This window comes from Enoplosus armatus, chromosome 24 (genome assembly GCF_043641665.1).
Source record: "Enoplosus armatus isolate fEnoArm2 chromosome 24, fEnoArm2.hap1, whole genome shotgun sequence".
Classification (NCBI taxonomy): domain Eukaryota; kingdom Metazoa; phylum Chordata; class Actinopteri; order Centrarchiformes; family Enoplosidae; genus Enoplosus; species Enoplosus armatus.
Window position 1 is genome coordinate 7,429,641 of NC_092203.1, and position 144,179 is coordinate 7,573,819.

General features: G+C 42.1%; 1 protein-coding gene across 1 annotated transcript; it reads right to left on the minus strand.

Annotated features, from left to right (window-relative positions):
- Window positions 1–39,295: 39,295 nt before the first annotated feature.
- LOC139307005 (neural cell adhesion molecule 2-like) lies at window positions 39,296–116,384 on the minus strand. Its single transcript, XM_070930962.1, has 17 exons — window positions 116,375–116,384; window positions 113,661–113,735; window positions 107,522–107,728; window positions 102,856–102,999; window positions 100,660–100,797; window positions 90,610–90,727; window positions 85,358–85,527; window positions 78,033–78,178; window positions 72,201–72,351; window positions 69,865–70,052; window positions 69,578–69,674; window positions 68,236–68,409; window positions 65,820–65,939; window positions 64,755–64,876; window positions 62,137–62,311; window positions 49,245–49,452; window positions 39,296–39,410 (listed from the first exon to the last, which is right to left on the minus strand). The coding sequence occupies exons 1-17, from the start codon at window positions 116,382–116,384 to the stop codon at window positions 39,296–39,298; spliced, it is 2,358 nt and encodes a 785-aa protein (XP_070787063.1).
- Window positions 116,385–144,179: the final 27,795 nt, after the last annotated feature.

The window sequence follows — 144,179 nt, forward strand, 5'->3', positions numbered from 1 at the left end:
ACATTACGTCGACATCACCAACACCACATTCCTGCTGAGGAACAGCCGTTCAGACAGGTGTTTAGAGGCTGTTGGTATTTTACTTAACATACTTACTCCACATGTATGTATACAGGCACTCTTTATTACAAAAAATAAATCAAAGGAATGCCTCATTCTGGCTTGTTTTTCTTGGGATGAAAGGTTGCTTTAGGTATGTAATACCTCCAGGTCTGATGCTGTTTCAGCATGGATTTACGATATTTTGTTTTTACAAGACACTGACTGATTTCTCATGTACAAACAAATGTGTAATTTATAGTAATTGGACTATAAATTGTGGTTTTCTGTTATCAGCTCACAACATACAACAGGGGTCTCCGCAGAAAGACATTTACAATACTGCTCCAAGTCAACTGCAGTCTACCATAAAAGTTATGAGGATGACTTATGCTGTATCATTTTAATATTGCAATTGCAATTCATATCATTTTGTTGGCTTAAAGTAGGGTTGAGCAACGTCAACATGATAAATAATGAATTAAATGGCCACCTGATGAAAAATAAAAGTTTGGAGAATTACTTGCTTTTGATTTTAATTGATCTATTTCACTATATAATGTTATATATCTATGTATTTTTAACATTTGAGGATGTAATTCCTGCTACATGTCACATGTTAATGATTAAAAATTCAGTGAAAACATAGTTCAGCTCTGACTAAAGACTTTCTGAATGCCAGGACATCAGTGAACAAAGTGCAGCGCTGTACGTTTTTATTCTTAGCAACAAAATGAGCACAGGCTCTTAAATGACTGTGATCTTTGTTACGGGATCAATTATGTTTGTGACACGTTCATATCAAAATACGAGACTAAAAGCAAAAACCTGAGACAAGGCCGAGATCTCCCGAGTCGACCTTGTGAAGTGACTGCGTGTTCATCAAGAAGTGGCCGTGAGTTTTGAAGGTCTCTGTTGTTTTGTTGTTTAAAAGAGCGAAAGTGACAGCGGCACAACAGAGAGCCAGCGCTTTGGTTGTTGCTCTTTGATCGTCAGGCATGACGGGTGCCTTTTATGCCACTTTGAAGAGAAAGGTTGGGGAGAAAAATACAGAGGCAGTGTTAGGTAAAAAAAAATATATATACACAGACACATGAACAACATCAACACAAACGCAGACCTCATCCGCTGTGAAAATAAATGTCACTGTGCAGCCTTGAAATACATTTCCAGTCTTCACTATATATAGACCGTCGTTATATTGGCCCTTGATAAAAAGCAAACAGGTAGGGTTAGAAAGTATTTACAGCTACCTCTGACACAAACAGGTCCAAATGTATCCAAAGAATAAAAATAGATCTCTTGAATTAGCTTAAATACAAGATAAAGCTACGGAAAAGTCCTTGTACCAAACAGACATTGTGCAGACTCGCTTGCCGTACCTCTCCTTACCCTAACGTTCACCTCCTCTACCCCGTCTGATAAGAGCGACATTACAAATGCATGCCGCATGCCCAGGATTCTTTGATACTCGTGGAGATTTATTTTAAATTCAGGTCAAGATCGCAAAGTTTCCACAGATACCAAATATGTCTGGCTGAATTACAGGGCGACGTATTTGAAATGATGCACAAAACATCAAGAGTCTTAAAGTGATGTAATGGTGCAGCTATGAAAACATAATTAGTTGGATTTAAATATTACTTTCAGTCAAAGACATGACATAGTTTTGAGTAGATACAGAGTGTGTTGTATGGCCGCTGCATGTCATTTGAACCTTTCTTTAACCCACATGAGGAGTATGGATGTAAAATGAAGGTCCAATCAGCTACATCTGCCTTCCAAACATGCACGCACTTTTAAAGCAACTTAAAAAACAAACTTTGTTTGCCAGAGATGCCTCCTTTCTATATTACCACCTTGAGGAAAAAGTGACATTTAAATAGGTGAGAAGATGGGCCATTTCTATGCAATACTTCCAAATGTTTGCCACCAGGTCAGCAGCAAATGGGTTGGCACTCACAGGGGGAGTCTCTGAGGAGAATGGATGCAAAATTAAGATCCATCATTGACATCTGCCTTCCAAACATTCATGTACCTTTAAAGCAAGGACTACAAGGTGTTTGCCAGCAGGCAGAGCCTACTGTGTATGATTGATTACATCCTGTTGATGTGAACAGAGCAAGAATAGAGCTCAATAAAAACAAAGAATGTTTCCAAAAATAAATGAGACATGAATGACTATTTACTTGGGTTGAGATGGAGCTTTTCTTTCAAGGAAAACTCCTAAGTTAGACCAAATTACAAGAACTTTTCCACTAAAAGATTTGGAAATTGCAGCCACATCACAATACTGGACAGCATTTCAACAAATCAAAAAACATCCTGAACCGAGTAAATAACCAATCAAAAAAACTATGGACTGGAGAATGGAGAATGACTCAAGGGTAGATTTCTAAAAAGGGCTTGTTATCTAAATCCTAACGGAAACCATTGGGAGACATAGTTAGAACACAAGAAGGGAACATTGGTTAGAAAAACACTGCACTGACTGTTGTTGAACATGAACGTGTACCATTGCCTCTTGTGTTTTGTGAACTATAACAACAACAACGTCATGCTACTTCCACCTTTGCTACCAAAGTAGGACTCTCACAACTGCATGAGAAAGGTGTAAACACTTGTTGTTTTAAGTGTTTGAACAAACAATATTGTTGTCTTTGTGGTAAGGACATTTTTTTGGGACAGTTTTTCAGATCTGAACACGTGAGAGTGTTTTTGTTGCACATTATTCCTTTCCTTTCGTGTCAAAGGACCACAATCTCCACATTATTCATGTCCACAGTGCATAATCGGCATTCAAACTTTGACTTGATTTCATCAAATGCTGCGAGACTGTGTCGCTCTCCTTAGCCATCATTGCCATAACTATCCTTTTAGTTCCACTTCTATTTTTGCCAGCGTGGTCTCAAATACTTAATTACAGTGCTGCCTTTCACTCGCCGCCCACATCTCTTTGATCCATTTCCACGGTGGAGCCGTGACACTGACAGCCAGGCATGCTCAGTCCAGCCAAGCCCCTCAGCCATCTAGTCAAACCCCTCGCCATCTTTTTATGGACACGGCACTGGGAGGACTGGTGGGATAAGCCTATTGGAAATCAAGTCTCTTCCTGCAGTTGCCGGGACAATAGAGGGAGGCCTGCGGATCGGTCAGAGCAGCTTAAGAACCACTCAGAGCTCTGTGTGTGTTTACATCAATATCCTGCTCCTCCGGGAAGAAACAGAAAAGAAAGGACAGAGAAGGGAAAGGGGAAGAGATAGAGGGAGAAAGGGCAGGAGCAAGGTGGGGTGGACATAACAGGAAATAGGGGAAGAAAGGATGAAGGAGGAGAGGTAATAAACAGTGAGGGAGATGGGAGGATTGATCCGGAGAAATGGGAGTTCAATGTTAAAGACGAGGGAGGGAGGGGGGGAGATCGAGCGGCATTAGCAACAGAGAGACAGAGAGAGGAAGTGAATTTGGAGATGAAAGGGATTGAAAAGAAGAGGATGTGGGTGGTGGGTGGCACTGGGAAAGAAGAAAAAGGATAGAGAAAGAGGGAGAGAGAAAGAAAGAACTCCTCCGGGAAGCGAGCCAGTACAGTTGAACAATGGGAGTGCATAGCAATACTGATTAGGGTGGCGAGGTGGGAGATGACAATATGCTTACTGCTGTTCTTTATCCGGACTCGAGCTCTGCCAGTGCAGAAGGCACTCCACGCTCAGCAAGACGCTTTCTCTCCAACCAGCACAGTGGGCAATTAACCCAACCACCTGCTGCTCACCAACAAATTGCCTCTCCTCATTGCCAATCCGGCAGAAGAAAGGCAGCCGAGTCAAAACATCAAGACACTGCTCACAACACTCAAAACACTTTGCTTTTTTCCACCCAGAATGCACAAGACCTCAGTGGCTCATATAGATTCATTCTATGTGAGAAATAAAGTGCGTGAACCTGTGTGTGTGCAAGCCTCATCGACCGATTTATTACATGCGGTATGGAATATACCATATCTCAAAAGGGGAAAGTGAATTCATCCATCTTAAAGGCAGGATCTGGATCAAACCATCCACTGTGATCGATGAGGGCAAATAGGGTCTTGGGGGGGTTAGAAACAGTCAAGATCGCAGGACAACACTGAAATATTGGTCGCTATAGAATCAGACAGTGATGAATTTAAACCGTGTGCTCTCTTTGAGGCTTTAAATCAAATGTCCACAAAGAAAGACCACACAGCTGATAATGATAGCTGTATACAGTGTGCGGTTTAAATGTCCATGACTTATATTTGCAATTTTGTTGTCATATTATAAGATCTCAGTAGTGAGTTTTAGAGATCCAGAGTTTATGACGACAATATGGACAAAACATGGAACATGGAAGTTAATCCATAACATCCTTTATGGAGGTGATGGATTCTGGTTAATGTATACATGCATGAATAAAATACCCACTGCATTAACTATTTGCAGCCGTGTTAAGATTTATAGATCTGGTAGTCATCTGATCACAACATGGGAGCTACTTTCCAAAGCATTTCCACATTCATTAACTCCACTTCCCTTTTTATAATTAATCCCACATTGAGACTTGCATTGAGATTTCAAAGCAGTAAACAAATCTGACCTCGCATTCCTGCACATGCAGCTGTGAACATAACATAACGTGCATATAAACGCACATGTACACACACTTTTGTCTGAGGTTATCAGGGGATTCTCAACCGACTTTGGCATTACACACAGGTAGAAAATACAGAAAATGCATCCGTTTGTCCTTCCTCGTGTTGACAATCTCTTTTAAACATTGAAGTGGCCTTTCTGGTGGCCTTTCAACACCCCCCCACCCTCCACTGTCCATACAGTGATGAAATCTGACCTGAACTCTGGCTCTGCTGTACTCTTTGTCACACCTCTCACGCCTCACTGTCTCAAACTCTGCCACTCCATTTTCCTCTCAGTTTCTTGCCTCCGTATATTTTGGGACTTTTTCCCTCTTCCCATCGCACTTGTGTTGCCTCGGCCGCCCTGAAATCTCTTATTCAGCCCCAAACAAGGAAAGCCGCTCACCCTGAACAGAGACCTCTCAGCTCTCTGTACCTCTGCCATGTCAGAGGTTAAGCCTCTCAGTCTCTTCTTCTCTGAAATGCAATCTGTCTTTTTCTGTGTGGATATCTGAAAAGCAACTGATGCAGCACCACAATCCACAGTAGACCATCACAGCCACATGCTTGGCATCCAAAGCTGATACAGAGATTTGATCTTATTTCGCCAGATCACACAATATGTCAACATATAGCCTGAAAATATCTGCATCTTTGGTTAAACACTCAGTACATCTATATTGCTTTCTCCTGCTGGGTCTCCATCTGTTCACATGGCTGTGAAGCTAGATAGTGCCAGACACATGTAGATCTGTGATCACTTAGCGACCATGACATCTTACATATCTTCTTTTAAAAAGGTCTGATACCAAAATCTGATTTTGGCATCCGTACCTGTCACTTGTCCTGGGCATGAAAGGATGATAAAAGGCATATTTAAATGATGAGTGCAACCTCCACGAACGGTGCAAGTCTTTGAAGAAATGTGTAAGCAAATATGTTGACAGTGAGTAAGTGTTGAAAAACATTCAAAGGGAGATCACACGCAGGGGAAAGTGAAGGTAAAAGGAAATGTGTGTATTAAGTCATTTTAAAAATTCAGCATATAGTACAGTGTTGATGCACTTAAAAACAACAGCTTGTTCACACATGCTTCTGTATATACTGCATAACATCACACACATCAAACCGTTGATCTCTCGACAGCATGTAAATACTACATGTTCAAAAGTATGAAAAGCTAACTGGGGGTCTTTATATTTCTTTAAACCTGCAAGAGCTGAGTGATACTACAAGCAACACCTTTTATTCTACACATTTCATCCATTGTGAATATAAAAACATGTATGAGTGCAGCTTTAAGCTTTTGTCGAAGAGTACAAGGACGTTGCTCTCAAGCAACCTCCAACTTATTCTCCATTATCTTCACGGCTAGCAAAGAACCGCAAATCTGTGTCGTTTGTCTTTTGAAATTAGAACAAGACCAGTTTCGAGGTTGAGTAGTGCAGGAGACACTTCTGGTAATGAAACTGGTTATAACAATATGACCACTTGTTGAAAACCTATTACCGGATCCATCATCTGCTATTAGATGGCCCATCACCACGGCTGTTAATTTTTGGTAATGACTCATTATCTGAACTTCACACTGCTATGGCCCTCTGACTTCCCTGCTGTATAATTGACGCTGCTCTTTCACAGGAATCTGAGTGGCTGCGAATGAGCTCTCTGACCTCTGATTGCTCTGGAAAACCGCCGACACTGTCTTTTAGAAAACCAGCTCAGCATGCTTACGCCTGAGGCACATACACACACACACACAAATCCTTACATCTAGCTCGCCATTACGTTATTTACCCATAAACATGCCACTTGGCTTGGTGCATGTAAACAGGGAGCCTGAAAGAGGCGCCAACAGGTTGTGCATCAACAAACTGTGCCCCTCTGAATTCTTATACCTTCATGAAAACGTTGTTCCGCTGTGCTGAATTGCCTCACCGTGGCACTAAAGAAGATATGTTAAAATTGCTTGCCTCTTTTTCTCTTTCTCTCTCACTCTCTATCTCTATTGTGCAGAATGCCGAAGCATCCCTGGCAGACCTCATCCACACCTTAGGCCATACATGAGTGGACAGCGGAAGAAAAGAGGGAGTTTTTAATCCAATATTACCAGCACGGTGGCATTGCAGTGGAAAATTACTGGGTTTTTTTGCATGAGGGAGATCAAAGTCATTGGCCTTATTCCGCCTTTGGTGCTTGGGATTAAAGTTACCCTCTTTCCATGGACTCCTGATCGCCTGGCAACATCAAAGCAAATAGCGCAAGCATCTGATTCATCAGAGAAAACATTTGTCAACATACTCACTTAACCAGGCAAGTGTTAAAAAAAGGAAATAGGAAATGGTCAAATAACCGGTAAGATATAAATAAAAACTTTCAGCAAGTTGGCAAGCGCTGCCGTTCAGTCGGCTCCTCCAAAGGCTTAGCAAAGATCCTGTTGGCAGCATGACTGTCTCTGCAGAGCACAGATGGATTAGAAACCGACAGTCCAGACCATGCTAGCGGACGTCAGAATGACAGATGTGTCGCTAAGGCCCAACACATGCTTTATGAAGGTCTTGGATTAGCCAGAACTCTCCGGCATAGTGGGAGTTGTGTGTGTGTGCGCTTCAGAGGACGCCGTGTGAATCGTGGTGCCATCTCACAGTTTAGTTCAGTGTGGAAGTGGCTGGAATGCAGAAAAGTGTGCAAACATGGGCTTAACGGCTCGTTCTATGCTTCCCTAAAAACTGAATTCCTCATTCATCCACTTTAGTCTCGGCAGGGATCTCGGCTGCATGCATTCACGCGTATATTTACAGGCAATTTAATGTAATACTTCGTTTTCCATAAAAAAAGTAATACACAGTGGGAAGAAAAAGTGCTGTGCTGCGCTTTAAAAGGGAAAAGTCATTTAATTCAGATGTTGTGTGTGAGAGGTGGAATTAGTTTTTCTATCCTGTCAAATGAAGCTGCTCGACGGTGCTCGTGCAGGAGAGGAGTTTTGGTGAAAAAACGATGATTTTAAATGGTTTTAAACTCTGAAAATGGCAAATAGCTGTGATTTAAAGCCACAAACCGCCAGAAATGTGACTGAATCTGGGAAAAAAACAGCAGCCAGGGGAGGAAAATGAAACAAGACAAACAATGAATAAATAAATAATGAAGTAAATAGCCTGGGCTCGGTATAATTTCTGTATAATTCCAGTGGCAGAGAGACACTAGCCAGCATGATCAAAAGCAGCACATGTGGCACTGCCAACTGTGACCCATTGGATTTAGCATCACTCATTAGCGGCGTCCGCTCTCATTAACCGACATCTGTATCTTAATTAAGCAAAAGAAGACAGGAATAGATGCAGGTGGCTGTCCAGGCCGGCCACTTAAGCATCCAGGCAGCGTTTCCTCTCACTTTATTGGGATTTTAACAACTTTTATAAAAAGGTACACGGGGCAGTGAGCAGCAGTCTGTTTGGATTGCTAATAAGGCTCGGATGATACCGCTGCTCCGGTATGCCAGGGCTTTTACGGGAAGGTGACTTAAAAGCAAAACGGCGAGTCTTCACTTTTTGTCGGATGTTTTAACCCTTTAGCCCCCGCAGTCTTTTAAATCCTTGACCTACACCGCATGATCCTGACTCCAGTCCCCCAGTGAAATCTGCTTCCAACCTTGTAAACACAAAGATCTGACCCACCGCTAATGCACACTGCATGCACAAATCAGATTTAAACCTCTTTTTACGTGATTGATAGAATGGTTCATGCAGCAAATGCAAAACGCTGAGGGTTCATGTAGTTTTTATAAATGTTCAAGATATTGATTATCCTCTTTTGTCTTTGGAGAATGTTTAATAACCACCTTCCAGCAGATATCTGTACATAGACCTGAGCTTTTTAGATGCTATTGTTCTACATCATTCACATGAACTAAAGTTTAAATAAGTGATTGTTTGCACAGGTGAGAAGCTTCTTTGAAATGACATTTTTCCTTATTAAATGTGACGTGACAGGTGCTCTAAACAGTCTGTTAAATCCTTTTCACTGACAGTTGAATGGGAGAAACTGCTGAAGGCCGCCCTTTTGCTGATGATCATTTTACCATTATTATCCATTATGTATTAGCAATTACTATTATTAATCAATTATGCAGGCAGTTGGCGATATGGCGAGGGAGAGCAGGTTGTGGCCATGTCAGGGAGTGTAATTTGAATTTTAACATGCTCTCTCTGGGTGTTTCTTCAAATGGAAAAGCAAATTGGTTTTTATGACATTTACATTGAGCAGTTTGACCAGAGGAATTTACAGTACAAAGACAGAGACGTCAGATACACCACAGGTGTGTGGGTGTTAATAGGTGACTAATCTAAAAGCCTACAGCACAGTTTATATTAGAGCAGATGGGAGGACCATACCTCAGGTTTACAGGCTTTTACAGCACAGTGTGATTTATCATTGCAATGATTCTAATGGGCAGCCATTTGTTATTTGGTTTACTAGCTTATGCTTTTCATGCTTTCATATTAAATTAATATTGTAAAGTCATATTTTACTGAAATACATGGCAACTCATAAACTACTACACACACCAAAACCAATTAACTCTTGTCTCAAATGATACAGTGCTTTGTGAGGTGAGGCCATTTGTTTGTATCGTGTACATGCGTGCGTGCAGACATGTGGGTGACGCTACTCACATCCTGCCGTTGGTTTCACACTAGTCCATTGTTCTATAGTTCAACGAAAAAGCCACAGAAGAAGAAGATTACGTGCTTTCAAACATGGATGTAAACAATGCCGAATATATATTTAAAATCTGCTTTGAAAATGATTTATGAGAAAGGACATGCATGTTTGTTAGATACACACACACAATGTGTTTTGATGAGAAACACTGGATGTAAACATAATGTTTGTTTACAAGAAAACTCCTTGGTTACAGTCTCCCACATGAATGCTGAATGCTGAACACCTCCACCCACCACTGTGACCTCCACACACTTACTTCCTGCCTCACTATGTACCATAAAGGTCACCCAACTTCCTGCTTTCGTACTGGTATTGTGAGGCGTGGAATCATCCATTGTGAGTGTAATTCTGAGGGATGCTGGACAGGCCTATTGGAGATGTATCAGTAGTGTAAAGTAGCTCTTTAACATTAGACGTCAAGCCATGTAGCACAACATCGCTGCATTTTCCAAAGCAGACAGGAGGGCACCTGATGAACTTGAGAGCCAGAGAGCTGAAATCATACCCCAACAAACCAAAAATTAATTAGGTCGATACGTAATTACTAAGAAATGTGCTGTGGGACTGAACACAGGCTGTACTTGTTTAATTAGGCTTCATGAATATCTGATAACCTTGTCTGTTAAAGATGGAGAAAGGGAGACTTTCCTGAGCGTCTGTTGTACAGCTGCCCTCGAATGCACCATGGGGGGGCTATTGTCATGCGTTACACATCTTCCAGTAGACCATCTGTTGGTCCCATATACACCGTATACCATCAGTGGATAAAGTATGTCACTGTCTCTGCCAGGGTTGTTGGTGCCAGCTTAAGACACGCAGCCATGATATTGTTATGGATAAAAGCATAAATCAGAAGGAGAAATTAGCATCTCTTTATGTATTATGTAGAGTTTCTGTGTGTCCTATATCTTACACACACATAAGCTTTCTGTTGAGTGATACTCATCATATCGAGATGAGATTCTGGCTGTCTCACAGTCATCACTCCTGGCAGGATCTGCATCCCCTCCTCCTCGCCCTCCACTTCCTTTCTCCCTGCTGTACCGCTCTATTGACATTCAGTCATCCTGACTGATGTTTCAGTCACCTGGGATTAAAAATGAGGCAGAGGTGATAGATCATCTCCATTGTGAAGGATACAATTTTTAAAATGGCCCTACATATTGTAAATGGCAAGCAAACCACAATAAAACTTACTGTAAATTGAGAGCGGCTGAAGAGATTTAATGTTAAGTCAGCTTTTAGAAACAGTTGCACTGTTTAAGAAGTTATTAATTTGACTTATGGGATATTACATGAGGCTATTACACATTTCACAGAGACATATACATAGACAGAACATTTTCTCTAAAAGGGTAACTTGTGGACAGCCCAGTCATTCAGCTAGTGAATGCAACTACCATGTAAAGCAACTTTCTGACTTTAAAACCAGCCTGGACCTTTATTGCTTGTTACTTTCCCTCTTTTCGGCTTCTTTTTGCCGTGAACTGTCAAATAAAGCAAAAGTGCCATGAAAATAGTCTTTACAAAGACATTTACACTGAAATGCTCCAGGGCCCCAGGATACGATGTTCCCTCAGGGAGAAATTGTTGAAAATCGGCTTTTAAAAACGACTTTCTGGTGAGTTTTTGGCAGAGGAGGGTGTACATACCAATTCAGGGGAATGAATGTGAAATGTCTATCACGTCACAAAGTCACAGAATAGTCAAACTGTTTCCATCACATCAGATGAAACACTTCATACGTATGAAACAACCAGACAAGACTGCACTCGCACTGCACAGTGTCATCTTACTTTAGCGTGTTAGCATACTAACATTTGCCAATTAGCACTAAACACAAGGTTCAGCTGAGGCTCATGGGAATGTCATTAGTTTTGCAGGTATTGGAGTATATAAATTTGACTCAATGGTGGTGCGAGATGTAAAGTTTAATGGAAGTATTCTGACTGTACAGACCTGCTGTAAAGGAATACTGCATGTACATAAAAATGGATGTGCAAAAACATCTTTTCAAATGTTACTCAAGTTATAAATAGGTCTACAGATTGTGAGACACTTGCTGTGGCTTCATGAAGTGATTTGACATCGGCCTACGTGTTTTTGAAAAGATCTCTTGTATTTCTCTTTTATAGGTGGAAACAAGCTCGCAGCTCTTTAAGGAGACTCCTGTCATAAAGGCAAACTTGTGATGGGCAGATTTCTGGCACCAGCAACATGTGCCTCTGTTTACAGACATGAGTGTAATAGACCACTATGTCATTAACCAGTCCATTGAACTGGCTAATAATATGACTTACATGAGGGAGGCCAAAGCACTGGGTGCCAGTTAGGTTTTCCGTTGCTATCAATTTCACAGTGCGTGTTGTCAGCGGCTGTCATTTCTTCCCAATGCAGTATATAAGTAGTATTGGCAGCACAAATCAGTTGTTTTGTTCTCCCAAAAGAAAACTCATTGGACTTGATTCAAATACATGATAGCTTCCAGAAAGGCAACACGTCGGTTTAGATTGGCAGGCAGCTAGATGTAAATAGACAGAAATGAACATATACGACGTGAAACTCAATTTAAAGAATTATTCAAATTATACCTGTTTGCTTTGATCGGCTGATTAACATTTGCAAACTCCAACAATCCTTTGCCAAAAAAACAAGACAACAAACTTCTTTTCTGTGCTGCTCCTTCGACAGTTGGAGGAATTTGCAGGCTTATAGCTGCAGCTTTTGATTCTACATTAACACCGCCGAGCCTGAGCCAGGAAACACTCTCACATCCCTGAAAACGTCACCTTGCTTAGTATCAAAGACTTCTCTCACAGTTTTTCTAATTGATTCCCTGTGGAGTTGCGCTGCACACTGGCATGACATCAGAGATTATGAGGCGGGACGAGCTACGCCTTCTGCTCTGGCAGTTTGAACAATAAACATTCGCTCAACGGACAGAAAACCAAAAAGGTAATCATAGAAAGACAGTTTTCTCTTCTTTCTTCATGACGGCGCCACGGTTTATATTGTAAGATTCAAATCTACAATGACTCATTGACTTTGATATTGGGTCATTCAATATTGCCACCTAAGACACAAACGCACCAAAAATCACGGGGCGGGGGGGGGGGGGGGGGTCACTTATGAGGCTGACTGCTATCACAACAATCCTGTCCCCACATGCAACGCAGAGAGGTTGCTGGACGAGATGCGATAATAATTACAGAAGAAATCCAGCAGAATGAACAGAGCCTGCCAGCCTGATAGGGCGATAAGGAATCACTGAAGAACAAGTAATAAGAAACTGCGAGATGAAGAGCTCGCTGAAATAAACACCACCATCTATTTCTTGCAAGTTTGCTTAAGGATTATAGCACGTTAGCGTGATTATGAAAATACTAATAATTAAATCACGACGCTAAAGCACCTTCTATCTATAATTTATAGGTGCCTGAGGAGTTTGAAACTGAATAAACAAGGCTCAGCTCCCTCATGAGAAACATTCGGAGCTATTATCTTTGATTAAAGATTTTCTAAGCCTTTTCTTTCCAGCCTATGAGGATGGTTCCTCAAAATCCAAGCGCTCTCAAATTGGATCAAATCAAAGAGCAAAACACACTAGAGCGTCTGATTAGAAAATGTTATTTTTTTGTTTGTATTGGAGTGTAATCACAGTTGTTTTTAACCAATATATTAATTAGAACTCCAAGCAAAATTAATTCAACCCTTATCAAGTCTCATGGCCCGGCTCGTGTTCTGAAGCTGCCAAAAGAGATATCATTAACTTCACATTTCATTTTCCTGTTTCACATGTAATTTAACATGCCATCTGGTACCGCAAGGAGGGCGATCCAGGGAATCACTTGGCTCTCTGTCATATTTCAGATATACTATTTCTGGCTTTAAAGAGAATTAAGATGCATAACACTTAGGGCAGGCAATATTGATAACTATCACTCCCCAGAGTGCTACAATGTGCTCTGTTCAGTGCTGGGAGAAGTTCCCACATCCTTCACTTGAGTAAAAATGCCAGAACAAAAAAAGAAACAAACTCAATTACAAGTAAAAGTCCCGCATTCAAAATCCTACTTAATTAAAAGTACAGAAGCGTTACCAGCAAAATATGCTAAGTTTCAAAAGTAAAAGTACTGGTTCTACAGTCAACTAAAATTAGACAGTACGGTGAAAACCACTTTCATGGAGAAGGGAAGTTAACCGTCTCACGCCTGAAGCCAGCAAATATATTAAACTCTTCAAGCAATTAAGAGGTAAATTAAATGTCATGTTGTTTGTTCTTGAAAACATAAAATGTAAGCTAATTTTACTTTTAAACAGAACAAAAGAAATGCAAATCACCTTTTAGTGTATTTAATTTTCATTCATTGTTTAGGTTAACGTTTACTTGACTTCTGAAAAAGTTTGGGAACCACTGCTCTAATCTTTGCTTTTGTTTTTGTAAGGGCTCACGAGCCAGAAAGGTCGGGAACCACTGGTTTATTCTTTAACAATGAATTTAAAAGCTTATTGCAATGTAGTATTAAAGAAAAGTAGAAAGTGTCAAAATTGTATTTAAATTGTACGAGTGCAGCACATGAGGAACTGTACTTTCCACCACTGGTTCTGTCTACATGTCATATCATAGCAGATAACACGGTCTCCAATTTTTCATTCATAGCACATCACATGAACTCGTGAACTCCGAGTGTCCAACATTTCCCATCACATCAGCCGTGTGTTCTGCACAGAGCACCACGGAGGCTCAAAGAAATGATTATTGGAGTGGATCTGCTGTTGGGAAATGGACTCCAGAAGGTCAGTGGGCAATGCACGTGCCCCGGCCAGAGGAGAAGAAGGGGTGGATGGGATATCCCCCCGCGTCCTGTCTGGCCCCGGTGAGATTACGAGCGATGTAATAGGATCGTCCATTTTCTGTAATAGAACATAGAAAGGCTAAGCCCTGGCTTGGGTCTTACTCGTGCCCCAGATCACCACCGAGGCAACAAAAAAAAAAATATATATAACTCCGTCTCTCCTTGCTAGAGGAAAGGAAGCTTAGCTGCCTTTAGACGTGAGCAAAGATATACAGCGGCTGCTTTACGCCGCAAAATGGGGCACCGCTTCCAAGCCACAAAAATCCCCGCTGAGCCGTAATGAGAAGTGAATAGACTGCGATAGGGAAGGCTTTGGCTGGATTTGTTTTTACAACAGCATAGTGTATTTCCTGTTGTTTAATTGGCTCATTTGCAAACTGATGATACACATTCGGAGATAATGGAGTGTCTGTATTGAAATGCATGACACAACTGTGCTCAGTGAAAGGTTGGAACCGGTACAAATGTCTCCTTTTTATTGACAACTCAAACATTACACTCCCAACGCAGAAAACAATCAGCCTAGCGTGTCTGACATATTGAGGATAAATACTTTTTTTTTTCGAATTATTTCTCATGAAAAGATTAAAGGACAACACATTCATTATTTCGATAAAGCCATGTTTGTAAGTCTACAGCAATGTTGAGAGGCAAAATACTTTTTTAATTTGGTCTCTTGTGGTGTTCCACTTCCATCCTCAGCAAGTAATTTCTTTTCAGAGTTGTTCCCTTGAGTATATCTCAGAAAAGCCTTCAAAGGCTCTGAATTTGTATTGTCAATAGATGTTTTGTTTCAGCAGGGGAATGTTTTTCAGAGGCAATTCCATCTGAAAAGATTTATTGATTGAATCTTCCTGCTAAAGGGTGGCCCTCAGAAGCGAAAGGAATCCACTGTTCATGAGAGTCTGATAGTCCTGCTACTATCCCTCTCTTTTCAGTCTTCTTTGCTCTTAAGAGAGGCTACTCCAGGTTAAACCGACTTTGGCCAACTGTCACTCGTCTGCCGGGTTGCTATAGCAACTGCATTTCATTCTTCAAACAAGATGCAATGAAGTTAAGAGAGTCAAATTCTCAGAGCTTCCCGAGGCGCCACTAGAGGACAAAACATTCAAAATGAATGTGGCTGGAAAGTAAAAAAAATAAAACTAGGCTGCACATGCTTTCAATTCAGCAAGTCAGTTATCAAAACAGATAAACACTGTCGTCTGTTCCCTATCCCTCGGCCTGGAATAATAACCATCTGTTCTGACAATTTCCCAGAGAGCAACATTTGAATTTCTCCTTAATGAATGCTTAGACACTGCAAGTATAGCCTGCCACTGTGGTGCTGTGGTCTGGGGATGTTAATGAAACCTGAGGAGGGTGCAGGAAAAAAAATATATAAAGTTGACAGCTACATTAGCCACATCTAATCCATTCAATTCCCATTATTTTCAAACAATGGGAGGCATAAACGATGCATCCCCATCCTGCAAATGTTTCCGAAAGCTATTTGATGCCAAACTTCTGCAGGGGGAGACTGACCGCGGGGGACGCCCGAGGAAAGGCAATGAATACAGGCGGCATACTGGTCCGGACCAAAGAGAAGCTCTTTAAAATAGGAGGCAAAGTCTTTGAAAGCGAAGCCCTGATGTGTGTTTATCTGCGAGCAAGGCCAGGTCTTTGAAGAAGCCTTGATCAGGCACAGTCATCCGCTGTCACCTGGCAACCACATACATACAGGTTGTTTACATTTGCCCTCTGATTGATTAATTTAAGTGCTCCTCACAGCGATGTCTGCCTGTAGATACATGTAAAGCTAACGTGGTGCCTATAGCATCAAGGACCTGCAGTAGAGCAGCGTGAGAAAACCTTCTGGACACAGCAAAAACAGAATGGCATGCTTGAAAAATACAGAGTCTACAGTGGTTCATTATTCATCAGAAAATCGAATCTCCCACTCCGAGTCAGAGAGCAACTATTCAACGTCCGGCCGGTTGTTCCCCCTCGCCCACTCAGGCCAAACTCTCTCTGGCCTTTGCACCGAGACAATTGGCCTCTGTAATTAAAAAAGGAACCACTGTCGGTGATTGTCATACTGGATATACTGTGAGGGTTGCACAAGGCTGCTGCAAACATTCACATATGAGATGTTGAACTTTTAAACAAGGTAATTTCAGTCATTCATTTATTGTTTATTTATATTTCTTCCATTTGGACAGCAAATCATTGTTCCTGTGGTATGTGAAGCAAATGTAAATGTGGCCTTGGCTGCGTGACATCCAGTATGCAGAGGACAATTTATTGCATATCCACTATAAGCCTCATCTTACACATGCTGAGTTGATGTCATTAACAAAAACATTGCGTTCCCTCGGATGGTAGATAGTGTTTTTTTTTGGATTAAAGTTTTTCAGTCCTTGTTGAGAGACACCTGTGATTACTGGTGCTTTTTAGTAATACAGGGTCCCATAGTCCTGTTCGAAATGACACACTAGGGGCAGCAAACACGCCTCGAGCTGCTGCTCTGTCAGAAATGCAACAGACGAAGAGCAACTGGTGTATCTGATGATACACAAACAAACTGTGGGCTCAGAGGACTCAATGTGTAACACTGTCTCTAGAAAGAAGAAAGTCAACAATGATGTCTGACGCACTGAGCCCATGAACTGCATGCATGTACCAGCTTTGTTTGGTTGCCTGGAGAGAGACACAAAGTCAATACCCCTTTGTCTAAAGTCCGTTTCACTTTCTGACGCACTTAAGTGGTGATGCGCACAAGTGTTTCCGTGGTTACCTAATGAGCTCGCATTAATATATCTGCTGCTTATACAAATCGCCTATAAGACTTCTTCCTTGGCAGCTCACGATAAGCTGGTGGGATTTAACTGTATAATTTAAGAGTTTGGTGTTTGACTTCGTGCTGAAACCACACAGTCCTGTGGTTGCCACGTGTTGCTTTCACACCACCGAACCACAACAGAGTCCACTTGACCGCTTTCACACCAGCCTATTGTTACAGGAAATGAACCGAAGCGAAGTTATCTGGAACCATGTGTGAAAGCAGCCTTTGTTGTTTGCATCAGGTCCAGTCAGGGCGCGCATTGTTTCCTGTGAATCCCTTCTCTGAAAATTTGATTTATTTAATGCAACAACAACTTCGTTAATTACCCAAAAAAGAGCTGAGCGCTACCCTACAACAGGCAAACATCCCGTCTTAGATAAACTGCATACATGTCTTATTGCCTTGAAGAGAGAAAAAAAAGGGATCTCCCAGGGGTCGTTACTGACTCACAGAAAGTCTATTCCCTCATTTACATACAGGACTCAGTGTCTTAGGCTGCCTCAGCGCCACTATGATAAATGAATCAGATGGTGTGTCAGTTTTCTTCATTTAATTATGTGCTTTTTGGTTGAATCCTATGAATTAATCATCTAATTAAATGCAAATGAAGAAGCAAAGAGTTGACTGGTAACAGGGATCTGTTTTACCCAGAGAGGCTTTTTTTGTTTTGTTTGTTAGAACAGGCTGGTAAAGGAAGAGAGAGGAAATCATGTTAGGAGCTTTGGCAAAATGAGCTCGCCACAGGGTGCTTCATTCTCCAAAACTGGTTGTTGACCTCCATCTTAGAGGGTGCGAGTGAGTAACAAGCTCCCAGGAGAACAGCACCTGAAAATACATCTGTTCAATGTTAGTCTTTTATCTTCGGAGGTAGGGAGCGCGCTGCATTCTGCTCCTTTCGTTTTGGTTATTCATTAATTTGCAGCAGCGCTCACCTTAAAAGAGAAATCAGTTGCACTTTGACCGGTCTTGATTTTCCCAAAACACATTCATTATTGCAAATAAAACGGTGAGTCAATGACTCTTTAAAAAAAGCTAATTGTATAGATTTTCTGTGGTGTTGGACACTCCACAGCAGAGAAAAGTTAAATGAAAGGGGAGTAAACGGAGGTGATGCAGTATGCAACAACTGCTGCAGGCGTACACGTTCAAACATCCTGGGGGGGCAAGAATGCCTCGTTTCTACACGCAGAAGTATTTACTGTGACAATGTTGAGATCTGTTTCTGTAGTCAAAGTACTTAGTTACAAGGCTGTTTTTCTTGTTTTTCATCACTACATGACACAGTTGAGCAATTGCAACCCAAATGTCCTGCAACATTTGATGGTTTTTTGACAATAAGTGGTGCGAAGCAACAGGATACATTTAAATGGCCTTGACTCAGTGGTGATAGATCCAGAGGCGTTGTTAGTATTCTTGTCCATAAGATGCTGTTATGGTATCGTATTTAGTTTATGGTGGTGATAGCACCCCTATGGGAGTCCTTGTTTTATAATTCTACTATTTAGACTGCTATTTATTGTTTGACTGTGGCCATTATATGTTTTTACCTCTGTTTAATGTCTCAGTGTGGTTATGTGATGTCCTGAGGTTTCTGTTATGTTTTTGTTTTATAGGAGCTCACCAAGGCACATTCCAACCAATGATGTGGAAATGGCAATAAAGTATTAAATCTTCAAACCTTTAGTCACTTGTACAAAGTCTTGATATTACTGGGCAGGATTAAGGTATCTTTCAAAAACCATGACCATAATGTGCATGTTCCCAGTGTGTATGTTGATGTAGATCCAGCTGAGGTGGAGCTCCAGTAAATCAACGGCAGTCTATGTAGGCAGGTGTTCACCCTTTTGAAGTGCTATTTGGCCAAGGCACTGAATCTCTGACAGCTCCGGGAGCAGTGGTGTAGCCTTTATTCTGACGTCCCAAACATCCCGTCACATAATTAATACTGCAGGGATCAAAAGTGGTGCAGAAATATAAAATACTCACTTAATTTATGACACCACCAACATATCTATTTATTTCAGGACCCAATTAAATCATCACCCCAGTGTGATAATTGCAACAGTAATTAGAGTTTATTGTAATTACAAGGCACGATTCAGATGGATAACTCACCAAATGATTCAGGCTATCCGAGAGCAGCCTATACGGCTTCACAAGTCAAATCTATCTATAGGTTAATAATATATTTCAAAACCTCATACTGCGATTCAAATTGCTTTTAGCACAGTACACTGCCTCCAACATGGCGGGTGAATTAAGTGGGTTTTCTCTGACAGGACGGCTCAACAAAAAGGAAATCACTCTGAAGGGCAGTGACCTCCTGCAGCTGAGGGGAAAGTGTATGTTGGATTACTTTTACATATTGTAGAAACTTATAAAACCTCACTTTCTATATTCCTGTAAAGTCTAAGAGGATATACTGTATATGTAGCTGAAATCATGGGAAAAATAACCAGTTTGAACCGTATTTTTAAAGTGGAGCGAGTGAGATAAACCAAAGCAAGGGTAGATAGCACTGAAGGCTGGTCTGCTTATCGATGCATACGTACAGCCATGCTTGTTTATGTGTGGCAGCTCTGAGATAAGTTGCACTTCCTTATCTCCCGTTGCGCTATCAAAGAATTCAAGCACAATTCAACACAGATTTAAAGAAGCATCTGGCTCCCCGTTACACCCGGGCCCTCAGGAAAACCCTCCTTTTTTTAAAGAAGGAAAATAGCATAAAATAACAAGACATCTACTCTTTCATCCAAACTGCTGCTGTCCAAGGAGGAGAAAAACACAAGATGTCAGCTAGTGAATTAACATTAACTGGTTTATATCTCATTTGATTATGAGAGCTTTCAAATGTGACATGAATGAAACTCAAAGGATGTGAACTCTTTCATCTGAAGGTGATGAAGCTACCGCGTAATGTGTCTTGTGTGCACACGAGTTGTTTCATTCCTTCGAGATGCCATCATCATCATCATAGCTGACACTTTTTCTTAACTGACTCTAAATGCGCTTTTGTATTCAATTATTCCACAGTATTGAATGTCTGTGTTTGTAAAAGCTCATTAATGCAAAACTGCAATTTCCTGCTGCACACCATTAAGACAGAATATTGGTACAAGCAGATGATAAACACATATTATGCATATCATGGGCTTTTAAAACTTGCAAAAACCCCAGGTGGCTGATATCTAATACTGTCGCTAACTAACTAACCCCAACCTAATTTAAATCAACTACCTGTAGCACCATTTAATTTGATATAGCAAGTGCGAAGCTGCAGAATGACAGCATGCAGATGTCCACTCGAGACAACACGAGTTCACCGACTACACTGCAGTCGACATTTTCATCCCCACCATGAGCAAAGTCTCTGAGGCGCTCTGACATTTCCATATGAAATGCATCTGCCGAGGTTCCTGAGCCACTTCGAGCTCTGCATCCTCCTCCTCCTCCTCCTCCTCCTCAGGGCTGTTTGTTGCAAAAGCATTTGCAGGTTCAAACAGAAACGTTAGATTAGACCCGAGGGACACAAACACCATCGCAACAGGAGCAAATTGGGAACTGAATGAAAGAAAAATCAATTATGCCAAAACCCCTTATTAACAATTAGCGCTGTTGAGGGGGCTTTCTCCTGCTTTTGTTGTGCCTGATTGTTTTGAGAGTGGCATCCTAGCCAGCTGGGGTTGTTTGTCTGACTATTGTGTTCAATACTGATTGTCACAGCCCAAAGGGGAGTCTTGACAAACATAATTTCTAGGTCCGCAAGTTTTACAGGAGACAAACCATGGGGGTCACAAGTTTGAGACTTTACTTGCAATGGGTTCACTCACAAAACACTCAAACCAAGGACGTACTCCGTTTCTAAATATTGTTTTGTACATGTGACTCATCACTTAATTACAGTTTGGTGCTCTGCTCTGCTCGTCTGCTTATTACCTTTAAAAAATAAGTGTATATATGCTCAGTATAACAGTATTTAAACATGAAATCATAAGTATAACATTTCATTATTTTGGCATGTTAGGGCCTCAGAGAAAACAATGTATTTTATAGTCACTCACTGTGGACAACTCATTCAGAGGTTAACACACTTGTCTAGTTAAGAACGTATGAAAATCATCAGATGTAAATGCAAGATTGTATCATCTGAGTATTATTTTAGTCCAAAATCCAGTAGTTCAATTACATTTTCTGCAAGTAAAAATGACCAACTTGCACCGTGCGGGCACCCTACCCTACATTTAACTCTGAGCTGGTGTTTAATTGCACAAAATAATTGAGTTAATTTACCACATAAAGAAGGTAGCCTAATAGAGTTAAATTAGAGATTAAATAGGGTAATATATCAGGACTTTAAGTGGACCACAAACTCTTCAACATCAACATCTGTCAACTCAAATGTTAATTGTTATAACTGTCCCTGAAAAACACTTTCTTGTATGTTGTAAAATTGTTACTGATCAACTTGTATATTCTCATTTGCAACTCAAACACAAATCTTACCCCCAAACTTAAAACCTCTCACACTGACTATATGGTGTATCGTAAATGTATACACCAAATAAATGACAAAAAGATGAGACATCGTACGTCTGAGTGCATAATGCCATATAAAGGAGAACAGGCTTAAAGGGCAGAAACAATTGAAATAAAATATCTGAAATAATACAACGGTGATAGCAGAAACCTGCTTTGAAAGATCATTTGTTGCGATGTACATTTAAGATTTTATCCTTTCTCTTTCATGCTGTTTTTCTGCTGCTCGCAAAGAGCTGACCTTTCCTTTTAGTCTCCGCTCCTTATCATATCTTGTCTTCTCTGATCTGCTTTATGTGGCAAAGACAGATCACACGGATACACTTTTCTGTAGCCGGCTAATAAAATCAACTTCTGATGAGCCGTTTCAGCACGGGGCAGCTTCAAAGTTAGGAACACAGTTCAGCTCACTTATCTGTGTAGAGGACATGTCTGAGCTGGCTGATCCGCCCCGGGGCCCTGCGGGCCGAGCGGGGCGACCCCTTACATCCAATCACAGCTGGTGAGAGGCTGGTTGGGCAATGATGAGCAGCTGGCTTTGTCACATTAGCCGTGACCGTGTGTGACCCCAGGGTGGCTGGCAGGCTGCTGGTCTACCAAGAGGCCTGGGAGGGAGCTCGGCGTGGGGATCGGGGAGGGAAATGAGCCGGAGAGGGCGCCGTCTACGGAGGGACGCTGGTGGACAACAAGAAAAGGAGGGACACGCAAGCGTGCATTCGCCTCAGCTCAAACTGGCCGGCAGCCAACTGAAGCAGATGTTATATGCTGATTTGGTGACGTGGATGCTCCGGGGGGGGGGGGGGGGGGGGGGTTATTTATAAAAAGGTCTCATGGTCAAAAGTGATTTTAGCAATGTGGTAGGCAGGTAGAGGAAGTGTTTGTTTACAGAAGTTAAAAAGGTTGGCTTGAGAAGCATACCTTTGCCTTCCCTGCGGCGGTGTTGGGTGTTGATAGAGATTGTGTGGGGTGCAGCTTCCACACTGTGATGTTAAGTAAGTAGCAAAACCTAATCCAAAATGGACCCCTTTGGATCTGGAAGCGAGTGCTATGCTTTCTAAGGCTTAAATTACACCAGGAATCATTTTCCAAACGGAAGCAGAAAGCTAACAAGCTGGACATTAAAATTTATTTTAATGGGAGTCCTGCAAGGCCACCGTTTAGACAAAGCCATAATGTCAAGGTGGTAATGCCCAAATGTCAACTAAAGACATAACCTGCAGCCAGGCATGAAGAATCAGCTAGAAGGCAAAATAATTAAACTTTTATAAGCTATAAAAGCTGTTTCAGACCCTTTCGATCCAACAACTATATATCCAGTTTGGTTTAACGATTTATCCTTTCAGTCAGCCCAGAGACCACAAATAGAGGTTAATTACTCTAAAGGATACTAAAATCTAATAGTTTACTGACTTGGATTCATGTTACTGCTAAAAATCGAGTAGTACACACAATGAGCAGAGAACATGATTTAGCATATCAGCTAAACTGGGTTGGAATATTTATATGACGAGGAACTGAAGTATGGAAAATGCACTTGTGATGAAAGTGAAGATCAAATTGAAGGAAAAGCCCGAGGCGGGACTCCCTGCTGAGAGGAGAGAGGGAGCGGCAGAGGATGTGAAAGGACAGGAAGTGGACAGAGAGGAGCGTAGGCAGGAGCGTAGTCAGGAGAGATTGAGCCAGTAACAAAGTGAGTGAGTGTAATGTGAAAGAAACTGATAAATGACATAGTGGAGTTTCTCCAGCATGTCCTCGCCTCATATATACTTCTCACTCGGAGGACAATTTTGCCCAAAATGAAAAGAGGAAATTGTAAATAAACTATTTTTTACCCCAGAGTTAATGGAGCCACAGTTAAAAGTTTAAAGAGCATATAAGAATAAACTTCAGATTAAAATTGAAAATAGAAATCATGAACTAACACTAACCTTTAATTTAAAGTTAGTTTGACATCTTGGGAAATCGACTTTACTGCCGAGGATGAGATAAGAAGATCGATGCCACTCTAAAGTATGTAAGGTAAATATGTGTCTGTTTGTTCTGTCTGTTCTACCTCTTTTGTTTTATCTGCACAAAAAAATCCTTTAACCATCTCAGTCATGGAGGTATCTTGGACAGTTGAGTGTGTTTTCTGTGGAGCAGCACACAGTCTGTGTGGTCTTTTTAACTACACGAGGTCTTCGTGTAGTTAAAAAGCAAAGAAGGGCGCTTCAAGGCTTTAACTGTGAAGCAGCTGCAGGTGTTGGATTCACATTAACATTACTTTAACATTTCAAAGCAGGGATGGTCTTACATTCCAGCTCTGACAAAGCACAAGGATGGGGAACGAACCAGAAAACAGCGAGGATCTATCTGTTAGAAATAAAAAAGAACAGTAATGTAAAACAAAACTCCACATGACGGCGATATTATGCAGGAGCCAAGCGAAGCCCCGTGCTTCTTATTAGTCAGTCTCTCTTTTCTTTTTTCTGAAGGTACATCCACTCTCCAGTCCATTTTAAACCCACCCTGCTCACTTTGATGAGACCGTGTTACCATGGATGACACAAAGTTGACAAAAACAACACAACAGCCCTGTGGGAATGGCCTCATTTCAGCCAAGAAACAACTACAAAATACTTTGCCACTGGCTTTTTGACAATACTGGCAGTTCATAACGGATATCAGAAGTACAGTACATCGTCCAATAGGCATGAATATCCAAAGAAATGATATGAGGAATTTGGAGCTGAGCTCGTACACCTGCAGAGTGAATAAAGCCTCAGATTTGCACGCAGCACGACTTAAAGGATGACTTATATAGATTCAGGAAGGAGGATGAGGAGCCTAAACTGTAAAGTTAACAAGGTGGATTTAATCATCTACATTATAAAGGAGCTACCGCTGTCTCGAATATCCCTCCTTGGTTTTAAAGGATATTATCAGTGACTCATCATCATCAGCCATTATTTCTACTGAATTCTCTGTCATAGAGTGTGTGGTGTTCAAACCGTATTAGAAATACCATCAGCATAATAACCTCAAGAGTCTCTCTGAAATAAAGGTGCGACAGATGTTCCACACACATTACTGCTCACATGCAGCAGCTCTGGAAAGCACACTCAGCTCTAATGCTGTCATATTTCTCACCATATGTGAGTCAGATTGGTGCACACATTTGGGCTTTTATGGCGACATTGTGTTGTTGGAAACAATTCTAATAATTGACCTGATAGGAGAGCTATAATTAAAACGAACAAACAAAAAGCACATGAGAGGACAAATTCTTGATGATAACAGTGCCAACTTGCTGTTTTTTGTGACTGTAGTCTAATCACAAACATTAGATGATAGCCAAAAATTATTGCAATTATAGTATTTTTTCTGATTCCAAAGCAATTTGCAACCTTCGGATGTTATTTTGCAATTATTTTGCAAATTAAAACCCACTTGCAAATGAAAATAATACAGTATGTAATTATTGTTAGTAAAACTAAATGTTCCAGTGCAGAAACAATTTTCCTTTTTTTATCATTTGTATGTTGATTTGACAACATGTTTGTGGATGATATTCAAATGGTGAAGATAAATAAATGTAAAATCCTGTGAGCCATAAAGGAACACTGGCACCATCTCTAGAGTTAGCTGCACCTGGATGATTCATGTGCATTTAGAAACATACAGCCATTTCCATTTATGCAGTGCATCAGCGACCATTCTCAAACAGCATCTGTCACCTTCTCAGAGGGTGGACATCTCATTTTGAAGCAGGATCCATATAACATATTAAGGATGTGTGTGTGTGTCTTTCTGCCTTTGTGCGTTGCCTGGTCTCTAAAATTAAAGTAAGTTAATTTAGCGGTCTATTGAGTAGTCCATTCTATTTCCCATCACATCCCAAGGTGACAGCATGATACTCTATAATACACTTTCATGTTGTTTTGAAGAGAGAGGGCAAAGGGGGGAGAGACAAAGAGATGGCTGCTGTGTTTGCTCTGTCCTCTCCTCATACACTATAGTGCTTTCTCCCACACAACCTGCTATTACAGCCCCTCTAATCAGATTTGCCCAGCGAGGCCAAATGCAGGGCTCCTAGCTTGACTACTTTAACGCAGCAAAGGGGGGTGAGCCATCGGAACCCCTCTTTGGACAGGCAGCTGAAATAACAGTGATCATTCCTGACAGCAGCGCATGAGTGGAGACTGCACTCACATTTGGTACGGCGCTCAAATGTCATTTCACCTTCGGCTCACACTAAAAGGTGACAGGCTTCATCCCTCTTGCCAGGCGGACGGGTTGGCTCTAGGGGAGGACTCCGGGGATGAACGCCGAAACCAAATATGTATTGCAAAAATGAAATGACACGGTGCCCCTGACTGACAGACCCCGAAATGAACAGATATGTTAATGATACATAATAAATGTCACTTGGGCAAGCTTGATATTCAGATGTGCACTGTATAATTAGATAATATTTGAGGGCAAAATGTTGATGGGATAATGCGGCTGAATCAGTAGCAATAACACGTCCAATAACAGGTCAAGTACGATCTGCAAAAATTAGTTGGTTTCAAAAGGATCAAAGTAAAACATGTGTTTCAAAACGAGAAGGTGGACGCATGGAGAGTTCTTATTGCAGCTTGTAAAGTGCGGCGCCACATGAAAAAGGATTTCCAGTTTGAAGCAACCAAATAAGCAGTGTACTTCACTTAAGTATTTCCATTTTCTGCAACTTTTGACTTCTCCTCCACTCCATCTCAGAGGCAAATATTGTACATTTTACTCCACTGCATTTGTCTGACAGCTTTAGACACTTTCAGTGTCCAGTGAAAACCACAAATCTCCAAATTTGGTGCACATACTAAAATCTGTATAATAGTAATGTACTATGTGAAATATTAGATGCCATAATCTTTAAAAACCTTGCTGTCAAGCCTTGTGCATCTATGACCAACGTGTTAGGACACATAACCTGCTAGAGTCATTTCCCTTTATTTTATTTAGTTGTAGAAATAGAAGAGAAATTAGGTTTCATGAATGTCAGGATAAAGTGAACAGCCTCCCTGATCCTAACATCAAAACATCGCTGTACCGTCACAGGATGTTGTGGAGCACAGGCTGTAGAGCAGATTTGCAATTCCTTCATCTCTCAAAGAACTGGAAGCTTTTCCCTTTGAAGAAATGATCTCCCGCTACACACAGCTGAGGAGAACTGAAGCTGATCTGAAGCTGACTATTCTTTCACTCGCAGTATTCAGAGATAGTTAAGTATTATATTGTCTACTGCCCTGCACATTCTCAGCTAGTTTCCAGAAACTTTGACAACACGTTGGAAAGCCTTTCGGTTTACTTGTGAACCTACATATGATTAATTCCCGCACACAAAAAATGCAACCACTGTGACATTAAATCAGTTAAGTCCAATGTATATTACTTTTTTCTGCACTTGGCTCACAACTTATCTCATAAGCAGTAAGAAATGTGTTTTGGACAGTTTGATGCATATTCCTCTCTTTAACCTCTATTTGACTCAAAAGAACAAGGAACATCTTTTCATATGATTTCTTGTTAGTGATTGATACAGCGGAGGAAGGAGACAATGAGATAAGGGGAGCAGTATCAATCATCATTTGCAGAAGGTCATCGGTGTGGACACTGAAACCGTTCTGTCCCTTTGCTTCGGCTTTAAATTTAACGTCCAGTTGGCTTTAAAAGTCTGGACGACGACGAGGCAGGGACATTAATTAACTTGACCTTCAGAATGATGAGTATTCTTATACGGGGATCTTGTATGGATGCATGTTCTTTAACACAGTCATATTCTCTAATCCTATTGATTATGACTATTTAATTAGTTTGACCTACTGGGGCATCACATTAATGTTCAGCAGGGGAATTCAATTAAGACCAATGCTAGAAAAAGTGTCTTACAAGCCATGAACACAACAGTAGCCTCTTGCTCCTAACGAATATTTTCATGCTCTTATCTACCATCTGCTGCACTGACAAGGTGTTGCCTCTCTGTGATGGTTAATTATAGGTTGTACACTGGCAGAGATGCATTAGTGAAAGTGCTGTTCTCTAGTAATGGAGTCCACCTTTAATGTTGTCAAACTGCTTAAACCTTTCATGGAAAGTTAACAAAAGCAGAGCAAAACAATTGTGCTATTATGAACCTCTAACTTTATCCAACATTAGACATATTCAACCTATTGTTGCCTAGCAGCAGGCGGGGAGACTGATTACAGCAAACATCTCTAATCACCGTGTCTGACGACAGGGAAATGTCTTTGCAATTCCTGTAAAATGGCTCCTAAAAGACCCACAAAAACATTTTTTCCACGAAAATTGAGGGTTTCAAAAGTTCATGAAAGATTCATGTCATGTATTGAGTGTCTTACAGTCATGTGTTGAGTTTGTCACTTGCTTGAACATGCAAAAACAGATTTTTTTGGCCACTTAGGGGCAGTGGAAACAAGCTGTAAACACAACACTGACATATCGTCAACCTTTAAGTTGAAATGGCAACAATTGCTATTTACACATCTGCCCGACATGGAGCAACATTAACATTCCTTTGGATTTGTGCTTGTATCCACCTGATGAATGCAAGTTCAGTAATCACTCACTTTCCACCAACTCCTGAGGGAAATATCTGGCTCTTTAGCTGCTAAAAGCTCCACTATCTTTACCAGCCAGTTGCTAACTTTGCTTGGTGCTGAGCAGGGAGCGTAAAGTGGGGTTTAAGAGGCTGATTAAAAAACAGGTGTCTGCTGTGTCTGAAAACGTAGCAGATGAGAGCGGTGAGAGTGAATCAAAACAGTGAAGTTGCAGGCCGTAAAACCAGAGAGTTGATAGACACTATGAAGCTCCATAGAGCTGCATTCGTGAAGGTGTTGTAAAGTCGACGCATACAGTCTGCAGCTACGTGGATGTGGAAAGTATAATTTGAGGTTTATCCCCCCTCTGTTCTACCCAGGCTACCCCTGCTGCCCAAATTAGGGATTTCTGGCTCTATTAACTGTGAAAGAACCTAGAAATCACACAAACTATCAATCACTTTTTATTTACATTTCAGTCCTCAGACCTTAATTAGTTTTTGCTTGGATTTCTTGGTTCTTTCACAAAGTTTTTTTAAATTTTTTAGATCGGATGCAACTGTCAATAAGACTGTCTGGTGTGCAAGAGCTTTGTCGAATTAGTTGTTTGTTCTAGTAAGTGACAAAGACAGCAGCGAGAGGTAAAGCCAGGTGTAGGATTAGTGATAGCAAACAAGGCCGTTTTCAGAGATACAAAGTATTGACAGGAGTTACGCTATAGTAAAGATGAGTGATGTGAAAACTTCTATCACTATTATATGCAACTTTACATATCTCTGTATTGTAATACAGTACATTTTCTAAATTCAATTGAGATGCTATTTATAGATAAAACAACCAGCAGGAATGTCCGTTTTGAGTTAATTAAATATATGACACATCAAGGACACATCTTAATGCAAAAATCCTCTAAATCCCAATAAGCGCTCATTGATTGCCATGGATTTATACAACCACATATATTACAGAGATTGCTATCTTGGTTGATACAGTCCAGCATAATATCACCAAACCATATTACACACGTTTGTCAAGATCTCTGACAAGCTTTAGAGACAAGATAGAAAATAATTGTGTCACTGCACCTTGATCATCATTTCATGCACGATCCCAAAACTGCTCCACGACACACATAAACAACATGAACCTAAAACCCTGAACAACACATGCACACTGCTTCAGTTTACATTTGGTTTAGCAGCTATAACACCAGAATATTCACAACAAGCTATATTCTGTTAGCAAAGGCTCAACTCCTCCTCAAAGGCTGTTACGTTGCCTCATCACATGGCAAGTTGTGAAAAATCATTCAACACATCACGCGCTCTGAAATCATGACGCTGATTCACACGACGCGGCAGTAACCCTATCATGGATCTGAATATAGATATTTCATCTTGGCTGGATGCTTCCCCTCTGATAGTCTCATGCATATTCATTAGCCGTGATATCCAGCAGAAGGTTATTATCCATAAATGTCACTCTGTAATTAATTAATCCTGTCTGCTGGTTGCTCTCCCTGCCTCATTAATGAGCCAAGTCTAGCTGATTGTATTCATATTCATGTGTCCAAATATACAGCTCTATTTCGGATTCAGATGCCAGAATATTTCACTTCATTAGCAGCAGGAATCGCCGGAGGGCCATTTGACAGGCAGGATCTGTGTTCTGATTTCCCTGTCAGCGGCACGCACAGGATCCCGTTTGTCTGTTACAGTAATGAGGGAACACGCGGCTCTGGAGTCAAAAGTGAGGGAACGTCTTGGTCAATGAGGCAAAGTTTACTCACACTGGAATGAGAATCACCTTCGATGGGTAATGCGGTCCAAGGAGACAATTATGGGGGTAATTTTGAGCTGTTTAGCAAATTGATTTTTTAAGCTATCCCAGAGGCACATCTATTACTGTTGGTTTGAGTTTTAATAAAAATCCAATATGAATTTGCACAAAGCCGAGATGAGTAACTGTGGCACATTAGGCTAATAGAGAAGAATACCACAGCTCACGAATGGCTTGCAAATAGTTTGACATTTACCCCGCCATGCACTCAATTATTGGGTGAGAATTTTATCCTTAGGCTCTGCTCAGCTATGCATGGTGCTTTTTTTTTTTTGCAAATGGTAATAATCTATATAGGCTTTAAGGGACACTGTAACACATGCTCTGCTGATATGTGGCCAACAGTGTGTGCTTAGCAGGATGGCTTAGTGCTAAGGCAGATAGCATCATAATTGGAAGCTCACATGTCAAATCCCCCAACATCGTCCGGGTGTAAAGTGTTCTTGAGCAAAACACTAAACCCCTCCTCGCATGCTGTCCCTTCTGATAGGAACATCAGCGAAAATGTATAAAACATAAATGTAAATTGAACGACTTGAGCAGAGGGCTTCTTTTGTGTGCCCAAGGCTTCTGATTTCAATCACTCGCAGTTGGGTCTGTTACATTAAACTACGATCCCCCAGCGGTTTGAGAAAGCCATCGAGTTAACCGGTTTGCTAGCCGGGTAATGTTTGAATGTGATGGGAAAAGCTTGGCTCCCGATATGAGAAGACTGTGGAATATATTTTCATCAAAGATTACAATTTATCTCTGAATTGAAAGTTTATTTCACTTCATTTATTTATCACTGAATAAAAAGTATTATCATTATTAAAAACAGAAGCAAAGCCCTCAGGTAAGTGGTACTTCAGGTAAAAATTGAAGGATTTGCAAAGTGAATTAGAAAGTTACGACGGATGAACTCCATTTTTAACTTTTGTGCACTCAACTTTGTGGCAATACATAAGTAGAGGGCAAATGTTCGTTTTAGTAGCTTTGTATTTTACACAGATTAACAAGGTTGAAACTGACCAATTATCAGTGAACTATCTGGGGAAGAAAGTCATCAACACCTCTACCACTCCTACAAGTGATGCCAGTGTGGTGAGACGTACCTGGGGGTCCTCGGGTGCTCCATGTTGTGGTTAGCAGGGAGGAGGGAGTCTCAGCTCTGCTGTCAGGCGTGACTATTGTTTTCTTCTGGCTTTGGCAGGGCTTCTCCTGGAAGAAATCTTTAATATATTAATAATACCTTCCCTCTTGTCAAATCTGAGCACACAGGATTATCTCAAAAACACTGTCACTAATCTTAAATCAAGGCTGGTTTTTTTTTTAATTCCTTGAAAAAATGACATTTTACATCGACATGGTTTCCGCTGGAGAGCGACATGCACCAGCTCATTAATCCTAAAAGCAACGAATTAGCATGATCAGCTGACATTAGCTGTCTTTAATTAAAGCTTTGTGGTTAATTCACTTTCAAACAACTCTGAAAGGACTTTAGGAATTCGGAGTTGAGTAAACCTGTCTCACTTTCACTTAACTAAGTTTCTGTTTTAATGGACATTTGTGGTGAAGACAAAGTGAACTGACTGCAGTGATGCTATTAGCTAACCGCTGTTTTATCAACTGTTAGCTCTCTGTTAGCTAGCAGGCTACAAGGCCAGAAGCAAAACTAATATCCAGGTGTCACAAGATAAATTGAGCTGGTAAAACTTAGGACTGAATGAATCTATTTACCACATGAAGCTGGTTTTGAAGTCACGCTGGAACAGCATTTCAAAAGAAGTTTGCTTCCTTGAAGTTGTGGTACTTCCTGTTGTTAGCAGGATGTCAGGGTGGGGCCTCGTTAGCTGGGAACACATTTATACTGCACCCAGTTTTTTGCATTTTGAACTGAAATGGACAAAATATCTTCCACAGTGAAGTTAGATAATGCTCTCATACATAGTTTCCTGCTGTCATACAGTATGTCTAAAGATATAATTCACCCTGAAACAGTTCAAGCTTCGCATTTCTGGAGCAATTTAATTGCTTGGTTCTGTTATTATTTGAATGTCGATAAAAAGCCATATCACTATATTTCCAGCACAGCTGTTTCTGCAAAAGCAAAGTAATTACAACATTTGATTGTAAAATAATGCACTAAGCATCACTAATTGATGATGTCTAATTGTGTAAGATTATCCGAGGGAGAATTTTTACTTTAAACTCCAGCCAGCGGCAGGCTTTTCTCCACAATACACAGTTCATTTTAACTTTAGAGAAGAGAAGAATCCCATGGATTGGTAGTATTATTAAAATTGGTGGGAATATATTCTCTAATATTCTCTCTTACTCTGACGGGGAGGTCATCTCGATTTCTGACAAGTTTACCTGCAGCAGTCATCTGAAATATTGTATATTATTATTTAAAAAGTGCAATTTGGTTTGAACATACATCAAAGACTGTGTTCAAATGCAAAGGTAATTGTACAACATTTAATTATCTAGGTATTTAACTGCTTATCAGTGAATTTTATTCCATGCCAAGTGCTGCACTGAAGGTTCTCTGCTGCACAAGGAAGTGTCCTTTCATCCAGCACAAAAAGGTATTTCACAGCTCAGCTTTGTATGCACAGACTCAATTATGTCTCCTGTAGCTCTGAGCTTTATTATGAAAGAGCCCTGAACTCACAGAGAGATAAAGTGACCAGCATACGTGGCTTCTTTAAGACTTCCATCCTAATGTATTTATCTGTGTCTGCGTTGAATATCAAAAGGCCGTTTCTCACATGAGCTCAGCACACCTCATGTGTTTCTCTTTTAAGGCACTGCATCACTTTGAAAGAGTTACAACCTGTAAGTAATTTAGGCCTATTCCCTTGGAAAATCCTCCCGGCGTGTCCTTGAACACTGAGCCTGCGGTGCGAACAGCCATAAAGCTCTCATTTGTCATCTGGATTGTGTCTCGGTTTCCTCCAGAGCTCGCTTGTTGGGACCAAAAAAGAGACAGCGTGAGGACTGTTTTATCGCTGATGTTTAGTTGCTTTTAATAAAAAAAATAGAGGTGGTGTGGCTTTGTTTTATTCCTCTGCAATTTATGTTCCCACTTCCTTGTTGTTAGAGCGCAATGTTTCCTTCAACAGCTGCTCCGAAAGCCATTTTAAGAAACTTCAGCGCTGACATGACCTCGTCTTGAATTTATAAAACATAAGTCAGCAAGTTCTTGAAGATATTAAGAATTCTCTGCCCAGTAGCTCCTCGTTGAGGCAGTTAATAGGGTTATATTGAGTTTGACAGATGTGAATGCAGGAGAAGTCATGTTATGGCATATTCAGCTGTAGCTCCAAATGAATGAGGACGTGGGCATGTAATGGCTTTCATAGAAATGCTAAGTGATGCTTCTTTGCTGAACTTTCTGATGGAAATGCTTATGATGGAAGCACTGAGGGGAAATGTCCCTCAATCTCAGCTACAGGAATCTGCTGAAAAGTCAAACACGTCTTCTGTGCACCAAAAAAACCCCACAAAAAAACGAGGCACGCTTCCAAGTGTGCTCACCTTTTCAACTCTCCTAGCAAATCTTGTGTCTAAAATATTTGCATCCATCCTTCATCTTGCAGTGACCGAGCGGCCAGCCAGTGTTTTAATATATGACTTGTCAAAACAATATCCATCTTCAAGTAATAAGCTGCAATATTTATAACTAAAAGTCATTTTGCTGCTCCCTACCACCAGTTGGTATCATATAATAGTGATAAGAGCTTTTATACTTGCTCTTCTAAACACCTCCTCTGCTACTCAGAAGGTAAAGTGTCCTCTGTTTAAAGAAGCAAGTGGTTCCCTTGGAGGACATATAAAAGGTGGTGGAGGGAATGAAAGAGGAAAATACCAAAGCCAGGGCTGCGAATCATCATGGCTGCTGCAAAACTCAATTAAATCAAAAAATGTTGACCTTGGAAATAGAAGATTGGCAAAATAGAGTTTGTTCAGTCGTCAACTCCATGATCTGATTTTTATTTCCAGTCAGTTTCCAAGGAAATATGTTCCACTTTCTATTACTCGGGCGACATTGTTTTCCTTCTTTTCTGCAAACTGTTTCAGGGTCTCAATACAAGCACATCTGCACATATCAAGCAAATTATACTTCACTAAAACTCCCTTCAATTGCAAGTAGAATTATATAATTTCCTTGCTTTACTTTTTCTTCTTTCGAAAGAAAGAATATGGTTTTAGGAGTGTGTATAAGGTCGAGCTGACTCGATAAAGTGAATATTTATGCAGGGATTAAAGCAGAAAGGTGAATGAAATCTCATGATCATTCTTCTTAAAGGTACCCTGTGCAGTTTTGACGACGAGTACCGTCATGGACGAAGGCAGGGAAGAAGAAGAAGACTGCTAGCTAGCAAACATGGACGTAAACAGTGCAAGTTTCCATGTTACAAATAGACTTTGCAAATGGAAATGTATTGAATCACGTTTTTTTCTAGGCCTCAAATATACACACAGTGAAAAAATTCCCTTCACTGCTTGTGAGTGATGTCATATTACACTGTGGTGAATGATTACATCACTGGTGGGCGTGGCCAGAAGTGCAGCAGAGGTGAAATGTTCCAATAAGAGGAAACTGCAACAATACTTTCCTGCCATGACAGATTTATTGTACCATCATTCTCGAATGAGATTTCGGCACACACACCTGCCGCCTCCCATCTCCTCTCCTGTCAAATCAGAGGAGTGTCGGACCTCTGCTGGGAGAGTCTGAAATCAAGCAGATTAAGGAAGCGGAGGGTTGTATCTGCCAAAAAGCTCTCTGCCGGATTTGCCCATGAGGATGAAAGTTTGGGGAAGCTCCACTTCGTCGCATGTCGGCAAAGTTTTCGAGTCGGAGTTCATGTGTGCGTCTCACCGTGGAATTCTGTGTGTGAGCGTCTGAGAGGAGGCACTTAAGTGCAAACATGCTCGTGAGCGCATGAGAGAGAAAACTTCAACAATGGCGAGGGAGATTTCTTCCCAGACTTCCCAAACTTCTCTTATAGTTGGGATTAAGGCGCTGTCAGTGTGCAGTGTCATGGGAGTCTCTGCAAACGGAAAGATTAGGGGAGAAATATTACCTGAAGGCTTACTGCGCTATCTTTTCACGTGGTGTGTGACTTCCCGGTGGCGTTCGATGGTCTAAAACAGTGTTTGCTTATGTGTGGGTTTGTGTGCAGTCCAACACTTCTGTCTAACTTCCTATGTGGGAAAAAAAGTAATCACCTGTAGCAGACTGTCTACCACGTGACAAACTTCAGTGTCTTTTCTTTTCTTCCTCCGATTGTCACCCCGACTCCCATCCTCACCCAGCGCCACCACAACCCCCAGAGCGGCCAATAGAGCTCCTCTCTGCATCTCTTCATCCAAATGAGACTCTGTGTTTGATGTGCAGACTTCCTTTGAGCCCCTGTGGGAGACGAAGTTGAAGTTTGTTCCCCTTGTTAACAGAGGCCCTTGCAGCCAGGATCCAACAGGCAGCCCGCTGCTTCCCTCCCACCCTCACGGAGGAGGGAGACGTCTGAGAAACGTTATCTGCTGACTTCAAATGAGTCCTGAAGAGGGGGCAGCTTTGTTAAGGAACACTGTGGCTCCTCCACGCTATTCAGAATTGTTTTAATTCCTCCTTTGAGCAGAGCCTCTCAGTCTCTGTTTTTTATCATTAAAGCACTTCTACTGTTTCAAAGAAGGGAGGACAGATTTCGATGCAACACAGTTACCATTTAAAACGGGAGTAATGGAGGTTTAGGAATGACCTTGATAAAAACAGCACTTCGTCCTCTGGAAAAATGAGCTCTGCCGACTTCAACGGCGACAAAATTAAAAGCTATTAAAGTTGCGTCTTTGTGGAGAAGCCTGCTTTTATCTCACGACTGCACCAGACTACACCACAGCCCATTACAATGCAGGGGATTATAATGAAATGTTCACCCAGTGTCAGTATCTACGACAGTATCTTTTCCCCCCGTGGTGTCCAGTGTTACATTACCTAGTAGTGAAGCTCAGTTAAAAAACGAATTTCATTTCACTTTCTTTAATGCTCCTACAATTCATTTTATATTTATTTAATCTCTCACTGAGCATCATTTTGATTTAAAGGGCAATACCTACTTTGCTGATAAAGCATCCTCTTGAGAATGTAATGTACTTTTCCCAAATCATTAGTCATCATAGTAGCTACAGCTCAGCAACCTTTCACGACACCCACATATAAGCTGGAAACAACGAATGACAACGTCTCACTCTCTTCTACCAGGACATGTTTATTTACAGCGGCAAATGACAGGAGTCACAAGTGTTCCACAGGTACGTACAGAGAGACATCAATAGTTCCCACCTCCTGCACAAAGCACACTCAGCGGGGACAGTCCAAGGGACACAGGGAGCATGGGGACAAAGAGGACACATACTGTACACTGAGCTCAAACACACCTGTTTTACCCCCTACAGAAAAAGGACCGAGGCATGGTGGAGGAGACAGAGAGGAAGGGGGGACGAGAGGGGGAAAGGAGAGGGTAAGTAGGCGTGGGGGGGGGGGTTGGATATTTACTCATATTCAAATACAAAAGAACATGTACAAATCGTATAGCCTCCAGGCACTGTGCTCCCATATTTACAGTCATTGTAACAGGCAGCGGAACCACTCCATGGCAGGACCATCCATTTGAGATATGCAGGTACAAGGGCTCGCTGGGAGAAAACAAAGCCAGCTATGAGGTCTGAGATAAAAACCAATGGAGTCTGAGAGGCAGGGACTAGTGGCGAGGGGGCGGCGGTGGCGGCGTCGCAGACACATGCGTGGAGTGCTGCAGCCTGGGGAATTAATCACTGTCGAGAACTACATAATCAGGTTTTACCTATCAGAGCGCACTCTGAAACTCAGCTTGAGAGCTCTCCCCGACCCCCTCTACACATTCACAGCACTCGGACATTCATACTTGGCACGTGGTCATAACCTAGATGACTTGCAGAGCTGCACGATGCATCATGGAACTGGAAAATGTACTCAGTAACACACTTTAATCTAATATAAATAGTTAACAAATAAATTATAACAAAATAAATGCCAGAATAGCAAGATACTGACTTATTTAATTTAGGATAGTATTTGAAATTGGGAGACTCTTATTGTGAAAAATCATGAATGTGCACAAACACACACACACTTACAGTACGTGCAGATACATTCAACAGACATACATGCAACCTGATTCATGTAGACAAGTGTATTCACCCACACATGCATGTATGTATGCACACACACACACACACACACACACACACACTCATGTGATGATGCACTACATTGCATTAAACCCAGGTTTCTGCAGCCCATGACAGCATCAACCTGACATCAAATTGAACTAGGTAGTTATATACGTCTGTTTTCCGTCCAGTGTCGTCGACCACAACCCACAATCCTAAGACTACTTTTCCCAGAATTCACAGCATCACAATAAAATTCACTCGTCTGACACATTCTGTGGCAAAAAGCAGCGATCAAAAATTCATTTGATGGTCTGCACTGCTGCAGTGGCATTGGGCCATAAAGGGGGGGGGGGGGAGAAAAAAAAAAAGGCACACTAATGTCGTAATTACTGTCTCCACTGAAATGCCGTGAAATAGCCTTAGGGCATGGGTTTTCTTAAGGGAAAGCAAATGACTAGAAAAAGCAATATTACACCATCACTGAACTTTGGACCAAAACACAACAGAAGAAGGGAAAAAAAACAAACAGCTTTTTCATCTGAGGAGCGTTCACAAAAAAAGCCAAGCCTGTTGCATTTTGAAAAAAGACACATCCTTTAAGGTATATTTACATAAAAGCTCTGTAAAATATTCTTTTTTTTTTTCACCTATGTACAACACATGACAACATCAGAGAGAACAGCGATCAGGCCGAGAAAAAAGAAAAAAGAAAAATGCATCTGAGGCAGGTCTGAGACATTAACAAATAAAGAAATCGATGTTTATCGTTAAAAACACACATGTTGATTTAGCTCTCATCAGCACACCTACCACTCGCTGCTTTTCCTACAGATAGCTACAATTACATAACATCACTGAGGGCATCTGTGGAGCCTTTCAACACATACATTTTTCATCACTCAGGTTGTAAACCAAAGCGCACTTTGGCTTGCAGTGCAGTTAACCTCTGGCAGCAGTGCACTCTACTGTATATCGTATGCAGTTCGAACACAGATGAATAAAACATACTTATGCACACATTGTTAGAGAATGAGACAGTTGAAGAGTGTCAATGGTATTCAGTGTCAATATAAAAAGCTTTGCTAACAATGACATCAATGCACGTATTATACTGTATACATCATGGACTGCAACACATTCTTTCTTTTTTTGTCATTTTTTTTGTTCCAGTTTTTGAATATTTGACGTTTGTTTTCCTGCAACACAAACTATGATCCACAATAGCCCTTCAGAAAACATTACTCATCACATGTCCAGTCCAAATTCCTCTTAATAATTAGGTCCTGTTTGATATAATATTTCACTCTTGGAATCTTACCGTCACATTTTCCTGAAGCAATAAAACCTCAAAATCTCATGGAGAGGTTTACCTTTTGTTACTGAAGCAAGCTAGCCTGAAACACACTGCTTCAGCATGTGCCTCACATTAGTCAGACACCTAGCTCGGCTAATAAAGGCATAAAAAGGTTGCTGTAGTCTTACACTCAGGCATGGAAACAGGCGACTGGGTTTAAATCATTGTGATATCCCGCAGTGAGGGTCCTCAGCATTCACTCTGACAAAACAAGAGCAGGAGCATTAGCGGCGTGAGCTCAGGGGCACACTAGCATACTATTTGTGATTGTGTCTTTGAGTAAGGAGTCAGAGTGGGGCCTGGAGACGTGATTTATCACCGTTTGGAAGTCTTATGTGGGTTGTAAAACAAACAAACAAACAAAAAAGAACAGGAGAGCGTCGTCAGAAAAACAAGAGCTATGAACAGACACAACAAAAAGTGAGACAAATAAAATACAATCATTGATCAACAACAGCCTTCCACTGATGCCATGTTTTTGAGAACATGATACATTTATCACTCAGGGTGTCTAAAAGGTTGACCCTTTCTTCCTGTATATTTTCTCCCTATTATTTGTATTTACACATGCCTGTCACTGGGGCATTGTTATAAACAGATATGGTATTTTACTCCACTATTTTCCAGTGTTGTAGTTTCTCTGGGTTTTGGTCTCGTGATCCGAATGTTCTTTTGGTGGCGAGGGGCCCGACCCTTTTACGCTTTGCTGTCGTCGGGCTTTGTGTGGATGCTGTTGTCACTGTGCACTTTGATTTCAATCGTATCCGGCTTGAGAGACTCTTTCCCATTTTCTTCCTTCAGCGGTAGCTTCCTGCGGTAAAGGAAGAGGAAAAAGAAATGCATGTGAAATTTGCAGCATGTATGTTTCACAGCTGAGTAATGACAGGAACTAAAAGCACACATACAATTAATGTGAAGTGGTGTAAGTGCGTGAGTCGAGAGTGGCCACCTAGAGGATGGTTTTGTATGACGCAGGCACATACAGTAAATGCTTGCTAAATTAGGACTGAATTATTGCCATGAGAGAGCGTGGGCTTAATGGTTTTCTCCACAAAATGTGTGCTTTAGAGCCCACCAGTAATCACCTTTTAGACATTTCGGTGCGTGAATGAGTTGCCCCCATTGGGATTAATAAAGCTGAATTTAATTGAAGTGAAAAGGCAGCAGGGACATTAAATATAATAATATATAATATAATAATAAGGGCTGCACACAGGCCTAAAGGAAGGTATTCATATTCATGAGTAAGAGACTTTGGCCTGGATGTTTGGTGATCTGATGATCTACAATAGTGACCAGTTCGTCTGCTAGTGTTGAGATGAACTCAGGTCCACTTTTCTAGAGTAACGACTGCATCATATGTTTATATGAATGGAGTATTAAGAACTTAATTTAGATTTTTTATTTGCTCATATCAGAAGTGTCTCCGAGCAATTATGTTTATATATTACTGATTTGCAACAGCAAATACATTTAGAGTCAAAGATGATAACAAGGAAGTATTTTTTTACAGCCTAAACTTAACCACACGTGAGATGCAGACGGCCACAATAGACCACGTTGTCAGTAAAGGCTGGATTATTAACAGGCAACTGCCTCAGGACCCCAAACGTTTCAGGCTCACTGGATGTCTGAATCAGTAATATCAACTAAGGTAGGTCCTGCATGCATTATTTGCTTATGTTGTGGCCCTGCCTTATGGATCTTAATGTGCCAACATGCTGCAAATTCTAAACTACCACAAAGTAACTGACATGAAGATAAGCTGGAGCCGGGTGTTGTTATTCCAGCATGAGAGTATTGATCGGACGCTGAGTCTCCTGGCAGAATATAATCAAGCTGCTGTGTGAACTGTATTTAAAGTCTCCACTTATTTCACTTATAAAACGTCAGTTTACAAGTCATGGGGAGCACGACTCAGCCTTATATAAAGACTAATGTGCAGCTTTGTCACGTCTAAGAAAACAGCCCTGATGATCTCAAAGTGATGTCATCAGGGTTAGCTCAGCGTTAGCTCGGAGGCTACACATTCATAACACAGAGCCTTGGTTTTAAACCAGGGACGCTTGACAGACATGGGCATTTACCAGGCAGGCGGGGTCTAATGACAAGATGCTATCAAGGTGCATTATGGGAGATGTAGGATCCAGTGTTTCTGAAGCTTGAACAATACTCGGGACTTAAAGTCAGGCTACCTCGGCATCTGCTGCTTCCATTTTGACTCTTCTTATAACTATAACTGAACTTTATGGAAGTGCAATATTAAATCTCCAGAGTAACCCTTAATGGGAACTTGGAGGTGCACAGTGGTGGGAGGAGGGTTAATAGGGACCAATTGGGAAAGTTTTGCCCCCGGGCGCTCTAATAGGTTAAAATGGCCATGTTGCTAGGCAGCAGTTACACGTCTTTCAAGACATTTATTTGTATAGAAATGTCTAAGAGGGTTTATGAAAAGTGAACAGTAGTAGGATTGAACAGATCCTGTGTATGGATCTAAAACATCTATCAGTGTGGTTATTACCAGAGAAACGTTTGATCAAATCATTAGCGTGAAGGTCACATTCAAAACATCATCAGTGGATTTCCTTTGCTGGCTGTTCTCTGAGCTCGGCTGTTGCTTTGTCTGGTGCTGCGCTCTCATTTTTCTGCCTGTGTCGACCTGGATAACATCAGAGCTGGCACATCTCCCATTTGCTTTTGATTTGATTCATTTAGCGGGAGAGAGGGGGAAAAAAAAAGAACGGAAAAGAAATAAAATATACATGCATGTGTTATTAAGCATGAGCCATTTGATAGGCTGGCCTCTTATTCATCTCGTCCTCGAGTCGTGTTTCGAGGAATTCAGCAGAAAGACATTGCAGCTTTATATTTATGATAATGTGGTCACGAGATGAAAATCTAACCAGCCTGTGTTTCCACTGATATGATGTATGAGAGCTTTTATCTGCATGCGGCACAAAAAAATACTTTATCCTAATGCAGTTAATACAGTGACATAATATGACTTCAGTAGTGGTGATTTCTAATATATATTAGAGTCTGGAATGAGGCATGTGCTTTGTTTTAATGACCCACATTTATATTGTAATGTCACTTAGACTCATACTGTATTTGGACATTTTAAATGGCCCATAATTAGGCTGTAGCTCCTTTAAAAAAAGCGAAATAAATCCTCCTTCTATGTTATTACAGGTGGCTTTTCATCAGAGTTGTAACCTTTTGATGCATTTGTACGTCTGCAGGATTTAAAATTATTTATCAGCAGTGTCAATTTTATTTGCTGAAGCTACTAAAGTACTGAAGCCAAACCAAAAACCCCCTTACTGACAAACTAACAGGGACACACATGAACCCCGCAGGGACCCATGTGAAATGAACAGTTGTCTCTCTTCCGTCGTTTCATTTTGGAAAATAAATCCCTCTGCTGAAATTTTCAGCAAGGGATGTCTCAAGGCAATTTGTCCCTCAGTCAAAGCTTGCTCCTGTGCCTAAACAGCAAAAAACACAGACAACAATAAACACACAAAGTGCAAAATATGAGGAAAATATTGAGTTGCAGCCCTTTTTTTGCACATCAAAGCTTCAAAATCCTTTCTTCTACAATGCATCTTTTGGGATTGGTAGAGATTTAATAAGAGAAATCAATAAGCAACCCGGGCTTTTACCTGGATTCACCTCATCAGTGTACTCGTGTCCCTCATATTTTGTTCATCCAGTGTGTGTTTTTCTGATTCTATGAAGAGATTTGGAATAAGGGATTTGGCCACAAGCAGAGAAAGCAGATGTAGACCTGATCCAGCTAAGTGTGTTTTTAAGACGATCTGTATCAGGCGACCAGCAGGCCGGTAGACTTTAGCTGAGGGCTACTCATTTCACCAGTTCACAGCCTTGTGCTGCTGCTCATTTTGTTGCCTTTCCAAAGCCTGTTAATCATTCGAGACTCATTTGTCACCTTGCGTGAGAAACATAAACCATCCACCCATCAATGCTTTCTGACAAGAAAGCTCTGCTCTATGCCCTCTCTTTGCCATAAAACAGAAAATAATTAGCATTTTCAAGGTTTCATGTGCTCCGACTGAGAACACACTCCAAAAGTGGGTAACTTAATATATGAGATTAAACGACTTTGGATGACTCATATATATATTTTGGTGCCCATTAGCTTGACTCGAACAATGTGTTGGTTTGCTAAAGTGGCATTAAAATTAAATATTAGATATGAATCAGTCAGTAATGCACATAAGTGATGAATTATTTCTCTATTTTAAGGCCTAGTTTATGCCACAGTGGAAAGTTCTGGTCTCCAACGCTGGTGTAAATGCTGTTTCACATTATTGGATTTTTTATTACATAAACAGTGAATTGTCAACTTTAAAAGGCCCTCTACATCAGCACAAATTCGCCCCCAAATTGCCAAACTAGATGTTTGCCAACTCCAAGGGAGTTTTTCGATGAGTGAGATCATGAATGTAAAACAGTAGCCCTGCGTGGTACTGCACCTAATAAGCCCAAATATTGCAATTGGCCAGAGGGGGTTCCCCTTTGGTTGATTGGTGGATGTTAAAGTTCCTGCACAGTGGAGCCAATTTCATGTCCCATTAGCTTCATGCAAACCCAGATTGGACTTATGTTCAGATGGGGAGGTTTTCTCAACATATGGGAAGTTCTTCCCGCTTGCCGTTTCCTCTTTCGTGAGTGCCAAATCAAGGGAATCACAAATGCATTCACTGAACCAACATGTCAGAACAGTTAGTCATTAAAAAGTTGATACGCTGGGGGATTTGGCAGAGGCAAATAGGAGCTAGAAGAACCGCTGAAGCATCAGTAACCTGAATACAACACACTTTACTTTCCCGTCCACCTGTGTGATGTTTTACTCGTCTGTTCCACTGAACAGAAACGCGTCCTTTTAATCAAATGTGACAACCCGCACCGCCATGAAGAGACACTCATACATCACGTTTTTACACTCCGAGTCTTTTTTCCTCTGGTGTGTTAAGTGGAGTGTAATCTCCACAGGCAGCTGATCAAATCACACAAATCTCCCACTGTCTACAACTTATTAACTGTATCTATAATATCTAATCAAGGCTCCCAGTTTCACTTCGGGCATATAGAGCCATGGAGATTAAAGGGAGTAAAATAACTGAACCATGGGGGGCGCTAGAGATTTGTCTTGCTGGGGCTAGTTGGGGGCTAAATTATTTATTTGTACGTTTCTATTAATTTGTAGTAAATGCATGAATACATGTGACATTTGAAAGTGAATTTCAAGTACCATATGCCACATCGGGTGATGAACTAAAAACCAAGTTAAAAAGATTTAAAAAGCACTCTGATAAGATTCGTTGACAGGTGCCTGAAACCTTCAAGGCAGATTAACAGGAAAACTACAAAACTACAAAAAGTTGCATCTTTGGTGAAGGAAGTTTGGTTGGGACACTTTTGTCAAAGCTGTGCACCTCCTGGGCTCCTTCCTCTGTCTGCCGACCAGCTAACATCGCGAGCAGCACTGAAAAGAGTGAGGAGCACCAGAGGAGCTACTGGACCTCAATTTCACTAGTTTCTGGTTCCTCTTGACGAGGGCGTTTGATGGTTAAATAGTGCATTTTTATTTTATTTGAACCACATCACCTGGAGAAGTGAAGACAAGGTAAATCAGACAGAATTCTGTACGTCAAACACCTGGGAATTGATTTTCTTTGGCTGCTGTAAATCCTCACGTGCTAGTGTTGCCCCCCCCCCCTGTCTGCTTCTCATAAAGCCACCATGAAAGCTATTTTTATCCAGTAAATTTATGAGGTTCCTCACGCTATTTGTCACCCCTGCTGCACTACCAGCTCCTCCTCGTGGTGAGGACTTGGACGCCATGATGAAGGCTGCATCAGATGCTGATGTCTCACATCTGACGTGAATTGCCAGTTTCAACATAAAAAATAGCAGAGATAGCTGTTTTTACACACAGATCTTGCTTTGATTGTACAGTTTTAACAATGTCATAAACCTGTGATAACTATTTTGGGTCAAAGTCAAAGGTTATCAGGATGTGGATACTGGAAGGGACTTTAGTGCAGTGTCCTTGCTCTTGCTGTGTTTTCACCTCAACAGGACTTGTGTATATATGCTGCAGGCACACATTTAAAATTATGTTTGCAAACAGAAATGCTACTGTGTCTTGACAAGCCGCTTTGATAATGCTGCAAGAGCCAGCAGCTGTGCGCACCTCATGGTGGGCCGGGGAGATATCAGAGGGTGCATGCAGATGTGTGTTTGTAATCTGTAAGCTTCTAAGTGACACCAAAGCACAGCAGGGGGCGACTTGTTCTTTTCTCTGTTGACGTTAATTAAGCACAAGGCCATCTACGCCAGACCATAAAGGCTGATACAATCCCTGCTTTGCACAGAGAGAAATTAGGCGGCCTGGGATGTTTGTTTACACTCTTATCTAAATCTTTACATTTACATTTATATTTTCAGCCAGCATATTTTATCATAGCTGACACCCAGGACAGCGAGTGTAGCAGTGGAAGTCTTACTCAAGGACACTTTGACAGAGCTGCTGATGGACACACAGTTACCTGACCTGTTAGCTCGTCAACGTGTGGGAAGAATCCAGGGATCCAGATCCTCCTCTCAGAATCAGAATCAGAAATACTTTATTGATCCCCGGGGGGGAAATTACACTCTCAAAGGCCAAACAGATGGTATGATTTTCCCCCCCATTTACAAGGTGAGGTGCGCTCTCTCCAAAGCCTTTTAGCTTCTCCAGGGGACCAGTTTTTTGTTTGCTCTGGAGTCAAGATGGAGTACTGCAAAATCACACTTAATTAACTGTCAGGCGTCTGAGCCTGCCGCTCTCTACATGTCAATAACACAAACGCTCTTGCTTGCATCATGAAATGCAATGTAGCACAAAACGTTAAAGCAGTAATCACAGTAGGGCATCTAATCATGGATGACTGACCAAAATAGTTACAATCCATCAATTGTAATGAATCCATTGCGCCTTTAACTTCATTTTCTGCAACAGAACATCTCAAAAGAGAGCCAGCGTTGCTAGGAAACCGGTTGTCAACTTCTGTGGTGCACTATTCACTGAAGCACGTCACAAAGAGTGGAAGCTAGCCAGCTAGGCTAACTATTGACTGTTGTAAGGCTAGCTTGCTAACGTTAGCGCTGATTCCCACATTATATGAAGGAGGGGGCTAGCTAGCATTAGCTGATGTAACGTGATTTGAATCATGACGCGTAACATAGGGACTAGCATACGGAGTAACATATGGAGAAACGAAGGGAATGCTAAAATGACAGATGAAACTAAGCCATGGCTCACAGCTGCATGTTAACTTCCTGTGGGGCAGTTGGAATTGAAGAGATATAACAAACTATTTTTAGTGCCTGCCCATACAGACATGGCACCAATCAAATTACAGCACCAGCATTGTCAATCAGAAACAAATATTCACACCCAGTACCGGTGCTATCACTGCAGAAAAAGAACTAAAACTGGAAAATGAGTTCACAAGCCAAAACAAACACCATGGATAGAAATACTGATTTCTTAGGAAAAAGTTTTTATCAAAGTTCAAGACTCCAGATTGCAGATTCTGACACTAATGGGGGTGAAGTCTGTTCAGACGGTAAACAGATGAATCCTGGAGGCTGCAGCTTGTTTCATCTCTCAGACCTGAGGCAGCTGTGGTTGAGTAAACAGAGTTTTTCCTTTCTTTTACAGCATTTGTTCCACACCACACATTGTTAGTAGACAGAGAGCGATCCAGCAGTGATTACTGTATAAATTGACAATAGTCAAAATAAAAGTATCAAATTGCAACTCAAAGTATGGATTTTTGTTCGGTGTTTGACACTGTTGTAGAAATGTTTCTTTCCATCGCTGCAGGATACAGGAGCCTCAGCTATAATCTAGCATTCTCTTTCATACTTCCTGACACGAGTTGTCAGAGTATGAAGACACTCAAAAGTCTGGTCGACTCCGCATCACTGAGCCTCTCATCTCACTCCTGAAGTCTGAGTAAACAGCAGACTGTACACTGACGTCAGCAAAAGCCTCTCCTCTCTGTCACTGTGTCACAGCACAGTATTGTGATGAGGCCACTCTGCTAGAAACTGGATTGAAAAAATGCAATTTGCTGCAGAAAGACACTTTATTCAACATGAACTTCACTTGAATATCATCACAGAACTATTCTAATAATAGCAAACCTCGTTCTGTAAGACGCTGTCCCTCAGGTGCTTTTTTCAGGGCCACTTTTAAGCTCAGGCCTTAAAGGTTATCAAACAGCAGAGATGGAGTCAGATGTGGCTGCGTGCTGCACAGACCACAGCTCTGTTCAGGAATCAAGGTGTGCCAGTCTTTTTCCACTGACATCACAGTCCACAGTCAGGAACTTCCACTTAACACAAAAAAAAAGAGGAAATGAGGACTGACTCTTGAAGTCACTGCGAACACCACTCTTTCAACTTTTCCTGAGGCAACCACTAAACCCAGCGTGCCCTGACTGATCTCGGCACAACACCAAAGATTCATAATAGAAAGACACTCTCACATTTTCCATCATCTGCTGGTGCACTAGTCCAAGAGAAAGAATGTAGAGAGACTCCTCTTCCAAGGTCGGTTTTAACCTTTTGAGTTAAAACCGCACTGCTGAGAGGGGAACTCGGCCGCCGGCTGCTCTCCGCTGAGCTTCAGCGCCACAACGAGGGCAGTGAAGTCTGTCAATGACCCCGTCGACCTAGAAACACTCCCCCTAAACACACCAACACTCTCCGATCTGTGCCACTTATCACCTCAAGCTATTTATCACTGTGTACGCTCTTATCGATATCATTGATATTGCTGCTCTCTACAACTTATTATCCCTCTGCACCTTCAGATTCGCACTATTGACATCTTGCAAACTCAGTAGGAGCATCTGAGCTTTGTATCATCTCAAGCACATTCTCATTAGACTCACTGTGTAGATGACTACTGCATTACTTCTCTCCACACTATGAAGAAGTTTTTCATACAACCAGTGTCTTGTTTTTGCACTTACAGCCATCATTCCAGTCAGTTATGAAACCAATTCTCTGCAGAGATCCGGAGATGCAGAGTTCACACAACCAGATAGATCCTGTGCAATCTGCCAGCTGGTGGTTTATTGGTTCTTGTGACAATATATTTACTAAATATTAGCATTTAGCACTCAGGCAGGTTCTAACAAAAACTGTTGATGTAGGAAGCAGTGTTTTTGGACCTTGGTGGAGATAAAAGGTTTACACGAGCTACTCCATCTTTGCCTGTCACGACCATTTAGCACCGTTCTGCTGCCATTTATGTGAAATAGAGCGCTGTACTGTACGTGTGTGCCTCTGCTTTGTGTTTGTGATGTGACAGTACTAAATTATCAACTCTAATACAGCCATAAAGAAGTTGTAGTCGCAACATACAGCTTCACACAGCCTGTTATTGCCTGTGTGAGTTGCTGCTACAGTGCCTGCTCTAACATAAAGCTGAGGCACATTCTGCATGCTGTCGAGGCAGGCAGGCAGTCACTCAGCCCTCCAGCACTGTGAGCTTAGTGACTCAGCAAAAGTCCCCCCCCCCCCCCCCCCCCACACCTCCTCCTCTCTTCTCCGTGCCCTCTCTCTGCATCCCAGACACTGGGCTGGCACGCTGACAGTTTTAACACAAAAATGGCACTGCTAAGGCCGATGAATCACACTCTGCGGGTGCTATCCCACAAAGCCCAGGTTGGGCAAGCATCCGGCGTAAAATAGCACTGGGACTAAGTCTGAAAATCAATTGTATTATGATCTTCATGGGGGGAGGCTTTAAGATTGCACTGTTTCTGATGAGAGGAAAAAAGGTGAAGTGTGGACGTACATGCAGTGAGACTCACAGACTGTTCGCATGCATAAGGTGAGAACATGAAGCATGGTGGCACATAAAGTTGAGATTTTAAACATGCACATCATGACTGCACACATACACACAGGACATGCAAGAGATACTTCAAAGGTGGACTCACTGCACATTGTATGAGACGCACTGATGTTAGTGAGTAAGGCGTAATCAAAGACATACTGTGGCTGAAAGGGTGGTTGGGCGGCTGTTGTAGGTGTACCTACAGTAAATGGTAAAAATAAGTCTCCTTTTCTCATTTGTTTCTCATTCACAGTAAATATGTTTCAGAGGATTCTAGGCTCTACATGACATGAGGAGTGTCACTGTGAGGTGAGACTTGATCTTACAAAATTAGTGAGAGCACAAAGAAAGAAAAACTGACAATTTGTGACACTTTTTTAAAGAGAAGTAGATTCAAAATCCTTGACAAAATGACTAAATGGGAACTTTTTTGACTTAATTCTCAACTTTCTAAAGCTGGTTATATAACATTTTTCTTTGTATAGATTTGTATTAATCCAAAATTATATAGCAGAAACAGTAGTTGCCAGAGTGACGCAATGTAACACACAAGCATCAAGATACACCCACAGCAGATGCTCCCTCTGCAAGCATGAATGACCTGGTGACTGACAAACACTGATACATCCCAGCTGTTACCATCGAAATCAAACCCTTTGATTGAAGGAGTTAAAGTTCATGAAAAAAAACACAAAATAAAAAGACAAAGAAACTCACAGGTAGGCGGCCTTGCCCTCCTCTATTTCTTTGCCCTTGCCGCTGGTGGCCGTCTTCTTGCTGCACAACGTGCGCGTGATGCACATCAGCAGGCCGCAGTGACGCAGGAAGAAGCAGCTGACGTCCACCAGCACGAGGAGCAGCAGCAGCGCTCCCAGGCCGAGGCCCACCACCGCCCCCAGCCCCAGGCCGCTGAACAGGGATTCTGCTAAGGCAGTGAAACACACAGACAACACAACACGCAACAAGGGGAGAACACTGTTAGCAATTTTGGTTCACACACTTATTCTCTCAGATACAGACAGAGGTCAGGGTCAGGTACAGAGTGGCATCGCTGGAGCTGGCAGGTGTTCATCGGCTCGCTCGAGGACGTGTCCTCCGGTCGGGGGCCTGCTGAGGCGAGGGGTGAAGGTCAGTCTCCTCGCGACACCCCCTCCCTCCTAAATCCATTCACGGAGGGTGTAACAGTACTGTAAGTGTGAGACCAGGAGCTGTACCACACAAGAGCACACTCACCCCAGAAAACTTTTACTGTGGCTACTTTCAAAAGCACTCGAAGGTCAATGAATTGCTCCGGAGCCAGTTGGATAGTTTCCAACACGTAGATAAGTCCTAATCCACTGCGCCTCGACTCCACGCAATCCTCAGTGGAGAATCTCAATTATTAGTGTGATTCCACCAAATCTCCTCCAAAACAAATCAATTCCAGCATTACAAACTTTTTTTAAATACAGTAAATGGAATGAAACTTTCAAAGACTTAAAGAAATGAGAAAAAGGAGATCCACAGCACTCTGAAACAGGTGGAAAAAGGCTTAACTTGGTGATTTATTTGTAATATCAGAAGCTTTGCAGCGTCTTATCTGTTTAAGAACCTAAGAAATACAGTAATCTTTTGACAAAACTGATCCACGAGCATTTTCCAGGCTTGAAACTACAGAAAAAAAACCTTTGTTTTCTTCTGTATTTGCCCTCAGGCCCTGCATCTACCTACTCTCCCATGTGCCAAGTGTCTCTGGTTACACTTCTCAGCTATACTGAACCACAATGCAGCTCAAGGTAGCAAGCCTCAGCATTACCATAGTGATGCTTCAGCGCCTGAGTCCACTGGGCACCTCTTATTTCGTAGCTTGCAGCACTAAACAGATTCACGTGGGAAGCAAAGTAAGTATTTCCAGCTAAAAGTTGAAATACTTTCTCTCAGAGCGGTCAGCACTCGGCGCGCTAAAACACATCGAGCTCTCAGCTCTGTCGGGAACAAGCAGCAGGGCCCCTTTCAATTGAAGGTAATGAGAAAATGAAGGCAGTGCAGCAAAGGGAGGCTCCCAGCGGGCACAGCTGAATAGAGTTGTGCCCTTAAGTGATCCTGGGGTTGAGCAAACTGAGCATCCACTGTAGGATCAGTGTTGACAGCTGGAGGTCAGACCTTGCCAGGAGTAATCAGCGGTGGAAGAGCGAGAGTGAATGAACTTTCCTACTTAAGAATGCTGTCGTATGGGTGTTCAGTAGCCTGTGAGTTAAAAAAGTGGGATCAGATATTAATATGAAGGAGTAAGCACCCAGAGACAGCCAAGTGGTGAAGTCTGGCACCTCTGAGGAGTGAATGCTGCCAGAGCTTTCTCTCTACGGCCTCCTCCTTAAAACATAAAGTGTACGTGAGCTGAATGCTGTAGACGTAACCAGTCTGCAGTCAACTTCTCCACATTCACACCTACATGCCGGATATTTGAGGGAAAGGTGGATTTGCATGCATGAACAGGCTGGAAGAAATATCTCATTTTGGATGGTGTCCAATTGAATCCTCCCTAAACTTTGACAAACTATACAGTCTTTGAAAGCTCAAAGCTTCAGCATTCTGTCAGTGTAAAGCATTTTAAAGTACCAACATCACTTCTACAACAGTTTCATTTCGTAACAAGAGTGCATACAAAACAGAACATAAAATATTCGGGGCAGTCACCTTGAGACCCGTACACAAAGAGAGGTTGCTTCTTAAGGAGTTAAAGGGATACTCAAGTGATTTTACTAATCCACTTGTATAAAAATAGAAGAGTTAACAGAGTCAGCCATCCCCGCACTGTTTCCCGACTCTTTAACCTCACAGTCACTGTTTCATTTCAGATCCAGTGTGCTGGAGTTCTGAGCCAAAGCAACAAATATGAATGCGAATATCCAAATACTCGTGCCCCACATCGGAAGTTGTCACCGCGTGTCACAACGCAAATGACTCTCATGTCGGTGACTTTGTTCTTGACTTAGAGCTGAGACTGCAGACAACAGAGACTGGCAGCGAGTCAACGCACAGAAAGCCAGAAAGAGGGAGGGAGGGAGGGAGGGAGGGAAGCTTGTGGCAAAAGGAACTCTAATTAAAACACTTTGCGTTCTCGTGAATCTGGGGATGTGGGATTTGAAACTTGTAGACTGGATCAATATTTTCTCACAGCCACAGGCTACTGTTTTGTATCTCACCTTCTGAAAGTTTATCTGAGTTAATTTGGCTGCTGAAGCCACAGATTCAGGAGCAGTAAACAACACCTCTCCAGCTCCCCTGAAGCATTCACATATTCCAGAAGACAAAGAGAATACTAATCCATTCGTTAAACCACACTTCACTCTTTTTCATCACAAGACTGCGGCGCCCTTAAGCTTTCATATCGGTGTTTACATTTTTACATCACACAAAGCCCTGGTCTGTTTTATATATTTTTGACTCTGCAAATAACGGAGCACTTATTATAATTTAAGGCAAACATACAGTGAGTGATCCTCTGACACTGATGTTTTCAATATAAAAACACAAATTAAAAAGTTAAAGTGCAAGCTTCTAAATTGAAAACTGGTGGAAATCCTTTCTATTTGAAGGAATGTCCAAAGTATTAAGGAGCGCCCGGAAAAAGATTTTATTAAAGTGTCTTTTTTTTTGGGGATGCCAGCAAAAACTCTTCAGCCTGAAAGACTGAAATCCATAAACATCAGACTTTCATCCGATAAGGAGTATTACTCTAAAGTGCTTAGCAGCAGCTTGACAGTTTGGGGTTGGATTGATACATTACACGCTTGTTTACTTGCCAGCCATTTCATTACATTTATTCCCAAGTTTAGAAATTATTTCAAAAAGATCAGAGTTTCACTGAAACACATGGAAACACAAAGGGGGCATTACTGAAAGAAGGAGCACCTCAAAAGATTCTATCAATGTCAACATATCTACTATTATTGCATTGCAGACACGTCCAGAACGGAGGGCACATGGTACGGTGGCCCTGAGGTGCAAAACAACAAACACAATGTCATTTCAGCAGTTTCTAAAATTGAACGTCTTCTTTATTTAAAAAAATATTTTTTACATTTGCACCTCAGGACCAATGCTAAAATAATCTAGGATAAAAAAAGTCATAGTTTACTTCATGTTGTTTTAACTTATGAGAATACAATAAAGAGCTGATGTCAAGACCTCACGTCCAGGTTAGCCTGTGCGCCGCTAGCTTCTGTAACAGCATGTCTTTTAAAAATGATCTTTATCATTTCGACATGCAGCACAGAACTGTTGAGAGAGGCTCTGTTCCAGGGCTGGAGTTTTAGTTCCTACTGTTATAAGAAAATAAGAAATGTCAAGGTTTTTTTTTTACCTCTAGAACGAGTTACTGTCTTCCTTCGGCTCTCTTGAGTGTGCATCTAATTTGCCCCTCTTTCACTGTAATATTTGAAATATTCAGCAGCTGCTTTAGCAGGCACTAAGTACATTCCTGTACAGAAAAAGTCTTCTTGAGAAAGAATCAGGAGCCGCATTTCTTTAAATAAAAATGTGCTTCTGTTTTTAAAGTAGAAGAATCCAAAGTTGCCTGACTTTGTGGATGGAGAACGACACATGTAGAGGATGTAAAAGGAGATGCTCCAATAATGTCTTTCACTATTGCAGCCTGAGATTATTTTTTTTAGCGACATTATTCTGTGAGCCAGAAACAAGATGCCTTCCTTCATGAAACAGCTCAGATCTCTGCTTAAAGAATTAAGGCATGACAAGCGGCTTAACTTTAAATTTAATAAACAGACATGAAACACAGCCAAACAAGAGTGTGGCCACGAGTCAAACTGCTTTCAAGTTAGCAGCCAAGGTGCCTTCCAACAACTAACACTGTTAGGAAAAAACATTGTGACGAAAACAAGAGAAAATTATAAGAGAAGAAGTGTTTGTGCATTATATATATATATATATATATATATATATATATATATATATATATGTATATATATATATACAATAAGTATGTTTCATATGATGAACCGATGGTGACTGTTGCTACAGTTGATTCATAATGAGAGTAAAGAGAAGTAATGGGGTCATTTCTGTGGAGGGGTCTTTCAGAAAATAGAGGGCAAAGCTGCTCTCATCTCGTACTGAATGATCACCTGCAGTCAAACTGATGCAAGAGGTAAGAGTGGCTGTGAAAACCCTCCTCCTGCAATCACCCACAGGTCACAGTGATAAACGGCCTGCAGGGGTTTAAGGGCTAAAGCTGCACGTTGGATGTAAATACCATCGTCCTGGTCAGGAAAGGGACTTTTCTCCTTCTTTTGCAAGAGAAAAACGAAATTATTTATTTATAAAGCATGTTTCATTATTAAATCAAAACGGTAAAATCTATTCCAAGATATTAGGTATTAATTGTTGTGTTTTTTTAAGGCCCATCTGGGGACACGTATTGCAACGTAGCTTAGGCTAACTACAAATGCTGTGGTATGTGGCATTAAATAAAGGAATCATTAGTGACATCATGGTTTTATTTGTTCATTTATCAAGTTGTCAAGGTGAGGAAGTCGAAACACTGAACTGGTCTGAACTTGGATGACAAGGATTGCTTGGAGCGAGTAACATGTGACATGTGCGTCGAGCAAAACAGTGAAATCAATTGATTTATTTCATTATTTCTTCAACACACGACCGACGAGCCACAGTGAACCGACCAAAAGCTCCCACAGCCCATGTTTTGTGCTTTCTATGTGGTATAATTAGTTTATCTATTTATTAACTGTCATGTGTCGTTGTGTCCCTCACAGCTGGTGCAGTCTGAGATCTGTTTCATGCTCACGCATCCAGAAAAAGCAGCGAGTGTATCTTCACTGTTGCAGCTGGAGTGCATGTGTCCTTTGTGAGGATATTTCCTGTATCTATAAAACTGTCCGTACTGCAGCATCATTCCCCATTTCATGCTCTCCTGCTGGAGGTCGATCTGGTAGAAGCATCTACTGACAGTCTGGACACGATTGTGTTTGGCGCAGTCATCACGCCTGCGTTTTGGACTGTGGCCAATAATAAAATTGACTTTGTGTTGGAAATTACGATCCGGTCAGGGGCATGGAGATACTATAGACGGATGTTTGCTTAAGTTTGAGAAGTTGTTGCCAAGGAGGTTTGTTTATGTCGAAAAGAAAACATCAGTTTATGTGCTGTTGTCAAATTTTATTTGGCGCTCATTATTGATATCAGCCTCGGACCACGAGGTCCTGCATCGGTCAGGCTCGCTTCTCTCAAACCAACAACTTCAAAGTCCCTGATTAACACATGGATTGATTTTATTATGTATTATTTTAATATAATACAATATATAATATAATATTTTACTCTCTTCTTTTTTTCTTCCTTCTCTTCTTGCATTAGAAACTTACCCTTTAGGTTTGGGGATTTTGTAGCATTGTTGTATTATGTTGATATATATATCTGATGTTGTTGTGCCATTATATATTGCCAGTGTTGTTGTTTTGCAGTAATTAAAATTGAATAAAATACCAATAAAATTTAAAATGGCCGTAATAGATAGAGCGGGTAGTTCCATTGCTTGTGTGACCTGAACATTCGCTGTATCTCAACTCCATGCAGCATATCTGGGATCAGGTGTGAAAGGCTTCACAAAGCAGCTCAATGTAATTATTTCTGCATGGTAGTGCAACCATAGCTCTTCATTATATTATTATTAGTCTAAACAATTATTTAATGGGCATTTAGCAGCACTGCTGTTCTTGTGTATGTGCAACATTTCAGTTGCGTATTCATGCCCCCTCGCCTGAGGGTGTTGTTTGATGCTACCTGCTGTTGTTTTAAAGGGAACAATAGTGTAACAGCAGAGTCGAGAGTCTGACGTGAACCCTGAGAGGAAGAAGCTGGGTGTGTTAACCGTCTAGCTGCGTGGGCATTGATTAAAGATTTATTCAAGTAAACGGAGAATGCTACCCGTGGAGAATTCAGGCTCGCAGTACAATATTGCCGTCAACTCGTCCAGTATCTTGTGGAGTCCAAACAAATTCATGATGAAGGTGCGACATGCTACAACACAAGTGTTTCTAATAAACTTGCTACTCAGTGTGTAGAGGTAACTTCATATTCTTAGTACAAGGACGTGTTTACTTGTTTTTTTTATCGTAACTTGGAGGTCTTTACTCTCGCTTATCACCAAAGTGTTTCCTCAGCACCTCTTGGAAATAACTAATTTGTTCTGTGGGACTTGAGTTTTCACAAACTCTTGAAACACACTGGTCATTAATTCTTATTTCCCTGCTCTATTAACCCTTTTACTGACTTCTTCTGATTACTTGTTGATATATAGGCCCATTAGCAGTTGCATTCAATTGCTGGAGATCCAACTGCCTGTGTGGCACCTGCAGCCATTCATACACATCTCACTTTGACAATACAAACTCATTAGGCCTGAGCGGTGATCGACTGTCCCTCGATCGGATCTGAGAGGAAGTGACTCGATTAATGATGACCTGACGGGCATTCATTGATTGGAAAGGTAGCGGGCGCTAATCTGTAGGGGGATAAACATAATCATTGTGGATGTGAGTGAGGATTCGTCCTAAGTGCACACTCTGGAGGAAGTTTGTCTGAGGAGGCCCTCAGAGAATTAAACATAATCATTAAATCCTAGTTTGAAGGAGAAGGATGAGTCCCTCCTTTTTTTGTCTGATGTGACTCAAGTGCACCCAAGAGCCAGCGTGGAGGAAATGAAGAACCATGAGAAATTACTCTTAACCAAGAAGTATATGACATCCTTAACAATCAACCTCAAAAGACTTCCAAGAAATTCAGTCCACTTGTCTGTAATTGCTGCTGTCTCGGGTTACACCTTATTTCAGGAGTAGTTTACACGTCTCTACCTCGATCTTTATACTTGACATTAAAGTTTAAACAGCAAAGTAAGAAACACATTTAAGGCATGAACTGCAGCTTAAAACAGATGAACTGGTTCAGATAATTAATACATTGATAGACAACGAGGCACAACAAGACTTTCCCTTGTATTTCTCTTATTTTTGGCACGTAGTGCTGCTAAAAGCCCCCAAAATTGGGAATATTAGAAAGAAACACCTGTTATATTTTACCACAACAGAAACTTTCTGTTCTTTGTTACCTGGTCCATAAGCCCGCAGCAGAGAGAAGACATTTAAATTTGTTTTTAATTCATTAATTTAGTGTTATTCTAATTTATTTTTCATTGTTTTCCCCTCACTTCTCTTTGCGGTGCTTTCGGTAAGATAATATTTAAACAGCACTGTGTTGATTCTCAACTCTGCACTGACAAAAAAGTAGATGTTCAACAAGGTGTCACTGCTCCGTCTCCATGGACTCGTCTTCTCAGTGTGGACTCAGTCTGCATACTAACAAACTAAACTACTTTTTGCATCAACTACATCAGTTAAAAGTCACACACACATATCACAATCACTGGGTTGGAAGTGAATCTAGATTCATTTTTACAAATACTTTTATTTTGTCCACCAAGGACTTATGTCATTTTCAATTTTCAACTAACCGTGAAATGTTCATTTGGGTTGGTAAGTGGTGCCACTGACAGTACAGGCCGATGTAGAGTCATTTTTCAAAACAATATTTTACATAATGGCTGTGAGATGGTTTGTTTTTGGTGACGTTTTAACAATATTAAAACCCAAAAAGTCTGGAGATCCAAGACAAATGGATCTACAACGAGTGTTAATCACTCAACTCAAGTGAACTACAGTCAAATAACAGTTTTAATACCAAGAGAAAATGTATCTTCCTTAATTTTTCCATATAACATGAAAAATGTGTATTCTGAACGACCTAACATCTAAACAAAAACACATAATGCCATGAGCTGACGGTGCCATTGTTCCTGCTCTTTCCATCTCAGCACGAAGTCCGCGGCTCATCTTGCTTATGATAAAATATTTACATATCTGATGATGATGTCTGATGTTAAATATTCTCCCTCAGAAACAGGAGCCTTTCATCTCGACAGGATTATCTTTGTCCAATGAATAAATGAGTGAGTAAACATGTAAACATCACCGCTGATCTTGTATCATACTGTAGCCTCTGTTCGGGTAAATGATACGATGAAGTATTGCTATGTTGACTAAAGTGTACTTTACATTAGTTAAACAAATGTAGGTCTTGGATTAAAATGATGTTTCAAGTCAAATCCCTGTGGTTCAGCTGTTATGTCATCCTCAACCCATATTTTCTGCTTTCATGTGAGAATATTTTCAGTTACATCACTTGAACGGCAGATGCCTTTTTGTTTCTGGTGTGCCAGTTTCAGAGCACCAGCGGTACTTCAGCTGATTATACTCGACAAAGCAATGCTCCTTCATCTGGAATAAAACTGATTCTTAAAGAGCAAAGACTTCAAAGACTGTTTACTGGACTCAGTAGGCATCATTTAACTGATGTCTTTATTTCTTTAGCTGAGTACTCAGCTAGTGTTAGTTATCTTATCTGAATGCACCTGCCTAAAGTTGCAGGTGATTTATTCAGTACTGATAAACTGTATTCGGTATTATAATAATAATAAAAGGTTTTACCTCAGAAAATAGCCTGTTGATCAGCCTCTATATACAGTAAATGATTGAACAACACAGTTGTTGTCATGCATCTTTTTCATCACACTGCTTTAAAAATAATGACTTTCATGCTGAAAATGTATGAGAGCATTATTAATGTGATTAATGCAATGGACTGCGATAAAAGTACGCATTCCCCAGTTTGATTTGCTGGCGTCACTTCCAGGAAAAGTTTCACTTGAGCTCGCAGGAGATGGGCGAGGCCCTCCCAGATTATTTCTTCTGAGTGCTTTGATGAGATTATGGCGGCGCTCCTCAAACAAAACCTACGATGCCTGTTTCAATGGAGACTTTTTATGGCGCATGCCTGGAAGGAGAGGAGAGAGCCAAGAACAGCAGCCACAACAAAGCTCAACACAAGCGACTCCATCCTGAGTTAGGCATGGCGCCTCCCTTATTTTGACTTTTTCAATAGCAGATTAAGATTGTAGATACAAAACATGATAAACTATGATGGTTTATTATAAATTAAACTATCCAGTAGTACAACATGTTGTCATTCCCATGTCATCTATTGCTGATGTTCTGTCAAACCGCCCAAGGTGTCACCATGAAACACCAAGACTACTTTCTGCAGATATGCCTTTTTATAGGATTTATGTAATTAGCCTCTATACATTTAATCAAGTTTGTTAAATGGGGTTATCATGATTTTATCAGCACACAGAACACTTTTAATCTACACACCCGGACAAGAGGGTCGAAGTGTGGAGCGTGGAGTTTTTTAATTAATGTTTTACTTACGTTAGTTGGGAATTGCGAGTTACCTCGGGGGTTAAACACCAGAAATTCAGTGTGTGTACAGCGATCACAGTGGCTGAAGTGCACAGCGGACACATTGACAATGATAAAATAAGTGTTTTAAGGGACTTTTGTAAGTTATTACAGGGTATATATATATATATGTGTTAGAATAGTAACATACTTGTATAAGTTTTATATTAAACATCATAATACATCTACAGCTATGAGGGGCCCCTTTCTTGCCTAATGGTAAAGTCTGCTCCTGTCAGGTCATATTGATGTCATGGTAACAATGTTGGAAGGCAAAAGACAAAAAGCAGAGCGATGCCAACAGGTTGAGAGGGCAAAAACAAAAGCTGGCGTTCGAGACACATTGTTGTAATTGGGGAAGGCAGAAAGACAGAGCAATGATTTAGGAGGTGAGAAGAAAACTTTGATTTGAAAAGAAAAATAAAAGGCTCGAAGGAAGAGGAGTAAATTGAAAAGGAACCAAGGGCAGTGTTGCAATCAATGGCATTTTTTCTTAAAGGATTCTCTGTAAGCGGGAGGGGGAGAAGGTTATGCAGCCTGTTACAAACTGAAAAAAGACGAAAAAAGGAGGACGAGGGGAAAAAAAGGTAAAGTGGCGATTCAACACCCTGCAAATGCATAATACATAGAGAGAGAATTGAAGAGAGAAATTGTTTGGTGAGAGACAGAAAGCACCTATATATTGTGAATATATTTTCTGTGTGTCCAGTGTACATGTGAGTGTTTCTATGACAGAATAAAGAAAAGCAAGGCGGTGGATGGGAAAGACTGTCCTCAATGAGGAGTGGCAGATATTTCACATCCAATAATGTTGATTGAGCTAAAACTGACCAGACTTCTTCTTCAATATCCAATCTGATTCAGCGGGGCAGAAAATGTTTAACTTGCATGACTTGCTGAGATTATATAAATATATGAACATCGTTTTGGTTGGAAAATATTAAGATGGACGCCTTTACTTAATGAGAAAGGCAGCAAACATAAACTGCCATTATTAAACTGTAGATTGGTGTGGGACTGGGATCAGCTGAGCTCGAGTGGCTGTGAGACAGAAGAGTCGGCGACAAACTTGATGCTGCCGCAGATTTCCACTCTCTCTGTCGACTGTACGCTCCTCTACTGCCCTCTTAGCTGAAAAAGCTCTGCGGTGTTACTCCTCTTCAAACAAACACATTAAGAAAAAAGCAGTCTCTCTCCCCCGTCTCCCCCCCCCTCTCTCTCTCTCTCGGGCTCTTTCCCACGATGCACTGCTGTTTGCTAACAAGAGAGGACAGCCAATCGAAGTGACCCGCCTTAAGCTTGCTGTTTCCCCGGTCTTGTTTTCTATTTGAAAAGCAGCACACACTCTCGCAGGCCATTTAGCCAGTGCAGTAATGACAGAGGCAAACACTGGCTCGATGGTAACAGGCTCGGAGAGGAGAGCAAAACAACACTGAAACAGTCTTCCTTTCTTCTGTCCTCCCTTTCTGTTTTTTCACATGTGAACGAGGTCTGCAGGGGGAAGTTAACACAACATTTTTATTTCAACAACACGTGTCTGTGTGTCTTTAACACTGTTCTAGCTTCAAAGTGTAACGGCGCTGCATGCTGCATACTTCAAAGCCTCCGTTCATGCACACGTGTGTACATTTGTACATGTTAGCCCAAATGTCCTGGAGGACTTGGAAATGAGAAGCTTCCTGCACATCCAGGCATTCGTTTTTTCTGGGACATTGAGCATGAGACTCAAAGAAAGAGCAGCACAAGACTAACAAACTCGCACTTTTAATGGGGCAGAACCATAACCTCCACATAAGGACAACAAAGAGCTGAAAAAGATGTCCATGTTTGTGTTCTGGCTTATATGACCGTCTGTGTGTTGGTCTTTCAAATGAGAAATCGACTAGCCATGCAGACGCCTTCTGTCTGCAAAGTAGTACCACAGGAAGAAGAAGAGAATGATATTTTAAAGAAGAAAACCACAGCCAGAGGGTATTTTCGCTCGTGGTCTGTTGGGAACCCCAGAGTGATTTCACCATTTGTGCTGTTTATTTGAGCAGGTGTGAACGAATCCCTGGTGACCAGGAGAGTCTTGGTCCACTTCCAAGCCAAGTCTTTGTGGTGAAAATGCAACAAGGACCAACCACAAGATTATATGCTGCGACTGATGATTCTTTTATAAGAAAAGACCATCACTTTGAGGCCAGAGTTTGGTCTTGTTTGTCCGACCAACAGTTATTAGATTTAAACTTATATAATATATATTAACAATGATGCTTGATAAATGACTGAAACATTTAATCTATTGTCAAAATAATTCCAATTAATTTTCTATAAATTGATCAACCGACTGTCTCAGCTCTATATGATACAAATCTGTGTCTGGTAGGATTTGATCCTGCCAGCCTGTAGACCACATCGCTACAATCTCATCGCGCAGCGGGTTGTAGCTTGAAATATAGGAAATAGGGACATGATTATTACAGCACGTTTTGCTAAGTAGTATCATAAATGGACTTTGAAGCTGCTCCGATACCGTTTCTCGTCACTGATCTGTCTTTTCTCTGCTGGTGAAGACGTGAATCGTTCAGAGATCAGCTCCTGTATTTTGTTTCTTGCTGTGGTTTCTGTGGTTGCCATGGTCACACATCGAGTCGCAGCGGAGAATTGACAAAGTTGAACCATCATTAACTCTGAATGCAGTGCCGCTGTGGTTACATTGAAAACAATGGAGGCGGCGGCAACCACTCGCTGTCTCCCGACTTTATGGAAGCATAACACTAAATTGCTGGAGTGCTCCTTTAACACTTAGAAAAGATATCGGTGCGGCTTTTCAATGCAATACCAGAAAAGAACTTTTGAAGCAGCAAGCGCTTCCCTCTGGTCTCTCAGATTTAAACGCCATTCAACAATCATACAGTGAGAAATCCACTGCAGGAGAAGCACAGGCACCAATTTCTCCGCTGACAACTGCCTCATTTGTCCAGAAAGCAGTGCGGCTCTGAGGCCTGCTGCGCTCTGAGGCTTGGCTTTATCTTGACTGCTACATCTTGCTCTCTTGCCTTTGTTATCGCCAGCGCTATCGTTCTTTCCAGCGACGCGAGTAACACACCGCTTAACGCAACAAGTTAGAGATGTTCTCTGGGGCTTTTCAAAAAGGGCAGTCAATACCAGCTAGAAGTAGGCGAATAAAGGAAAAGTGGATATATTCAAGAGGCAAATTACAACACAAAGTTTACTTTTATCATGCTTTTTACCTGTAATGTCAGGTTTCTGTGGCATGAAGAACTGATAGAAGGTGGGCTCCGACAGGCCCTTGACGTTGCGCGCTGTGATTTCCACTTCGTATCTTGTGTTCCACTGCAGCGGCTGCAGCATCGCAAAGTCATTTGCTCCTGGAACAAGCTTGGTCATCCACTGTTCCTCTTTATCCTGAGAGGAGAGAAAAGGGGAGAGAAGTGTAAAGGAACAGACTCTTGAGTAAATGACAACTTTAATTAATGCCCTACATTTCAGTTTTGTCTGCAAGCATCAAAGGAGGGCAGAGGACGCGCTGTTTTACGTGGTAAACAACAGCTTACCCTTCGTGTTTTTAATCTGGGGATTCGGAGGGTTACCGCAATCAGAGATTGAGTTGCAGTTTTGAAACGCCCACTCAGATGCACTTGCATAAGTAAAAAGAAATCCTCTGTATTTCATCAAGTTCACTCAAGTTCACGGATACCTTCCTGCTCCTTTGTGGCTGCAGCCTTACATCATTCTTCCTTTCCTTCCTTCCTCCTCCTTCGTCTTGAGGCCAATTGCAAACAAAAGGGTTGGAAGCTGAAGAGTCAGGCTGTGAGCTGTACATTGAGAGCATGCCAAATGTACTGTGTGCTTACCATTCTTGCCTCCTTGGCACCTTTTCCTTCCAATGTTACAGGACAAAATTTGTAAAGTCAAGGTCCAGGGCGCAGATGTATGTAGCATTTGTCTGGGTTGTCAGGTGACTGTGGGTCTGTGTGTGAGTCTAGTCTGTTTTCAGGTTCCTCCAGGTTCTGCGTGCCCCTCCATGATGGAGCAGTCGTGTGTTCCTGATGCCACATAAGGCAGTACGGTTACTGGGCTGTGAAGCATCTGCACTGGCTTCCTGCTCGGCCTTCAAAAGCCTCCCTGAGACTTCCTGACCCTCTTTTTTTCCACACCACGTTTTCATCTGCACTTTCTCAATGAGACAGAGAAATGCCTGCTTGGACACATCAACACTGGGGAGATAGGAGATTTGGACCAGCTCAAATCCACTTAGTCCAGTGGAGAGTTTTTGTGCAAGTGCCATCTATTCTATGCTTCCTGGCCTCATCTCAGTCGCTCGCCTTATCTTGTGAGTTTAAGCTGCTTTTTGTTATTTTACACACAAAAAAACCAACTACTTAAATGGATGAGTGAATTCTGAGAGCTTGTGTGTACTCTCATTTAAAACATGAATTATAACTGACATAAGGACAGAAAAATAGAGATTCTCCAGCAGAGCATTGTTCATTTTGCCACCAACGCACCCATTCAACTCAATCAACAGGAACCTATTAAGCTAGTGAGTCACACGCGCTGCATTGGGAGGAAAATGCCTTCCCAGTGTCACATCCTGTATCGTTATTGTGTCAAACACAAAGGAAAATCTATGATTTTGAGCTGTTGTGGAGTCTTTTATGTGAGACAAAATTACACACTTCAAAACCAAAAAAACACGCCTCTGCTTAATTGGATGGTTAAAACAAGGCTGCTTATTAACAAAATGAGGACAAGGGGCAGCTTTGTTTTATTCAGTGCAGGAGAGCATTTAGTTCAACGGTAGGATGTGTTATTATTAGAATAATATCAATATACAATACAAAAGTTAATAAAACTCACTGGCACGTTCAAATCATTTTCTAAATGGCTTAACATACAAAACCTCTGGTCCTTTAAGTATTTCCTGTTTATTTATACAAAAATAAAAAGGGTCATAGAGAAATATTGATGTTTGCCTTACAATATAAACAATTCAATCTGATTATGTATTGGCTCTGAAACTTCGATCTGTCAATATAATTTGGATGTTAAGGGTTTAACTAATCTCTCTTTCTCCTTAAGAAACTTTTTAATCCTCAGTTTGCTTTTAATGGCTTATTTAAACTTCATCCTGTTTTAGAGGATAATCTTTCTTATTTTCAACATGTCCCATGAAAAGACCTAAACCAATAATGTATTAGTGCTTCTCTCAATACTTTTCTTCTCCCCCACTCAGCCCCAAGCCCATTGGTTCCTCCTTTCTCTTTGAAAATGGGTCACACATGGTTAGCTTCATCTTTACAGAAGGCTAAATAATTCCCTCAAACAGCCGGGCACTGTCGTTTTTGGCTAATGCTACTGAAACGAGGGTAAATTGTGCGTTTGTTGGCTAGTAAGTATTTACAGGAGGACTGTGTGTGTGGGATTGAAATATACTACAGTGCCCATGTTCTTTACTTGTTTCATAGTTGGATTTGGTCTTTCGCGGGAGTTGTTGACAGTAAGAGAACTCTTGAATATTGCCAGTCTAATCCTTTAAAAATGGGTCATAAATTGATAAAATAGTACGTATTGGTTCAGAAACTGAAATTGGTTCAGTCAATTAGTCGTTTCCCTGATTGATCATAAGGGTTTAACAGAGTTCTTTTCACCCTTTATTGTTTTCTTTTAATCGTACTCACCATTTTGCTTCTTGTAGGTATTTCTTTCCTCATCTTGTCTCCCTGTCTAACTTCATCCTGCCTTGATTTGAACTCAACTCATCTCAAACGGAGACATCTAGACTCAGATTCAGGTGGACTCTGAGAACACACCTGATCGTAGCCATGTATAACTGTAAAATACTCACAGTCTTGTACTTGACTATGTACTCCACGATGGGCATCCCTCCGTCGTCCTGCTTGACCAGCCCCAGCCTGTAGGCCTTGCCCATTCCTCTCTGCCCGTGGACCGCCGGCGGACTCGGCTCTCCTGGGGGAGACATGAGGAGGCGGCTTCAGCAGAGATGCGAAACAATATGTCTTTGTGTGTGTGTTTTTTTTTTCTGTGAGAGGATGTGTGTGCATTCCCAAGGAGGGGAGCAGGTGGCAATGTGAGATATGAGATAAGGATGCAGTACAAGGAGAAAGACGGTTTTAAGCTGAATTAAATTCATATTACAAGGCAACTCCCACTGCCTGGCTATAACTAATGTTGACTGGAGGTTCTTATTATTCACTGCATTTCGCTAATTGGGTCTTCTTTCTAACATTCATTCTCAGTAGCTGCACTGCTGTATAATATTAACGGTGGAAATACTTTTTCTATGGCCTTGTCTAAATTTACTGCAATCCTGCTGCGCCACAGTGCCAGAATAAATAAAATGCTATCATAAAACCCCTGCAGTATATAAATGCAGCAGTTTTACATCAAGACACAAATTTGACAGGATCTATTCCAAGCTCCAATAATCTGGACTCATATCACTGGAATATGAAGAGCTTCGAACCATCTCAAATAGAAGCCGGAGTTTCATAAGACGGCAAATAGGTCTCATTTCACTCAGGTGCATGAATAGAATTTCTATCACATATCTTTATTTTATCAGGACACAAACTTCATAGCTGTTTTATCTCCCATACTGTTGTTCATCTCCTGCACATCAACATTCGTGAAATGTTGGGATGTGCCAATTATTAACAGTCTTACTGCTATAAAGCCATTGTAGAAATGAATAAAAGGGATTATGACTGGATGCATATGGAAGTGGCTGTTAGAGTACTGGAGATCCCTTTTGGGTCGGATCCTAACGAGCTGAGAAGCTTTTATTTTGAAGAATGTGTCATGAAACGAGCTGTATGTGTGTGTGTGTGTGTGTGTGTGTGTGTGTGTGTGTGTTGGAGGGCGGACTGAGGCATAAGGGCAACTGACTCACGGATGGGTAAAGTCTGGAAGGTCTCCGTGTGGCTGAACTCTCCCTGACCCTTTCCATTGACAGCTGCCACTCGAACCTCGTACGTGGTGTTGGGCTCCAGTCCTGTCAGCACCACCGTCGCTGGAGAGAGAGAAGGAGTAAAATAAATCGGGATATATGTCATGAAAGCTACATGTTTGATCTCTAGCACTTGTGTGCTCATATATTTCAAGTCTCTCGGTATAATCGCTTCAGCTGTATTCCTAAAACACAACTTAAATAGAGCAGCTGCAGACTCATAATAAATAGCAGGAGAAGATTATTAGTATGTAAATGCAAGATAGCATTTACAGTGAAAACACTCCATTTATAATCTACTGTAATTGGTAGCAAATGACAAAAAAAAAGACAGAAAGCAACACTAAACAATACGTCATGAGATCACAGCACATTATTATGGAGAATATTCGAACTATAGCGACAGTGAAAACAGTGTTGCATTCGTACTATAAATTACATTGATTATTGAGGAAAACAGGAATTCTCATTATCAGAGCACATTACAGATTCCTATTTAAATTCTACAGTCACTAGAGTCTCTTCACATAACCTACACTATTCAGAAAGGCAGCAGAGAGTTGGCGGTGTAATGAGCTTGAGTGAAAGTTGTTGTTTTTGTCAGTCTGCGCAAATTAAATACTTGAATGGTAATAGGTGCTTTTGCAGTTCTTTAGTCCTGGAACTGAAAACAAATTCTGCAATTTGCAGCCGTGCTAGGTTACTTTCCAGGCTATAAGCAGACATTTCAATTTGGGCAAAAGCATTCGATTGAAACGAGTCCAGGCATCTCATTATGTTGAAAAGTTTATTGTGTAAGGATCTTCTACTGAGGATATCTGAAGTGGCTTTCTATGATTATATGATGCCACTTACTGGTTTGTAATTAGTCCGGCTCGCAATTTTAATATTTTAGTCCTAATCTTGAATAGAGAGCTAAATTTAACTAAACAGGCAGGAAATTAAATTTACAATCAAGCTTTATTTACCCAGCTCTGGTGTTTCCTCCCTCTTTCCTTCATGCATCACTCTTTGCCTCTATATATATATATATATATATATATTTTTTTTTTTTTTTTACCTGCTGTTTAGTATTCACCTCACTACTCTGCATATTGTAATTGACTCTGAAATGAAGGATATTAGTGATAAGCCCTTCAGACCTGCTTATCACCCCACCATTAGTCCTCTGGCTTCCATTTCCCATCCATCCTTCCTTCCTTCACCTCGTGGTGTACTTTCCACCAACAGGCTCAGAAATCAATTTGGAGTCATAAAGCATAAGAAGAGGAGGAGCGAGCTCTTGCAGCTCAGACGGGTTCTGGCACTCTCCCCACGAGGTGTTTGAGGTTCGTCATGACCCAACAACATCTCAGGGCCGAGGCTTTGAAGGATCGCATGACAGATCATGTGATATAGCTTCCACTCATGATTGATTGGTGTCGTTCGATATGTGGTGGGGTTAGCAGACAGAAATGCTGGTAAACGCCTGATAGGATGTTAATCTGGCACAGCCTCGCTGGTCTGATAAGTAGAAGCTGAGAGTTTCGAACTGTGTGATAAAATTATTAATATTATCATTTATCAGAAGTGAAGTAGTCTTGTTATCCATTGGAAACTATGTGTATTTGTCATTGTAGAATTGGTTCATGATCACTGAGGGGTCATTAAACGCATCCTTCATCATGTGAATTGAACAATTTTAAGAAGCATTTTTAGAAGTTTAAGCTGCTTAACTACAAATGGTAACTATTTTATTTTACTGCTGACCATTGTTTTACACTCAGTTCCACATGGTCTCAAAATCAATAAGGAGACTTGACCACGAGTTGCGTAATCCATTACAGTACACATCAAGAACGTTTTTTAAATAGTAATTTCATAGGGATTATTTCTTCAGCATAAAGTAGTTCCAGTAAACCATTCACAGTGAGATTTTTTAAATGGTGTAAAACATGCATAATGTCTGGGTTATGCACTTAGAAAATGACTTCAGTGGATTATTAAAACCTCAGAAGGTCTCTTATAGTGGCCTGTATTTGACTTAACGATATGTGTCCCATGGGCCATCACTGATCACTGCTTTTAAACAGCCCTCACCATGTTAACAAACCTTAAGGAAATGAGCATGTGAACAGGTGAAAGCTTTCTTAGATTTGACAGTTTCACGGTGACTCAATCAGGAAACGTGGGTGGAAATAGACATGTTCAAGAGGGCTTTAAGCAGTCTACAATAAGAGCACAATGGGGCCCACATCGACAGCAGACTAATGTTCCTTATATTTTACACAATGAGCGTGTATTACAGTGATTTTCTGTAAAGGAGAATAGAAACAGTTTTTACTGTTAGAGTTATTTTATGAATATAAACAGCACTCACTCTGGACACTGTGCGACTTGACGTCCCTCCAGTCCTGTGAACCAACCTCCTTGTACTGGACCAGGTAGTAGCTAATGGGCACGCCGCCATGCGACTCGGGCTTCATGAAGGTGACTGTCGCCAAGCGCTGGGAAACAGCCGAGAGTCGCACCGAGTAAGGGTTTGATGGGACATCTGAAAGACAAAACAATGACACAGCATTTGAATTATGCTCGCCTGAACCACCTTGGTTTCAGCCGTATTTATCAGAGATAAAGTCTACTATTGCTATTATAAACTACTGTAGGCAGATTGTACAGGAAAAGAGGTTAGATAAGGTGCTATGAAAGTCTCATTAATTAGTCTTTTACATTTATTGTCATGCAGCAACTACCGTACTTTCACAGCTATTGAATATATCTTTATAAAAACACAAACTTTTTTGTTGTTCGCTAGTTTGAGAGAAAAAACATTTCAAAACACACACATGCACAATAATAACCACAGTGCCACTTAAAGCATTTTCTAACTGAACATTAAGGTACTTTTAAAGCTGCAGACAGTACTCACTGTGCCTGCTGCCTATTACATCAATGTCATACCTATTATAAAACTAAAGATAGACATTATTGCTATAATAACTGTGAGCCTTGAAAGCAATTTACCATAATCTACAGTTTCGGGTGAGGTGGTGCATCACTCAGCGGCATCTTTCACTTGTCCTTCGACTTGTTTTAGCTGTGTTTCACTACAAACTTACGTACATGTAAAGACATTTTTAGTGGTTTTTACTCAAAGTTTATCTTTGAAAGCTGCACAAAGAAGTGATGCGTTCTCTCTTCTGAGTCTCCATTACTGACTCAAACTTTCACAACTACATGAGTGTGTGTATGTGGATTTGTGCAAAATTGTAAGCGTCACAACAACTTCCAAAACACATTGTTTCCTGCAAGACTACATATTAGGTCAGCTTTTTGCTCACTACTTTTCTCCTTAGCCAGAGCAATTCAATCTGCACTAAAGATAATTGGACTGCACTATTGTGTATTAGCCAGCGCTACCGTAAATTAGGGGGTACTTCAGTAAATAGCGAGGGGTATGGTAAATCAGCCGGCACTATTTGAGATTAGGCTAAACTGAATAGGGGTTGGGAGTTGTAGTGGAATTTATCTTCCTGAGAATTGCAAATAAGACAATTACCATTAGTGGAGAGGTAGAGGGTTACAAAGCAGTTAGAACAGTTAGAGTTACTGTGAGAGCACTCATTCAAAAGGTGTGGGATCCCTGACTCCACACATTCTGGACTAGAAATGAAGTCACCAATCTCATCAGGTAAAGGGGCCCCACAATAGTGCACACTCACCTGCCTGGGCCAGAATAAACTCCTGGTATCGAACGCCGATGTTGTTCCTGGCTGTGCAGTTGTAGCGGCCGAAGTCCCTGTCGGACATAGGAGTCACCTAGAACCGGAGAAAAAGCTTTGATCAAGTTAAACAGAGCACAAATGATGTCTTCACTCCTGATGTAAAACAGAGAAAGAATCACATCCACCAGTGATGCTACGTTACAGAGCAATGGTAAGTAGCATGTGAACTCTCTAGTGGTCTGTCATTGTTAGTAAACTGACCACAGTTCTGGACTTGTACCCACCTCCAGCACTGACTTCCCCTCTGTGCTGTGGACCCGCGTGTTGGCAGTTCCCTCTGCGGAGATGGTGAAGCGCTCTCTCCTCCACAACATGGTGGCCGGAGGGTTGGACATCACATCACAGCTTATGTTCACTGGGTTCCCCTCCCACGAGTAAAAGATGGTGTGGTTGGTGAGGAACTTTGGTATGTCTGTCCAAAACATAGAGATATCAGTTCTCACACTTGCCTCGTTAGTATGATAAATGAGTTATTTGCGCTGAAACAGGCCCTAATTTGCTAAAAGAGTAATTTGCTGGTGTGTCTGGAAGCCAATTAAATACTCAAATCAAAGGTGAAGCTGCGCTGGATGATCAAAGACATAAAAATGACTTGTTGAGGCTTAACCCACAAATTCCTGAAAAGGAGAAGAAAAAGCATTTCATTAACGTTTCCCAAACTCCCTCCGCAATGTTAAAAAAAAAACAACTTTAACTTAATTGAAGCCACCTCGTGCTGGGGGGCAGGAAAGAAAACCTCCATTACGATCATCTCCCCAAGAATAAAAATAAAGGATGTAAACAGAAGCTCATTTGCCGCAGCAAATAGGAAGGGCAGTAATGGACGATCGCAGCGGCGAGCTGTCGTGCGGCTTTCTTTTGGCCCAGTCAGCCCAGCTCAGTCGGAGAGGCATTATGGTTGTTTTATGCTCGCTTGCAGGATTCCATTAAAGAGATTGATGCCTGGCTCTCTGTCACAGCCGAGGACGCGTTATCCCCCTGCAGCCTGCAGTGACTTAGTAAATGAGTTCATTAGTTCGGTGGCGACGGCTGGCTCAGCCCCGCCACGCTCAGACTCACAGCCTGTGTCTTTCTGCAGAGCGGCAGTCGAGTTGTCAGCTGGGGCTCCAGCAAAACAAGTTTACAGTACAACGACAGCAACTTTGCTTCATGGCTGGAGAGTGTGTGCATGTGTGTGAGATTTGTTGGGGTTTTTTTTAAACATGAGGGTGCCATCAAACTTTTTTCCAAAATGTCTAACTTTTCAGGAGCTATGCATAAACAGGTTTTGAAGGGAATCCATGAACCCAAAAGTCACCTCAGCTAGAGGAGGAGAAAATTGGTTTCCACTTGACAACAGAGGTACAGTATTCATTTTTTTCCCTCTCTGTCTCTCTAAATATATTTGTTTGTCTGCCCTCTCAGGTCCTTTGAGCTTCAAGGTGGAAATGCTGCTACCAAAAAAAAAAAAAGAAAGCACTTTTCATTGGTCTCGTTCAGGCAACAGAGCCTCTCTCATAATGAACCTAATCATTCCGAGGCCAAAATGGAGATCTTTGCTTCAAAGCTCATTAGGCAGGGGATAGCCCGCCCCCCAATAAGCCCAAACAACCAGCACTGAGGAATAGGTGCACTCATCGGGAAGTAGGGGAGCTGTCAGCGGGGGAAAACTAACGGCAATGCATGATATCCTCTCACTAATGAACCCTTCTGAAGGCTGTGTGTGGTGCAGCAGGTGCAGCGGGTGCAGCGGTTTTGAGGGGGTTAGTTGTTTAGAATAATATAATGATCTTAAGAAAGAAAAACACAGTGTGAAAAGAATTATTAGAACTAAGGATGGCTGAACTTCTGAACTCTCCACCAGACTGCAGGGGCACACGTGTATCTTGCTAAGTTGCTGATTTAACAGCTTAAATGTGTGTTTGATTTTCACATTCGGGATCTGATAGTGCTAACAGTAATGCGGAGGGTGGAGGGGAGGTTGGGGTTATATCAGGTGACCAGAGCTCCATAAGTAACGGCCTTCTTCATTTTGCACACAGACAAATTTACAGAACTAGTTGCTTCAATATTTCCAACTCTTGCAACAAATAATAAGAAATGACACTGAAAAAAATGAATTGCATATGTAGTTATTTGCCTTTTTCTAAAGAAAATCATGAAATACTGCACCCTAGACCAAAATAAATTTGTAAAAAAAGTCTATGACATTGCCTTGAGTTCCACGCTACTGATGTACAAGTCAATGTCAGTGGTCACGGGGTGACTGTGGGTGGATTTAGATGCAGAATTTTGAATATGTGAAGGCCTTTAAGCTAAAACATAGTCAGCAGAGTTAACTCTGCAATTTTAGGTTCAAGATTTTTGTATTTCATGACTCTAGCTGGCATCTTCTCGTTAGCGTGACTGGTGCAGCTCATGGGCTTTGCTTTGCAGTGTTTAATGTCCTTAATAAACTCGCGTCAAAGTGTCAATAATGAGGTTATTATAAGCAGTAATAAACAAGTCTACAGCAAAGACCTCTGCTCAGGACAGTGTGTGCAGAACCTTTAAACACTGATGAGACAACAAACATACTCACACTCAATGTCCAGGAACATGCTCTTCTGATGACCTCCGATCCTGCTGAGCGCCTCGCAGTCAAATCGACCCAAGTCGGCGAGCCTCACACCGCTGATGGTCAACACAGATTTGCCGTGACGGCCGCGGACTTCAAAGCGTCCGTCAGAACTCTGCACACAAACACACCCACATACTTCTCACTGCTACATGTATGTGAAATAGAAGTTCTGTAAAAGTCGAGCCAGAGAAGGAGGTCAGAGATTCTAGATGTGAGGTTTATGTGTGAATCCCGGGTGATAAAGAATTGGCATTCATATCCATATAATTTTCACACAGTTAGTGCCCTTAATGAGTGGTTTGCTGTGTGAAATTCTGGGCAAAAGCAACCCAGACACAACATTTTAGAGTGGGAAAGAGAGAGCTCACCTGACAGACCTGGAGGAGATGGATTATAGTTTTGATGTATAATAAGGCTGACATTTTATTTGTGATACTACGTCCATGCTTGCGATTGCGTGAAAGCTGTAGAAATGTTAAGATATGAGGGGGGGGGGGGGGGGGGGGGGGGGCACAAAGCAAAATGACACCATGAATGCGGGGAGGCGAAGGCCGGCCCTTCTCCAAATCATTTACAGAAAGTTCCTCGTCCAACTTTGTACTTGTGACAGAATGACAGCCCCTTGATCTATTTTGACCGCCCTCGCAGGCTACCGTCACTTGTCACACGGAGCCAGGGTTAATGCAATAAACTGTCGATTTATTACAAGGTCATTACATCTGTATGAAGACAGATGGTATCAATTTGAAGCAACGGGTCAATTACAGCAGACGAGGCTATCATTCCAGTAATCGACATTCACTCGTAATGAGAAAAAAACACCCCGGGAAGCATCCTTGTTGCAGACACGATACGGCTGCAGCCCCCCAGACTGTTACCTAACAGATAACCTTTGTCACCCCAAAGAAACTACTTTTCAGTGGTCCTGCTCATGGACTTCTTCTTCTTTATATAGCCCTTTTCTTTCAAGACACATTTCTACATCTCCACGCAGAGTAGCCAAACCATAAAGTCCTGTATCAGTGTTGTTTCAGTAAATCAGACGATCACATGATGAACACGGGCGACAAAAGCTTCTGTTTGCTTCACTGTTTCTTCTATATATAAATGTGTAATGAAGAAGTCGGTCCGACGGTCTCTTTTCGCAGACAAGGCACCGCCATGAATAGGAAACAGAGTTTTAGTTGAGTTCTTGTTATTATTCATAGCGTCTGAGAGTGCCGTAGGGTATTTTCAATATAAGTACCCATCAAACGACACATGGCATACATTATGGTGGCAATCTATCGTGGGCACTCGAAGCCTACGTGAACAAAGAGACATGGCCGTCAAATGCAGCAGCAGCATATCATGATTGTGCTATCCCTGCTGAGTAACAAGGAAATGGACCAGCTTGTATAATCTGAGACACTTCTATTATGGTCCCATTATGAGGACACTGCTGACATAGACACTATTGTGGACACATGCGCACACTCTGCACAAAAGCTCTGTGGCTATAAAAGAATATACGTACAAAGGCATCCGTACAATTGTCTTTTCCCACATTGTTGCCTTCTACTCAGTCAATAAAGTCAACTTAGCTGAACAGCTTTAATAGAGTAAAATAGGGTAGAAGTTATTTAGCTCAGGGCCTCAGAGTTAATGTAGGATTGCACTCAAATTAGTGTTGTGAGTTTGTTCCTAATAAACGAATTACAACTGAAAAAACAAACAAAGAAAAAGCTGAGGCTGAGAGTCAAATCAGGCTAAGGGATACCCCACAATGCTTTGTGTCGCTACAGTTGTAATCAGCAAGATTCTTGTTTGTGTATTTTAGGTGATCATTTTTAAATGTGTCATCCGTCCCACATGATGTGGACACAGCTTTAGGTCAGCAAATCAGAAACCATTATCATATGACAAACCCACAAAGACGAGGAAATCAGATATTTATTGATGAAAATGATTATTTCTTTGTCCTCCAGAACGTCTGCACTGCTGAGTTCTTGCATGTCTGCGTGTGCACATTTGCATGTATGTTTGTGTGTGTCCCATCCACTTTTGTATATTTGCATATTTATAAGTAAGTCTGTGATATAAGTGCACATTCTACACACTTCCTCCATAGATTTCCACCAGTAAATCAATGCCCATCCAGCCCCTCCTGTCACCCCCCCACCTCTGCTAATGCTCATTATGTGTCTAAGCCTCGTAAGCCTCGGCCGTGAGACCCCCCTCTTCTGAATCACACTCTCTTTATGTTGTCACTCGTAGACTGCTTCAGCATTATACTGTTTAGAATTGCTTATCGTTGCTCTTATCGTCGCAATACTATCAACCAATGAGGTGAAGCGGCTTTTAAAGGCTCGGTTCTGGTCTCTTTGTGCTGCCGCTGCACACTTTGCTTGTTTGCCTCGCCAGCTGAGGTCAATGGGATTGGGAGAGTGTGTGCTGAATGGGAATACTGAGGAATGGGGGGATGAGAGAAGAGGAGGAGGAGGAGGAGGAGGAGGAGGAGGAGAAAGAGAGGAAATCTTCCAGGAGGGAGCGTCTGAGTCAGGAAATTACTCGCTAACCCCCCCCCCACACCCCCACCCAACTGACAGGGGTCTGTCTAGAGACGATCTCAGCCCCGAAAGCACAGCCTGTTTGATATGCAGCTCAGTGGAAGGCGAGGCAAGCGGCCAGACGTGAACACAACAGCGAGTCACATGCACGGCCGTGGATGACACACGCATGTTCCTGCTACTGAATGCTCACCCACACATACTGTAAAACACGTGAGCGGCATCCTACATGACAGCACCGAGATAAAAGGCAAAGAAATGTGGAAGTTGAGGGAATAGAGGAACCGCAGGAGATGAAAGGAGAGGCAGGTGAGGAAAAGGAGGGCAGAAATATAGGAAATCCAATCCCTATCTGATCCATAAGACCTCAAAAACCGGAACGGCTGTGAGTTTACAGTGAACATATGAAGCTAAATCTCGAATGCAATCTCTAAAATGGGATTATAGAGGCTGTTCCTGTCTTATTTCAGTTCTCAGATATTAAAAATGTCAGCTGTAAATGTCAGAGAGGCTGGAAACACACTGTAGTCTAATTCTGGCATTGCTTATTCCAACAGTTAGGAACAGGGTTGTTCATATTTGCACCACTTTAATGATTACCGTATCACCTCATCCTCGTGACAACAACAAAATGACATTTAATAATTTCTGGTTCAAGGAAATGGAGGCGAATACGGGGTTTCATACAACAAATCCTCGGCTAAACCTCAACATTATCTATTTTTGACTGTGTTTTGCAAAGCAGGGAGCTGCTTTTGTGAGAAGGAATCAAATAGAAAAGAAAACAATAATCTCAATGGGTGCAGGCGTCTCCTTTTTCAAGGTTTAATTCTGAAATGTCTTTAGATAAGAGCGTAAATCAACACAAATACACTTGACTTCTGGTTTGGAAGTTCTTCAAAAGTCTACTGAATCAGATTCAGACAGTCTTTGCAACAGTCATCGAAGCAAAAGCGCAGACTTTTAATGTCAATATCTCTTCAGCTTTGGGTGTTTTGCATGAATAGAACAGAAGCTACGGTGCAGTCTGCTAACCTTGCTTGAAACAATACCAGAGGAGTGAAACAATATCCCCCGACTCAAATCCTACCTCAGTTCATAATTAAATTCCAGGAACTGCATCCCATTATGTTCCCTTGCCGAGGGTCAAGGTGTTAGTTGACAAAGAATGAGAAAAATGGAAGCAACGTTATGCAGTGAGTAAAACGAAGCCCTTTGAAGCTTAATGTCGCTCAACAAGAGAGGAGTGTGCGCCGACTGGATATGCAGATTGGAGAGCAAATTGAGAGAGGAACATCCTGCCTTAAACCTAAATGACTGCGGCCATCCATCATGCCTCGTGCTGCACAAGCCGTGTTTGTCTTTGCGTATGTTTAGGTGTGTTGGTTTGCACTACGCATTTCCATAATTGCATTTGCTGCGGGAAGAGAAGCACTTACTCTCATTTTCGGCTGTGATTTATCAACCCGAGCGATTCGAGCCAATGCACACATTCATTTATCTCTGCGGTGACCTTTTTTTCCCGAGCAAAAGAACGGCTGCCATCTTTGTTTTTTTGTGTTTTTAACCGCTTCTGCAAAAGCTTCAGCCCCCATGCCAGGGAAGCTGTGATGGAAGAGCAGATGATTTTGACATTGATGGCGGTTCATTCAAGAATAATTACTTTCCCCAGAAAACGCAGCCGCAGCTCATTCAATCTCTGAGGCTGTCCTCATGGACAAAGTGACTAATGGATGCTGAGAGAGAAATGCACAACAGGAGCTTAGTATCTTGTCAATTTCATAAGTTGGATTACATAAAATGTCGGCGAGTCAAGGGGAGGTGCGAACCAAAGTGTAAAGTATTAACGTTTGCCCTGAAAACTTCAAGGTTCTTGCTGCTTCTTTGTGCTGAGTTAATCAAAATAAACACGAGCACTGATTTCCCTTGAGATAATAATCTCAGAAAAATCGAGAGATCTAAACACTCCCTGTAAAAAACATGCACCAAGGTGAACGTGCATGTTTTGTTATTATGTGAGTCTTCGTGGCTTCGTACCGTAGTTGTAGTACGGAGAAGCAATGGGATTTTGGCTTGCTGTATGAAACGTGAGCTCATCTGTCGACACTCTGGAGTCAAAAGGAAAGACGAGGATCAATCCATCAACACTTAAATGTAAATATCATCAGCATCAGTCTTTCAGCAGGCGCTGAGCAGCACCGCCAGAAGTAAATGACTCTGATCGCAACATTTCATGTATGGCAGATGGGAATGATTATGACTGCTTTTATTTTTATGAGGACATATACAAGTAATTACCTGTTAATGTTGGCTATTTCTTTTAGTACGCAACCAGACTACCCACAAATAGTCCAGTTTTCTCTACATAAATAAAAACAGTGACATGTTAATGGTCACCATAAGAACAAAAACACACGAAAAACGTCTCACGCGAGTCATTTTTAAGCTGTAACTCCAGCTAAATGACTTCATGGTCTTCTGTGAGTTCAGGCAATTTCAGGAAACCTTTGTTTTATCAACACGTTCAAAACCTCATTAGTGAAAATCAGTGACAACCCGTCTGAAAACAGGGCTCCATTTCAGTCATTTAAAGTTGACATTTGGCAAATACAAGGTTTTCACTCGAGAGGAATGGCAGTAATGTCATATTCAGAGACATATTTCAACCTGTGGAAAAACATTGCGATTGTATTATGTGGATGGCATTCAGGATGAATAAAACATAGCTATCTAGCCAATATGCAGGGGGTGGACAAAACAACATGAACCCTGCAATAAATAATAGCATGACTGGACTGTTAATTTATACTTTTACTCCTTGAGCCCTTCATCTCATATATTCTCACCTCTTCCCCTCTGTTACCCTTTCAGTTTAAAATCTAAAGTGGCTTTCAGAAAGCGAGCTTTTACAGCTGCATCAAAAACTGGACGCAACTCAGTAACATATCCAGTGACGAGGGGTCACAAGTACTCATGGCTTTGTTTTAATAGATCACAAGCCAAAATGTTAGGAAACCCTGTCTTCAGTGACACCATGCCAGGGAGGTGTTGTACCTTGGAGTGAAAAATAAGTGTTTTTTGAAACATGTGGTATGCAGAACTAGTGAATTTTCTTCCCTCTATATGCTCTGTATATGCTTTTTAAATGATGTCCAATGAGCCCAAACCTAAAGCCCCAGCCACTGCTGCATGATGATGCACACACACACACACAGAGCCAGATGGACTTTCTGGCAGTTTCTACCTTGTCCCCGTCCACGAAGGTCTGGCCATCGCTGGCTCTCCTCCAGGAAATGTCGGGCAGAGGCTCGCCGTCAGCCACGCAGGAGATCATGGCGGCGCTGCCCTCCACGGCTGTCACGTTTTTCAGCTGGGTGATGTGGGGCTGGACTGGAGGCCATAGAGGACGAGGGGGAGGAGGAAGTGAACAAGAGAAAAAAATGAGATAAGTGAGTAAAGAAGAATAGATTGAAAGGCGGGGGGGGGAGTAGGTGTGAGGGAGGAGGGAGGACTGAGGAAGGAAAAAGGGTGAGCGGGAGAGAAACTGTCAAAGATCTAACTCATAAGGGAGGGGAGATGAAGGCTATACCACAGGGTTTAACCACAGAGCTGATGCATGACTTTGGTACCGACAGTCTAGGCCAAGATCATTTATACACTGCAGTCGTACACTTTCGGCATAGCAGGAGAGCATGCCCTCTGGCCTATTTCGTGCAGATTCCTTGCCCTAGATGACAACACAAAAACTGACTTTGCTAAAGTTTTAAAGCACAAAACAAATCAAACCCGCCTCTCCTTCTGCGTGCGTTCCACCTTTTTTGTTTTAAATAAATATAGATTTTTGTCTGGATGCCTCTCCAGCACCGTGTGAATGGCTCTTTGACGCCGAGCGAGCACCGCGATAAGTGCTGCAAAGCGTGCCGCTGGGGGGGCTGCTCCCCGCTCGCCATCCTCCTGATAAGATGCTCTGAGCATGCCCTGAAACACCATGCATGTCAAGGGCACAGAGCATGTCACATGAATCATGGATTGCCCCCCCCCCACACACACTGCACTTAAGTACTTAAAAAAGGAAAAGGGGAAGTGAATGGAAAATAGTGACTACTGTACTGAAGACTTAGAACACCACCCGGGGGGGGGGGGGGGGGGGGGGGGGTCCTGAGGAGTGTTTGGCAATTTCACTCGGGCGGAGGAGCCATCTCTAGGGATTTTGGGAGCTTGTCAAAACATGGGGTCACACAAACATACAGGCACACACGCACACACACACACACACACACACACACACACACACACACACACACACACACACAGAATTACCTGACCACTATAAACAAAGCTAAACCTATTCTCAACTCTAATCTTAAAGCATAGTTAATTCATCCTAAAAGCCTTTTCTCTTGGAACATTAAGAGTGAAAACATACTGTATTTAACCTAAGCAAACAGATTTATTGCCAAGTAACATACATGACAAGGAATTTGCTGTGGTCTGAAGGTGCTATTGTTTTGATAACAAATAGGTAGAATATAAAAGCTAAAATAAGAATAAGAATAAAAATAAAAATAAGATAAGATAAATAACAACAGTGCAGTGACCAGAATAAAGTAAAGTGTCCAGATAAAGTGTCCAGTAGGGGGTGAGTGCGTTAATGTAACGCAGGGGGGACAGGGGTGATGTACGTTAATATAACGTATAAGTAGTGTTTGTGTTCGGGGGGGGGGTCAATGTAAGTTTGTCAGGTTGACTGCAGAGGGGAAGAATGATGGGGGCGGGTGTGGCTGCGCTCTTCCTGAAGTCTACAACCATCTCCACTGTCTTTGAAGCGTTAAGCTCCAGGTTGTTGCTGTTGCACCAGGTCACCAGATGGTCAATCTCCCACCTGTAGGCCGACTCATCCTCACCAGAGATGAGTCCGATGAGGGTGGTGTCGTCCGCGAACTTTTTAAACAGGAGCTTGACGGACTGGTGACTGGAGGTGCAGCTGTTGGTGTACAGGGAGAAGAGTAGAGGAGAAAGAACGCAGCCTTGAGGGGAGCCGGTGCTGATCGTCCGCGAGTCTGAGACGTGTTTCCCCAGCTTCACGTGCTGCTTCAGGAAATCTGTGATCCACCTGCAGGTGGGGTCAGGCACGTTCAGCTGGGAGAGCTTGTCCTGAAGAAGAGCCGGGACGATGGTGTTGAAGGCAGAGCTGAAGTCCACAAACAGGATCCTGGCATAGGATCCTGCGGAGTCCAGGTGCTGGAGGATGAAGTGTAGAGCCAGGTTGACGGCGTCGTCTACAGACCTGTTGGCTCTGTAGGCGAACTGCAGGGGGTCCAGCAGAGAGTCTGTGATGGATTTGAGGTGGGACAGGACCAGGCGTTCAAATGATTTCATGACCACAGAGGTCAGGGCAACGGGTCTGTAGTCATTTAATCCTGTGGGCCCTGGTTTTTTGGGGATGGGGATGATGGTGGAGGCCTTGAAGCAGGCTGGCACGTGGCATGTCTCCAGTGAGGTGTTGAAGATGTCCGTGAACACCGGAGACAGCTGATCGGCGCAGCGCTTCAGGCAGGATGGGGAGATGGAGTCTGGTCCAGCAGCTTTACGCGGGTTTTGTCTCTTGAAGAGTCTGTTCACATCTCTTTCAAGGACAGACAGAGGTGTCGATGCTGGAGGAGTGGGGGGCGCTGTGGGGGGCAGCTGTGGTGGTAGGAGGTGTGAGAGTTCAGCCCCAGGTGTGATGAGGGGGTTGGGGCTGTTGGGCTGGAGCTGGTGGGTGATGGTGTGGGGGATGGTGTCAGGACTGTCCCATTGTCTCTCAAAGCGACAGTAGAAGTCGTTGAGGCTGTTGGCGAGGCGTCGGTCGTTAGCAGAGTTGGGGGCTCTTGGCTTGTAGTTGGTGATCTGCCTGAGCCCCCTCCACACAGAAGCAGAGTCGTTGGAGGAGAACTGGTCTTGTAGTCTCTCTGAGTACAGTCGTTTAGCTTCCCTCACCGCCTTGCTAAACTTGTACTTGGCTTCCTTAAACTCTGCTCTGTTGCCACTCTTAAACGCCTCTTCCTTTTCCAGCCTCAGCTGTCGCAGTCTTGCTGTGAACCAGGGTTTGTCGTTGTTATAACTCACCCTGGTCCGAGTTGGTACGCAGCAGTCCTCACAGAAGCTGATATATGAAGTCACAGCCTCTGTGTACTCATCCAGACTGTTGGTAGCAGTCCTGAAAACATCCCAGTCAGTACAGTCCAAACACGCCTTCAGGTCCTCTGCAGCTTCACTGGTCCACTTCTTCGAAGTTCTCACAACAGGCTTAGAAGTTTTTAATTTCTGCCTGTATGCGGGAATCAGGTGGACCATGTCGTTACTGACTGTGGTGTAACAGTGATCCAGAGTGTTCCCCTCCCTGGTGGGGCATTTAATAAACTGTTTGTATTTGGGGAGTTCATGTCTGAGGTTACCTTTGTTAAAGTCACTGAGGACAATAACTAAGGAGTCCGGGTTGGTCCGCTCCGTTTCCAGTATCTGGTTGGCGAGTGCGCGCTGTGCGTCCTGCACGTTGGCCTCCGGTGGAATGTAAACACCGACCAGAATGAATGAAGCGAACTCACGGGGGGAGTAGTAACAGATGTCCTTTAACATTAAACATCCAACATTCCAGCACTGAGAAAAACTACCACCCTGATGAATTATTTAGTCCACGATTGAGTCCTCAAATCTGGTTTTCCCAAAACAAAGTCAAACAGATTTGCAGATGAAGGTGGGTAATTTCACTCAAATATCATCTAGAATCAAGTGTCATTTTCTTGATAATACAGCAACAATCTGCCAAGACGAAGGGAAGCTGCAGTGGGAACAAGTGAAATTATCTCTCGGCAGAAGTTTTTCTTGTTGTAAGAAAAATACGTTTTAAAGCCTCCTAATGAGACTAAATGACTTGTGGAGATGATTGCTGCAGAGAGGGAGACGTGAGAAGCACTTTTAGATGCTCTTCCACATCTATTAAACCACAAATACACACGCATGTAGACACTTTCACTCAATAATACAACACAAACACACACTCAAAGCCGAGCCACACACACACACACACACACACACACACACACACAGACACACACACACACACACACACACACACAGATAGTACTGAGACCGGCCTGAACCAGTTCTTCAGCACCACCTTATCTGCAGCCGTTTTGCCCCAGATGCCCTTCATCATGCAAATATTAAATGGAATATGTCTCATTTATCAAGCATGGCGCAAAAATCCACTCTGCAGGGAACATTATTAATAACGCATTATCTAAAACATTTCAACTCTAAATGAGAAAGAAGTGAGAAGCATTCGCATGCTAAAAGATAAAAATCCTGAATTAATTTGACCTTCCAGGTTTGGAGTTTATTCCTTTCAGTTTGATGAGCTGCTGTGAGTTTCTCTTTAACCCAGTGTAATTAAAAACAAGGGTATTTTACCCTAGCGTTTGTTAATAACTATAATTGCACTTTATTATCTTAATTATAGGTATTGTAATAATTTAACTTGTAAATGTTGTATTTAGTTACCTCAGAGTGTCAGTCCCGACACTTCATGCATAAAGAAACAGGCTCAATCCTGCCCTCACCCTGTGAAAAAGCCATTACTGGTGTCAGTGTTAGAGCAGAAAGTGGCATAATGACATAACTGCTAGAGCCCTTTGACACTATAAATATATATAAATACAGTTTTGGTACAGTTTGACTCATTGTTGGCTTATAACATTAACATTTCCTAGTTGTTTATGGACTATTAATGCAGGGAAGGCTTCAAATTCCCCAGTTGCTGCTTTCTTCTGTGCTTTCATCCCCTCAGTAGCAATATTTGACATACCTGTCAGTGGCTCTTATCCCACTGACAGCTACGAGAAAACAAAATAAGGTACTGACTCTGATAACGATAATGTGTAATTGTGTATTGTCAGCTGTACAGATCCACAAAGCAAATGTCGGCATAGATTCTCTCCCGTCATCCCTGATGCCTCTCATAACTCTGCAAAGTTTAGTGGGTTAAACAAAAAAGTATCATGTTTGTCATCAGTCTACAGGAGGAGTTATTTTGTGATGTAATTTTCATTTTTTTGCCGTCTCGTCTCGCTCTGCTTACATTTTCCATAAAGAACGGTGAATAGTGTATTGTGTGTTTCAACAAAAAGAAAAATAATGGAAGTAGAACAATGCCATGATGTGTTCAGCCAACTTGTTCAAATAATAAAAAAAACATTAAAGATGATGCTGTGTTTCTACTGACAACAGATCAAAAAGGCCGGCTTCAGAGAGACGTGTGTCTCTGCTTCTTCTGCGATACATTTCTCCCTGTATGACTGCTGATTGTTGCTGAAAAATGGAGAGTTTGCTCTTTTACAGCAACCTGACATTTACTGTGGATGCTTCAGATCGCTGAAAAGTGATCCGCACTCAACCTACATTGTTGACTGCTGTCTACATCTAGGTAGTTCCCTATAGAAACTATTTAAAAGACACCACCAAATAGAAACTGGCTATGAAATGTAGCTATTTCTTATTCTTATTAAGTGTAAATGGTAAATAAGAGCCTACAAAGACTAAGAGTCTACAGCCATGCTAGCGGCTCTGTGAGGCTGTGCTGCTGTGCTTTGAGCTAAATGCTAACATGCTGACGGTGAGAGTTTAGCGTGTTAGCTTGCATACACTTGCTAATTAGCACATTCAGTTCGTCCAGTGGTTGTTGAGATATTTCAGTCTGGACCAAACTAGAGTTTTTCTTCCAGCAACAAATGACGCAGAGCCCAAAAAGCAGGACAATTTGACATAATCCCTGAAGACTGATAGGAGCTGGAGGGACTAACACTTCTGGCATTCACAGCTCGAGGGCTGCTGTGGCGACTCTACAAAGCAGCCAGGCGGCACACTGTGGTGACACTGGGCCCCCCAGATGTGAAAGTGTTTAAGTGTATGAATGTGAAACAGGGATGAATAGGCTTCAAGCAATTAACTGGCACAATCACCTATTTGTGGCAACACATGATCATGGGTCCACAGAAACCCATCCGTGAAAGCGAACATCTTTGTAACAACTCATTCCCCATCCTCTGCTGTAAAATGCAAAACTCCTCCTTAAGGAATTTCCCTTCTTCTCTCCTGAATCACACCTTCCTTTGTCACATCTTTCATCTCATTTTGAGCAGAAAATCCTATTGCCTTGGTTCATTTTATTACCTATAATGATGTAATCATGCACATTTGAGAAGGAGACATTTATGGCATCTATTGTGAAAGCTTGCCTTTAATGCAAGTGAATCATATAAATGAAGCTTTAACAAAACATTAGTGTTAAAATCATTGCATGTGATGAGAAGTTAAAATGTAAATGAGCCTTTTTAATAGCACTCAGGAAATGAAAGTATCTTTGCTGGCCAACGTGAGCCAAACTATATCCTTCATGGCGGGAGGTCAAGGCTGGCATTTTCTTTATTGGGAATACAGGCAGAGTCTCACAGTGTGTTGCCCCGGCAACATGAATGCAGAACACATACATACCTGCGCACACACCTTGTCTTAACTTAAATGTCCTGTTCTGCTCCCACAATGTGCTGTCAAGGGTCATAAAACTAACTTACAACTGCGCCCCCCCCCCCACTCCCCTCCTCTTAACTTCTTAATTTAAATGTGCATTTTGAAGAACAAGCGCTTCTCACATCTTGAAAGGATGTTGATGACGGGAGCACAAATCTCCATACATTTTCATGAGCGGAATTCGCACTATCAGAGTGATCTGTGAGGAAATAGCCAGCAGGTTTATGAAAATATAAATTGAAATTTTTTATTAGGAGTGCAGTAAATGAAATATGAAGCAATAAATGAAATATTTCCTATCAGCAGGAATATATCATCTTGATGCAGTTGTTATTGTGCTGGGCTGAGGGCCATATTTAGACATTTGTGCTTTTGAAAAACATTTTTTTATGAAATGGAGTTTGTAGACGTCCTTACAATAAAGCTTTATGGATCCACATAAAACACTGTTCACTGTCATGGGCAATGCTTTTATACTTAAAAGCTCTGGTGGACAGATGATGTCAAATGAAAACAAACTTTTTAAATGATAAGTAGGTGAGGATGGATCCAAATTAAAAGGGAAAAATTAATGGTATGTATCCATGCAGACAGTTTTGCTTTATCGTATCCATGTTTTATGATTTCTGTCTGTTTTAGCTGCCATTACAGTACAAAGTGAATGCAATTTGGAACTACTTTCTAACAAAGAAATAGTCCTGAATGGTTAACAGTGGTCTTTTGGATTATCCAGAGTAAAAGGGAAATTATTTAGCGTAAGAGATTTTAAAATGGACTTCCAAAACTAATTTCATGGATTGACTTTCATTTCCTTATTTTAAATTGGGTTGAACCAACCTTCGAAGTACCAAGGACAACATAGCAACATAGCCTCTGCATGTAGCTGCTGTAGCTAACATGTGCCTCCCAACAGAACGTTTTATTTTACCTGTTAAAATGAATTCCACTCACTTCCCTGTGTGGTCTGTTTGATTGTCAGCCGAGTTTCAGTGACATTCTTACCAAACACTTTGAGGAAGTGCTCCCTCTCCTGAGATCCTGCCTTGTTGGTGGCCTTGCAGGTGTAGGTGCCCCCGTCGCCCTGTCGGATGTTGCGGACGGTCAACATGCTGCGCCCACCTTCCACCCTATTGATAATGTACTGCTCCGATGGCTCCAGCTGCTGCCCTTTCCTGCGCAAACAAAAAAGCACACGCCACAGATGAGCGAGGGGAGGAAAATATGGAGACCAACTCACACCTGACAGTGACCTTCGCAGAATTCACACTGCAGCGCATGTTTGATTTTACAGATGTATAATCTTAGCACTTTGGACGTCCCGTAAAAAAGAGAGGCTAAGTGCCGACAGCTTGACTTTGAAGCTGTTTCTATCTATAGCACATAAACAGATGAAAACATGACAGCACTTTTTATAGAAACCCTTTCAAGTATGATAAAAGTATTGTTTTAGATTGACATATCCTACTATAATTGAAATAACTATAGTTCAATGAATCATTTGTAGTATGTCATCAAAACTTCTTCAAACGCTACGACTTCTCAAACTCTGCCGTGCAGAAAAATACCATCTACATATTCTCAGTCAATGTTTGAGTCTCGTTAGCTCACTTGCGTTGTTGTGTACTTCCTGTTATGGACTGCAGCACTCACTAAATGACAGAGGTGTGGTGTTGAATACAGTGCTGACTTAATGTCTTTTCTTATTGGACTCTGTAGGGAAATTAGTCAGAAAAAACAACAACAGCTAAATTGATCCATGTCTATATTTAAGCTTCATAGCAGAAGCATAATGGCGTGAAGCAGGTTTGCAGTCTCCCGCTCTTGTTTATTTACTGTAGCGTAACCAGCCGTGTAATCTATAAGGTTAAAGGGATCGCCAGATTTGGAGGAATTTGACTTTTTCCTCATACTTATGCAGATTTACAATGACAAACTCATTATTCATTTTTTTCAGCTAAAAAGCTCTGATAAATCCACTGTACATCCTCGGCCTAGCACCGAGTGGCAGACATAGTGGAGCATTTAGCAGCTAAAGAGCCACATCAGCTCAAAGAAGAGTGAATAATGAATTTATATTGACCAGATAGGTCACAATGAATGCTACCATGTTAGCCACAAGTCTTTAGAGATATACTTTTCTTGTGTTGTCATTGTTGTGTTTACAGCTTGTTCTGTTGCCCTCTAGTGGCCAAAAGTCTATTTATACTGCTTTAACACTATTTCAAATGATAATGTATTTGCTGTAAAGAAATATTTCTAAAGGAAGGTTAATGAGTGCAATAAAACCAGAGGTTCCCAAATTGATTTGGATGACAGAAAATCTTAAAAACAACATTATTATGGCTTTAGATAAAATAATACCAAGAAAAAGAAGATAAAGCTCATCTGATGTCTATGAGTTACGGCTTTGATGGCAATATTATCAGCTGCAATTTATTTTTAATCCTCCCAAATACTATAACTCAGAAATATAAAGAATAGGTACGAAAAAACGTTTTACTTTTACCTGTTCATTCAATACAGATGATAATGCCCTCAATCTGAAACTGGCACCCTATTTTTTAACCTCAGAAGCTTTTATGTAAATTGAATTCAAAAGCGATGACAACACAGAGTTTAGAATAATGCATACCTCTAAATATATCTAGAGACTTCTCTATACGGTCTCAGACTGTATAGTCTGCTGTGTGAATGGAAAATAAAAACAATCTTATTATTTGGGGGATTTGAAATGTGCAGATTTCTAGACTCAGACACAAACACACACAAACCCAATGATACTGTGGAGTGAGGCCCGGGCCCCAGCCTCACTGTACTGTAGGAAAAGCGAGAGAGAGGATAATTGAAAGTCGACGGAAGAAACACCAAAGCCAAGTAATAATAACTCTGGCGAGCCAAAGAGGAAATGAAGAGAGGCCTCATCTTTGGAACGGACAGTGCAGGACGGGCTGCTGCACTGAATGTCATTATACTGACTGACTGCTGACAGGTAGTCCATTACCCAAGATGCACAGAGGACGAGGCGAAACCTCGCACTGACAGGAAATGCAACTGGGAGGCTGGAGGACGCTGGGAGGGGTGACATCAAAAGGAAAACTAAATTGGGTTGTGATTGTTGTTTACGCCTAAGACGATTCTTTTGTTGTGATGTACGCATTTTAATTCCGTCGTCTCGGATTGACACGCAGGACTTATTGACCTGGGAAATGATGGAGAATACACAGAGATGTTTGTCAGTCGGTGGACGCTGCAGTGTTGATGCACAGCTGAAGTGATGTCATGTCCACAGTGAGAGGCAGCGGTCTGCCCTTCACAAATGTTTTACATTTTATTAAGCTGGTCTTAAAAAAGTATTGTGGTGATTACAGGGAACAAATATTGTGCTTTTAGGTCGGGTTTTTGTGGAATGGTATACCAAAACAAAACATAATGTCATACGTTAACAGACATTAATGACATTAGTAATAACTTTGACACAAAAGTTCACGACAATGACAATTCTCATTTCAACTGCCTTTTGTAATTACCACGCCAAACATAACTCAATTTCATACACAAAAAAGGAGACAGTGAGTGAAATAATTATCTAAGAACAAAGCTGTCACATGAATAGTCTCAATATGAAAGTAAAAGTGAATCAATAGATCAGCTTTCACCCATCATCACTGTGAAATGTGCGGCCTCATATTATGCTTGCTGTTAAATCATTAAAATCTAATTTTCTCTGTTTGCTGGAAGACAAGGTAACACACCCAGGAGTAAATATAATTTCTGCTGTTGGGGCTGAAGCTAGAGAGCAAGATGAATGAGACGTACAAAGTTTAGGTTGTTTCCAGCTGTGCAGTGTCTTCAAATTGTGTTTGTACTTGGCAAAGTGATGCATGTGCCTCCCTTTTTCTGCCATGAGCGACTTCTCTTTCAAACTGCTACACAGACACTTCAGTCTTGTTGACAAGGTCACATAAAATAAAGGACTGATGCATTTACCTCAAGTCTAACTATGCAATTCACAGTATATTGTAGCTGTACAATGTTCCTGTCACCAGGTTAAATGCTGGAACATGGGACCTCTCGGTTTAGGTGAGATATCTGTTCTGACACATTCAACGTCACTAAATTTGTACGCTTTTCTTTGTGTGCCCAAAATAACCTGCTCTACGTGCAGCAGAATAGTAGAATAGAATAGAATAATTGAGAGAAATTAATGAACTTGTGCAGCAATTTACTGTAGATTGTTTTCTGGATATTTAATTGTATTTAAAGCAAGTAGAAATGACATATTTTAGTAATTAAGGTGCATCCTGCCATCTTTTAATTCATATCCTGTCTTTCACTTTTGTCACAGATCCTGTTGTGAACGTAATTGTGTATTAATGTCTTTATATCAGATATCAAACTACATTTCTGCATATTTATTTAAAAAAGTGCCTTACTTTACTCAGGCAGTTCTGACTGTGCTTCTGGTTTCCGTTGTACACTTGAACCTTGTGTACACCGCTGCATACTTTGGAGAACAAAAAACCAAAACCAAACTCTTCTACTCTGCAATAAAGACTGCAAAACATGGCCGTGAAAGACAGACAATAAAAACTTGAAATTCCTAAAAGTGAAAGCTAAGTGTGGGTGTTTAAGACTTCACACTCTAACGTTGCCCTGTGTCATTATGTTCCATTCAGAGCTATATTTAAGTACCACCATTTTACTCTTTCTGTCCTCTGTTATGGTTGGAGCTGTAGGTATAGAAAAACAGACTTTTGACTTGTTCTACAGAGTGAAGTTAACAATATGGATATTTTAAGTACAGTCAGTACACGCCATATTTTGCGTGTTTTAAAATCACATTTACCTACAACCAATTTTTCAAAGCATACTTAGATTTTTGAATGCGTTTTCCTGCAGCTCCTTCAGGCAGCCATTGATTTCCATTAATTTCAGTACAGCATGAAAAACAACTTACAGAAGCCAGCCTGAGGTAGGTAATACATCAAGTTAAAACATTGTCTTCTGTCAACCATGTCTCTTATCAAAGTTACATCATTGTTGCGTGGTAATGCAGTCGTGGGTACGAAATGATTTGAAATTTCTTCCCTGCATTGATAATGTGAAAAAACTACAATAGACATGATTCTTTTACTACTTCAAGGCCAAGTCCATGCAGGTTGATTTTTGAACTGTAGGGAAATTAATAGCTGCCTAGAAGGTAGGAAGTGCACATTCAAAAAATCGAAAACACTACAGTATGCTTTAGAAAGTCAGCAGTAACGTAAGGTGTGACTGATTTGTACTAAATGGGCTAAAACATACAGCAACACTGCAATGGTCCATTAAGATCACAAAACAAGTCTTCTATAGGAAAAAAGTATGAACATGGGGATGCCAATTAAGTGTTATCAATAGATGCTCAGGTGCAAATAGCTTGTCACGATTGTGTGCTGAGTGGGTGCAAGCTAATTACCCGAGTTGTAGAGTGGATGCTGGGGTGTCAAACGCTCTTCAGGTGCAAATTTTCACACTGTTTGCTATGCGCCATGTGATATCATTGTGCGGTTGCTTGGGGCAATGTGCGAAGGCGGACGATAAATTCCTCAGTTAGAGCTGTGAAGGAATATCTACTTGATCTGTAACCAAGAAATGTAACAACTGTATATATGTAGGAAGTAATGCACATACATGGGCACAACTAAAGAGGACTACATTTGTAATGACTATGGGTAGCAGCACAATGTGCAAAGGTAAACTTGAAATGTCAACCATACACACTGTCTCTCCTAATGTTTTCTAATACACAATATGGCCACAAGTATGTGGACGCTTGATTTGGAGCTGTTTGACATGGTTTGGGTTCGGCCCCTTCGTTCCATTAAGGGAAATACTATGACAACATGACAACACACCCATGCACAAAACAAGGTCAATAAAGAAATGGTTTTCTCAGTTTGGTGTGGAAGAACTCAATCAACACTTTTGGGATAAACTGAAACACCAACGCAAGGCAGACCTCACTAACGGCTGAGTTAGTGGCTGAATGGGAGCAAATCCCTGCAGCCAGCCTCGAAAATCTTGTGGAAAGCCTTCCCAGAAGAGAGGAGGCTGTTATAGCAGCAGATTAATGCCTGAATGGAATATGGGTATAATATCTGGATGTCAACTACAGCCATCCTTCATCTTTATGGGCCCACCAGTTTTAAAAGCCTGATGTTTTTCTGTCTAATATCTCTCTGAGCTGCATGTCAGAGACCAATGCTAGGTATTACCTGTGCCATGTGACCAGCGGGTCAGGAGATCCAGCGGTGATGCAAGTGAAGGTGACTGATTCCTGGTAGTCAGCTGTGGCGTTGAAGGACTGCTGGGACACTGACAACACCGGAGGGACTGCAGACACAAAAACGGAGCAGAAAATAACACAACCAGACAGGAATGCTGTCATTGGACCCTGAGAGTAAATAGGATGAATCACTAAAAGCCAAAATCTGACTTTTCTAAAAGAAAATTCAGTCTCCATGAAGCCAGATGATGAAGGCTAACATTTTCAAATGGATTAAATTGGCCTTGCGAGTGGCCTGTAAGCACTCACTGAAAATGCTACTTCTGTTGGTAATCCCGTGGGGATTTCAACTAACACTTTGACCCAGCTTTGGTAAAAACACAAAGGAGCTGAACACAGTGATGTGAAACCACAACGCTATTGTCTGATTCAGAAATGCTCAGCTAAATCCATATAAACAATGGCAAGACAGAAAATGTGTTTCAACATCAAAAACAACTGCACCATCGATGAAAAAGAGCGCTTTTCTTTTGTGAATAAACTATTCAATCCCCGTCAAGTGCTGGAGCTCCAGCCATTGTTCGCCTTGTCGGGCCAATTTCTGCAGAGTCAAAATTAGAAGTGCTTCATCGCTGTGATTTTAAGGTTAGTGGTTTGAAAGACATACAAGCGCAAAGTGAGAAAGCTTGAGCTCTCTCAGGTATGACACATATACTGTATTTTAATAATAACACACATTTTATTGGAAAAAAATGGTCACTATCAAACAAACAAACAAAAAATGGAAAAATATATTTGCATTTTTCTCATCATTCAATTTTATCTCAGATAAGTTCAAGTCAGGTGTATCTTACATGCTTTCAAGCTATTGATATTACAGTTTTCATATTGAATCATGAGAATTTTCAGTTTACTGTTAATATTGTATATTCACATGAGCCATGCAGATAAACAGTATACTTTTTAAGATAATGTGTGCTGGTAAATGGGTCTAAAAGCGTAAATGCAGCCCATAAATACAGACATATAAATACAGCATGTCTTGCTAATCTTCTACAAACAGCAGTATTGATAAACAGCAGAGGTCTTGATGACTTTATCAAGAGTATATGTTGTCAGGAACACACAGCGTGTCCCTGCCACCCAATCAGCTGAGGACTGTCATGTTGTCATTCAGTAGCAGGAGAGCAGAGGGAGAGCAGACCCAGTCTTTTCTCTGTTTGCCTTTGCAGTGACAAAGGAATGACAGCTTTATGGCACTAGCATGTTTATCAGGCGTCTCAGTCCATTTCTCAAGCCTGTACTTACGCTGTACCTTCTACTCCAACTATAACGGCTCTGCTGTGGCGCTGTCCAATCTCATGGCATGATTAAGCAGGTTTGGAGCAGCTTATTGGAGCTCTGGAGCATTTAATCCTTCAGTTTGACTGCGTCGGGAAGGTGAGAACAATGACAGTCAAAAAACGGGCATCAAATAAAGACCTCCTGAACACCTGAGGCGACTGTCTGAACATGTAAATAAGAGTTTGGTCCAATGCTGATATTGAGCTACATTTCTAATGTAGGGGTAGGTCACGCTCTAACAAGGTACAGTATATATCATTTTATATCACAAGATGGATATATGTTGTGATATAATGCATTTTTAGCTGCAAAATCTATTGTGATATTGTTAGTGGGTTCAGCAAATTAAAATCCTTACAAATCAAAGTACTTTCATCATAATGATGGAAAAATCATTAAAGAAATCATATATAAATCACCGCGGTATAAGCGTTAAGGTAAGGATTATGAACTGGAACTTTTGAGGCCGTCTGGGGACTTTTCTAGCATGTCAATCCTCATCTCTCTCCCCTCATTTCCTGTTGTCTCTCTACTGTTAAAACATCTAATAAAAATGCATAAAAGCGCCTGGAAAAATACTTAAAAACTACTATAACTGGATCTCTTTTGTGGATAAGAAAAAGCAGGTGTAAATGCACGCAGAAGGCATAGCAACTACTGGAACGACCACACCACTGACACCACATCTGGAGGGGGAGATCGCCGTTCTGAGAGGTCCTCTAACTCCTAACTCCTTCTATTTTAAGTAAAAACTTACAGAAGACCCCTTCCAGATGGAAAATAAGTAAGCCCATAGACCAGCGTCAATCAGTCCACCTACTTACTTAACTACATAATGAGATCCGATTACTATGTGGGCAGAATCGAGATAATGAGAATCCTCATTAATGCCAGGTGTAAACGCAAAGGCCTGCAATCAGATTTTATAACCCAGATAATGTATCGAGATACAGATCACATTTCAACACCACATCAAGTGTGAATGAAGTCCAAATAGATTAATTAGGTAACACGTTATGTAATTAGGTTTGACTCCTCCCACCCCTCGAATGGAGACAACAGGACAAATATCTCTATGAGGCAACAAACTCTCATTCAAACATGGCTTGTTTGCTGTGCCACTTTATTTTTGCATCAGTTTCATTTGCAATTCAGCTATTTAATTTATCTAAGATGAAGATCAACAACATATCAATACGAAATGAACACATTGTCTGGCTATTCTCATCCTGCAAATGAAAACCTACTTAACAGATGTTTGCACTCGAGTTAAATATGTGTTATTGTAACTGGCAGCTGCACAGTGGTATTATTTCAGCACCATTTGTTTTCCTCTGATCAAAAAATGTGGTTTTCTATTCCAAAACAGACCTCATTTGGTGTAGGAGGTATTGAGAGTTAATTAATTGAATTTGTCGTCCAAGTGATGTCACCTGGAGGACACTCACTCCATGTTGATCTAAAAACAGCTCGGTAAAAAGACGAAAATTAAATATGATACGTGGCCTAAAATCTCATTAAAATGCAGTCTTGATGAAACACAGTTGTGAAGTTGGAGGTGGAATAAAAAAAGAAGACATACTTGGGATAATGAATGGGGAATTCTAATCAAAACAAAGCATCATCGCAGATACCTAATGAACCAAACGCCGCAGTGTACTGTAGTCTTTCTCAAAAGATCAATTACGCTAACGACGCCAGTGTGTATCACTGTGCGAGTGAAAAACTCTTCACGGTGCATCTAAATCCCTCAGTGTTTGATCTATCTGCTGTCTCATGGTGTCTATTTATCATTTAGTTATTGCCATGTGCTAAAAAGCCAATGCATATTTCCATTTTTGTCAATAAAAGCAACACAAAATAGGAAATACAGGCCTGAAGGAGCAGAGACGCATTTCAAGGTGCAGAAAGCTTTTCAGGGATAAAAATGGCCTAAGCAATAATCAAACACTATGAGTCCTTTCCAATAGTCCTGACTCGGCGAGTGAGAGGAGCAAGCATCTGCCTGACATGATAACCATTGATTTCCACGCCAATAGATCTCCATTCTCCAGTGTCCCTCTCTTCCTGTGCAATACACTCCCACACCAGTGAGCCTTGTCGAAACAGCCCTGTTAATGAGACACACTGCCAAGCAGAAAGACTTCAAAAGAGCAAATCAGCAACAGGGTTTAAGCGTCCAAAAAGAATCTGGCAAGCTTTATGAATTCTTCATGTATTAGTCATATTCTTGAAACTTCAGAGGCTCTGTGGAGATAATGTGAGGTTTACAGACATCCCCACAAGCATGAGCGTACACTGCAAACATATTTCAAGATACAAACTCGCTCGGAACCGATTTAAATGCATCCTTGAGGAGCTAGAGGACTTGTACTGCTGTTGAGCGCTAATGGGCTTCAATGAAGTGAGGATCACCCGTGTTTAGAAGTCGTGAAATGTTCTCAGTAAATGTCAGAACCGTGTTACACCTACTAAGAAATTCAGCAAGTGAATGTTTTGAGACAAGACCTTTGCAGGAGTGCTTATTAGGGATTTGTTTTGCCTTCTAGATTAGCACACGAGCTGGAATCAAACCAACCCTGATTTATAATTGGGAATGTAATGTAACACCGTATTTATATTCTCTTCTTGAACAGCCAGCCGTTGTGATTGATGTCGCTGCGAAATAATTTAAGAAATTGTGAAGGACACACCAGTTGTTTCCACTGACAGCTGAAAAGGGGAAAATTGCGGGTCTAGTGTGTGAGTGAGTGAACCGACAATTAAGAGGCTGTACATACAGGATACAGGGGAAATCAGGAAGTTACTCTTCCATTTTGCACCACCATCAGTTGCCATAGAAACAAACTGTGAGTATGGTGGCTAGTGGGTCATCAAAATGGAGAGCACAGAGATGTTTGATACTGATGAAGAGAAAACATTAGGCTCTATTGAAGTTGCAAAATTGCCATAAATATGAGGTATAACCCCATTTTGCTTATTTAATAATCAATCAAATGATTTGCGTTAAAGCACTAGTTGGACATTTTGGGAAGAGTTAGATCAGAAAATCAATACCACTCTCATATCTGTACAGTAAATATGTAGGTGGAGCCACCAGTTGGTTAGCTTAGCTTAGCATAAAGACTGAAAACAGGGGAAACAGCTTTCCTGGCTCTGTCAAAGGTAACAAAATGAATTAAAACATTACGTTGTTTGTTTAAACTGTACAAAAGTAAAAACTCCAGTAACTTCCTGGAGTCTCTGCTGGTTGCTTGGTAACTGGTTCAGGCCCCCTGTAAAACCACAACTTATTGTTTTTAGCTTAAGATGTGTGGTTGGTGGATTTTGTTAGCTTTGGAAAGAGCCAGGCTAGCTGTTTCCCCTTATTTCCAGTATTTATGCTAAACTAAGCTAAACTGCTGCTGACTGTAGCCTCAAACTTAATGGACTGATATACGGGAAGTATTGATCTTCTCATCTAACTCTCGGCAAGAATGCGATTAAGCATATCCCATAATGTCGAACTATTCCAGTTTACAGCATTTCTGTTTGCCAGTGTGACATGAATGTCTCCATCTGATACAGATACTACAAAGGGGACGAAACATGTGTTTGTCTGCCTAAAATATGTCTCATTTCATGGGATTCCCATCAACAGCATGGCAGCATGCTTTTCATTTGTTTCATTGTTACAAGAACAATAATATTACAATCTTTGTTTTTAAGCTTATTCCTCTACATTGTGCAGAGGACAGCAGATGAAAGGCTTACACAACTCCTCTATCGTAACTTTTTGAGATCACTCCCTGAAATGTTCTGCATCCTTCTAGACACTGAGCTGTTTTGCCCTCAGGTTGATTAGCCATTCAGTGGGTGGCCCTCTTCCTCGATACGCCATCATCCTCATCTACGGTCCGCTTTGATGATACACTGGAGACAGGGAGCTGCGGCGGGTCAGCAGAGCTTCATTCGCTGCATGCTTATGGGCAAGAAAGCACTCTTTTATCGACTGACTCATGAATATTTACGACTTTACATGGGGGGGCGCATACAGTAAGCTATTTCAGCCCTGCTTTCACACAATATTATTCTGCATGACTGGTCAAAGCAATGTCTGTAAACACACTGCTGAAGAAGTCAGAGCTGACACTTCTTCTGACAGGCCGTGTCAAAAGAACAGCATGACATATGGTCGCTACAAGCCGAATATAACTCAACTCAGAGGTGGTGATCAAGTTCAATTGTAGTTTACAATAAGAATTAACCATAAAGACGCTGCAGCATTCAATGAGCCAATTCAGTACTCGATTCAGAAATACAATTTTAAACTTTAAAATAGTGTTTGACTGCTGTTTGAACAAAAATGTAATGATTCAAGAGGCAATTTGTCACTTTTATAAATACTATGAAATCAGCAAAGCCATTGTCAGACACAAGCTGTTTTCTGCTTTCTTTTCATCAATGACGGGCTGAATACTCAATCACTGTAAAGTATGAAACTCCTCATGCAGGTTTCACACCGATCTGAAAACTTTTCTGATTGTCTTCCTTTTCCTTGACAGCGTTATTCAACAAGACTTCTGCTAATTGACTCCTTAAAATAAAGTTGGGTAAGTGCCCTGAGGTCGACCTGAGGGCTTCTAAAGGAAGCACATGGAATACTTTACAGTGCTGGCTTCATCTATCTGTCAAATTAAGGGCCTTTTCTCATTCAGACATACTATAGTGTGTGTTATGTAAATGTAACTCTTATTTAACTCCTATTTTCCTGCATGCTTTATGTAAACACCAGGACTCCTCAAACTCTATTGTATGGTTGTAGTTATAGATCTTACTAGTGTTTTATTCATTTTATTTTTACTATTTCGGATGGTTTTATCTGTTTTAGCCGTGAACAGATGTTTAAGTGACACAATCAGACACCTTTAGAGAGTGTACTGTTCTGAAGTCACAAGCCAAAAAGGTTGAGGACCACTGATCTAAGATAAACCTGAGGGATCACGTGTAAAACTGGGATACTGTAGCAGCAAATAGTAAGATGCAGAACGAATGGCAGCACAGAAGAGTCCAACATGCAGTCCAGGATCATTTGTGCAGGAAAGTGTCCAGATTCATCTCCCTCTCTGTCGGCTGTCACTGCTTCTGCGTGGACAAGAATCAATGTCCATCCTGACTTTGGCACAAAAGAGAGTTTTAAGTGCTGGACCTCAGGAGATGAGGTGGATGCCCTGTAGCTGCACCAGTTTAGTCCTCACCCTTTCTTCTTTCTTCCTCCTCCAGGGGTCTCCAGACAGAGAAAGACTGTGTCTGGCTGTTTTATATCAGTTTGTTTATCTTGCCTCACAGCCGTATCCCCAGGCACCACAACAGAGAACAGTTCACTGTCTGCAGCTGATTGATAAAACATGTAGCGCAGTCTGTTGCGCTCATTGACACACCTGAGCCTCCTAGCAATCTACTCTATCTCTATCTGCTTGTGTTCAGGGCCTCTATGTTGTTCGACCTGTCCAGGTTGCTGTCGATACTGTATATTCTCTGGTAACCCTGGTGGCTACCTGTTTGGAAACCCTCTGCTAAGATGGCTCCTCTTGCTCCACCTTGCCCTCATGATGGCAACCCATAGAAAGGGAATAATCCTGGTGAATTCTCGAAGAGACATGCACCATAAATATATAAGCAGTGTTCCCTGCTTCCAGACCTACTAAGATACTTCTTCAGAATAAACAAACGGATTTACACTTCTAGCTTCAGGGCATGGGGTGAGCCTATAGGCTATAGCATAGGTATAATACGGCTTTCATGAACATCACAGACCTCAGTGCACTGAAAACTACGTCCTGGGGACTCTGTAGACTCCTGAGACCAAAGGGGCTGCAGTGGTGCAACAAACAAACACCTGGATGAGAGATTTATCAGTTTTGTGATCTGATCTGGTGAGAAGATATTGGAGCCACTTAGCGCTCTGTATGTCCACCACCTTGTTCTCTCACATATTGACAGAAATGTGTAGAAAAGAAGAGAAGGCAGGTATGGTTAGAGTCTGAGCTGAGTGGGTGACAAAACACATTCTCACTTTCTACAGACACAAGTGGACAGCTCATATTTGCCAGTAGGTGGAATTTAAATAAGTGTCCTTCCCATCTCTGTCACCTTTAGACCAACTCTCTTTTATGCCAGAAGCTTCGCTAAAAGTTTCTCTGGACTGCAGGACGATTGCTGACCTTGGAGAAAATGACTATTTGATATTGTAGGACAACAAACTTCCAAATTTGGCTGTCAGAAGTGACAAAAGATAATAAAAAGAAAAAAGCTCACTCGTAGAGCTGAGGAGAACTGCAGTCGGGTGATAGCGAGAGAGCAATCCTTTGGACTTTACACATTTAAATCGTTGTTGATATAAAAATAATGCTTATGGCAGCTTTAAGTTTAATTTGTGAATTAAAACGTGAGAGAAATTAGAGAGAAGGGCAGCTTTAAGAGTCCATTTTGAATGCACAGAAAACAAAGTCGTTTAAAGTCTGGCACGGCTGTGACAGATGTCCCCTCGCCTTGTGGTGCCATATTGGACAAACTCATTAGTTTCCTGTAAGTACTTTATATATTTCTTTCACATCCAAATGGTGTTTCTACAAATCAGGTTTTGTGTCTTCAGGCTCAGCTTAGGGCACGTCTGAATGTGGGAGTCTTTAGGGATCAACAGAATGCGTCTCCTTGAGGCAAAGTGACGTTCACTTTAATGTGTCTCCCTCAGGGCGTGGCTCCCTCACAGAGGACTCTCAGCAAAGCAAAGCGCAGTCTGTCCCGTCTCAGCGCCGCATGGCAAGTGTCATGTCGCTGCAATAATAGGTCGTGCCTCATTGAGCAGGCTTATTGGATCTTCCTCAGAAGTGAGGTTGGTGTGCTAAATTGAATGCAATTCATAGTTTTTGGGCAGAGGGCTGCACTGCTAATACATTAGGTGAGAGAGAATTACATAGGCAGAGACAATATTGCAGCTGTTCAACCGTTACAAGACGCTCGTGGCCTGAAATCACATTTCAATCACTTTCAGCCGTCTCAGGTGACTCGCTGTAAATGAGGACAAATGCGAAAATTAAAATGACATATTTGGTTTTTGGGCCACAGCCAACGCTAATTGAAATTTTCAATCACACTAAAGAATAAAGTGAATTTTAAAAAAAATCCCACCAATGGTAGCAGAAAGAGCAGACCTGCTATAAGTGTGTCAATGATGAACTTATCGGAGTCAGTGGAGCTGAATCTGTAAAAGCTGAAAACTGTGTTCTGATACTACTACCATGACGACCGCTACTCGTGCTCATTCAACCTGAATTTCCTGAACTTGAGTTCCTGCAGAATCACTGTCTTGACTCAAAACACTGTCGACAAGCTCTGTATTGCGACAACTTCACGTTATAGTCGCCGAGTAACAGGATTAAGTGAACACAAGCTATTGTACTGCATGTGTCTACATATGTTGCAGCAACAGCAATTAGTTACATTAGTTAGAAAATAAAGGGTCCTTCCTTCTTTAAAAATATTACTAATGAATACAAGCTTAACAATGAGACACTGATTTTCTCTTGCAATCACCACGGAGTGAAAGCTGCTCCTGTGTACACTATCCTTAATCAGTTATTATGCTGTTAACCTTGGGCATCTGCAGACTTGAATGCCTTGTAGGCTCCAGAATGAAAAACCGTGAGTGGTGTTCAATTATGAAAACAACAACAACAGCAACAACGAAGCTCGTGTATGCAGAGGGAACTCAATCCCTAATGCATGCTAATCTGTTGACACTGTGTGAAGAGGGGCATGTGTCTGCTTGGAATCTCTCTGCATAGCTTCCGTTAAAGCTCCGTACTGCAGACCAGCTGGGTTTGCTGGAGGTTTCGGTTTGTATTCAATAAGATGTATGCTGATAGTGACTCTGAAACAAGATTGTTTACTGGGCTATGTCACTCTAAGAGGATTACGCTTCACAACAACAACTATCCCGCTGCAGGTTTACAAGTGTTCCATGCAATTTTAAGCTATTCAGGACTTTTTGGAACTTCATTCCTGCGCCTTTGCAGGCCTTACAAGATCAAGACCTCCGCAAGAACATGAGTGTTTGGTTCAAAGTACAGACTGTGGAGATACAAGGATGTAGCACCTGTAAGGTCACCCAGAAAATTTGAAGATTAGATTTGGGTTCAACACTTGCTTTGTCACTTTCTGTAGCCATAAAATACAAAGTTAGAGAAAAGAAAGGGTAGCGCTGAGGTGAGACATACTGTTTCCAGAATCCCTACCAAGAGGACCAACGACAAGAAAGCAGCCCTAGTTTCCTACAAAAAATGTTGACTTTTAGGATTTTGCTCAGTCAAAGTCCACATCTTGTTGCTGACAGCTCCTAGTGGACATTGTTACAGGCCCACATCAAGATCAGTTTGCTAGTTTTGTGTATAACACCTTCAGTTTTCATGGTTATTTCATGCTTACACAGTGCTTGGAGCCTGTGCTACAAAATAAGGGTGTGAAGTCAGACAGGATACAGTGTTTTTTTTTTCTTGACCAACACTATGAACTAAAGGTTTGGATATTTTGGCCCTTGAACCTGCTTTAATCTTAAAATCTGTCTTCATGGACATACGAATCTAAATAGCTGGAGTCTCCCTTGTCTGGCTGCACAGCTGTTTTTCTCAAGTCACGACTCAAATTGTTAACTCACCGTTGACTACCATGGCGATGTCCACAAAATCGATCTCGCCGCGGGCCTCTACGCTGGCCTCACAGCGATACACGCCCTCGTCGGCCTTGGTCACCTGATGGATCTGTAGGTTGTTGTTTGCCAGCACCTGGAACCTGCCTTCACAGCACGGGCGAAGAGGAGGACAGACAGAAAGCCGGGCAAAGACAGACAGACAGCGAGAGGGAGAGAGAGACAGGGAGAGAGAGAGAGAGAGAGAGAGAGAGAGACAGAGAGAGCGAGAGAGAGAGAGAGAGAGAGAGAGAGAGAGAGAGAGAGAGAGAGAGAGAGAGAGAGCGGGAAGAGGAAACAACAAAAGAACAACAGTGTATGATAGAGAGAGAAGCGAGATAAGAAAGTTAGGAAAAAAACAGGAGAAAATTGCCATCTCCACTCTCCAGTAGCTAGACTGTCAATCTTCACTTCAGCACATTTACCTGATAAAGTCCACATAGATAAACACTCACGCAATTACAGTTCCAAATAGTCTCCACTCTCTCCCGCATTGTGGCCACTGCGAGATTGGCCTGGAGTGATGAGGCCTCTATCTCATTTCTCTCAAGCAAAGATATTTATAACCATGCATCGTAATTAGAGTAAAATGATTAAAAAAAAACCTCTTCTTCTCTATGTTTCATCGCCACTGTGGCACCGAAGATTTGAATTTCAATTAAAAAACGTGACAGATTCAAGGGGTCACTCTTTCTAATCAGTGTTCAGGCATGCATTTTGTCTAGGAGGAGGATGGGGAGGTGGTGTAGAGAGCTGTAAATCAGGGAGGAGAAGAAGAGGAAATAATGAATCCTAGTGGTCTATGGTTGATACTATTGCAGCTGCCTTCTATCAGAAAATAATATTAAAAGTGAATCTGTACTCTGAGTGCTCCTCTTTTTAGGAAATGAAGTAGACCACTCTCCCGATAGTTAACAGCAACTGAACAGGGAGTGATCACAGGGAAGAATGGGACAGAATATGATTGACAATGTGACTGTGAGTTGTCGTAGGTGGAGTTAGCAGTTCAAATCTGGATATAGCTCTTTTGAAAAGATGCAGGTTTGCACTTCATCTTATGGAATGTCACCATTCAACTGCTCTATAATCCCTCCCCTCAGTCGCTTGTTAACGTGGTTTCTGTCCAAGTTATACGCCTCCTCCAGGGCTGATGGGCTTTCTATTCAGAGAATTTGATATCCTTGTCTTATTGTGAGTCCGCACAAAAGAAGGAAATAGCATTTCCTAGAGAGCGGTATTTTTGGCACATTAGCGCGTCTTTTCAATGAGTGGGAGAGAATTGGGCCCATCAGGACTCATGAGCAGTTTTTCCTCTCAATAATCAAGTGCATTTGGCAGGTTTACATTCAAAATGTAATCCTTTTGAGATTGCTGCTTACTTTGCAACTTTTAACCATCGTAATCGACGACTGGAATAATCAAGATCAGTTACACAGTTTGATAATAATACCCATCTAATTATATTACATTATATCACAAAGGTCCCTCTTTAAAGGCCATGAACGTTTTTTCTCAATAACATTAAATATTCATCACTAGACTGACAATAAAATTTTAAATTCCCCACAAAACTCCATCTTCTAAACAAATATTCCCATTTAGGCCTTTGGTTTTAGAGGTGCCAATCAAACTTGTGTCTACATTCACTGTTTCTCATAAAAACACATTATGTATACCTGAGAACCAATAAACGTGTTGAATGCATTTCCTTCTTCTGGCAAAGACGATTTTCGGAATAATTTGAAACCTGCATTGTTTACATTCATGTTTGCTTGCTAGCAGTCGTCCTCACTGCCTTTGTTGGCACACTGCTACATTTCTTGGCATGTTACCCGGACATGGACGAGATACTAACAAAACGGGGACCAGAACTCCAAAAACTCCACAGGGTACCTTTAATTTATTTGGATAGTTGTCCTACTTAGTAACTAATTGTATTACAAAAGTCATTCTTCAAAAAAGCTAAAAGAAAACTAATTAAAACAGTAATAGAGATAAATAAGGCAAAACAATTATTGAAACGGCATCACATTTTCACCAAACCACGTCAGGATCACATGACCTTTTGAATAAGTAACTCAACCAGACGTCACCTTCCCAAACATGAAAGAAACTACAGAAGTAAAGAAAATAACGTCATTGTGAAAGAAGGTCATGAAAACTTACTGTGGTGCTCCTCAGTGATCTCTTTGTCCTGGTAGTACCAAACCACCACGGGCACCGGTGAACTAATGACATCACACACCACCTCCGCCGTCTCACCGTGGCGGAACTCCTGCGGTGACTGAACATCCCGAAACGTCAGCCTCTCTGGGAGATCAAACAAGATGGAGATGGAACAGCTTTTTATGTTTTTTTTTCTGCGAGTATTCAGTGCAGACAATTTATTGCAGTTCTGAACATCAAAAGGGAAATAAGAAAGAACTGCTGCACTTTTTACCGTCCTGTTAACTATGACTGTTTTGAGACAGAATTTAGGGTGAAGGGTTTGGAGAAGTTGCTTTAAAATACATTTCCATCCACTTTTCTGCAAGTTGAGTGTTTGCCTTTTCAAGGTGGTTTGCTGGGTAGACATTTAACTCTAATTCTGGGCTCCCTGCACTGACTTCCCGTTCATCTTCACATAGATTTTTGCATGACCAGACCCCTCATAGTATCAAAGATCTACTCAACCCTTATTACCCTGGGCGCCCTGTTAGATCAGCTGATAGTGGCTTTCTGGCCGCTCCCAATGAGTTTTATTCTATTTCACTTCTGTTATTGTTTTAGTGTATTTTATCTTTTTGTGTAACATTGTTAAATAAAGCACGATACATTATTATTGATGGGAGTGGCCTCTATTGGCCACCTGGGAGCATGCATTGCTGACCTCACAAGCCCAAGAACAGTGCCTGAAAAAGAAATGAAAAACTGATTACATTATGAGTTTTGATGGCATTTAAGGCTGCTGGTAAACCATCTGACCTTGCTCCTAATCTTTGATTTTGAAAGATCTTAAAGGCATATGTCTTTGTGCCACATACATAGGTTTCTTTCCCCTAAAAATAAAACATTATTGACTGTTTCTTATTAGGTATAGCTCGCCTGTGGTTGATCATGTCATTATAACAAGACTCCATGCCATGGCTAGTGATTATAATTCGTCCTTAGGGGGGCACCACATTTCATGGCAATCCATCCAATAGTTTTTGAGATACTTCAGTCTGGACTGACAGACCAACGTTGCCATCCATAGATGCAACTGAGTGGCCAAAAACTACATTATTAAGCTGTCATGTGACGTAACGCCTCACAATTCAGACCTGAAGTATTAGGAAACGAAACACAATGTGAGCGCTGGAAATGGAAGGATGGCGTTCACTCACAAAATCAAATAAAACAAAAGCTAAATCCTGCTTTGACTGTTTTCTGGGACACAGATAAGGCGATTCTGGTGAAACAGCACAGGAGACAGAAGGGTGTCCGTTTTGTTCGCTGCCAATCACAACCATGACAAAAAAATCAATGAGCGGAGATATTCTGCAGCGTCTCTGTTTGCAGAATTAGACAAGAACACAGGCAGCCTTTGATTCACTCTATCTCGGTCTCAGGAACACTTCAATAATAGCTTCCGCTTTGAGCCAGTTTGAAGCTGTGTCCTCCCTCTTGACAAACATTTGGTGTTTTGACAAATTACTTTTATGGGGACACTGTTCTCGGACCAGCACTTCTCCACAAACGGCACGTGATCCTTCTTCGAACCCCGCTCTTGTTCGGATAGTCGGCTTTGATGTCTGCCAGGGCTGGCACCGCTAGCTCTGCCACCACCTGCTATCATCTGCGCGCTGTATTGTGAAGGTGTGAATAAATCAATGACAGCCTCCCTATCAGTCCCTTCCGTTAGCGAGGCTTCAGCATTAGCATTTTGCTGTGTGATTTATGCCAGGCTGCTCCCTAAAATGAGCTTTCTCTCCCCGACTGCACCCTCCGCCTGCGAACGTGCCTGGCATCTCAGTGTCTTCATTAACTTCAAGGATGCCTTTGCATATTTTTGTCATTCACTCTGGTAGTTTCTTATCAATTTCCCCCTTATGCTCTTCTTTTTATTTTCAAAATGTGTTGCTCTCCCACTCCCTCCATCTCCCTCTCAGGTTTGAACACTTCTGGTGTCACTTGTTCCTTCTGTTTATATCCATTTCCTTTCTCTTTTGTTGTCACATTGCTCTACAAGAGAATCAGTACGGGAAACATCCTCTCCAGAGTAACACTCTGCTGCACACTTGACACTGGCGAATTGAGAATATACTCAGTGCTCCGGAGTTTCTCTTCTGTGGCTCGCCTACACATCACTGCGAGGATAACTGTCTGATACGTTGATGAGCCAATTTTCCAGGATCTCTGCTAATATTTGCTAACATGCTGGGGCTAATGATGATGCTGTTGTCATGCTAACATTAGCTAATTATCATTAAACACAAAGCACAGTTGAGGCTCATGTAAATGTCATTAGTTTTGCAAGTACTGGTCATTAACCAAAGTACTGGACAAATTGAAATTTGGTAAGTGGACATCAAAGTTAATACAATAGATCTTGAGGGGAACATGAGTGTCTGTGCCATATTTCATGGCAATACATCCATTGGTTGAAGAGACACTTAACTCAAGAGTACAGATGTGAAGCAGATGACCACCAAGATCTTCAGGTTTCATCCTCGAGCAGCTTTTTTTATGTTTGTATGAGGTCCAGGCATCCGTTTTGGATTCAAAACTGATCTGTCACTCTGTGTAGCATGATTATAATGGGCCATCATGGAGATGCCAGCAACTGCTGAGAGGATGTCAACACTTTCCCTCCCACAGGTCATGAATTTCATGTACGACATGTTGTAGCACACCGGCCTCATGCGCCGCCCGAGGAGTCCGCGCCTGCTCCGGCTGTGCGCTGGCAGAATGGCTGGCTGGGGCTTTAGGCAGGTTTTCATCCGCATGCTGCTCATGCAATCTACACCGGGGGACTGAGTGAGTGACGCCCGGTTGCCATGGAAACAATGGTTTTAGGGAGCTGGTTATGTGGTGAATGAGGCGAGGGCTGAGTGGTGGCAGGTGTGATTGAGGCTGTGATGTCTCCTCTAATGGTTCGCTGGGCGAGGATGAAAAAGGCAACCACACAGCAGGTGATGATTTCCAGAGTGTGCATATATAATTGTGTGTGTGTGTGTGTGTGTGTGTGCCTCCTGGAATCAAATCCCTGTACCTTGACGCTTTCTCCAATTAAACTTGGGGAAGACTCCTGATCAAAGTCCCGAGGTATGTGGGTATTTGGGTTATTCACATCTCAGGTTCTTATGTAATCTTTTCGAGTGTGTGCCTTTTGCATGCATTATAATCGTAATCCAACTCCTGTGAACAGAAGGTGTTGTAAGTGTTGAGAAATGTGTCTTTTGTACCTAAACCAGGCCCAAGCAAGGATTGTAGAAATAGATTAATCCGGGTTGTAGGTGAAATGGTCAAAACCAGACTTACTGGGCTGTACTGTAGCTTCTAAAGTAAAGCTGTTCTTTTCATGTATGTGTCAGCTAATCATAAATTAGCATAATGCTGGTTTAATTACTACACAGATCTTTAGCATCCATATTGCTGCAGTCAATTCAATTCAATACAACTTTATTTATCCCTGTGAGTGCAATTGCAATGGTAGGAGCCCAAAGCCTTCGTCATGACCTGTTTCAAACTGGCGTTTTGGGACTGAATAACTTGACATAGGCAACTTTGATCTGTCGGAGGGGCGACTGCTGTCCACAAGTAACCCAAATATCAGTTCTTTCACAGTTTGTATGTGCAACCACAGTAATGGTGGCATCGCTAAAGACCACAACACATAAATGAACTGGCACCTTGAAGTCCAAGTCCACACTCACAAAGCTTTCACCAAATATGAAGTCATAAGTCTACATCTAGATTTAGAGCTGTTTAATTTGATGTTCTGTAAATGTTATTACTGAACATTGAGGTCTAAATGCTGTTTCAAAACGTTCTCCATGCTGTCAGAAGTAAAGTTCTAGTAGAGCAATACTGAATCCTTTAATTATGTATTTGTTCTTGACTTGAAAGTCAGATTTAATATATTGGATACTTTTATCAGCCTTTAAAATACCCACCACATTTTTGTAGTTGTGCAATCTATCTCCCCTGGGTTGCTACGAGCCTAAATACATGGAGGATCTCAGTGTCCCCAAAAGTAGCTATAATTCTGGACCCACATGGTTTTTCTAATACTTGTCCTCAGCAAATCACAGGAATGAGCTGGTAGGGTTTAAGTTGGATGTCTTGCTCAAGGACATTCGAACAGGACAAACGGTGGTTAATTCACTGCCCGCCGAGAGGATGGATCCTGCGATGGGACAGTCCCTGTAAGCACTGAGCCACCCCCACCTCGTAACATTAAGTTTTGCCCAAGAAATAGTGATGGGTCAGCAAGGCAGGTTAGCCTCAGTGCCACATCCCTCATTATGCCTGGCAGGATCTCAGTCCCATGGCATTACTGGCTGTCATTACACTTTAATCACAAGAAGGAGTGTAACACACACTCTCACACAAGCTCACGCACAAAGTCAAAGGTACACATGGACCGAAAATGCACATGCACACAGATAGAGGTAACATTTCGAACAGCTTGTGACTGTGGTGAGGCTGGGAATATGAATAGGCTGGCTATCCCTGTGATCAAACACTAATGTGAGAGGTTTATTCTCTTCATGTCTTCATGTCTAAATCTCCTCAGGAGGCAAACACAGAGCATCTGCAGGTAAATGTGCAGATGTGTATGTGACTGCACGTTATCTGTCGAGCTTACGGTAGATCTCCAGCACGACCGAGGCCTCTTCGGTGTGACCGCTGGCGTCGGTGGCCTGGCAGCGGTAGATACCCGCGTCCTCGATGATGGCGTTGTAAATGATGAGCCTGGATCGTGACGTCTCCGTGTGGAGGGACATTCGCTTGGAGGGCACGATGCGCTCGCCCTGGGGGTTGTACCACTCCAGCCTCACTGGCTCGCCGATAGCTAGGAGTAAGGTCAGAGAGAGATAGAATAAAGTGATTACAATGAGTAAGTTTCACTCTCTTTTACCAGGCAAGGCACGATCATTTAAAAATCCTGTTTTCCTTCCTGTGTTTACATTCATTGCTTAGGAAAGAGATGTTTCCATGATTACTCCCACTCACACATGGGATCTATTCAGAAAGGCTGTTGACATTTAAATGCCTGAGGACATTTATTACTTACTTTGCAACACGTTGCCTCTTGTTGACTTCCACCTGCGTTTTTGTATTTTCCAAACTGGTTCAATAAGTTGAACCTCTTACCCTCCTGTCCCAGGATTATTTGTGAAAATATTGGATTGCCCATTTATTGACATTCACTTGGCATCTCTATGCATGAAGTCAGTCAGCCTGAAAGATGCTCAGCCTGCAGTGTGGAAAGACAATACAGTTTTCCTGCTTTGTGTAGCTAGTGTGACGCTAATCACTCCAATGTACTGTTTCAAATATTTTAGTCCCCTTTACCCAGAACTTTAAAAAGGTCAGATTATAACAGTGTGCCCTGCAAGACTGACGTTGCCCGATCTACAACCCCTGTATGGACCCCTGTATACTTGCTTGCTTTTTAAGGTAACGTTTTGGGCATTTGTGTCCTCATCAAAAAGATCAAACTACAGAGACTGGACAAGACTTGGACAAATCACTAAGACAACATTCTGACTGGTTTACTCAGATTCATTCAGACTTTTATTGTGGAAGAACTTCTAGAAACAATTTGATGATTCAAATACTCTGAAATAAGCTGAGCAGGAGGAACATTTTGTAGACACACATCGTGCTGCCATTCAAATAAATGTCCTATTTTCCTGATGTATTTCACTACAGTTTTACATGTCAATACTAAAGCTTTGCTGCTCGCTTTGGTCCGCTGAACAGCTGAGGACCATCCAACGTTGTTGTTGTTGGAACTTGTCGAGGGAACAGACGGCCTGAAATTATGTGATTATGTCATAATCTTGGATTTACATAGCTAATAAGTCTGTAAAGAAATAGGGACATATGTAGGCTGTAAATTCCAGTCTCATTTCCAAGATTATGCACATATACAAACACACACACACACACACACACACACACACACACACACACACACACAGAGGCACTGAACACAGGAATAAATGGGAGGTCTGATCAAAGGCGAACTTGAACCCTGATTAAAATGGCGTCCATATGTAGATTGTGAAACGTCAACTCATCAGGCTACTGTAGGAGATGATTGGTACCATCTGCAAACAGCAGGTGGCCTTTGCCTGTAAATTCTGCAAATAAACGTGTCAGTGTGGAGGGCCACTGCTCGGCCTATCAATCAGCTGGAGCCTTGAACAGGAGAGGAGATGGGCAGAGGCTGGTCCAGTCCCTTAAAGACAGGTGGCTGGATTTAAATACGCTTACAAAAGACGAGCAGAATATAGAGGGAATACAAGTTTGTGACACCCGTGTGGTGTTTAGCAAAATGTGGCACAGGTACGCCCAGAGAGAGAGAGAGAGAGAGAGAGACAGCAGGCAGTTTGTATGCTCTCTTTCCCCTTCAGTAACTTTCCACAGGATGCCCTTGAGCAAAGCTTTTAACCTCCAGCTGCTCAGCAGAGGGTTGAGGTGGTTCATCTCAAGAGCTCCCAGGCGTAGCTGTGAGGAGGTGGCTTGATTTGGCTGGAAACACATTTGTCCAGCATGTACACTTAGATGAATAGCTTATGACATGAATAATTATCTCTCAGTTTGATCTCAGTACATGAAGGTAAATGATAATAAATGAGCTGATTGTCAAATTTGCCTCCTGATGCCTGCACTTTGCATCACAGGAAAACATGCAGGCTCCAACTCACACCCCAGCATGCTAACACCGATCAGCATCACAATGTTTCCAACAACCATCAGCATCATATCCTTGGCATGTGTACAAGCCATTTTCCTCCTCGCTCTGCTTCCCTTCACACGTGGCTTCCCACCGGAGCCTCGTGGTTCATGTGGGTACTTGTGGGGAAGAGATAAGCGTCTAGCGTCGCTACAGGCATCTCTTTATACCTGTTAGCAATACAACGTTATCACTGCTCACCATTTTACAGTCTGTTGACAGCAGAGACAGCTAAATATGTTGAAGTTGATGCAGCTAGCATGGTGACAGGTCATTTGCTTCACAGATGATCTGAGAAGACAGGAGTGTGTAGCGTGCTGCCCTGTTTTCCACGCTCAGCCCTGCCTCCCTCTGCGTGTCTTTACAACTGTATGAATAGCTGGTGGAAATTTCTGTCAAACCGCTCTTAAAATCTGCATAAGCTCTGGCATTATTACTGATTCTTGGCAAGAGAGGACGCTCACTGACTGACTCTACTGGAGGCAGAGCGGAAAGACAACGACGATCACTTTTCTAGGTGCTAGCGAAATGTCTACACAGCAGCGTGCTGATTGATAGCCGGCTTTCGTTAACTCTGTTTCGGCTTGATTCTGCATTTCACATGGATTTAAACATTTTCAATAAGACCAGGGCGAGCAACAAAGCTTTGTATGTGGAAGGTGTTTCAGACAACGTTTATGATCCTCCTTAGCATTGAGGGAGCAATTTAAAGCAACTGAAATATTGAAGTGATCTAAGCCTCCTGCGCAAGGCAGATTATTGACTAGACGTGTCCCATGGCGCCAAAATTAACCGTGCGCAAACCGAAACACTCCCACGTCCCCACAGTGGCTGGCACCAGAGCCATGGTAGTAATTGATTTCTGTCTACGGGGAAGTAGATAGCAGGAGAGAAACATGAACTGAGCGGGGAAGGAATCACACTGGTCAGCGTGTGTGCAGCTTGACATGATGTCAGAAATATCGGTTTCATATTTATCTCTGTCTACTCTGTGACGTCTGGCCAACGGGTAAACGGAGGTCTACTGGGACAAGTGATGTGACCTACCCTGCTCCAGTTAGGAGAAAACCACATGGAAACATAATAGCTGTTGGATCTCGTTTGACTACTGAGGCTGCCTTTGTGGCTGCCTCTCTGTTTTATTTCGCAGCCAACACTTGGCTCTCTGCCACTTCAGTCGTAGGGGAGGTTAAACACACACCTAAACACCAGTTTATCACCCTCCTTATTTGTTTCGCCAGGAGCTCAGCCCAGTTTAACCCTGATAGGTGACCTATTTTAGATGAGGAAAAGCTCTCGGCCTAATGTGCCTCTTTAAAACTGAATGCAAAGATGAGTGCTTGATGGAAACTACTTTTATAATTAAGTGCTACTTTTCTATGATTCACATTTGTTTTTGCTGACACCTGGTGGTTTCAATGAATATGTACTAAAGAGTAAATACAATCTTTTGAATCTACTTTAGAGTATTTATACTCTATACTTTATTCAGTAATACACAGACTGTATCAAATGTAGTATGAGTGGAGACACCTAACAAATGGAGATGCTTTCATACGCTGGACCAGGGGGCACTGAAGGGTTTGATGAGTGTGAAAATGATCACCATCAGATCTCAACCCAGTGGAGCACCAATGGGAGACAATTTTAACTTCTTTTGCACAGCAGAAAGTTAAATAGTTGTTTGTACTGGTGATGTTAATAAGCCTTTTCCTCCCTTCGAAATGTATCATTACCACTGATCACCATCATCATGCCATATTATCAAGGTGGTAATATGTGGTAATATGTATTAGGACTATATATTATATATATATATATATTAGTACTACAGCTTACTCAACAGACCATTGCTGCAGAGACTGCTCATATCTCTCATGGTATGCATTTACCATAGAGATGTCCCTGACCTTTCCCACAACTATGATGAAAACAAACAAAGTTCACTCGAGGTGCAAGGTGACACAAGCACAAATGCAGTTTTTCTCTCCCTCTCGCAGACCACTTAGACAAAATCTAAAGACAATCTCTGCAGCCGCCCCCTCCCTCCTGCTCTGCAGATCAGCTCACCTGTTTTTTCTCTCTGCCTCACTCGCTGCTTTCCTTTTCTCTTCCTGACCCCCCCTATACCTCCAGTCTCCTACCACGCCACGGCCTCTATTCAAATCTTCACTGCAAAACATCTTTTTAAAGCTTCGCTGGGAAGGCATAAAAACCCCCAAAACAAACTGATTCTGTGCGGCGGGGTGGTAATAAAAGCTAACTCTGCTGAAGGGATGTCTCACATTTTCTTTTAAAAACAAAACTCTATGAATAGATGCCACTGCCACATCACTCTGAGGACGGAGGATAAAAGGGGTTTTGAAAACGAATACTCAACATTTAGCGGTTATTCGACATTCATAATGTTTGTGCACTCTTCAGTCTTGATGGGAGATTTAGTCAACAGCAGACTGAGAAAATGTTTTCTGTGTTTTGTGATCATCCACCGCACATCTGGACAGATTTAACCATTAAAATCACATTACATGTACCTGCATTAAAGCACATCATCGAGATCATCGAGAGTTTAACAATCAAAAACGTACATTACACTTCAGACATCTGCGTTATAAGTGGTTTGATCAGATTATAGGTTAATAAATATTAGGATAATTTCCTAACTGAAACTTTTGTTGTTGCACAATATTTAATCAGGAAGTGTTTAAGGTTTTAAGGGGCTTTAAAGAAAAGTGAAAATAGTTTACACAAGGGAGAAACAGGAAAGATAAGACGAAGAACAGACAAGGATGATACACCTGGATGTGAGACAAGCCTTCTTCCTGCAGGCTACCATGTTGACCTATGTGTGACCTAATTTCTACCTAAAACAGCTTGTTTGAACAACAAAAGTTGTGATTCTTTAGGAAATATAGGAGGTGTTCAATCATTTCACCCCGCTGCCAATTCTTCCTGCAAACTTTTTTAAACAAGAAAGACTTGTATTGAACAAGTTAATTGATTTCACCCGGGTTCTTTTCTCTCAAGAACAACACATTCACCTCTCTGTTCTGCCTTTCCTCACACACAGCCCCAAACCCTGAATCAACAATACAACTGCCTTCTGTTCCTTTCTTTTCTCTAATCCATATTTATGTAGGCCTGATTCATGCAAATGGACTCGGCATCTTAAAGCCAAAAAGTCACTTTAAAAGACTCTTTCTTTCTTTAGATGTTTGCAGGCTCTCTTCGGGTTTCACTGGACGTTTGCTTTTTGCCTCTGACAGGTCTGCGCTGCTTTTCAGCCCACTCCAGTTGGCCTGACTGCTTGTGAATATGGTAAAATCAGGCATAGCACGACTTCCTGTGGTGGAAAAGGGCAAAAGAATGCAACGAGTGACACAGACACTTCCTCCCACACACTTTGACGGTGGACGATGGCTACTTATCTCCCACCTCCAACACTCTTTTGCTTCAAAGCCTTTTTCATTCTTCTCACTTCTGTCGTTTTAGCTCTTTTTACAATAAAAGCATCTACCTTTGCCTTTCAATTTCTGCCAGTATGTTTCCATTCACCTCTATTTTTCTACCCCCCATTCTGTCCTCCTCAGCACGTTAGACCTCCAAACCCCCTCGACGCTCCTCCCCGTGTGTTTCTACTCCCTTGGCTGTTAGCTCCACGCTGAGTGGGTTGGCAGGAGAGAAGAGGGAGCCAGCAGGAGGCGGGCCCGGGCCTGCCAGAGTGTGGTGCCACCCTACCGAGCCACTGGCGGTACGTCAGGTTCTCTGTTATGGCTGAGTGTTGATATACCGTTCAGAGAGGACAATGAGGAGGAGGAAGAGGGGATGAGAGGGGCGGGGGCGTCCCTGTGTGGATCCAGTCATTGCTGGGTCATTCACCATATGGACAGCATGGATAGTGTTGTGCTCACTGTCACACAAACAACAAACAGACTTCACAAGCGCCAATTTAAGACCCCCTGCTGCCTCTCTGACCTGGCTCGAAACATACATGAATGCAGTTCATCCACATGAAAACAATAACGTGTGGCATTTGTACCTGTGCAGATGAAGAACTTGGACTCTCCCACACTTAGCTCCACTTTGTTCAAGGATATGGACACCTGCAGCGCGGCTGTAACAGAGAACGAAAGAGGGAGGGAGAAAGATAGAAAGAGAAAACAGACAGAAAGAGAGGGGGATGGATTAGTTACTGCAGTCGTAAGAATACAAAACACAAGGATTTTCATCATTTGCTGACTGGAGAGACATAATAATACAAAACTGCTTTCAAATAGCATCAGCTTCTTTAGCATTGTGGCTCATTTTCCTTCTTTGTACCATTTTTATATCATCCGAGTACCATTTTCTATTGTATGTCACCATTTACTGCATTTGCGTGGAAGGCAGTGTGCGGCTTACATCCAAATATCCTTTCTATATAAATAAGAAGCTTCGAAGAAATCACCCACATTTGCAGCTACTGCATGCATAAGACACATTGTCCCTGCTGAAAAGAACAATTTATATATTTTTATCCAAACTTTAGCTGCTTTCAAAGTTACTGTTCAACAGAACAACTGAGCTATTTCACCATATAAAGCTCTGATTTGCTTGATACCTTCTATGAGGCAAAAGGCTGTTTGTGACAAGCTTGTCAGTTTCACAATGAATGGGATTCTTTCAGCCTGAGGTAATGGTATTTGCAGTTATCACCCTTGACAATGGTATATGCATTGAACAACTGTGGGATGGGAATTTAAGAAGCAGAGAAATAGCAGAGATCGGTAAATAACTCCATAATGCTGGTATTTTCCTTTGGAGACAAAAACTTGTCATGCAAGGTTCTTTACATCGTCAATAACAAATTCTACCATGTTTTATTACAGAGAAAAGGTAACCAGAAATGTCGCTGGAAGACATCCATTCAACTAATGACACAGTAAAAATGGACAAAAAACTTGCAGTCGGTGGCAGTGCCATAAAATTTGCAGAGTCAAGCTACAATCGAAGGCCATTTGTCTGTGCTGGTCTATTGTAAGCGCCACTATAACGCCACACAATGGGGGCCCGGTGGAAGTTTTGTAAGGCTGAAGTAAAAGGTAGTTAGCTGAAAAAGAGTGTGCATGATCTTGGCAGACGTGAATTTGTCAAATGGGAAAAAGAGCCAGAAAGGAAGAGAGAGGAGTTGAAGCTACGAACAGAATCAGACAAAGACAGGGAGTGTGTGAATGGCAGCACAGCGAGATGGAGCTGAGAATGTGTCTAGATGTCTAATGTGATGAGTAATGATTGGCAACTCAGTGGGGAGAGGGTCATTTTTAGGCCAGAGCCTCTCGACGCAGCGGTAGTCTCGCCACAGCACTGAGCGAAGCGAGATATTTGATGAGCCTGTCATATCTGAGCTCCTCATTCTTAGCCCTCAGAGCTGCGAGTCTAGTAAGGCTCAAACTCCAACCACACACACACATATTCACACACAAACGCTGTATAATACTCTAATGGATGTTAATTCTCTCTACAACGCTGGAAACCTAACAGTGGAGCTCAGGGCGCCTGTCAATAATTGGGGAAATGATGAAATGATTATCTGCAGCTTCTCGGGGGAAGATGGCTGCAGCCAACAGCAGCAGCACACTGAAGCTGCTCTCCAGCAGTTATCACTGGGAGCCATCTGTCGTGAACCAAGCTGCCCATAGATGGCAGTAGAGGGGCACTGCCACCTTCGCCTGAGGAGACTGCATGGTGAGGTTGAGGAGCTGCCTTATCAATGTGTTTGATCAATTCTGCTGTCACCAGCAGAGGCCCAGGGACACAAACACGCACACACATTAAAGTCTTCAGACATCAACACATGAAGCCACACACATATTTTTCACCACCATCTGCAATTAGTGAGCAGCTCCTCAACTTACTTTGTGCTTTGCATTGTGGGAGAATAATACCCATCGACAGCAACAACTTTGAGTATACTCTAATTTTCTCATGTAAACACATTATATGCTCTAAACTTGCTTAGAATAAGTATAAAACTGAGATACAGATATATCTATATATATCCACACACACACACACACACACACACACACACACACTTAGTGTTTCAAATGAATGCAAACACTGTTCTGGCGTTGATTAATCATGTCTATTTAACCTGGTGCCCTTCCACACTGCCTGCCCCTGACTTAAGGCAGATTCCAATCAGCGCTTCAAGTAGTTTAGTGGTTTTCCATTATTAATTGATCCCGCTCTGTTCATGCTGTATGTGATTGATCACGTAATAAGTTGCTCACAAAACGCAGCACGCACAAAGAGAAATGGCTTTTTCTGTGCTGCCGCGGCCGTTGCTGTGAATCATATAATTAAGATCAACCTGGAAAATATATCCGTTCAGTTGGCATTTTTAAGCTGACATACACAACAGTCCCCACAGCGAATATGCATTGACATTTTAATGAGAATGCTGACTGGATTTGAAATATGACACAGGAGAATTTGTTTATTCAACACTGTCTTGCCTGGTGGGCACACAAAGAGACATGCTAATTATATCAATTTTCAGAAATGGAATGTTTTCGGTTTTCGGCTGCGTTCACCTGCTTATTACAGAGCGTGGGTCAATATGTTATGAGCCTGGTAGCAATTATCTGCTCCAATTATTAGCTTCTCTGAGAAGCATCGGAGACAAGCAAAATAAGACAACAGACAATACCACTGATTGCCATTTGTGATGTGTCTGAGATAGTTGATAACATACACCACTTGCTCACTCACCCGACAACATTGGACTTGAGTAATTCCAGCATCAATTAAGGAATCTCAAATAAAAAGAAACATTTCAGCCCTTTTTCAAACCTCAATGTTTTATATTTAACTAACCAGCTTGAAGCAAGAGGAAAAACAAACACATTTTTACTCTTACAAATGAAAAGTTAAATCATATGAGTAAAACGCAGCCTTGCTCAGTTCAATACACTTGGTGATTTTCATGCTACAGCCTTACATGGTCTGACCGGTAGCTAATTTTAGCTGCTAATGTTGACTGTTAGCAACCTTTAGACAGATATGGTTGTGTGACATTTCTGAGACAGTTTGCTGACTTTATGTCTCTTCCAGAAGTTTAGGCTGGCTAACTTTAACTAACCTCAGCAAACTTTAGGCGGATATTGCTGTGTGACTGACATTACTGGGAGAGTTCGCTGACTTTATGACTCTTCTACTCTTCCAGAAGTTTAGGTTAGCTAACTTTAGCTAACCTTAGCAAACTTTAGGTGGATATTGCTGTGTGACTGACATTACTGAGACAGTTTACTGACTCTATGACTTTTCTCTCCTGTTACACTACTTTTTAGTATTTACTATTATCCCTTAATTTTCTCTTATGGCTAACAGTGGGCTGTCTTTAGTGAAAGATACATAAGCTCGCTTCCAAACAAAAAGTCTGGCTCTGTTCGAGATGCTATCCATTTGACAGAAACAGCAAATGTTCTTCAGGAAAAGAGAAACGAATGAATCAAAACATAAAAGCCGAATGAAACCTGTATGTTAAAGTTAATAATCAATCTAATCAATATTTGGGTCAAATGGCAAGCTATCGTAATATGAAAGTCATTCATATGAACCCACAGAGAATTATTATGCGACTCTGCAGTTCCTCTCAGCTTTGTGAAGCCTTTTCTGGTTTAGTCTTTACAGTTTTGGTTCACTCTCACCACTTTTCAGCAGCATGCAGGCAGCTGTTTTCAGCCAAAACGCTTTGATAAACCAACTATAGGCTACCTACCCAGCACTCAATAGCACACATGCTATGTTAGCGGCTAGCTTGGAGAACATAGTGCAGCATTTAGCTGCTAAAGTGCCACATATTTCCCTCAGGAGTTGTTGGAATGCAAAAACAGAACTAAAAGGAGAGTGAATATTGGACTTACATTCACCAGGTGGCCAGAAACACCAAATAAGTGCTAATGTGCTAGTGCTAATAAGTGCTACACCACGTCAACTTTATGTGGTGATATTATGTAACTGCTATGTGCCATGTGGCCTAAATAACCGATGAGGGCAAGTTTAAGTAGTGGCCAGCACTCTGACTGTTGTGGATGTCTCTGTTCATTTTTGTAAAATTCACCAGTTTGAAGTTTCTTGGAACAATGCCAGATCATTATATTCCTCAGATGGAGGTCATTAAGGTCAGTAGTGGAGGAGGTGCTGACTGAGCTGACCCGGTGACACGATTCAGCGACATCTGGACCCAGTGCAACAGCGTGCAAAACTTGCCAGCAGCTAAGGCAGTGTAACTAAATCTAGAGCAGACTAAATCGGGCTAAACGCACCGTTGCATTTAGCGGCAGGCTAAATTCAGTGTTTGAATGACAGAGTGGAGAGTGTCCAATCAGCTGGCAGGGAGAGGCGGATGTGATCCTGTAATCCTGTTCTCCATAAAAAGCCCCATTAAAGCCATGGCCAAATAAAAATGCACCACAGAGAACGTGCCTTTGTGTGTTTGTTTGTGTGTTTGTACATGTAAGAGTGCTTGTGGGTGTATGTGTACAGTATATCTTTATTTCTGTGTGTGTGGGTGGGTGGGAGGCTGTGTGTTTGTGTGTAAATGTATTAAGCACACAGAGCAGATAGACCCTTAGGCAGAAAATGCTCTGCTTTAATTGTCTGTGATTTTGTGGAGGAGTTGAAGGGAATTCTTCCCTTGAACCACAGAGACATAGAGAGAGTGAGACAAAGACGAGAAGCGAAAGAGTGGGTAGAGCAAGAGCAAAAAGAAGGATAAAATACTAATTACGATACTATGTTTTGTGTTCGCCCAAACCTGTGTGCCTTACGCATTTCTTCAAAGGTGTTAGCAAAAGTGATTTCCAGTAAGGAATTAGCTTTAAAAACACTAACCAGTCAGCATTCTTGAAAGCTGCAAAGTCTCCCAGGTGAGTAGTGGCACGAGGTGCTGAGGGATAGTGCCGATGTCAGTGATTTCTTTGTTAACAGAATATTCCAGCTTATTAAAAACTGGCTCTTATTTATGTAGTTTTGGTCCTTATTTTTAGTGGTTATGACAACGCTGTACTTAAGTCAATTTTATTCACTGTATATAACCCAAAATCACAAATGTGCCTCAAAGGACTTAACAATTTTACACAATGTATTTCCCTTTCTTTCTTCAGAACCTCTATTTTGAGAGGAAAAACTCAAACAGGATAATAACTTGGTGAGTAAAAGGAATGATGGCGGATCTGATTGGACAAGCCCTCATTTACTTTCACATGTTGTTACAGTGAATTACAAAAGGAATCCGCGTTGGATCGACTGTTAAAAACAATCAGTGTCCCTCCAAAGTAACAGCGTGACCCTTCAGGCTTTTACAGGGAGCATTGAATGCTGGGAAGTATTGTAGAGAGAGGAGAAGAGATGTGTGATGAGCCATCTCTAACGTTTGGAGGAAGTGAGGAGTAAATTATGTTTCTTAGCAACACATAATATTTCTAAATTCTTTTCACGTTCGTTTCCTCGGGCGCAGGCAGAAAGATTTGAGCAGGACTGTTGCTGCTTGATATTACAGTATCAGGATGTTTGATTTCACATAATACAGTAAGCCCTTGTGAATTAGTCGTTGCCAACTTTGCCTATGGATTCATTGTTTTGAAGTCCTTCAAATCAAACCTGTATGTTTGCCCACCTGGTTCTCCGTGTCCCCAGTCCTATATACCTGTCTGGCTGCATAACAAGCCTGCTTTCATGCCGGAGAGGAGAGGAGAGGAGGGAAAAGTGCTGGCTCTACTCAGCCAACCATATCCAATCGTGCCGACATACAGTATCAGGCCACGTGCACAGTCTCAGGCACAACCCACGGCTACCTATTATATTCCCTCTCTGCCGCACACCTTCCCTGTATCTCTGCTTTTCGCTCACCAACTGTTTTGCGATTTATGTCTCCTTCCTTAAGCCTCTTATGCCTCAGGATGCGGTGGCCATGATGGACCTCTCAGTGTGTATATCCCGAAACCATAAAACTCCAGTCAAGCACACGCACGTGCACAGCAACATGCAAATAGACAGATGTTTAGCTTCAGACAGATGTGAAATGTTTTGCTAATTAGTAAGAAAATGCAACTTGGTCTTATCTAGCAGGTGGCTAAAATGGCGTGTTTTGCTCATTTCATGTCCTAACTCCCTCTCTTTCCCTTTGCATATAGAAAACAAACATATGCAAACATGTGTGTTTGCATGAGTTACTACTGTTACCCTCTGTTCCATATTAACAAGACCACTGCCAAGGACATCTGAAGCACACATGTACGTGCACTTATATGACAATACAAACTTCGCAGGCTTCATTGGATTTCTTTTTTTTCTTCTTCTTTTCCACATTTGTGGCTCATCATATCAGTGGATTGGAGAAATTACGCAGGCAGCCTTTGGGTTACTCAGATGAATGAATGAAATGAGCCTTAGGGAAAAGCAAAAAGAAAGTCAAAATATGACGAAATACATATGAAAGTTCGTCAAACTTCCCTCGGATGTGTCTTGAAATGTGTGTGAAAATGATTTTTCTAATAATATTGAATTACTTTTACTTCCTAATAAAAGTCATTAGTTACACTAAACTCCCTTAAATCTTTTCTGCTACTTGCATTTATTGGTCCAATAAATATTTTAGACCAAAGTTCTCATTAGACAAAATGTGCTGCTGGAATCTTTAAGGTTTTTAATAATAACAGAGCCTACAGCAAGGTCCATAACAGGTCACAGAGCTAACATTGTTCAGCTACTGTTGCTCTCACGAGGTAAGAGTCTGATATCAGCTCCTACTCGTGTGATCAAAAGCTGGAGTACAGTTACCCAAAGAAAAACAGGAAAAAATAGTATTACTCGTCTTATTCTTGGCGTTTATGGCAACACATCGCCATGGTGAGTTACAAGGAGCAGAATGAAGTGCTAATTTTATCAATGAGAAAACAATTCGCATCACAAGCTAAATATAAAACATCAGAAGGTATGAAGTTGTCATAACGTCAATTTGAGAAGCTGTAGGACAATGACAGTAATATTCCTGAAGCACCAACATGTCCACAAATTGAACACTGAAAGCCAGTCAGACAATTGAGGCAGTGTCAGAGGGCAGATGAATTGCCAGAAGGGAAAAATCTGAGCACCAAGTGGCGATGCAATCATCAGCCATGATAGAAATAAAGGGGGTTAACAGCCAGGGCTCCAATTCTGTTTTTCAATTGCTACCTTGCAATCAGAGCTTCGAGGTGTCAAAGGTGCTGAAAAGTGTGGGGAAGCGATTTGCCAAATGACATCTTGGTGTGCACAAGGAACACACACAGGCACGCAGACATGCAAATCCAAATGTTTAGAGCACAATATGTAAGAAAGCAACCACAAACATATTCATAGGCATCCTACAGTACCACTCAGACAAACATTGACTCCGGTATGACCTGGGTATTGTCTCACAACCTCTGTCTTCTTTAATCCTCCATCACAGAGATGATTTCTATCCCAGGTTGAGCAGAAACTGGAGCATCACACTGTGATAGAGTAAATCCCATTTGCTCGGATATTGTGTTCATATTTATGGAAGCATAAGAAAAATGGGGGCCTGTAAACATAGGTGCAAGATAATGCCCTTATCCTCATTCCTTCTCCAAAATAGAATGATGCACCAATGGAAATTATACAGAAGCTTTGACCATTTCTTTAGTAGTTTTCTTTATTTTTCTCTCTTCTGTGTCCAATCTTGTAGTCTTATTTTTTTCTTATCTCTACCATTCCTGTTTCTCGATTTCTTCCCTTTCATGCCGTCCTGCTCCCTCTCTCCTCGGGCTGCAACCTGTTTCTGAATATGGCAACTTCAGCGAGTGTGGTTTTCTGCATACGCCAACATCAGCAAGCAGCTGGGAGATGACAATAAATCCAGGTATGTCACTCAGACAGGATGATTTGCTTCACACTGCCCTATGTTTGACTTCCAATTCTTCCCCACACTGCCTTTGTCTCTCAGGACTGGGCAAAATATTCATCCCTTACCAAGATGTGCAAAGTGAAAAAGAGTCTACCTCGTCTTACAGGGATAAAAGTGATTCTATCAAATCCAGCATCTTCAAATACTTTCACAAAGAACTACATTCATAACAATGCAGAACATTTTGCTTAAAGCTATCAAAATCAAGGTGTCTATCCTTCACCTCGCCAGTCTATACTGAATATATCAGCCTTGAATGCTAACGATGTGTTGATCAGGTGTAGGCTGTTAACATGAATAGAACAGAGAAAGTGAAGCAGCGCTGACAGTGTTAATGAGACACTTTAGCTGATCCGTTTCCAAGGATTGTGGCAGTTTCTTCTATGTATTAATAAGGTCATCCATCAAGACGAAAAGGTTCCTGTCAAATAATTATGGTAATAAAGCCAATTAAAATGACCAGCCATTTTTCTGAATACAGGCAAGCTAATTAAATATATATTAATCATAGGCCGCCCCTGCCACTTTAGTGCCGCACAGCAATGCTTCACTGTGGACTTTTCAAAACAGCGTCCAGGAGTTCGACAGAAAAAGGACGTTTTAAAATGATAGGTTAATGTCATCGACATACGTGGCGTCAAAGGCTAATCAGACTTCACTATTATTGCATCATCTTGGACAGACGCGACATTTGTGTTATTAGCGGGTACACGTTGTTCTGAGCAGCAGCTGGTTTAGCGGCTGCCACGGATTCTCATGGCTGCTCCAGCTGCGTCTTATATTTTCTGCAAATAGTCTGGAAATGCATCAGTCACACCAATAATAGTCTGGAGCTGACGGAGGTGGAGTCAAAGTGTTTTTCTCCATCAAGAGAGTGGACTCGAGCCGGGGTGGGCGACAGGTTTGCTTATGATGATTCCTGTGAAATTCAAAGTTTTTTCCTGCCAATCAAACAAACATTATATATTGATCTTGCGAATGGGCCGGCTGAGCTGATTATTTCACCGGCCCTCTATAAGCACACCGAGATGGGCGAAACCCACGAGTGATGGGAGGCTTTCTGCCTCTGTGGGAGGAGGTGACTCGATTGAGTTCGGCGAAGAGTGATTCAGTAATAAAACCTAAAGGCCTTGGAGGCAGTATCTGATTTCCAGGCACTGCTGAGGGAAGTCTGGTAGCTTGCGTGAGACTGAAGGTCCAACATTCGTAAGAAGCAGACAGATGAGCAGTGCAGTGCGTGTGGTAAAAGACTCACCAATATAAATAATCATTATTTTCTACATGAAAAACAGCTTATTGTATCAAATCCTGTATACTTATGTGTCTTATTTTGTCATCTCTGAAGATAAATGGCAGATTCAGGCCATACAATCAAAATAAGCAAAATGCAAATAGAGGATGAGTGTCATGACTAGGCAGAGCAGCCTCAAACACCAGGAATTATTATGGGCTACTGTCAGCAGAAAGAGCCCTCCAGTGAAGGTATGTAGGCGTTTTGCCCGTCAGATTTACTAAAACATGAAGCAAGAAAAAGGTTTGCTGTTGACGCCACTCTCCCACTATTCTACACTCCAAGAAAGAAGCAGGGGCAAAATAAAAATAGAAGTAATCCATTTTGTTGTTCAGCCATTCTCCTTCCGCCAGCTGTTCGTGGGAATAATGCCATTTATACACACAACACTTTTAGAGCAAACGAATCACAATAATTCAGTTTAACTAGTGTTAGCATGTCATTGCAACAGGGCAGCGTGTGGTGCAGAGGACATGAGGTGATCGGGTAGAGTAATAATACATAATACTGGTTACTGTGGGTGGCAGACCAGGTGCTAGCTGGTTGTCACACTGGGGGGCAAAAGCTTTAACAACAGCTCATTAACGCACCTACAGTATGTTTTCGAGCAGCATTCAAATATTCACACGGGACATGATTAGTAGCTTTGTGGATTATCTAGAAGTTGCACAAGCGAACACAAGCAGAATGAGTGTTGACCTTATGATCTGCCACATACATTTTCACACATATCTTCAAGACAAAACCACGACACAAACACACACTTCGTGGCTTAATTAAGGGACTTGGTTGCACTTTGGTCCTCTTTTGTCACAAAGGGGGCTACAGCTTCCTTTCCTCCTGTACTTTCATCCACAGAGACTACAAGTTCATCTGCACTGACGACCTGAGGTTTCCACTGAGGAGAGGAACCGAATTCAGACTCATTTTTATGGGACAAAGGGTTAGGAGCAGTTGACTGGAGCGTGATTTTTCACAAGAGCTCTTGTCACTACCTTTCCTCTCTTGCGCTAACATGAAACTTTTTGTTTCTGCAGACTCAAAGGTTCTCAGTGCTCAAACAACAGCTCAAGCATAAGTCCTCAACACAAAGTAAAGATTTACAATTCTGCTGTCTCACAAGAGATAAGATATAAACAATTGTGTTTCATCCCCAGCTGGGAGCTACTCCCTGTTCTTTGAACAGAGACTGTTATTTTGGCTCAGCTGGCTAGTCAGGCTCACTTTGACAATATGCAATTCTGCCAGTCAGACTGCCCCAAAAGTGCAATTGTATATTCTCAAAAAATGATTTGACTGTTGCCACATTCAACAACAAAACCGCCCACTTGCAAACATATGAAAGCATTTTGCTGTGAGAAATGTCAATGTAACAAAATACAAGATTTTTCAATATGTGAATATAATATAATGTACATACAAAGTACATCCCAGCACTTTGCTAACACACTGCTGGAAGCCTCACTTTTGCAAAATACCTCCAAACATTTCCATCTTCATGCGGAATCCAGATTCAGAAAAACTCCTCTTGTGCCAAAAACCAGAGGGAAGCATCAAAACTGATCACTGAGGTGTGCCTGTCTGCTACGCCTGTAAAGGCTGTAATCTTAATTCTCATTTCATGCAAGCTGGCGAATGAGCGAAGAAACATGTTTTTTTTTCTGTGGCGAAGCGATCATTGCCGTGGGGAATGAAATGGCATGGTGGTGGGCTGATTATTCTCCTGCCACATCCTGCCAGCGGCTGTGACATGGCCATTATCTCAGGCCCGCGGATTAATTCAGTCACAAAGGAGAGGTCACTGGCTCCTGCCAGGCCTGAGAGAGGAGACTCTTGGGATTATGTGAGGGGGAGTGGGGCAAGGCTGCAACGTCTTCTTTCGGCCTTTCTGCAATGAAATTCAAAGGTTTAAGGTCAACAGTCCTCTTAATTGGGAGTGTACATCCCATGACAATATCGGTGCAGACCATTAAAGCTGGAATTCCCTGCTAAATGGACTGTAATGCACTGTAAACTGAATTACACTCATTTACTGAATCCTGTTGCTGAACGGGATAACGCTGCGCTCTCAATTTAAGTATGAATGGGATTGGATTCTAAATCCCAATTACAGTGAACTGGCAATGAATGCACACCAAGAATAAGGTAGGATTTGATGTGTTTGCACAATGTGCAGCTGTATGCTTTTGAATTGAATTACATTTGAATTTCATACAGCTCACATGGCTGTAAAAGTGCAGCCAAGAAATACAATGTATAGCCTGACATGTACAGTAAATTAATATTAAATAACTTCATCCTACATTCATAAATCCACCACTAGTGAGTGAAATGTGAATTTTTCTATAAAGAACAACGCTAATAATGAAGATAATTTTTTCATTAGGCTTTGCAGACACCGTCCCCCCCCAAAAAAAGTCGTAGTCTGGGCTAATGTCATTCACTTCTCTGATCTCAGGATCAGTGCTTCAAAGGCTCAACCTGTATTATTCACTTTTCAGCTTGTCCAATTCCTCCCACTCCAGCACACTTTTGTATTTCTATTTCCCTTTCTACCTATCACCCTTAATTTGACTCAAGTCAGAGCCTTTCATCTTCCCCTTTTCTTGCTTCATTGTGCAATGAATTGCCTGTTCACCTTTTCTGATTCCTTTCGGATATCATGTCTGTCTGTTGTTCTCCCCCTCCCCCCCTCGCTCTCTCTGACAGTTTCATGGTTGTCCATGCAGTGCTCCTGACAGAAGCTGCCACCAACTGTCACCCTGACTTGGCCAGCTAGGAATTTAGGATGCCAGGACCATGCACCATGGAGTCAAATCACGCCAGTATAAATATTACTCAGAACTCTCTCTCCTGCTCTTCTCCTTGACCCATCCAGCGCTGTTACACATTATTTCTACATCAGAATCAAGAGGCAAAATCAGCCAAGTCAACAGGCATTGACATCTTTTAGCAAAACAACACAAACAAATTTAAAACGATTAATCAAAATGCTTTTGCTTTTATGCACCATGGGAGTCTATAGCCCTGCTAGTGGCTATGTGAGGAAGTACTTAGGCAGAGCAGTGCATCAGGCTAAATGCTAAAGCCCTAAAAAAGAGTAAAACTAATAATAGGATAATGAGGATGTTGTTAGTTTTCCCGGTTTTTAGTCATAAGTTTTGACCTCATGATGATGATGCCTTGAAAAAGGATCAACATTAGAATTCATCCACAAGAGATCTTGAATATCTGTAGCAAACTTCATGGCAATTCATCCAATAGTTGTCCGCTACAAGAAAAGAAGGGAATCACCAAAGTCACGAGGATTCATCTTCTGAGGACAATGAATATCTTCCCCTAATTCCATGACAATTAATCCAATACAATAGTAAGAGTATAATGTCAAGATATTTCCGGTGGGACCAAAGTGGGGGAACGACAGACTGACACTGCCATCCCTACAGCCATGCTGCTAGGCCGGCTAAAGAGAAGCTTCAGTCTCTAGACCTTTTTCAGGGATTGATGAAGGGGTCCATTATGTTAATGGATAATTTACAACCACCATGAAAAATGCTCATGTGACTGTAGTGACTTTGAAGAGCACCATAAATCCGGTCAGTATAAGCTGGCATACTGAACATAAGAACACTCTCGGACATTGCAGCACCTTTTGAAAAAGCCCATAGTGAGCATCTATTGATTAGCCTTTATTTATTCAAAGGGTGTTTTTCTAGGCATGTGTGATCTGCTCTGTGTTTGCTCACCGATACATTCAGATGTGGGAGCTGCCTGAAAGAACTTTAATCTACTACTAAACACCAATATCGTATGTGTTTGATGTTGTGAGTGATGTCGACATCTTGAACGCCGTAACAAATCCTCTGTTGGAGTCAAACAAAGCTGCACAAAGGCATGATATATTTCAGTAAACTGAGTGCTCATCATCCCACTTTCTTGTAGATTGGGTGTTTGTGAAATCATTATTGGCACTAACTCTGGTTAGAAACTTTAAACGGTTGCCATGGGAGACTGGTTTCTCCTGTGGTGTGGCTTAAGGTCAAGTCATTATTAGTCTGATGCTGTATCCTTGAAAATAAACAAAGATGGTCGGACTTTGTTGAAAGTGAAAATGGAAAATGATGCAAAAGAAGGAAACTTATTGATTGGTAGTAAATCTGTGTTCATAAATCATAGACGGACGGACGGACGGACGGACGGACAGACAGACAGACAGACAGAAGCTCTTGGGCATTTGAGCTGTCACATACTGTAAGGAGGTGACAGTTATAATTAATAGGCTGACAGATCGCTGTGTGTGAAGGTACAGTACATGAGTATTGAATGATCGCTCCAAACACTGCTGTGGCACTGAGTGTTGCAGTAAGCACATTAAAGAAGAATCTGTCACCGAGCTCACGGGCGAGTACACCAGCCCCCACCCTCACCACCACCCATCCCTCCTAGCTGATGGATGATAGCAGAGTGTGTATCTGCATACATAGGCTCAGCTCTGCATGGCTTTCAATTAAAACTGTCAGGAACATGCACTCAGCACCCCACTGAGATAAAGGCAGGCAAACAAATCAATATGGATGGAGGGAATCAGTCCTGTTCATTTCCCCCCGAACACACAGACACACACTTTATGCCACGTGTATCGCATGTAAAAGTCACACTAAAACACATATACTGTACATGATGCGACGACAACCACACGGCCAAGACACACATACTGCACATAACATGTACAGAGCAATACATCACACTCACACACATCCTGTCCTACATAAACACACATTTAAGGGCATGCTTACACAGTATATGACTTGCATGAACATGGCTGTGTACGCAACCACGCTGCAGTCATACAGTACACCACTGTGAGTATCCCTGACTTGGATAATTGTCGCTGCTGTAACTCAAAAGACAACATATCCCCCAGCTTTAGAATTAGCATATTCATTATTTAACTGGGGAGCAGCTGGCTAATTGGCAAATGAAATGCTTTCAATAATGTTCACATGAGAAGCAGAATTTGATTAAACTGAATCTGGGGAAAATACCAAAAAGGAAATGAATATAAATGAGCATGTGGAAAAAAAAACAGATAACTTTAGGGACATGAATAAAGTGTCATAAGCACTGCCATTGCGCAGATGTACCAACTTTGCTGTGTTTGTGTGCAAATAAAGTGCTTCACAGTCAACACAAATGCATCAAAATGTGGTGACAATTACCGCAATTTCCCATCCGGTGCTAACTGTGAACTCTCCAAAAAGAGGAGCAGGATATCACAGCCCAGCTCTGGCGCAGGTACTCCAGTTTTAATGGACTGCCAAAGCCAAGACTCATGTCAGCTTTCTAAATCAGAAAGAAAGGAGGAGGGGGTCGGATGTGCTCGTAAAAAAGCCCCCCTGATTCTCTTCTCCGCTCATTCGAGTTAATGACACACACTCTCAGGCCATATATCAGGGTCTGTTTGATCCTGGTCAAGGATATTAAACTTTGATGGGTTCCCGCTTTCACTAGTCCCCTGTCTTCCTTTGCAGAGGACAGTGCAGGGTTCATTCGATGTGCACCGATCTGATAGCCAACAGGAAATTACTCATAAATGCGGGCCAAAGTGTTGGCACCAAGCTGACACAGCTTCATCCCAAAAAGCTTCACATCCATTTTGGCAATTTTTGCTACTTGTGATCCACAACAAAAGGTGACATGTGTGTCAGCAAGGAAGCGTCAAAAGAGTACCAGGAGAGTGGGAGCAGAGCAGCGGGGCAGTGGTACAGCAGAGGAGGGGGGTGGACAGACTGGGTGGATGTACTGTTGGGTCACAGCAGCAGAAGCTGGTGGAGGCCGTCACTACACATCAACTGGCAGCCTGCTAAGTGTTTCCCACTAAGGTGCATATGCTATGGCTGTTGTGCTGAGGACGGACACTGCTCGCAGCGAACCACTGGTGGCTGCTGTGCCACAGTGTGTTTGCTGCTGGGTCACATTTTAAAAAGTTGTTGTGCTGCTGTGGTGGGTGACAGCCCACCACCAGAGAAAAAGCTCATCGATTTTGGGCATCGTGACTCACAAGCTACGCATTAGTGCCACACTTTCTGCAAGGTTTTACAATAAACTGGGATCGCACAAATCATCTCTGCGACTTCTCGCTTGTTGATGCGATTGTGTCAAAGCTCTTAAGTGTAGCAAATAGCTTATATCACAAAACTAAACAACAAATGTGTGGAAACAGTCCATTTAAGTGCCATGATGAACCATATTTGCCAAGCACACTTTAATGAAAGCACTTCTTCGAAGACACTCTCGTGTTACTTCTGTTTGTTTCCCCACTTTTCATTTAATTGTGTACGGTGACGGGTGGGTGAGAGCTGAGCTAGCTGACTGTGACGACCCTTTGTGTTGACGAGTGAGCGGAGGCTGTTTCCACACAATCACTGGCAAAGGCCCATGCTAACATTTAGAGATGGAGTCCCCACTGGGTTTGCAGAAGATGCAAATGTGTCCCCAGTCTCTCCAATGGGTTTCCTTGCTTTTTTTCCCCCTGCTGTTGGTGTTGTTGTTGTTAATAGTATTTGTTGTCGGACCACGTAGGGGGGCTTTGCGGGCTCCCACAGCTGCGCCACAGTGGCCAGGAGACAATGGGCATCCTGGGCGGCTCTGACGCAATGCAACAATTGTTTGAGGAAGGAGCAGACGCGAATGGAGAGAACACAATCTCTTCATTTCTGATTAGCATTGGAAATGAGCTGCACCACCAGGGCCTGTGGAGGGCTTCTAAGGAAGTGGTAATCTTGAGGCTTTGTTGATAATATATATATCAACAGAGCAGTGTAGGCATTTGCATGTGTGCCTGTGTTTCTGTGCAAGAGCAAGAAAGGTGTTCTTTTAAGAGCATGACCTTTTGTGAAAATCCTGGCTGTCTTTACTGCATTGTATCAGCTATTGTTTACACTGTAGTGGCAAAAATAACTTCCACTATCAATGAAAAAGGGAGTACAATTTCACTTTTCCAGTCATCCCTCGCCTCACTTCTCAGTGTTAATGAACTGTGGTTTCGCCACCGTTATCAACAGCACAGCCTGTTTAATTATTCATACTGAGCCTGCTCTGTTTGCTATTGTTGCCTGGAATCCTTCTTCGCTTAGTTTCCTTTTTTTTTGCTCTTAAGAAATTCTGTTTACATGCAGCCTGGAGGTGTGGTGAATGACAGCTTGAACAGTAGAGTTTGGCTGGGCTTGGTCGTACGTTTGTGCACGCTTGTTGTGCATAAGCTCCTTGATCGCAGGGAGCGGAGGAGGAATTTGAGTCCCTGCCTTTTAACACAGCAAAAGCATTGCTTCTGTCGGGCATAATGATGAATTGTAGCGCAGAACATCCGGTTCAGAACATAAGTAGGAGCAGGTTAGGTCCATATCAGCTCTGCAAATACTTTGATATGTTGTTTGGATATGAAAGGAGCCGCGAACTGCAGCTATGAGGGCTGTTGTGCCATGCATATGATTGATGAATAAATAACACTGGCTATCACAGGGGAGGCCCAGATTTGCAGCATTTCACATACGCTACCTCCTTTCATGGTCATGTATCTCCAAAAACATTCCAATACATCCTCCTCCTCGTCTTTCTCTCTCATCCCCCTTTTTCCACCCCCAACTCCTCTTTTAGATTTCTTTTGTTTCCATAGAAACTGGGCCTTGTCCCATGCATTTTTCTCTCATGGCAGCGTCCTTCCCCGCTGGATAGGCTTCTGGAAGCGTATCACTCCTTCCAAACAAGCAGCAGCAGCAGCAGCAGCAGCAGCAGCCTCGCCTGCAGCTTACAATATCTAATGGGAATTTTCTCACCGCAGAGATCCATCAGTCAAATGTGGCCAATAGAATGATGTAGCTGTGTATAACTGTACTGTATGTGTACTATGAGGCATGTGTATATGTTTTGTAAATCAATAAGGAAGAGCTTCTGTATGATTGTTGAGGCAGTAATGTGGCGGTGATGTTTCAGTGTTGTGGATCAATTGCGACCACAAAATACAGTACATTTATTCTGGATTCTGTTCATAGACACACGGAAACCAATGACCGCTGCAAATCAACACCGCCGCTTAAGATCAAACTATGCAGGAAATGAAACACTGTACGATACTCATCACTGTTGAAAATCTATAAAACCTGAGATGAAAATGAGCTCATCCGTATGCTGCAAGTATATGTGGTTTTATAATTTTTATAACAAAGCAATTGTTTAGAATCACGTTTTAGGAAATAAAAGCCTTATTTATTCTAGCATCATTCAGAACAAGTATACCTTTATCCCAGACTACTAATCCTTTGATTCTATTTGGCTTTTATTTCACACCGTATAGGCCTCAATTTCTGAGAAGCATCTTAGCTCCAAGAGGATCGTTGATTTACTCTGAGCCCATGGATGAGGGAAACTCTGACTAATTAAAAAATTCCTATTTACAATGATGGCCCCGTGCCCTTCATTCAAAAAGGGCAACGCTGTCAAAGAAAGTTAACGGGCGTGATGGAAGACACGCTAAAATTGATTTCGAGAGTCTTGTTTGTATGTTTGGAACAAACATGATAATTCTGTATGAGGTTTGAATAACGGCGCACCACACTGACATACTGAGCTCAGATGGTGAACAAATCCACAGTCGACGCATAAAGTTCACCTGCAAGTCCAGACCGAACTTTTCCTGTTTTAGCTTAACCCTGCTAACACTGGGGTCAAGAGTCTGACTGGTTTCTAAATGTCTAGGCTTCCATGGTGGATGATGAATATTTTGGAGCCTTGCCTCTGTGACCTGACCCTGCGAGCAGGTGAAAGAGTGAATGACAGTTACAGCAGAGCTAACGCGCTGCAGCCTGGCGGCCTGCTGATCTGCGGCCGCAAGGAGCCTTTAAATGGGCAACCCACCTTTTCAGACACACAAAATTATGTTTGCTCATGCACTGCAAACAGGACCATTATGCCTGAATCTGGCCCCACGCTCCCAGCGGAGCGAGTGCGCGAGGTAATCTGCCCCACTCACAGTTGAGGGACCCTTTGATAAACCTACTGTAATTAAGTTTACAAGCTGATTGGTGTGGATTATTTACTAAGCTGACACTTGTCAAAATAGAACATGCACGCCTGTTGGCAGCACGCGGTGGGGATTTAACCAGGTTATTAAAGCTTGAACCCGTTTCAATTCAGCTTGTGCTAAATGGATAACAACTGCTGAGATGGATTTCCATTTTATCCTAATTCACAGGATCATGCCTACGTACTCGATGGTTCTCTTTTCAGAACATCCGTCTGCATCAAGCATTTCTCTTTCATCATCTGTTAGTATAATTTCATCTCGTACTGAAAGAAATGGGAGGCTGCTTTTCAGCGAGAGAGCGCAAAATATATGCTACAAAATGGAGTGCAATGGGTAGACACGCATATCCACATAATTAATAGTGATTGCAAAATTAATTACTGCCTGCGTACTCGTAACCTGTTATTCTGAATGATCTGACACTAACAGATGGATCCACTGATATCACATATAAACACTATGCAGGTATTTGGGGAATCCCTTTCCGCTTTTGCACTTGAATCAGCGTTGTCGTGCCCCGCTTGGTTGATACTACACGGTCGAAAATAGGGAGGAGTAAAGCCGAACTTGTTCCAAATTAACATGCTGACCTCTCAGACCTTTAAGTGCGACAGCAGCGATAAGAGTCGTGCTGTGTGGAGATTGAGGAGCAATTATATAAAGCCCAACAAACTGCAAGTCGATGATGTTTTAATGGAAGCTTTAATCTGTTTAGGGGGAGATACGCAACATGGCCTGCTGTTGATATGATGTGGATATTGTTTTCTTTTTTAATTGTATTGTGATTGGACTTTTATGAGATCAGTTTTGGCTCAGGTGCAGAAATTGATCATTCGTATCCCTATTTGTTTTTTTCCCCTTTAACCGATGTGTTTTTCTAATCCCAGTGCAAATAAAAGAAACATTATAAGCTAATGCCCGGCCAGGCCAGGGTGAACCTCCATTAACCTGTGAAAGAGAATCAAAAAAGTAGCTGCAACTTAAATTAAGCCAAAACCTTGTCCAATTGCAACGAGTGATTAACTGTATCCAAGCCTCCAGCAGCGTTCAATTGACATGTCATCCACACAATTCTCTTTGTAGATCATTCAATCAGTCATTTTACGAGTCACCGGGGTGAATCGGCAGTGCCAATCCACTAAAAAGATGGAACAAATCGTTGGAGAGTTACACATCCCTCATCAGACCATTAAAGTCTAAACAACCCCAGCGACTTGAAAAGACAGGAGTGGCATCCTGCTAGTCCGCTAGTGGGATGACTCAACAGAAAAACGAGCCAAACCAGAGTCTGTTCCGCTGCTGCCCTCTGTGAGGAAACAACAAATGTTTGGTTTCGTCTGGAATGTTTGAACAGATGGAGGAGAAACCTTTCTGCCAATCATCATCGCCTGAAGGTAGCCCGCCCTAATGCAGCCAGCCACAGACAGGAAACAACGCCGACATCATGCTCAGCTCCACATACATGACCATGTGCCACAACATATCCACACATCTCCCACGTCATACCCCTCCTTAGTAACTCCCCGAGCTTGTCTTTGCAATAACTCAAGCTGCACCTCCCCGAACACTGACCCCAGCAACCTCTGCTTCCAATGCAGTCCTCTCATTACGCCAGTTGTTTTCTCGGCAGAGCCCTGGACTCCTTCATTACGGGGCCCTGCCGTGCTCACTGGCAAGCCCCCCAGGGCTCGTTATCGATAGCTCTGCACTGAGCAGCCCAGCCGATTGGAAAGACTTGCTGCCGAGGCTCAATGGACGTGCGGGGGCGAGCAGGGAGAATTCATTAGAGCCTAGTGACACCACTAAATCTGATGCTGCAACTGCGACTTATGCCTTGGTCTGATAGGGACAATTTATTGGAGGGGAGTCTTTTTTCCCCTCTCCTGTTGTGTGGGGATGAGAGGGGCTGTAAACACTGGGCTCTCCTTGCGGTGCGTGAAGATAACGGTGGCAGAAGGTTGTCTGCGTCGCAAAGGGAATGATGTATGCACGGCAAATACGTGGCGTACTTTTGGGAGTGCCTCCTCTCTCTCGTGGCCTGATATCTGTGTCCCTCTCAGTCTTTCATCTTTACTGATCTGATCTGTTGTTGAAATAAAGATCTGTGGTAAACACTGCTGTGGTTGTCTCAGGTGAATTTAGCACACAGCAATCACCTGCCTCTTTTTCTCACTTTATTCCAAATACACACACAGCTGGAAGTGCCATCATTACCTGCAACCTCAGAGTGGTCCTGTAATTCCTAAAACATAGTGGCCACAAACTCACACTTGTCTGTTTGGCATATACGCTCATACACAACCCCAATGGACACTCCAAGTGGCCCTTAAGAACAGGCCACTGAGTCCTGATTACAGGCTCTCCAGTAGCTCGCTCCTTCATTATCATGTCTGTAATTGGGGCCGTGTTTTTATCCTTTCCCGGCGAGCTGCTCCTTAAACCTGCCGCAGAGCTCTCGGATGTGTTTACAGCTGCGCTCGGGTGACTGAAACAGTGCTCTGGCCCGGGGACAAAGGAAACAATGTCCCTGTTTAAGGCTGTTCTGCTCGGTGACAGCCCCCTGGCAAGCAGAGGCAGCTTCTCTAGTGGCTGGCCTTGACTGTATGCGCTCGGGCAAAGAGCGCGAGGAAGAGGAGATGGAGGGAGAGAAAGAGCTATCGCCGGGAAACAAGGTAGACGCCACTGGATGTGTGACTGGATGGTGGCTTCCTGGCCCTTATGAGGTTACGGGTAATCTAAGCACATACAAAATCTATGCACACACACACAAACACACTTCTTGCCCCCTTCACCCCAATTTCTGTCATTGGGCCGCCTAGCCCTGTGGAATCTGGTCCATCGATCTGTCCGGGCCGACTCGAGTAAATGTACTATTCACAATCTGTCTCCTTGCTTCTAATTTCCATTTGAGTGATTGGCCGGTATGGCTGGAGCGTCGCCCAGAGGCTGAAGTCCATGGAGAGCGACTCTATTGTCTAGTGCTTTATTTATCCCTCCCTGGGCTAGAAAACTACAGCCCCCCCTGCCAGCCACCACCCTCCAGCTCGGCAGCCAGCAGCAGCAGAAGAATGGACACTGCGGAGCTGTCTCCTATGGCTACATCAACCGGAGGCTGTCTCCTACAGGCTGGCGGAGTTATGGCTGTTTCAGCAGCGCCTCGGCAGCAACCGTTTTCAGGTTCAGTGTAAAGTGGCTCTGTAAACATAAAAGAAGCCACACACTTCTTGCTTGTGGGTCTTGGACTCACTGTGGATACCGAAAAAGGCGTGTTATTGCAATTCTCAGACAAAGTAGCATTTTGTACTTGTTTTGAAACTACAAATACCACAGTGAGCCAGGATTTCCTTTCGCTGACAGAAGCTGCTGTTTCAAAGAGGACAAATAATAATGTCAGCAATTACTTTTTCCATGAAACTCCTACAGTTTGCTGGTGTGTCTGTATGAAAAAGACCGAGCAAAGCAAAATGGCTCTATCATGCTCTGAGTAGACCATCTGGTTGACCTTAGATGAACTTCAGGGGGTCACCGAGGCAACAATGTAGTCAGTATACCTCATATTTCAAAAGTGTCTCTGAAGATCTGAAGCCTTGGTTGTCCCAAGTCTCTGCCGATGTTTGTGCATGTCTTATAAATACCACACCCACCACATGGATAATTAAACCCTTTTAATATATCAAGTAGCCTCTAAACTCTTAAAATCAAAAGAATAAAGTACAAAACAATCATCTTCCTGGAGAGTATTACCCTGGACACATTTCTCATTTATGTTGTGCTTATTGTATCACACATAAACCTGTTATTGATATTGCACAGACATTTTAAGTATCATTATGATGCCTCACAGCTTTGCTTTTATCCACTGTGCTAAAAACAAGATTCACAGCAAAATAAATCTTTTTTTAAAAATCTTTTGGATGATACAACAGTGCTGATAGCATGAGTAGAGTATATTTTCATAAAAACAGACATTTAAAATATGTTGACATCAGAGAAAGAGGACATGAAACTGTGTCATGTATGCCTGCAAACAAACTGGGCTAATAATTTGAGTATTTCAAGTCTTACAGAGTAAATGATCCGTCGCTAAAAGCAAATTGAAATGATACGTTTTCTCATTTTCATTGTGGAAGGGAACGCGCATGAAGAGAATTAAAGAGAACTTCTTAGCAAGACGTCTTTCTTCCTGAAAGCCTTCATTTGAAATAGAAAATTATGTGAGTTTATTCCTGTCGAAGATGAAAAGTAACACTGACACGGACCTATCTTTTTGAAGCGGCGGGGCCGCAGAGGCTGTGATTGATGTTGTAGTATAAAAGTCTACCACGTGCATCAATGGCACACTGGGGAGCAGGCCGGAATAGTCAGAACTCACTCCTGAAAAGGTTAACTTAAAAACGTGGGGAGATAATAGACATGTAGGTGGTGAAGGAGGGGTAGATGAATGAAGCGACAGAACGGTGAAAGAAGAAAGAAAGGCAAAGAGCGGGGGGGATTAAAGAGAAAGCCGGGAAGGAAGAGGAGAGCAAAGAAATGAGGAGAAAGTGGCGGAAGAATTAGGAATCAGACTTTACTCTGCCACTTCTTTACTTCTTTTGTAATAACTCCCATGGCCATGTATGACCATCTGCCTGCAGAACACTGCAGGGCCGGCGCTGGCTGCAGACGTGCCTGTCTGACTGTGGCTCTGCCAGGACCCCATCCACCTGCAGTGACCTAACAGAGCGCCCGTCTGCTTAGAAGGCCCCCACTTGGCACAGACCTGGCTCTATTGGGTCCTCTGTGTGTCTGGTTTGTGTCACAGTGTGTGTGTGTGTGTGTGCGTGCAGTTTTTGTAGATGTAAGTTAGCATAGTGCTCGGGAGTCTGTGTGTGTGTCAGAGAGAGAGAGCAGTCAAACCGGTGAGCTGGGGACTTTAGCTGTCTATGAAACGTAAAGAGGGGACAACCTCATGCTCGCTGTCCTTCCCAGTCGGCCAGTACTAAGCAGGCAACAGATGGCCTGCTGGCATAATAAGCTGTGTAATGGCCACACACAGATATACACACACATGCTCACACACAGTTGGCTCAAAGAGAGAAAGACAGAGCTACGTCTTCCTCGTACTATATAAAGAATAGAGGATAAAAAGGAGGCAAAGTGGCGACAGAGAGGACACAGACAGATGACTACTGTCTCTGCTGCAGCTTCAGGACGTGGAAGACTTAGAGACGGAGAGAGTGACTTAACACCAGGCTGAAAGCAGAGTTTCGATGTCCTCGCCGGTTTATAGTTTCAAGTCTGTTTCACCGCCACACCCAACCACATCCACCAGTGATGTCATGGTGTACTGACACACCCTGGAGTGCACACAACATCACAAAGGAGAGAGGTTCAACCACTGGAGGTCAAGCAAAAACGAGATTTTCAGCCGTTCTTATTGGAATAAGCTGCATTTTTATTTCAACAAATGTCAGTTGTGGTACAAACATATAACTGATTCCATGCAACTTTTTATTTACCCATTTCTAGTTTGAGGGTGGAGCGTTATAAGCGGGAAATCCGGCGGTAACAGAATGAAGTGGTGGTGCTAATCAACAATGACAGGCTATGCCAGCTATGCTTTTTCTTGAATCGAGTGGCATCATTTTTATGTGAGTCACCTCCCTTATTTCACTATAGTAATTTATTTAAAAAATTGGAGCATTTGATGGAGCTTCATTAGCATTTTTCATGTTTGCTGAATTTTCAAGGGTCAGTACAGGACTAATTGACTTGTTCAAATGGGTATTTTTTCGCTGTCACCATGGGAAGAGGAGATGAGGCAGTTAGTCCTCTGTGCCACCAAATTAACGCCTTCTAGATTTCATTCATTACAGCTCAGGCAGGGGAAAAAGCACATCCACCAGACCCCTGTAGAGCAATGCTGACTCATAAATCACATGCTCCTGATCGAGGGTTCGCCTCAGAAGCAGACTGTGACCTTGTTTTGAAATGCTAACGCACCCCGCCAGCCATTAACTCCAAGTCGTGCCTTTGGATTTGGTGAGTCATTAACGTGAGTGGGCCCCTCGCTCTTCAATTCTCTGGCTTCACAGTTCAAGAAGCTCAGTGAATGTATGAAACTAATATGGATGGTGGCGGTCGCAGAGGCAGAAATAAAGCAATTTGAAGTCCTTGAATTTGGAGAGCTCTGTGCTGAAAAGTGTGTGGTTAATTCAATTTCCACTTAATGAGTTGGAGCCTTAATAAGTTGAGGATATGGATATATACATATATTATGTCAATATGCACAGGAACACCAGCCACTCTGAGTGAGACTGCAGCGTTTCAGTCCGGCATTGATCCGTTGTGCAACTGAGATAGAGAGACAGCTGTGTTCTGTATCGAGAGAGATATCATCTTATTATCATATCTTTATAAGCCAAGAAATCCTTCTTAACACAAATGAGGAGAAGTTATCAACGAAACTGCTCTCTCGGCTGCCAAATGCATGTGGATATTACAAGTGAAGGAAAAACCTGTGAGGCCACTTGTTATTACGTGATGCTATCAACTTCGTTCTCTCCCAGTTTTCTGTTAGAATAAATATGTGTATTGGGTTATCCAGAGGGTCTACTGAAAGATGCTTATTTTCTTCTTTTCATGCACCCTGCATGGCCAAAAGTATGTGGATTACACCCAAATGTGATTGTTGACTGAAAACTAAGGCATCAATACGCTGCGACAACAGCCTCCACTCTTCTGCAAACAATTTTAATAATCCTTTAAGTCGATTGTCAAGCTAAATGCTAAACATTCCCAAGGTCCAGCTTCTCAAATGTGAGCAGTTGCTGCTTTTCTGACATTTTATATACCAAATGATTTGATTAATCAAAACAATAATCTACAATGAAAATAATCGGTAGTTGCAGCCTGAGAAGCTTTGCCTTCTGCTTCGCTACATATCGACACACTACTTCCTGTACTGCCACTGAATGCGCTAGTTATAAATCATTAATTGCAGATTCTTTCTATATGACCATAAATTCCTTGGGATACTGGGCTGCTTGCTTTCAATCAGCCTCCAGTTCATCCCAAAGGTGTGGAGGGGTCGAGGTCATGGCTCTGTGCAGGCCAGTCAAGTTCCTCCAAACCAACCGAGGAAAACGATTTCTTTATGGACCTGGCTTTGTGCACTGGAGCACAAAAAACAGAAAAAAGGGCCTTCGTCAAACCGGTGCCACAAAGTTGGAAGCACACTATTGACCAAAAAAGTAATTGTATGCTGTCGCATTTATATTCTTCTTACTAGAAACTTACACAACCTTGACAAACAGCCCCATACCAAACGTGCACAAAGCTTTAGCCCAACAATGTAACCTCAACATTCAAACAGATGCAGACAGGCGGGCAGATAGATAGACAGATATTGGTAAAAGGATTCATTAAATCGACAGATTCTCCATTAATTCTCTGTTCGTGTGTCATCCAGACACCACAGATGCTACCAACATGAACATGTTAATGACTCATTCATATCTGACAGGGTCTCATTAATTTCTCATTAACATAGATCATGGCGCACATCAGCTCACACTATTTAATATAAGGGGCTCAGCATGTGTGTGTGTGTGTGTGTGTGTGTGTGTGTGTGTGTGTGTTTGCACATGCTCACTTACAGCTGAGATGAACAGCTGTAGGCCTGGTAAAACATGATGTGAAAACAGTGAGGTCATATTTTTAGTCGGGGTTTGTCTCCCGTCTCTCCTTACGTGTTAGGGTTAGTTTCATTTGGTGCCAAAACGTGCCCCAGCACCTAAACCTGAACAAAGTCCAGCTTAATGGGTGGGCCAAAGCTCGACAGAGTGCGATGTCCTAGCTGATTGGCTCAATGGCGCGTGACGACGGAGGTGATTGGATCAACAGTGCGTGAGATCCAGTTCGATTGGGTGAAGTGACCACCAGCTGAATGCAGAGGACACAGCTGCTCTCCACGCCCGCTACTCTCCGTCCTAAGACCACACATAGACATGACTAGAGTGACCACACACGCACACACCTACTGGTGAACATGTTGTAGCTCCATATGTAGCGCCATGCTGTGTTGCCCTAGGGAGGCATTACCATTTAGAGTAGGGGGAACGATCCAACAGTGCTAGACGGAGCCATGGCTCATGTGGTGGCCACACTCTCTTCTCAGGAAACGACACTTCTCGACCGCAGCCTGCTGTTGCTGTCCGTCCTGATGCCAACAAACTATTAGCTGGAGTACTATCCATCATGAAACCTCTCCTGTTTTGGACGCAAAATTCATCCTCTCCATCTCTGTCTTGAGGCCGATTTGTCTTTGCAACAAGCACTGAAGCCCACACATATGGGCACTTTCCCCACACACCCATAATGACAGCATGCAGTCGTGCATACAGAAATAATCCCAAGATATCTGTGTGTTAACCTGTAGACAGAGATTTAATATATGCGTACTTACATCATCTACTTACAGTATTACCGGTATAATTCTGTCTATTATTAGTATTAGGGAAGGTACTCCAAAAGATTTACTTATTGGGCTCCACAAAATAGTAATGACACTGTAGTTTATTTTGAGTCGATCCCACTTACGCCATGTGTATTAATCCACGGCTGAAAATAGTCCCCAACAAATGCACTATTTACTACATATTTGTAACTATTTTTTGAGCGATGTACATCTTCAGTAGGAACCAATGTACCATGTACCATGGGGACTAACATCTGTTGGTAAAAGCAAAACTCTTATACAAGCTTAAGACATCACAATTTGGCAAACTAAGTGATTTCACTGCAGTCAGGATGAATGAGCTGCTTCTGAAACAGACCTCTTTTCTCAGAGATTTCTGTTAGCGGAGTCTGGCTCTCCCCGATAATGATACTAAATATTTCCACAGTCTGTTTTCAGAGCTGAATCTAAACTGTGTGTGTGTGAGACATCTTTTAGCTCCGTTACTGAGCAGAAAACTGTCACAGGCAGCGGGCAAGAGGGGAGTCATTGCACTGCCACTACAATTCACAACGATAATGGGTAATTTATCCATACTCATTTTCCAGTCTAATTTACTAATTGGACTCAGTAGGAAAATTGGTTGGGTGCAAAAAAAAAAGGAATTATACTGAAGGATAGAGTCCAGCGTCAGAGCAGGCTACTGATAAATGACAGATTCATTACAGATTAAATACAGTTTAATTGATTTTGGCGGATGCTGAACTTTGGGCTCAGCTATTTGTGTGAGGTTGTCAAAAGTTTCATCACTTTACAGAATACGTTTTTAGCACATCTCTATTCATCCGTAAATATGAGTAGAATAGTATAAGCAAGCATATTCACCCATCACCCGCCACTGCAGTGCACACACATACAAATGCAGCCACACACTTCCCTTTCCCCCCTCCATCATGTTTCTTCCACTCCAAATCTCAGCACTCAGTAGGTGCACACACACACATATATTCCATGAATCAACAGCGTACAGTGAGCGAGCTTGCAGCTTGAACAGTGCAGCCGGTTATCTGGCCAGTACGGGGGAATGAGTAAGTGTGCTGTGGGAGAAAGAGATCTCCCTGCTGCAGTGTCTCTCCGCATGCCCGGCCCTTATCGGTGGTAGGGAGCCGGTGGCAGGGAATGGCGGCCCGTCACGGCTCTTTGGGCTGCCAGGAGATGGCCATTATCGCTGGCACTCCATGGCTGTCTGTGCCACTATCTCCACTCCGCAAGGTTCCTCTTTATGTGCTGAGGGACATTTTCCCAAAGTGTGTGCATGTGTAGCATGTCTGCATGTACGCTAAGAAGGAGGCATCAAGGATCGAAGCCCCGGTCACTTTTCTAGCTCCCTCTTCATAAGGCAGGTTCTCGATACAGAGATCAATACGGGCTGAGGAGGGGGGGAATGAAAGCTTTTACTAGTCAGAGGGCTGCTAACACTTTCCACTATGACACCTGAACCTGAATTTTGGTAACTGGGAGTTTGTAATGTAATTCAGATCAAGACTTCGAATATGATCTGCTGTGTACAGTGTGAACTGATACAAATGACACATTTCACAGCAATCCATCTATTAGTTGTCTAGTGGATTGCTAAAGTAGGTTTCATCCTCTGGGGACCATGAATGTCACTGCAAAATGTTGAAAATGAGTCTATTGAGTACAATGTAGAGATATTTGCCCTGGAGGACAAGCCAAAAGACCACCAAAGTTATTAGGATTCAACCTCTGGGCACCATGGACATCTGCACCTATTTTCATGTCAATAAATTCAATATTGAGATATTTCAGTTTGGACCAAAGTGGTGGACCGACCAAGCAACAGGCCGACATTGCCATCCTTAGAGCTACGCTGCAACTAGCATGGATAAAAAGCACCAATTCATTTTAGCTTTACAGATATGCATCAGTATTCAGCACAACTTTCATTGAATTGCATTCATGAATCAGACATTATCAACGGTTAAAAGTTAATTTGTTCACCCAAAACATCCAATATTAAAACTCCAAAGACAACTTCGGCTTTCCTTGGCTGAAATACATGTCTGATGAAGCAAAGAATTTGCTGTTCTTCGTGTAGTGTTTTCCCCAGTTGGGTTAGAGTTATGTTTTACAGACACATTTTTGAGGAACATGGTGCAGTTTAACACTTCAGTGATGTCAAAAACTGAGCAGAAAATCCAACTACATCCAACCTCCACGTTTACGCTTGTAACAAGGCCTATTTTGTTTCAATTTGAGACTGGGCTCTGATTCTCCCGATGTAAAATTAAGGTGTATTGATGCAGTCATCAGCCATTGTGTCATCCCCGCAGACCAATGATGTTTCCATCCTCGGGCTAGGAGATAATTACAATAGCAGAGTTGACACTAAACTCCCGAACACTGCTTTCCTCACAAGCACACATGTAAGAGCAGAGTGAATTTGCGAATGTGGGTGCAACAACCACTTTGTTCATCAAATGGCCACTTAGCAGGGGAACTTTAAAGTGGTCACTTGTTGGCCTCGTGTTTGTTTAATTTCGGTTTTGAGTTAAGTGCATTCTCAAATTTCCATTTGGACGCAGCCCAAACCACAAAGTGAATCTTTATGAAAACTTCAGGCGAGTGACGTGCATTGATTACATCATCCTATTTCATAATTAAGCCCATAAAAGCGAGGCTGACTTCAACTTCGGTTGTCCAAAACCAAAGAGTGGGGAGGCTGATCAGGAAAGTCAGATCTTGTGCAAGCAAACAGAGGCAATCCGAGACAGACCCTCGTGTCGCACAATCATGTATGTAACAGCGAGCAGATGAATCCCGGCTCATCTCTCCCACGCGGCGCAGATGTATATAATCAGCCATTTGAATCGAAGCATAGCAAATCAAAACTCCTCCACATGAATAGCCAACTCTGACATGAACACTCGACATGATCATGAGTCTCTTAGTGTTTAAAATGAAATATGTATGTAGGATAAAGATATTTCATTGCCTGCGTTACACTTGGTTGTGTTTCAATGTGAGAAGCCCTCAAAATGACATTTCAGCCTGAACAGGATAAAAAAACGAATTTCTGTTTCTCATTATTCGCCAATTCAGTTGTGGTCATTCAAGTTGAAAACCAAGGAAGTGCCTGACTGATCCACTCGAGAAGATAAACTGCAACAGCTCTATTGAAAGTGCACAAACCAGAGAGAAGAATTCATGTATGCATGTATGACATTGTGTCGACATACTTTACACTTTCCCGTAGAAACAAACATTTTCATTATTATTCACAACACCTGGAGGTGTTATTAAGTCCCTGCAGTTTGTTAATTAGCAAAACTCATCTGTCAGGTGAGCTCCTGAATAGCAGGACTGGGACTCCGTATACAAAGTGTGACTTTGCCCTGATATTCCCGTGTGACTCACTCGAGCCTGCATTGTTTGTTTCCCTAATCGACCGCTTCCAAAAAGTGTGAGCTTAAAAAATGTAAGGCTAATCTCGGTGCCCGGGCGTGAAATACGACACAAAGTGCTGAAGGAGGGACAGATTTCTGCTATTTTCGATTGTGTTGTTGCACTTTTTTCCACCCTGCATGCGTTTGTTTAGGTGTTGCATTAACTTTGCATAAATCCCCCATTTTCCTCACCGTAACCGCAGCATAATGCAGGTGTTGATATGCAGGGCAGAGATTGATTATGTTCACTGTAAGCCATTAAAAGAGTCAAACACGTCAGGCTCTGCATGTGTGTGTGTGCTTGTGGAGATGAAGCAGTGTGTGCTGA

What these genes read in the sequence shown, in the direction of transcription:
- LOC139307005 (XM_070930962.1), bottom strand. An exon ending in GGTCGTGCTGGAGATCTACC is followed by an intron (nt 103,000 to 107,521) that starts GTAAGCTCGACA and finishes TTGATCTCCCAG; the next exon opens with AGAGGCTGACGTTTCGGGAT. An exon ending in GATCACTGAGGAGCACCACA is followed by an intron (nt 100,798 to 102,855) that starts GTAAGTTTTCAT and finishes CGTGCTGTGAAG; the next exon opens with GCAGGTTCCAGGTGCTGGCA.